Source organism: Quercus lobata, chromosome 12, assembly GCF_001633185.2.
Source record: "Quercus lobata isolate SW786 chromosome 12, ValleyOak3.0 Primary Assembly, whole genome shotgun sequence".
NCBI classification, from domain to species: Eukaryota; Viridiplantae; Streptophyta; class Magnoliopsida; order Fagales; family Fagaceae; genus Quercus; species Quercus lobata.
In genome coordinates, this window is record NC_044915.1 from 38,260,455 (window position 1) to 38,394,266 (window position 133,812).

At 34.1% G+C, this 133,812-nt stretch overlaps 11 protein-coding genes across 15 annotated transcripts; 5 read left to right on the forward strand and 6 right to left on the reverse strand.

Moving 5' to 3' along the window:
* Positions 1 to 1,440: 1,440 nt before the first annotated feature.
* Positions 1,441 to 2,785, forward strand: LOC115972511. The gene is made up of 4 exons (XM_031092824.1): positions 1,441 to 2,198; positions 2,312 to 2,395; positions 2,469 to 2,544; positions 2,653 to 2,785. Exons 1-4 carry the CDS (start codon positions 1,830 to 1,832, stop codon positions 2,679 to 2,681), a joined length of 558 nt encoding a protein of 185 aa, XP_030948684.1. The 5' UTR covers positions 1,441 to 1,829; the 3' UTR covers positions 2,682 to 2,785.
* A 2,048-nt stretch (positions 2,786 to 4,833) lies between these two features.
* LOC115971395 (WD repeat-containing protein PCN-like) lies at positions 4,834 to 13,382 on the reverse strand. Its single transcript, XM_031091292.1, has 11 exons — positions 13,083 to 13,382; positions 12,829 to 12,972; positions 12,266 to 12,572; positions 12,100 to 12,163; positions 11,825 to 11,938; positions 11,549 to 11,711; positions 9,748 to 9,901; positions 8,965 to 9,563; positions 7,847 to 8,028; positions 7,151 to 7,411; positions 4,834 to 5,344 (listed from the first exon to the last, which is right to left on the reverse strand). Exons 1-11 carry the CDS (start codon positions 13,242 to 13,244, stop codon positions 5,029 to 5,031), a joined length of 2,466 nt encoding a protein of 821 aa, XP_030947152.1. The 5' UTR covers positions 13,245 to 13,382; the 3' UTR covers positions 4,834 to 5,028.
* Positions 13,383 to 20,529: 7,147 nt separating this feature from the next.
* On the forward strand, positions 20,530 to 50,489 carry LOC115970981 (calcium-transporting ATPase 3, endoplasmic reticulum-type). Of its 3 annotated transcripts, XM_031090633.1 has the most exons (35): positions 20,531 to 20,806; positions 20,970 to 21,020; positions 21,149 to 21,182; positions 21,483 to 21,500; positions 22,137 to 22,273; positions 22,624 to 22,698; positions 24,125 to 24,149; positions 24,449 to 24,494; positions 25,456 to 25,515; positions 25,625 to 25,705; positions 27,950 to 28,035; positions 30,018 to 30,119; positions 30,950 to 31,003; positions 31,626 to 31,727; positions 33,187 to 33,245; positions 33,587 to 33,731; positions 34,193 to 34,300; positions 36,058 to 36,210; positions 36,368 to 36,472; positions 37,273 to 37,469; positions 38,859 to 38,970; positions 41,355 to 41,453; positions 41,566 to 41,711; positions 41,800 to 41,857; positions 42,434 to 42,526; positions 43,094 to 43,144; positions 43,307 to 43,438; positions 43,807 to 43,908; positions 44,377 to 44,431; positions 45,675 to 45,760; positions 46,771 to 46,919; positions 47,885 to 47,990; positions 48,086 to 48,139; positions 49,238 to 49,286; positions 49,857 to 50,489. In XM_031090633.1, exons 6-35 carry the CDS (start codon positions 22,679 to 22,681, stop codon positions 49,922 to 49,924), a joined length of 2,703 nt encoding a protein of 900 aa, XP_030946493.1. In that variant the 5' UTR covers positions 20,531 to 20,806; positions 20,970 to 21,020; positions 21,149 to 21,182; positions 21,483 to 21,500; positions 22,137 to 22,273; positions 22,624 to 22,678; the 3' UTR covers positions 49,925 to 50,489. The 3 variants fall into 3 exon arrangements, with proteins under 3 accessions (XP_030946491.1, XP_030946493.1, XP_030946492.1); XM_031090631.1 differs by lacking the exon at positions 24,125 to 24,149 and having other exon boundaries at positions 20,530 to 20,806; XM_031090632.1 differs by lacking the exons at positions 20,531 to 20,806; positions 20,970 to 21,020; positions 21,149 to 21,182; positions 21,483 to 21,500 and having other exon boundaries at positions 22,181 to 22,273; positions 24,071 to 24,149.
* Positions 50,490 to 50,716: 227 nt separating this feature from the next.
* On the reverse strand, positions 50,717 to 57,553 carry LOC115969752 (serine carboxypeptidase-like 2). Its single transcript, XM_031089360.1, has 14 exons — positions 57,237 to 57,553; positions 56,901 to 57,046; positions 55,853 to 55,929; positions 55,620 to 55,742; positions 53,790 to 53,892; positions 53,490 to 53,527; positions 53,057 to 53,158; positions 52,878 to 52,964; positions 52,623 to 52,778; positions 52,089 to 52,160; positions 51,855 to 51,973; positions 51,191 to 51,304; positions 51,052 to 51,097; positions 50,717 to 50,942 (listed from the first exon to the last, which is right to left on the reverse strand). Exons 1-14 carry the CDS (start codon positions 57,404 to 57,406, stop codon positions 50,859 to 50,861), a joined length of 1,437 nt encoding a protein of 478 aa, XP_030945220.1. The 5' UTR covers positions 57,407 to 57,553; the 3' UTR covers positions 50,717 to 50,858.
* Positions 57,554 to 60,109: 2,556 nt separating this feature from the next.
* Positions 60,110 to 61,072, reverse strand: LOC115970024 (classical arabinogalactan protein 26-like). Its single transcript, XM_031089680.1, has one exon. It carries the CDS (start codon positions 60,746 to 60,748, stop codon positions 60,317 to 60,319), a length of 432 nt encoding a protein of 143 aa, XP_030945540.1. The 5' UTR covers positions 60,749 to 61,072; the 3' UTR covers positions 60,110 to 60,316.
* Positions 61,073 to 61,239: 167 nt separating this feature from the next.
* Positions 61,240 to 69,303, reverse strand: LOC115971752 (serine/threonine-protein kinase RUNKEL-like). The gene is made up of 11 exons (XM_031091779.1): positions 69,110 to 69,303; positions 68,880 to 68,969; positions 68,275 to 68,327; positions 68,061 to 68,136; positions 66,934 to 66,995; positions 66,763 to 66,841; positions 66,606 to 66,665; positions 64,841 to 66,472; positions 63,673 to 64,542; positions 62,038 to 63,163; positions 61,240 to 61,812 (listed from the first exon to the last, which is right to left on the reverse strand). The coding sequence occupies exons 1-10, from the start codon at positions 69,155 to 69,157 to the stop codon at positions 62,048 to 62,050; spliced, it is 4,086 nt and encodes a 1,361-aa protein (XP_030947639.1). The 5' UTR covers positions 69,158 to 69,303; the 3' UTR covers positions 61,240 to 61,812; positions 62,038 to 62,047.
* A 14,150-nt stretch (positions 69,304 to 83,453) lies between these two features.
* LOC115969991 lies at positions 83,454 to 85,589 on the forward strand. Its single transcript, XM_031089635.1, has 2 exons — positions 83,454 to 83,520; positions 84,346 to 85,589. The coding sequence occupies exon 2, from the start codon at positions 84,355 to 84,357 to the stop codon at positions 85,414 to 85,416; it is 1,062 nt and encodes a 353-aa protein (XP_030945495.1). The 5' UTR covers positions 83,454 to 83,520; positions 84,346 to 84,354; the 3' UTR covers positions 85,417 to 85,589.
* A 978-nt stretch (positions 85,590 to 86,567) lies between these two features.
* Positions 86,568 to 93,583, reverse strand: LOC115971902 (70 kDa peptidyl-prolyl isomerase-like). 3 transcript variants are annotated; one of them, XM_031092004.1, is made up of 13 exons: positions 93,256 to 93,583; positions 93,078 to 93,167; positions 92,718 to 92,978; positions 92,509 to 92,589; positions 92,352 to 92,432; positions 91,515 to 91,709; positions 90,667 to 90,756; positions 90,368 to 90,543; positions 89,882 to 90,004; positions 89,646 to 89,792; positions 88,808 to 88,935; positions 88,597 to 88,717; positions 86,568 to 86,915 (listed from the first exon to the last, which is right to left on the reverse strand). In XM_031092004.1, the coding sequence occupies exons 1-13, from the start codon at positions 93,449 to 93,451 to the stop codon at positions 86,820 to 86,822; spliced, it is 1,785 nt and encodes a 594-aa protein (XP_030947864.1). In that variant the 5' UTR covers positions 93,452 to 93,583; the 3' UTR covers positions 86,568 to 86,819. The 3 variants fall into 3 exon arrangements, with proteins under 3 accessions (XP_030947864.1, XP_030947863.1, XP_030947865.1); XM_031092003.1 differs by having other exon boundaries at positions 86,610 to 86,915; positions 90,667 to 90,765; positions 93,256 to 93,577; XM_031092005.1 differs by lacking the exons at positions 92,352 to 92,432; positions 92,509 to 92,589; positions 92,718 to 92,978; positions 93,078 to 93,167; positions 93,256 to 93,583 and having other exon boundaries at positions 86,610 to 86,915; positions 91,582 to 91,666.
* Positions 93,584 to 97,814: 4,231 nt separating this feature from the next.
* LOC115971641 lies at positions 97,815 to 98,714 on the reverse strand. Its single transcript, XM_031091639.1, has one exon. It carries the CDS (start codon positions 98,341 to 98,343, stop codon positions 97,870 to 97,872), a length of 474 nt encoding a protein of 157 aa, XP_030947499.1. The 5' UTR covers positions 98,344 to 98,714; the 3' UTR covers positions 97,815 to 97,869.
* A 12,752-nt stretch (positions 98,715 to 111,466) lies between these two features.
* Positions 111,467 to 114,899, forward strand: LOC115972106 (lecithin-cholesterol acyltransferase-like 1). The gene is made up of 2 exons (XM_031092267.1): positions 111,467 to 112,048; positions 113,866 to 114,899. The coding sequence occupies exons 1-2, from the start codon at positions 111,672 to 111,674 to the stop codon at positions 114,779 to 114,781; spliced, it is 1,293 nt and encodes a 430-aa protein (XP_030948127.1). The 5' UTR covers positions 111,467 to 111,671; the 3' UTR covers positions 114,782 to 114,899.
* A 6,270-nt stretch (positions 114,900 to 121,169) lies between these two features.
* Positions 121,170 to 123,652, forward strand: LOC115972079 (U-box domain-containing protein 30-like). Its single transcript, XM_031092226.1, has one exon. The coding sequence runs from the start codon at positions 122,056 to 122,058 to the stop codon at positions 123,379 to 123,381; it is 1,326 nt and encodes a 441-aa protein (XP_030948086.1). The 5' UTR covers positions 121,170 to 122,055; the 3' UTR covers positions 123,382 to 123,652.
* The last annotated feature ends 10,160 nt before the right edge of the window (positions 123,653 to 133,812 follow it).

Here is a 133,812-nt window from a genome sequence, read left to right on the forward strand (position 1 = left end):
TAGAAGAGATCTCATCTAGAACCTATGAATGTTCCAAAGCGTAATATCTAAAAATTGCACTTGCATTACATCCTTAGAAAGCCAACAAATGGGCAAATATATATTTTTACTGATTAGTAAAAGGGGAGAGAAAAGGAATTAAAAGAGGCTATATCTTAATTTGGTAATCTTCATCTTCAACGAGTTTTGACAACAGACATGCAATGCCAAAAGATACAAAATAATGTATTCAATTTCCATTAGTCAAAAAATAATTTGAAGCTATGGGCCGCCTATGGCCACGGCAAGCCTTGTTGTGTAATTGTGATGTCCATTGAAATTTCTGATAAGGACATTAGGGAAAATAAGTAGAAAGATGTATTATATTTGGGGAAATTGAAAATACAATTTTATTCTTTGAACTACATGTGGGATTCCAGTTTCGTCTTTATATCCATAGTTTCATTTTTGTTTTTTTTAGCAAATTCATTGATTCAATTTAATCGTTGAAGTTTTAAAATTATCTCGATATTATTCTTATCCTAACTTATCATTATTATCGGTAAAAGTTTTTGATATATAAATAGTGGAGGAGGGTGGATGAGGTTTGAACCATAGGCATGGACACCATAAGGATGTCCAATGGTAATTGAGATTTTTTTTTTTTTTTTTTACATGTCCTTATAATGTTGAAGTGGTACATTGAAACACAGTAATTCTGATCTCAAAATCAAAGTACATGGAAATACAGTAAATTTGATATCTTAAACAAAGAAAATAAACGTTTTCCACATAAGTAACTGTTGTTTGCATAGCATCCGTAAGACAAGGTAAGAATTACATTGAGACCTTGATACGTTTCTACAGTTTCATGAACTTTCTTGATGAAAATGAAATCTAACACATGGTTTAGGGACCAGAACTGTATCTTGATTCTTGACCCATGTTGAAACTGACCTTAGAAAAAAATAAGCACAAAGTATTACTTTTTTTACACAGTCACACTCAAACACACACACATGGGTCATGCTAATGGGTGTCCTTAAAGCAATGGTTAATAATCCATTTTAGAAAAGTTGTAATACCAATTTTATGTAAAATAGAAAAAACTATCAGAACATTAATTACTTTTTCTTCTTTTTTCATAAAAACTTTTTTTAAATGGATTGTAAACCATTGCCCTAAGGGCATCCATTAGCATTTCCCTATATATATAGTTACTCTTTATTATTAGACTAGTACATCAATTAATTTTTTGTGTAGGTGGGGTTTAAATCACACATCTCATATTCAGCTACAAGAAACTTTACAAAGAGCAGTAATAGTTACACAGTTGTGTACACGGAACACATAGCTTCATTGAGTGTGTACAACAATAGTCAGCGCTTTACGAATGTATAAAATTTAGTGGGATACTAATGTAGTTCAACCTTTTATAGGTGGAATAGCAAAATCGTAGCACAGAGATAAGCTAGGCATTATTTAAGTTCCATTACCAGTTACCACGACTGTTACACCAATTGCTATTGTTTCTTCCCTTATCATCACCACTGTTAGTCTATCTCTCTCACACACGCACACACGGCACACCCACCCACCTAGCCAACTGGCATATTTGATACATGCACATACAGATAAAATAAGAAGGCGAAAGGATAGAGCAAAGGACAAACGTAGTCTAGGAATTGAGTGTGATTCGTTTGGTTTTTTATGCCTCTCTTTTCTTCTCTCTTCTTCTGCTTATATAGACAACACCACCACCCATTCACATAGTCACACACACACATATATAGAGAGAGTCTGAGAGGTTCAATTGAAACTTGTGAGTTTATTTGTCAAAACTGAGAATAATGGATATCTCAGCTTCACAATGGAGTGGCAGTGGGTGTGAGTCTGGTTGGACCCAGTACTTAGACCATTCATCTCTTTCAGAATATCAGTTAAACAGAGTTGGTGGTACTGATGATTATGGAGGAAAAGGAGCAAGAATTCATGAGCAGGAAGAGGACTTGTCCTTGGTCTCTGATGCTTCTTCTGGACCTTCATATTACCATGAAGATGATGAAGATGACAACGGGTGTTCTTATTCTTCTTCAGCTTCTAAGTTGGCTGGTAAAAGCAAGAACAAAAAGAAGGCCAAAGAGCATAGCAGACATGAACGGGGACGACAATCGAATCTTGATGACACTGCTAGCTCCCCCGCATTGAGCTATCCCAAGGCAAGTAGATTGTAATTTATAGTATATACTATACTAGTGTTATATATTAATAGGTGTGTCTTGCATTTCACTTGCAACAAGCTTCAGGGAGTGACTTCTTGATAATTCTGCAGGATGATACAGCTCGCTTTAGGAATGAAGATTCAATGGACAATTTAATGAACTTCTCTCAGGGTTTCTCTGCAACACAGTTTGAGGTATCTTCACTTCCTGATTGGTTTTCTCCATTCTAATTATGTGGTACTATCTTCCACTTGTGTATATTTGCAGGGAAAATCTGCATTCAAGAAGCGTTTTGGTTTCTTTAAATCCTCCTCTGGTGAAAAACCAGCTTCAGAAAAACCAGGTGGCTCAATATGTGTTTTGGATTTTGAGTTTCTCTCTATATAGAAATGTAGAAGCTTCAAGAATGTACTGCTGACTTTTGTAGGAATGTTGTTTTTACTCTTGGCAGGTGGTTTTCATGGAAGAAATAGAAAATGACACGTCTTTTGTCTCTGCTGCTGCAGTTGCTTTAGATAGAGAGAGAATGAGATCAGAGGGCTGTTAGAGATAGCATTAGATCTCAATAGGATATTGTTCCTCCTTTTTTATTTTCTTTTTTCTTTCTTTCATTTTTTTTTTTTTTTTTTGGGGGGGGGGGGAGGGGGGGTCTGGGGGGTTTCAACTCTACCACTTCTTGTCTGTTATTGTCAATGCAGTGATAAACAACGTGAAAACACAAAAATTAAACAAATTTCCTTAGTTTTATTTCTTTTGACATCAATGGTTGTCACACCTAAAACAGTTTTCTATTCTTTGCAGTCCTGCCATGCACAATGTCTCCCTTAAATGGCTCTTTCTTGTAATACAAAAAAAGGATTTGATCTCTATAAATTGCCTAGAACGAAATTATGGTAAGAAACAAAAGAAATATGAATATGTTTCATAGTGGTTATCAATAAGCCTTTAATCCACCAACCAAAGTGAAACACTTCATAATTGGTAGAAATTGAATACACATCTGTTTTAAAGTTAACCATGTTGGGAAGTACTCAATTCACCTAGAGATCTTACTAACGAGAGCAAACAAAAAAAAGCTCATCATTAAAGAGACGTGGTCCATTGAAGAAGAGAGTCCTCAATTCCAACTGATACGATGGACACCCATTTTCACACACACACATTCACACAAATAGAAGAGAGAGAGAGAGACAGATAGGCCATGAATAATGATCATTGAAGATACTAAGGCCCAAGGCCAGCCAATGCCTCACTTTTTCCTACTTCAGCTATTGCCAGCTTAGCTAACAACAAACTTTGGTTGGGTAAAATTTGCAAAAATGAAACTATGTAAAGTTCATTATAGACTCGAAAACAGACAATTTGTTTGATGGAAGAAACCAAAAGCTGAGTTTCATTTTCCACCTAAAGGGACCGAAAGCAGTGCCCACCACCCTTGATAGCTACCCACTAAGAATTTGATCCATACATGTAAAAAACACTGGTGCAATAATTGAATTTCTTTTGGCGGTTTTTCCTTTGAAAATCTATAATTCTAAATAGAAGAGGTTGCCACCCTCAGAATTAGCACCCATATCTTGGAAAAGGACTTTGGATTTCGGACAAGACCTCAACCTCCGTGTCCTGTCAACTTCCTTTTGGGTACATTTTTAACTTTTGAAAATTAAATAACAGCGATTCCTAAAGTAGAATTCGAAGTGAATATGATATTTATATGAATTGAAGACGCATAACTATGATGATTGGTACACATGGCACATAGTACAGAGGAAGAAGATATGAGAACGATATTTAGGACCATGTTCCACGCAACTTTGCACCAGTTTACCCTTCCTATACCAATAATTCTAGATAATCAGCCTGATCTAATTTGTACCATATTATGTCCAAAAAAACGAAAGGTTTAAAATCAAGACCACAACTAGCAATTTACACTGATTTGTGTTTTTTCATTTAGCTCATGATATACTTCATTCCTGCTTGTTTGGTGCTCTGCCATGCAGTCAATACCTCATTCCACCATTACGAGATATTGGCATGGCAATCTCTTCCATAGACGACAAACAACTACAGCATTTGCAGTGACTAAATTGAGGAAAAAGATGAAATGTTGAAAACGGAAAACCCCAAAACTCCATCATTGGATATACGAAAAGTTTTCCAGTGAAAACTCGCAGGCAATGTAAGAAAACAATGCGTAACCAGAAATTTGATTGTTCTCTTTGTAAATTATAACGTCAAGTGGCCCTTACAGGTCCACAACTGCAGGTTTGGATGCCAAAAAAAGACAAAAAAACACAGCTTCCCAAGCAGGGATCACAAATGAATACTTGCAGAGAACACCTCCATAAAAATACAAAGGAGATGGTGGGGGCTGCAAAAACAGAGCCTCGTTGGCAAACGCGCTGCTCACAGGTACTAAAGTGCATAATTCTTATCCATAACAAGCTCAGGTGGAAATAAACATTGCATCGTGGTGAAATGAACATTCAAAGATCTTTACAAGGGTTAACTTACAATCAACTATGAACCACAAAAGAGAAAAAGTTTTTTTTTTTTTTTTTTTTTGGTATCAATGTAAGTGAGAATAACAGACTTCAATGCTGAAAATAAACATACAAATCAACAAATCAATGACAAGAAGAATCTTGTAAATGAAAATGAATTACTGAGACTAAAAATTACTATTTTAACAGGTTAATAAGAATTATTCAAGGCATACAATACAAAACCTGCTTTAGACCCCCAACACCAAGGAGAAAAGCAGCGGTTGCCACATTTGAATCCCCCCTCAAAGGACGTAAACAAAACTCTTTTGAAAAGCAAATTATGTCCCAAATACATGTCTGTGAACAGGCGCAGCATCCAATGTTTTAACCACTTCCATCCATGGTTTGTCTAGGATCAACAGGGAGTTTTTCGAAAGGTGTCCAATAAATAAAACAGGATTTCTGAAAGAAAAAAACTCAAAATTTTTTCTACTGTTGAGTTTGGTCTCTGTCTGACCATCTCTGAATATACGTTTCAGTCTCCCTTTGATAGGAGTATTCTGTAAATTCCTCAATGCTGTATCCTGACCATTTACCAACTCAATTTCATCTTCTCGCTCTACTGGCTTCCCAAAGTCAATCAAGCACATAGCCCTAAAGCATAAACAAATCTACAATGTAAGGCATATCACTAAAAATTAGAGCATCAAAATTATGGACTGTTGAATTAAGTGTCCTACACAATGCCAGTTACATGGAAAAACGGGTCCTTTCCAAGGTATGATGATGATCTCAAAATCCAAAACAAACTGTTTTTACCAGAAAGAACTAAAAACAGGTGCGGCCAATTCTCAAAAGTAACATCAGGAAGGAAAATTTCCTTGCCTAACCAACAAATTTCAGCAGCAATGTGCTGAAGCTAGTTTGCACAATCTCCTAAGTATCTTAACAAAAGCCTTCTATATATCTAAAATAAAACAATACAATAGCTTCCATCAGAATAATTATGCTGTCCCTGCCTAGCACAATCTCCTATAAAGTGAAAATTGAACCTACCAGTAAAAGACCTATGATTATAAAGTCTGCCTGTTAAATAAATGCTAGCATATTCTAATGATTTTGAGGCGTAGTATTCCAACCAAGTAGAAAATCAAGACATCCATCATTGCATGATCTTATCAGGTAACCAGTTTACAGATGCAACCAACAAATTGCATGTTTTTTCTAGCAATTCCATAAACATATAATTGCAATATCAATAAAAACCTCATAGAATAAATTATTTTAAATTATTTGCCACACAACGAAGGGTAACTTACATTTTCTCACTCCTAAGTATAGGGTGTCCCTTATCAACTTTAAATTTGAGTGATCAACCCCTAAACTATGTGATCAGTAGCAATTACCCCAATGTTATTATCCAAAAAAAGAAAAGAAAAACAAAGACCCCAATGTTAAATTTCCCTAATTTCCATTACATTTAAACAAAATTTTTAAATGCTAATCACATGATTACAAATAACAATAATAATATAAGAATGATTTTTTATAAGTAATAATAAAAATAATAATATACGTGCGTGATCAAGTAATAATGTGAGAAGCGCATGAATTATATAATGGTAATTAGAATAACTCTTATGATAGGGAGACATTAAAAGTGACACCATATTTTCATCCAGTAATTCCCTAAATTAAAAGTATAGGAGGGAGATTGCAATTGAACTTTTAGTACAAGGGTGGGAAAACATATGGTAAATATAGGCTTTGCCAATTTGTGAAAAGCACAGTATGTGTAAAACTTATCAAAAAATAGTTTCTAATGTATTGACGCACGCTATAAATGTGCAGTCAAAACATTCATTCTCAAGGAAGATTAGATAAGCAAATGCACATTTGTCAATACACAAATCCTATTGCATATTTTAGGACAATTTGCGAATATTGAACCAAATGAGGTGTCATTCTCAATGCACACAGCAAACATCTGACCTTAAAAAGCAGTATCTTACTAGATTCTGGAGTCTCCCGGAAAAATCAGAAAGAGTATTGCAGCTTCTTAGGAGAATCAACCATAATTATATTTCTGGGTATTACTTTTGGAAATGCAAAAGAAGTGCTATTTTGTATACCATTATAGGAAATAAATATAGCATAAAGTTTTTTTTTTTTTTTTTTTTTGACAACATAGGGAACCTTTCCAAAGAGCTAAGCAGTTTATTCTGAACCTTTCCAAAGAGCTAAGCAGTTTACACTCATGCCCAGGAGCACCATAATATTTTTTTTAATCAGGACATAAGTCAATATTTAATATTTACCGATATATTTTAAAGTGTTTAGTTACTTTAATTTTTGCCAAGTTGAGTTCTCGTATCTTCTTTGGTCATTTTAGCATTTTTGCATGTTTTAAGCCCCTAATAAAACCACATCTCAGGCAAATATACAAGAAGAGAGGAGCACCTGGCACTGTAAACGATAACAGATGTCGAATTCGATGAGGGCAAGAAAGAAAGCCCTATGACTTCCCCAGGAAATTCTTGATATCTCTTTGGCAGAACAAATGTATGTTGTATCGACCATTCTCCTAATTGCCTGGCCTCTACGTCAAAGGCATAGACCTGATTTGAAGAGGTTGTAAGTATAAGCACATTGTTGCTCCTTGGAGGAAAACCACCAGCTGTAACAGCAGCACCATCCAATCTTGAAATGAACCAGTGCTGCCTGTTCCACAGAACCAAAAGGAGTTCATAACAAAGAAAGGTCAAGGCATAAAGGTGACCTAGAGGACCATAGTCTGATTAAATAATAATTAATTTGTGATTCAGCAAAATGAGAACTTCAATACTACACTGCCTTAGGCCCAATTAAACAGGATCCTCCCCACAAGCATTCAGCCATGGCCATAACCATCAAGATAATGACCAATTCATAATACCAATTAGAGTCCCACCATTAACATATGAAGCAAAAGTAATCTTTACTTGCACTCAGCAAACAAAATCATAATCAGTACATTCTCAAACAATTTAGCGATTGATCTGAGGATCTCCTTAGGTGCCTATTGTGCTAAAGCATGAATAATGATGTCTGAATCTCATGAATAGGTAACAAGAAAAAGTAAAATAAGTATATGCTTGACATTGTGTGGTTCCAAACCTTAAAATCTCCAGATTAAATATATACACATCTCCAAAGCAGTTAACAGCAGCTAGCCACTGTCCATCAGAACTTGTAAACATTCTTGTGATAGGAGGCTCACTAGGTGGTAATTGCTCATCACGCAATTCACGGCATGGTGTGAAGGTATGGACTAATTGTGAGCTGCCAACATCCACAACCTGTAGTATCCAGAAGGAAAAAGGTCAAGAAACATAAACTAAATAGTGGTAAACTAAATTTTCCATCCATCTGCACTAATGCTTGGCTAATAAAGACTTAACAGAAACTACATGCACATGCTAAGGTTTGGCCAGATGTTCCCACAATCAAATTAGTGCACTTCATTGCAACCATGTCTCAGAGCCATATGCATCTTAGTCATTCTTATGAGGTTTAAAACTTCCCACCGGTTTATTCACATGGGGATCAAATGCATTGAAAAGTTAATCCTAGGGGATTTGTGTCAGACTACATGTAAGAGCTTACTCTTTAAGTAGTCTTAGGGTGTACCTTTTTTCTCATTAGATAAAGAAATGGGTCTTAAGGTATATCTCATAAAACCATTAAAAAAATAGTGATAGTGTGACAAAAGCCATGTATACATCACATGATTAAATCTGTTAGCCTTAACAGAAAATACTGACAGAAGGTTTGCGTGTCACATACCCAATGTCTAGAGACTTAATCGTTCAAATTGAAAGTCCAAGTACCAATTTGACTTTCACATCACAGTCCAGGGGGAATATTTGTAAAAACCCCTAAATTAACAATGGAAAGTTCTGTTCAAAAGTTAGTACATTATAAAAGACAGCTGACACATAAACCCTCAGAAATTATGAATGATAATTTTACCATAAACGTCCATATTGAAAGCTTAAAACCTAAATTCAGTACAAGTGCTTGACATAGGTGTAAGACAAGCCACAAGCCATGAGGTACACTCTCAGTGAACCTCACACAAGTCACTGAAAATATTTCAGCCTAGTTTAAACTTAAACCCTAAGGAGTCCAACCACAAGGAGCATTCCTTCTGAAATACAAACTAGCAAAATACGACACAAAAAAAAAAAAAAGTGAAAATATTAAAATCAAAACAAAATAGATGGACAGCTTACATATATCCTTCTATCATGACCAGCTATCATCAAACGAGAGGAATCAAAACTAAAAACCATTGAATGGCCAAACGGTATTCCTGGAGGAAGTTGCTTTTTTTTAACAGTCCATGTACTTTTTCCAACTTCATGCATCTTCAATTCAAATAGGCTGGGTCTCACATGATCGGAATATGCAAAAAAAGCCCCTGAATTAGAAATAGAACTGCAAATAATCTTCCGAGATGCCTTTGTTTTAACTCGAGCTAGCAGATCTGTCATTGCAAGGCCCCCAGAAGGTCCACAAGCCATGTCAGGAAAGGCAACACATTTTGTGCGTACACAGGAAATATCTAACCAATGGGAATTCTGGACCAGAAGCAGCGGTTTTTTATTGAAAACCGTATCATGCACCAGTTGAATGGGTACCCTCTGAGGTGCAGGGCAGATATCATGAGGAGAGAAGTTGGTGAACTCATTCACAGAGTATGCAAAAAGCTTTGTGTCATCACCCGCTGAGATAAGCATAGGAACTCCCAAGTGGGCCCACTTATGGTAACTAAATTCAATTGGCTTCTCACTATGACGAATTCTTTTTATCTTTTCATCCGGCAATGGATCTGCCAATTAAAATAATGTAATTAAAAAATGAGAAACAGCCCAAAAGTATGACAAGAACAATAAATAACTAAAGGCTATATTCATCCATGCACATACATGCACCTAGAATGTGTATGTATGCATGAGAAAAGTAAATATATAACAATAAAAAGAATATCAACGTTAAATCCCCCATAGACAGACCTTCCCTGCTGATTGGAACAGCTACAGTCATAGCCCTGACATCATGTGTATGAGCTCTTACATAACCAATGTAGTTCCATTTCTTCATCACTATAGAGGAAGCCTTGTCATCACTAGGTCCAACTTTCTGGCTGGAGAGCTTATACAGAATAACCTACAAACAAACAAACAAACAACATTAGTAAAGGGCAGCTTTTTTTTTTTTTTATAATTCAACTGTTACAATAAGTGGGGAGGGGGGATTTGAACCTTGGTTCTCCATATAAAAGAGAAGAAGCAATGCCACTGAGAAGGCAGCACATATAAAGAAAATAAAAATCATTAATACAAATTTTCTAGGGAATAATAAGATGATGACACTGGTTCAGAAACCAGCACAGAATCTGTCACATGCTCATAAATAAAAATAGGGATAATAAGAGAACACAAACAATATAAATATTCAATAGTTCCAACGGGGAGGGGGGGAACTAAACCCTAGATGTCATAAACAAACTAGGAGGTGCCAACTAGTTGCACTAAAAGGCTCTTGATGAGAACACAATTTTTTTTTAAAATATAATAGAGAAACAATTAGGGATGTCTCATTATGTTTGAAATTTGCAGAATTCCTATTACATAAACAGAAGATTGTCAAAGGGTAGACCTCCACTTTGATTAATTTCTATGGATATCTTAATCCCCAAAAGCTTGCAACATAATCAAGGAAGAGAAGCAATGTGAGAGCAAGGAAGATAGAGGATTTAAAAAAACCAAAACAGCATTTTTTTAATACATCTAAAATTGGGATTTGAACCCTAGATGTAAACACTAGGGGATGCTAACCAGTTGAACAACAAGGCTCTTGGCATTTTTACCATTAATAAGCTGGGAAAATATTTCTTTATTTGTTCATAATTGGGAAGAAGGTTAACAGCTTTCTTATTTCCCACTGAAGAAACAATACATGGAATGGAGCTAACCGAGCTAGTTTACCAATCCGTTATTCAAGTTCTGGTGCAAGAAGTTCTGGATCATGAACATCCCAGCACATTCAACTTCCCACCATAACCTAAAATCACCATAGAGCTTAGGCTGACCAGAAACCGAGCCCCTATTACTACTCTTTCATCTATATAATCTAACAATAGGTAATAGAACTAAAGTTTTAGACTACCAGACTAGAGTACCTATATTGTTGGGTCAACAAGGCTTAGCAAAGCTTGAGCCTTTCTAACAAACCAGATAAATGTAAGCCAAGCTCAATATAGCCAAATAGAAATAATGAAGCACAAAAAGTAAAATTTGAAAGCTCCTAACTGTCTCGTAAAATTTTCTTTAAATGTTTCCCGGTCTAGCTTTTTCCTAACCATCTTCACTTTTTCATATTCTAGCAACAATTATATAACTCGCATGAATATTCGGCGCAACATCACTGTCAGTGTCAGTGTAAGACAACCTTGCCAACAGGCCTCTCTCATCATTCAAATCAGTCACTGAAATGCTTTCATTTTTATTTTCTTGCAGTCACACAATCCAGTCCCTATTAACATCAAAAAAACTAAAATATTTGGTCTGAATTTTCAAAAATTGACATTTATGTGAAACTAGCCACAACAATTTGTAGAGAAATAGCACATAACAATACAATGCTGAATACTGTTTGCTACCTGAAAAACGATTTTATTCACTAATACCTTCAAATAGAAGATGATGATTTAGAAAGTAAGTGTTAATACCACATGTCAAGTTGATTGCAGATGAATAAACCAGAAAATTTATAATTGACATCTTTAAATTGGACCAGCATCCTGTTGTATACCTGACCATCGGAACCCGCTGAGAACACCCTGTTATGGCTGGGAGCCGCTGCCAGAGCATTCACATCACCTTTGTGAAGTGAATGCGCCTGCAAAAGCGTCCCATGCTGACTGTCCCAAAACTGGACACTACCAGTACTATCTGCACTAACAAGGGTCCCACACCTAAAATGAACAATCGCTCAATATCAGCAATGTATGGCAGTGCCTTAGCAACAAACAAAATGAAGCATACAACCATAAACTAATGAAATAAAAAATATGCATCTGTGCTATACCTCAATGATAGTAATGACCATACACACAGTTCTGGTCCACTACCTGAACCTCCAAGTCCAACTGTAATCCTGTAGATCTCACGACCATAGTTGGCATCCCAGCATCTTATAAACCTGAGAAAGGGAGGAAGAAACTTTGTTGCATGATTTATTATTTTAATCACAATAACTGCAGTAATCAAAGATTTATCCAAGTTCAGTGAAATTGCAAGCATGATAGGTGAAGCATGTGCCGGAACTTTAGTAGTCAGACATACAAAAGCTCACATACATACCCATCACTACTCCCTGAATATATCATTTTTGCATCAGGACTCCACGTCACGCTTAAAACACGTCCTGGAGAATAATAATACAACATTATGATCTCTACTATTAGAACTCAAAACTAAAGGAATCTATGAGATAGCAAGCATATACAGTGAGGAGAAGGTATCTCACCACTGACCCTGGGCAATGATTTAGTGTATACCAATTCATCCGAATCAGAGATACTGTATATTCGCACAGAACCATCATCACAAGCAATTGCTAGACGAGGAAGCTCAATGACAGGTTGCTCTTGAAGCTCATCCGAGTCAGAATCATCTTCACTATCACTGGTTTCATCAGCATCATCATCCTCCCCCTTGTCATTTAAAAACCCATTTACCAAATGCTCAGGCTTGGGCTTTGTATCAACTACACCCTCAATATAGGGCGCCATGGCCATCTGCCAAATCGAGACCCCAATTGAACCTAACACAGTCTGCAAACAAACACGAGTTTAGAAACACTTTCTAAACATAAATGAACCACAGAATTTCTTTCCAAACCCAAAAAAAAACTGCATATTCAATGTACCAAATATTGCAAAAAACTAAGCAAATGTGAGTTTATAATGATGACAAAACCGCGTGCAATGACTATCTATATTTCACAACCACTGTAGAGTATGTCACTACATTTCCATGGATCAAAGCTATAGTTCAAAAATGTAATTTACAAATTAAGCCAATGCATACCTTCTGCTTTAAGTCGAAAAGATCCCACTCGGAAACCGAACCATCGATACTAGACGAGAACAACCGACCACAAGGCAAGCCTTTAGAACCAGCTCGACACCACACAAGCGAAGAAATCCTCGAGTTAGGGTCTCCATGAATCGTCTGAGCAATAAATCACATAAAAAAAAATTTTAAAAAAAAGAAACACAATTTTATGAATATGATATGAACCAGAGAGGAAAATCAAAGAGAGGCGAGAGATTTGAAGGTACCAGCTGACAGTGCCAACCGACGGAGCCGGGAGAGACGAGCCAAATCTCGAGGGAGCCGTCTTCGCGAGCTGCGGCGACTTGGGAGTCGTCGGCGCTGGTGGCTAGGGCTACTACAGGAGATGGCTTCCAATCGATTGAGCTGTTCTTGTAAGCTTCGAGCATTTTTTTTCGTTTTTGTGGATTTTTTCAAACCCAAACACTTCGAAGAAATCGACGCTATATAGGCTGTTGTTGTTGTTTATGCGTCTGTGAGTGAAGTGTGGGGAAAGAGAGACAAACGAAAGAGAACATGACAGAGAATTTAGGTTTTGAGCTTGAGGGTTTAAGGTCATACTCGTATGTATTATATGACCCGGATGTTTGTGGACCGGGTTTGGAAGATCCATTTTATTCAAGTGGGCCTAACTTTGAATTTTGAATAGATATTAAGTCCGGTTAATAGTGGTTCCTATATTTGGTTTTTACCTCTTAGGGTAGGTAATGATGAAACTCTAGGGTCTGTTTAGATTAAGGGGAGGAAAATGGAGTAAAGATTCTAAAGAAGAGTAGACCATAAATCCAAATAGACTATAAATCTCTTATTCAACGACAATAAATTTTACTAATTAAGTTAATTGAAATCCACAACTATCGAACATACCTGGTTGTATAATAGTCTTATCAAATTTTCTCTCTCTTATTATGTATTATACTATCACACAACACTCTTTAACACACTTTTTCACTTCATCCACTGTGCTTCTATACCATGATTCACATCATCTTAAATCTCTTAATTTTTATGAAATATTGATCAAATATATCGAAAACTTTCGCTTCGTAGTATTTCATAACTATCGAGTCTTACCGCCCGTTAGTCTTTGTATCTATTTTTATTAAGTTTATATTCTGCGCACTATGTTTTAGTCCTACTTAATCAAAAGTTTTTAGATTTTAGAGTGTCTCGCCAACTTTCTAACTTGTCATTAACTCGTTTATAACTTCATTCACTATAATTATATAATCTTCAAAAAGTATACTTCAAGTATCTCATCACAATTATTAGGTTTTTGAGCTAAGGGTTTAAGGTGTATGTGTTATATGACCCAAATGTTCATAGGCCGGGTTTGGACTTGTCTTTAACAGTTCAATTTGGGATAATCCATTTTATTCATGTGGACCTATACTTTGAATTTTGAATATATATATATATATATATATATATTGGGTTTAGTTAAAGGTGGTCTTACCGTATTTGTTAATTATTCATTTTATAAAAGTTTTGATACAATTTTTATAATAAATAAATTTAAAAATTTGTCAAAAAATTAGTTCTTTTTTTTTTATATTTTACCATAAAAAATTTCTGAAAACATTTCCTAAATCAATACCTTTATGACATTCGTTAATTTTTTCCATATATTTTCATACTAATTCATCATGATCAAACAAATTTAAGTGACTCCTTCTCATATTTTCATTAAAAAAATATCTCTATTTTAAAGCGAATTTTCACATTTCGAATCTTATATTTCTGTGTATTTTCACTTATATATCTTAACATTCTATATATATATATATATAAATATATATATATATATATATATATATATATTGTTTATACAAAGTTAGTAATGGACTCTACATATTCATTGTATTACATAAATGACTTATAAATTTGAATTATTTATAGTTACACAAAAAATGGCTTATAAAAATAAAATCATTCAAACTCTATCTTATTTTAATTTAATATATAGAGTTAGATATATGATTAGGTTTTTGATGTTTTGTTTATATTGAACTTCTCATTTTTTATACTGAATTAATTCACTTAGCACAAAAATTTAAAATTTTAGATAAAATATGCGGCACAAAATTATACTATAATTAAAGACTAAACTCTAAGTTAATAGTTTTTTTTTTTTTTTCCTTTTTGAGAAGGTCCTAAGTTAATAGTTGATTGTCACATTTAATTTGCAATGAATGAAAATTTGACAATTCACAATGGGAGACTTAAACTGAATAGTACAAAGGAAAGAGAGCATGACAAAGAACTTTGAAGAGGTTGGAAAGGTTTTTGAGCTAACGGTTTAAGTTGTACTTCCTCCGTCCCACTTTGTTTGTCTTCTATTTCATTTTGGGATGTCCCAAAATATTGTCCTGTTTCTCAAAATATTATCCTGTTTCTAAAAATAAAAATTATTAATTTACTAATGTTCCTATTATACCCCTATTAATTTACTAATTCAATTTTTTGATAAATTTATTTAAGGGTAGTTTTGGAAACTTATACATTTTTAAAAGGTAGACAAGATAATAAATGATATTCCCTTAAAAAGTTTGACTTTTCAAATAGGACAAACAAAGTGGGACGGAGGGAGTACATGTTATATGACCTGGATGTTCACAAGCGGGGTTTGGACTCGTCTTTAATAGTAGTGATTCAGGATGATCCATTTTATTTGTGTGGGACTATAGTTTGAATTTTGAATATATATAGGGTCTGGTTAAAAGTAGTCTTACAGTATTTGTTAATTGATATTTTTATGAAATTTTTGATATCATTTTTATAAAAAATAAATATAAAAAGCTGTCAAAAAAATTAGTTATTTTTTTATTTTCCCATCAAAAGTTTCTTAAAATATTTCATAAATCAATACTCTTATGGCATTCATTAATTTTTTTAAATATATACTTTCATACTAATGCATCATGATCAAACAATTTTAAGGGACGACTCCTTCTGATATTTTCATTTATAAAAAGCTATCTCCATTTTAAAGCGAATTTTTACATTTCGAATCCTATCTTGTATATTTCCACTTATACACCTTAGCATTCTCATTTCAGTTATACTAGTTTTATGAAAAAAATGTTAAATTCTATAAAGATGTGGTGTAAAACCCAAGTTTTACATTTTCTAATCCTAACATGCTACATCATCTTATTACATATTAAATAATAAGCACAATCACACTTAATCATTATAATACCCATTTGTAAAATTTACTAAATTGAAAATTTATTGAGATGTTATTTGATGTGGTAGGATATATTGGATTTTAAGTAAAAGGCTAATATGACAGTCTTTTATTGGATGGTGTAAAACATGAGTTTTAACACTCAATTCTTACCAAATTTGAACTCTTTTATGAATATGTTTATTCATAACATCCCGACATTTGGAACCTTCAAGCATACCTTATTTCGTTTTTTAGAGGGAGAGTTTCAACTTATAGCATATGTTCATAATAATTGTCATTTATCATCAGACCAAAACACTAATTGATTTTTTTCTATAGGCAGAAATAGAACCCTAAATCCTTTATTCAACGATAATAAACTTTACCGGTTGAGTTAAATTGGAACCCACAACCATCGAGCATACCTAATTGTATAATAGGCTTGGCACCAAAATTTAAAAGTTTAGATAGGATATGTGGCATAGAATTATAATCTAATTTGAAATCTAATTGAATTTTCTCAACTTTGGATGTATATATATACTAACATGTAACTCATACAAACACATGAATGCATTTAAAATTAAACGCAATTTTTATAATAAAAATATAAATAATTAGTCAAATTATTAAAAAACAAATAGCATGTAACACGTGCATACATACAGATACATTTAAAATTAAACGCAAATTTTATCATAAAAAATATAAATAATTAGTCAATTTTGTTTAAATAAACGTAATTAGTCACATATTAAAATTCTTACCTAAATTTAATATTAATTGTGATCATTTTTTCTTCTTCTAATTTTTAATAAGATAAAACATGTGGTAATCTTTGTTGTATGGTGATTTTTATTGAGTATATGTGATTGAGTTTTTTTTTTTTTTTTTTTTTTAATATAATTTATTAATTTTAGATTCTTAGTGTAGGGGGACAAATTGATTTGCAGCTCAAAAGATTTGGACAATGGCCCAACAAGCCCACGACAACAAACTTGTTAGAGAATGGGTTAATATTGAACGTTTAACAAGTCAAATGTGAATTACAACGGGTTAGTTTGGTGTAGGAATGATTGAGAAGAACAAATTGAAAAAAAAAAAAAAAAAAAAAAAAAAAAAACACTTCTCTGTCAAATCCAAGGATGGTAGGTTCTTGTATATATCTCCCACAATTCTACAAATGTTCAAGTTCTTGGTTATATAGTGCCTTTTTTTCTTTTTCTTGATCCCCCCCTCTCTTGTAATGGAACCCTTTCCCTTTTATACTCCTTCACCTTCCCCCATTTCAGCCTTTCACTTGTTGATCAAGCAACATACTTGTTCCATTAGAACCTTCTTGAAGTCTTTATGTGTAGCTGTAAAGCTAGAAGTCACTGTTCATGTATCACATTCACATTAATGCGGCCAGTTGGTTAGGTGCAGAGCATTCAATGCGGTGATAGCAGCTTTCTTCCTAGATATTTCTCAACTCTTTGTTGACTCACCCCTCTGAAGCCTATCCTTTCAAGCATGGTTGCCTACTACCCAATACTCGCTGGGTTGTCGGACATCAGACTTCCATTCTGTTTGTCCGAGGAAGTTTGGCTCCTTGGACAACATCACCTACTTGCTGTTATAAGCCCTCGACCTCAACCTAGTAACCCACTTGCCCTTATTAATATTTGATTGTCCTCGGGCTCTTTGGCATCCTTGGGCGTGGCCTACGACCCAATACCCCTATCTAAATCTCTTATCCCCGCACTTAGTATTTTGCACCCATTGACTCACTTGACCAAAAAATAAAGTTAAGTGGACACATGACACGAATTTAAGTGGATAATTTTAATGTGGTCCCCACATAAATTTAGATATATAGCGCAAAATTGGATTCTATTTACAAATTATAATTGAATTTTCTTTAAACTTTATCTATATGTATGTGTTGGGGGGGGGGGGGGGAGGGGTCAAGAACTAACTAAAGACAAAACACTAAGTTTATAGTTTATCGTCACATTTAATTTGTAATGAATGGGAATTGGACAATCCACGATGGGAGACTTGAACAAGAGTATAAACTAAACTAGCCTCTAAGCACGTGCTCATACATGTGTTTAGAGGCTCTTCTATTTTTTGGATAAAAAGTTAAATAATTTGCATCCATTATAATTTGAGATTATTACATTTTCTAATCACAAAAAAACCTAAGGATGTAATGAAAAATTATTTCACCTGCTAACACATAATACTTATCACACCCCTAGGTTTTTTATGATTGAAAGATGTAGTAATCCCAAATTATAATAGATGCAAATTATTAATTTTTTCCAAAATTAAAATAAAAGAGTTTCTAAGTATGCGCTCAAGCAGTACTATGGTAGTCCCAAAAAAAAAAAAAAAACAACAACAACACTGTCCTAAGACTCCTAATAGAGAATAAATATAGAGCAAAAGTAACATACCAATATTTCCTGGGATAACTTTGAAATTTGACATCACAGTTAAAGTTAAAAAACTACTGTTCTTGGAAAACTCGGTTGGAAATCTTCTCCTAACATCGTTGGAGCGAAACCATAGAAAAACACATGAAAGAAAAACTTAGAGGCAAACCTTTGGGTATTACAGTTTTGCCGAAGAAAGTGTACTGGCCGAGAGAGAGGTAGAAAGAACCTTTGCCCATGATAAGTTTATAACTCATGGGTTTGTTTAATTTGAATATTATTTGTGGGGTGAGGAAGGTGGGAGATGTGACTAATGTGTGGGTTCCTTTTTCTCAAACTCTTTGGCAGTGAGTTTTTTTTTTCGGCTTGCAGTGGGATTTTTTTTTCTCGATAATGGTGTGTAATGGGAGTTAAGATAGCAGTTGGGTTTTTTTGAAGTAATAATTAACGCTGTAGAGTGGTCCTATTTTGAAGGCATGAGAGTTAGAAGTATATTTTTACAATGTTATCCTAAAGTTTTGTATATACTTAAATGTAGGGTGTAGGATATTTTGGAACAAAAAAAATCTAATCAAACCAAGGAAAGCCCCTTAAATAGTAATATAGATAATACATAGGTTATATTGAAAAAAAAAAAAAAACTACATAAGTATGTTCTTGCCTAGGATACATACACCTATAGACAAATTCAAAAACTCTCAACTTTCTTCTCTCTATAATTTTTGATCCACCTTAGCGTGGGCATGAGGGCTCTATGTATAGGTTGAGGCCTTCTTCTCAGTTAGGAGCTATCTAGATGAGGGTTAGAAGATACTTATCCTATTAGGTGTCTCCTCCCTCATTTTCATAATGAAAATGGAGTTCTAAGGTATGAAGCATTGTTTAGGCTGGTCATACAGCGATAGATGCAGCCAAAGATAAAGGAGAACACTTAATTAATGTGGAGGGGACTATTTACTGATTCAAGAGCCATCTTCTCAGGTTGCTCGAATGCTCCCCACGGGATCGTGGTAATCATTGGCTACTTTGTCAGTATTGGTTCCTTGGCCATGTTTGTCCAAGGAGCAATGTATAATTATGTAGTTAATTTGAGGATGTGGACCGTTTCTTGCAAATGGAACTCAGTTTATTTATTGGGCCCAGGCTTTCTCTTCCACTGGGTATGGTTCGAGTCCCTTTCCTCAATCGGGTCTATTCTTCAATGGGCTTTGGGTGTATAGCCCACTAATTGCAATTTGAGAACCACCCCCTACAATTTATAATCTATAATCCATAATATATATATATATATATATATATATTATACACACGCGTTGATAATTATTGGTGGAGGGATTTGAACTCCAAATGTATCCTATTGTCCAGAAGGCTTTTAATAAAAATGTTTAGTTAATTGCACAGTAAATAGATGGAAACAACTGAAATGGAAGATCTTCATTATGTTAGTTAATTGCATTTTTTTTTCAATTTAAAAATGTATAGAATACAATTAAATTGTATTTTTTAGCAGAAATTAAACGTGTCTTTGTGTTCAACACCTCAAGTCTTCAACAATTCCATTTGTTTTGAATCTTTTAGAGGGTGTTTGGTAACGTATTTTAAACAGCGATTTTCAGTGTTTAAACAACATTACACGTATTTTCACACACTTTTTCACTCATACGTATTTTTAAAAAATACAAATAATGTTACTAGAACAACGTTACCAAACGCCCCCTTTAGTTTTTTTTCTTTCACCAATATAACAACAATTCCATTTTTTTAAAAAAAAATTTCCAATTTATTTAATGGCTTTATTTATTACTGTCTCTTTTATTTTAATTGAATATGAATTAATTTAGGGGTTGTTTGGTAGACAAACTTTAACTTATGTTTTCATTTTTTAAACAACATTATACGTATTTTGATATATTTTTTTACTTATACATATTTCCACATATATTTTCAAAATATAAAACACGTCTTCAACCACGTTCCAAATACCCCCCTTAACTTCTAAAAACAACCCAGCCCAATTTCGCAAGTCTCTCTCAGTCTCAGCTTCATTATCACGCTTCCCACGGGGCGCAAATACAAAATTGGGCCTCTCCGAACCCCAGGCCCAGCGTCACTTTGCTTGAATGTAACGTCCGAACTCTCTCAAACCCAGGCATGCGAAACTGATCGGTTTTCCTTTTCTAGATCTTTGACACATCAACAGTGCACTGAAAACTGGGCACAACAAACTGATAGAATAATCTGAGGAAGCCACAAGGCACAGGTTTCTGTGGCCTTGAAGTCTGAACAAAAGCTCTTCTTTTCCGATCCAAAAGCTCTCCATTTCTCAATGGAAGACGCCTACGCCAGATCTGTCACTGAGGTAATTCAATGGAGTCCTTAAGTTGGATTTGAAATTCTATCACTCAATTGTTTGAACGTTGAATTGTGACTTAACATTTGATAGCTTGCTTGCCGCAATTCCAGTCCAGTAGTTCTCAGAGACTGTTGTTCTAATGCTTCTGTTTTTTGTTTTGTTGAGTCAGGTATTGGATTTCTTCAGGGTGGACCCACGTAGAGGTCTCAGTGATGATCAGGTACGCTTATATTTGATTCTTTTTGACAATTACTTAATGTTCGTTTATTTCAATTTGAAGTTTAAGATCAGTGATTGTAGCTTGGGCTATAGTTTGAATTTGACTAAAACTATTTCTGTTGTTTGTAGGTTGTGCGGCATGCTAGAATTTTTGGTAAAAACGGTACGTGTTCTGTTCCTAACATACATTCTGACATTAGTGTGATGTGTTATAGAATTGGATTAATATTCAATGTATTAGGTTCTATGTGTTATGTATAATATTCACAAATTTATTGGTTCTCCAGTTGTTATAAAATAGAAAAGGGTTAATTTATTTTTATAATTCAGTGTAGTAGTTTCTTCTGATTTAATGTGTACTAATTCTGCTTGTAGTTGTTTTATCAACCAGGTTGAGTGTAAATTTTTTTTTCTAATGTATATAATTTTTTCTTTGGTTGCATGATTCGCATATGGTCTGCAGAGCTGCCTGAAGAGAAAAGTAAGTACACTATGAATGCCCTTCTTACACACTCCCAGTTCCCACTTATATTTCGATTTACGCGAAGCAAGTCTGTTTGTTGTTGTTGTCGTTGTTTTTACTGCCGAGCCTCTTGGCTTTGAGTGGTACCTTTGACTCTCTTCATGGAGAGAATGTGGGTTTGAATCCTGGGTGTTGTAGTGTAGCAAACAAAGAAAGAAAAAAAAGGAAGTCAATTGTTTCTCTATTGCTGTACTATTTCTTTCATGCATAGAATTTCTTGAATTGTCAGTTGCTATAGATACAAAACATTTGATATGCATCTTACTTCCCTAACTCTTGTTATCCTTCTTTATTTTTGTCAAAGTTATCATTATCGATCTGTTTGCTTTTAAAAACAATTGAAACTCTGCAAATTTAAAATATTGTAAGTGTGTTGAAGAGGGAGCAATGAGCAAAAGTAAGATCATTGATAACCTAACTCGATTTCGCCAATGGTCAAACAGAACCAAGTAGGAGATACCCCTTGCATTACCAAACATTGAAAGCCAATATTACTAAGAGAGGGGATGTGTCTCCCCTTCCATTTTAACTGTTATTATTTGAACATGGAAATTCTTGTACTGAGCTAGAATATTATGTGTTTCGCACATGCAGGGACTCCCTTCTGGAAGTTGGTTTTGAAACAGTTTGATGACTTGCTCGTTAAGATACTGATTGCTGCTGCGATTGTTTCATTCATTTTGGCTCTGATTAATGGAGAGACAGGCTTAACGGCATTCTTGGAGCCTTCTGTAAGATGCATTATCCTTCTACTTTGGTTAACTGTTTTCATATATAGTTTAACAGTGCTCATTTAGCTTATAAAATGAAAAGAAAAGAAAAGTTTAACAGTGCTCACTTAATTAATTAAGGATTGTTTGAGTTAAAAAATATTTTATATGAAATCTTTCAATATCCGTTGTCTATATTTTAAGTGAAAGTTTATTTTGCTTGACAAAAATATCTTATTGATGTTAAAGGTGAGACTTTGTTTGTACCTTGTGCTATATCACAAGGTATGAATATGATTTTGTTTATTCACCAGATTCTTTACATGTAAAATTAGATTACATATATTCACCAGACTTTGTTGCATGAGCAGGTTATCCTGATGATATTGGCTGCGAATGCTGCAGTGGGAGTGATAACAGAAACAAATGCTGAAAAGGCCCTTGAGGTTAGTCATGGAGTAGTGAATTTACAACACTCACATTAATGCTTGGAAACATCTTGACAAGGCTACCTACTCTTCTCTACTTGTACTAAACATAAATTGAAGCTTAGTTTTATAAGTTGCCAAATTAAGCTATAGAGATTTCTTGCCACTTGTTGATCAGGACTTGAATAAGCTGTCTTAACTTTTGGTGAAGTTCAGGAGAATATTGGAAATTTATATTTAAGTCATCACCTTTGTTTATTGTCACCCCATTTTGGTCACTTTCACAGATCTGCCTCTACTGTTTAATGCAGAAGTGTTAGAGGTGGCATGATTGTTGTCTATTGGCCTCAAGTTTTCTAAAAGCTAGCTTATATTGGATCACTAGGTGATGGTGTGGTGAATGGCTGGTTGTATTTTATGAGTAAAATAAATGACCTGAATTTGATAACCTAAGGTTGTGTTTGGCATTGGCTTAAAAAGCCAGTTTTTTTTACTATATAGCTTATTTTTGCTACTATTCAGCTTATTTTTATTACTATTTATGGGTCCTATTGCAATTTTTGGTACTATTCATGGGTTTCACTGTATTATTTCAACTATTTTTTAGTTTTGTCTACAGTATTTTCAGTAAAAAAGTTTTCAATTTAGCTAAATAAGCTATTCTCAAATAGACTCTAAGTGTTCGTTTGGCATGATTAATTTTGTTAACTTATTTTACCATTCAGCTTATTTTTGGTACTATTCATGGGTTCTACTACACTTTTTGGTACTATTCATGGGTCCTATTATACTATTTTAACTAATTTTACCTTTATCTTTACAGTACTTTTAGCAAAATAAGTGGATCACAAACAGACTCTAAGTGTGCATTTGGCATTAGAGTTTTACTCAGCTTATTTTTGTTACTATTCATGGGTCTTATTGCACTTTTTGGTACTATTCATGGGTCCTACTGTACTATTTCAGCTAACTTTTACTTTTATCTACAGTACTTTCAACAAGAAGTTTTCAATTTCAGCTAAATAAACTGTTTCCAAATAGATCCTAAATGTCTTAAATTATATATATATATATATATATATATTTTTTTTTTAAAGTGTGGGTGTGTCTGTGAGTGTGAGTCAAGAGGTTTTTTTACCAAAAACACGGCTCCCAATCCCATCAAATCTTAGTCCTGTTTCTACTATATACTAATCAAGAAAAGGCATTAAATATACTGAAAGTGTATAATGTAACGTCCTAATCATGTTATCAAACAATCTTTGTTGAGATATTTGCATGAATGCATGTCGACCTTGGGTGGCATACCTCATACCCTCATGTCTCTTCTTGATTTTTATTTTTATTTTTTATACATGTTGAATATGAGATTGTAATTCTTTAGTAGCAGTTTGCTACACTTTCTGTGTAAGCAAACTATCATCTCTTATTTTGTTTTTAACAGGGAGCACTTAAGAGTCTTTGACAAGGTAAATTCCCAGCCCACTAAAAAGTCATGATTTTTATGCATTTCTACTGAGTTGCTGAATGTATGGGAAATGTCTTGTTGTTAAATTTTTTTTAAGGATGATGGGGGTGATGTAGGATGTTTAATGTGATTTTGTCTTTATATAGTTTTTTTTTGGGTGAAAAAATAAAAGAAATTGAACTTTAAATAGTGTTTATCTCACTAGTTACAAATTCTCTCCTTTAGCACTCTTGTTCTAGATATTTTATTGCATGCAGCTTAAGCTCAATTTGATACCTCTGATTATTTCTTTTATTGTAGGAGCTACGTGCCTACCAAGCTGATGTTGCAACTGTACTACGAAATGGTAAAGCAAACAGATGAAGAAACAACACTGTTAATGTTAATGCTAGTAATTCTACAAATATGACTTGCTTGATGAATATGATATATAGGATTTTTTGGTATCTTTGACTTTTTCTATTAGGACGTAAACTTCATATCACAGAAGCATGTTGTAGTAGACCTTTTTCTATTGTGATTCATTGGAAATTTTACAGTGTGGTTATTGGTTGTGATATTGATACCTTTCTTTTTTTGATTTTGTTTTTGTTTTTGGATTGGCTTTGCATTTGGGAGGGTTATACGGAGTTTTATTTTTGGGGTGTGTGTGACAAATCTATTGGAAGCGTTGTTTGGCAACTGGTGTAGTAGAGCCTTTAGGGACCCTAAACATTATATTTTTTTTTGGATAGGTAATATTAATTTTATTAAAAAAGAGACTACTTCATACAAAAAAGGCATGAGGTAGCCTAAAGAATTCAAAAAATACCAAAGACCATGTACAACCCCTAAACATTCTTTATAAAGGATTTTGGAAAATCTCAGTTTTGAAGGTTTTTCCTAAACAATTCTCTTGCAACTTTTTTCATGAAATTAGGAAATGATGGAAATGCCTACGGGAATTTTTGGGACACCTGATGCCCCCTTCTCTCTTACCTCTGTCTTTAGAGCGCCACTTTCGTAAAGTTATTCTGATGATAGAAGGATGGCAGGGGTTTACTAACATTGTGGGCCTTTTAGATTTGGGGATGGGAGAACTTGGATAATGGGCTTTGTCTGATGGTAGTTTGGGTTGTGCTGGTGGTGGTGTTGAATGGCTTATGGGGCCTTTTTTTAAAATTTTTTTTTAATGGTGTGATGGCACTGTGAAATTGATGTGACTTTAGGTCACAACTGAAGTCAATACAGTAAAACATAAAGCCTGTATTTTTACACTATTATAATTGTTTTTGATGACTGAGTTGTTTAAAAACTCTCTGTTGCAGGTTGTTTCTCCATACTTCCAGCAACGGAGCTTGTTCCAGGGGACATTGTAGAAGTTAGCGGTAAGTCAGCCATATGCTGTAAACACACAAAAAAGTTTTATATGTGTGGCATAATTTAGCAATACCTTAAAGGAATTCACTTTTATTTTGTCTTTTGTAAATGGATTAGTGGGATGCAAAATTCCAGCCGATATGAGAATGATTGAGATGCTAAGCAATCAATTGCGTGTTGATCAGGCAATTCTTACAGGTATTTATACTTTATATATCAAATTTTGTTTATTGATCAATTATCATTACGAATGTATCATTATATTATGTTCATCTGCAAAGCAAAGGATCAAATGAAGCCAATACGCTTCTATACTGCAATATGAAAAATATACCTTTTGAAGTAGTACTTAGAATCAAGGTTACTTTGTTGAATCGTTAATAGGAAATTGTAGCTTATTCACTTACCCCTCCCCCTCCCCCTCCCCTTCCCCTTGGCATGCATGTTTAGAACATAGAGAACATAAATTCCAACCGTGGGATTTTCAATATATGAATAAAATCGAGGAAGAGTTACACCAAGTATTGTTGTTGTATTACATATTTTCCTCTCTTCTGTAGTAATTTGTAACCACCATGAAAGACACTCATGTTGCTTTCTAATAAATATTTGGAAAATTTGTAGCCTCATCCTGTTAATTACTTCGTTTTTTTAATAAAATATTGAGATTTTCTAGAATGAATCAAAGAGTTGAATAAAATAAAAGTTCTTTCTATTTTGGAGGCTCTTTAAAAGGTTTGCAGTATCTGTAACATAAAGTGATCTCTTTTTGAGTATGTAATATATATTTGGGTACATGAATGTTGCTTTTAGATTCAGTTATTACTTCCTGTCATAAATAAATTAACTTTCCCAGTTTTGCTCATCCCATCTCCCAGGATTTGTCCAGGTCAAAAAATTAGAAGTTAAAAACGTTTTTCTTTCACTTTTGTTCTCATTTTGAAGTTTGTGTTGCGTATAAAAGATTCAAAACACTAATAATACAATTGCAATTTGGGGAGAACATACAAAATTTTGAATTGTTGAGGCATTCAATCACAAAATTCCTAAATGAAAATTAGGATAGTTTATTCAGTTCCAATGATTCTCATAGCAAGATAAATCCTAATGGGAATTTGCAGTTCTTATGACATAGCTGACATCCTAATAGATTTCTCTTTTTGAGTAAGAAATATTTGTCATTGTAGGTCTTACTAGTGGGTGGGGTTAGTTGGCCATAGGTTTTACTAGCTAGAGGTGAGTCCAAAGGGCTCTTTTTTAGAAAGGTTCCCTATGTTATAAAAAAAAAGGTTCTCACAATTTTCAATCTGGGGAGTTATGTTGTGTTTACATGCATGGCAATATTTAGAGTAGCTTTCGATGATAGATACCTAGCAAGTTGGAAATTATTTGGGTCCATTGTAGGTGAAAAGCCTACCTCTATGACTTTATGCTACTTGGACGCAGTTGATGAGATTATCAATAGAGCTGGGCATTCTTCATTTTGTTTGTAAGAATTTGTTCCCATGCTTAAATCACCTTCACGTTCTATTGATGGTGTTTTCAAGATATAATTGTGCATATTAAGAAGGCGCATGGTTCATTTGTGCTTGCGAGAGGGTAGAACTCTCACTTCATTGCATGTAAAACTTAGTTTCGTGTTTTCCTGTATTTTTGTGCTATTTTACCTATATCATATTTCTGGTGTGAACTTACATATATATGAGCATATAAATGAAGAAATTATTCATTCATTTCATTGTTAAAAAAAAAAGTGTTTGTGCTTATTGCACGAGGCTCCCGCTTCTGCAGGATTTGCGTACATGCATTTTCTTGTAAAAAAGGCTTTATGTTAGGCTCAAAAGATTGGCATATGTTTTATTGTCTCCTTATTTAGGAGATTGATATTGGATGCCAAATTGGGTTTGATATAAAATATTTTATGATTCCATACTCATTACTGCACTGCACATGTTTCAGGACACAGGCACAGATTGACTTTGTTAATCTCTCTCTTGTTGCTCATAACCAGATATTAGTAAGTTGCATCTAGGTGGGGTGTGGTTGGACAAGATCTAGGTTTTACAAGAGTTGCACTGCATAGTGTTGTTCTGATGACCTTTAAAGTGCTGGAAACTTATTCTTGTGTGGCGAAAGTTTATGAGGTTGACTTGAATGTTCATTAATACTATACATAGTATTACTAGTCAGTTTCACATGGACTTTGATTTTTTATGCTCTGCATTTACTTGAGCCTAGTTACACTATGCTTTGGAAGTCTAGAAATTATGTTTTAAATGGCCATATGTTTTAAGTTGCAATTATAAAGGGTCAGCATGTGCTTACTAAGACTAACAATGCGTGCTAGGCTTTGCCTCTTGTTATATATATAATGTATGTACATGTGACCAAAATAATGCTATATAATCCAATTTGTCTGAAATGTTTGTTTAATGGTGACAGGTGAGAGCTGCTCTGTGGAAAAAGAGCTCAAGTCCACGAGAGCAACAAATGCTGTATACCAAGACAAGACAAATACTCTTTTCTCGGTAATGTTATAAAGCATTGTTTCACTCTGAAACCGATATCAATTGACTTGTCATAGATTCACAGTTATTTGTTTGATGTTTACTGTGGTATCAATGTAAATTTCAGGCATATGATGGTATGAGATATTGTCACTTTATCAGTTGGCATTAAAGCACACTTCATAAAAGTTTTAGAATTTAAGGTTTCATCACTGTACTTGGGTTTCTGGTTGATTTGAGATATAGTCATATCTTATATAAAAGAAAGTGAACAGATTGGAGATTGATCCACTTAGGGGAGAGGCAAGTGGTTCATTAGTTGAGTACTTAGGTTCAACTGATTAACATTTCAAAGCATTCATTGTCAAATCAAAGATTGGCTTGGGCTGGAGGTTAGATTTTGGGTGTTCTGGTTTATTTGGCCAGTATATTGTATATAAAATGGTGGTCTAACGTCTTGTATTGCTTCCATATATTAATTATATCCATAATGCTAGGGACATAACCAAAATTCACAACATTCCTAAATTAGCCTACCACCCACACATGGGCTCACCACAATCTGCAAATTAAATATTGTTTTTACCATCCATGTGTGTGAGGTGGTAGGTTAATTTGGGAATGTTGTGAAATTGTTTTAAATTTTTGTTGTGTCCCTAGATGGACTTTAATTATATATAAATAAAACCAGTGCCTGTGAACCTTCAGTGGAAGAGTAAAAATAGTGTCTCTTCTAAAAGTGGACAAATAGAATCAAACCGAATGCTTAGTAGGGGACTTCTAGGTAGCCTGATAAACTGTTCCCCATAATTTTTCTGTAAGCTATTGTTTCCTTACCCCAGCAGGCAGTGTCATTTGTTAGAGCATTATAAATGTTGGTGTTCTACTTTCTTAATAAAGTAACATTATTTAGAATTTTTTTTTATAAGTATTTTAACATGACACATTATGGATAAAACATATAATTAATAGGTTTTTTATTTGATTTTTTTTATAATGAGAATTGATAAATACACATGTAGATCCTTTCTTATATTATTTAATACTTAGTTCTTGTTCAGCATGATAAAGGGTTGAAAAAGATTACAAATAATGTGTTCACCAGTCTGTTACCAAAATATATGTAAAGGGCAAGTTTGGCATTCACCATTTATAGTTTGTTATTTCTTAATTTTTGGTTTGGAACCCCAAGGAATAGCACAATTGGCTAGGGCTCCTGGAGGTCACTAGTTCGAATCTTCACCTCCCTCTCTCTTTGGGGCAAAACTTATTTATCAAATATCTGGAGTTTGTAGTCTGCCTGATTTGGTTGCATGAATTGAGCAAATTTTATCCAGGTTTCGTTGGTCCCGCATCCATCTGGATAAACACACAGTTAGAGGTTTTTTTGTCACCTTAGAGCTTTGAGGGTTTAAAGTGGTTATATGCTTGATTTTCCAGCTGTATATGTGGTTTCATGTGATCCTTAATCTGTGTGTGTCAACGAGGTGGTGCACTTCTCTTACTGTTGACAACTTAAAGACGGAAGTTCTTCAAGTTTATCACTTGGTGCTTATTATATAAACTTGCTTCAGTTTAAAATTTCAATTCTGCACTCCTTTATGGCTTTTGCTTTGAAGCATTCAATGATTTTGTACTATATTTCCTCCTGTTGTGGTTTGTGCAAGTCTTTACATTTAAATTTTTTTTTTCCTACTTATTGCCTTCATTGGCACTTGATTATGTGCCTAAAGTTGAGGACATGATTGTGCAAAATATTCAATTGGTTTGCTTAAATCTAATATCATAGAGAGAATTCAAGGATTTTCTTTTCCTTTTCCTGGAGTTCTCTCAACTGACACTTATGTTGTTTCCAATAACATGTCCAGGGTTCAAATCCCCCCTCCCCTGCTGTTATAATTATTGGAAAATTTTTTATTCTGCTGTTGCACTCTCTTCAAAGCTTTGTATGACTGTAAAAATTTATTAGCAATAAACAAGTTCCAGCATATTTTGATTGCCAGGGTACAGTAGTTGTTGCTGGTAGAGCAAGAGCTGTTGTGGTGGGAGTTGGTTCCAACACTGCGATGGGCAGCATTCGTGATTCGATGTTGCAAACAGAAGATGTAAGCATTGTGTATCTTCAGCTTTGGACTGTAATTTCTATCTGGAGAGATGTCTGTTGCCCATGTCTTTTGTTTGCACATTGATTAATTATTCTTTTTAGTTCTTATGTAATGTTGTATGCAGAGAAATGTCAATTGTCAATAGCAATCTATTTGCCATTTATTTATTGCCGATTTACCTCAGAGGCGTGAAGTTGTGACCCTTATAGATATGGCTGTCAGCTATTTTCTTGTCAGTAAATTGGTACTGTACAAATTAAGGCCAATAACTGAAAAATTCTGCTGTCTGGCCAATGAGCTTTGGCTCAAATAACACTTCTTCCTCCCGTAAGAATGGGTGGAGGGTGAGAATGTGAGTTCAATACCTACTGGTGTGTGCAACTATCAATCGAAGAAGAAAAAGAAAAAAAGAAGCATCTGTCTTGGGATAGATATGAGCTATCTCAATTTGTGGCTTTTTGGAAATGTGAATTGTGACCCGACCTCTAGTCAGGATGGTAGCTCCCCCCACATGGGTCAGTTTGGGTTCTACTCCCTGTGGGCACTAGTCCTACCTTTGTTATATATTTAAAACAAAAACAAAAATAAAAATGGAAATGTGAATTGTGAAGTAGCCATTGACATTTGAATGGTACCTCGATCAGTTGGGAGACCTTGTCATATAGGCCTTAGGTTGATAAGTAATTTTTGTGCATTACATTTGATTTTCCTATTGTTCTGTGGGTAATGATATTACTGCATTCTAACCAGGAAGATAATATAATTGTACTTTCTACATGTTAATGTGCATTATTTACATTCTAGTTGTTGATATCTATAATTGTTTGCAGGAAGCGACGCCACTGAAAAAGAAGCTGGACGAATTTGGTACCTTTTTGGCCAAGGTGATTGCAAATCGTCTTCAGTCTTCATTTTCTTGGGCATAGATATGTAGTTGTCTTATGTTTGTGAATAAGGCTTTGTTGTTGATTAATCACTGGTAATTGGTAAACTTAATTTCTTGGAGAAATGAAAATGATTTTTGCTAATTTTTTACACTGTCAGAGTTCCTTTAAAAAAAAAAAAAAGACTTTTCTGTCAGAGAGGATGAGTTGGTTGTGGAAAGAATGGTTCTGTTTAAAAGCTGGGTCCTGGTTGAGTCCGGATTTAATGAACTGTAAAATGCTTCTCACATCTTTCATCTGAAACTGTTTTAATCAGTTACGCCTTCTTGGACCTACATCAGGTTTTTACTCTATTTATGTTTCTAAGTGGCCATGTTTGTTGGTGGTCCCTGAGGATAGAATTTCTTCTGTGATTAATGAATCATGCTGTTTTTACAATGGGATTGTTTCCTTTCTTACCACTATCATGTGTTTCTCATTTTTAAATATATGAAAAGAAGTTTTGTCCTGACTTTCTAACAATTTTCAATCTCACATATCTTCGGGTCTCATAGAAAGATTAAGGTTTAATTTAATCATTAGTTTCTATTTGATGAAATCTTAACAATGGTTATGTTATTAGGTTATTGCAGGGATTTGTGTTCTAGTATGGATTGTAAATATTGGTCACTTTCGTGACCCTGCTCATGGTGGGTTCTTGCGTGGTGCAATTCATTACTTTAAGGTAATTCTTTTCATAACATTTCAGCTTGGTGTGAAAGGTTTTGTTCATAAAATATATATAGGTGTTTTGATGGCTGTCAAATATCCTTCATTTTTCTTAGGATTGCCCAAAAAAGAGTCTAAGGATTTGGACTGTTTCTCTGCAATTTCAATAAGAAACTGAGTATCTTATTGGAATGGGCCAATATGTTGGAAGGATCCACAACTAAATAAAATATCTGACACTGTAAAAATCTCTTGCAGACTAAAATCTTGGTTTTTTTTAATTGAGCAAGGTTGATGAAAATAGGGTCCCTCCCAAGGATCTATCGCATGTTGTTCCTTGTTCACTTGAGTGAAATCAGTGCATGTTAAAGAAAATCCTGTCTTTGATATGAGAATGCATGGACAGTTCCACGATCTTAATTTGGATATTCAGGAGCTAGAGAAATAATTGTAATAAATTTCTCTTTTGAGTGATGAATCACATGGTGAAAATTATACTTGTGTGATGAGAATTAGATATTGTGATCTGGTTACTTCATGCAATGTCATTTTATGAAACTAAGGGATCTGGTTATTGCAAGCATGTTGATTTTGCTAGATGGGTTCTTGAGCTGATGGGATAATGGTTCCACATAGTCATACCATTCTACTGTTTGGTTTATATTTCCTATATTTTATTTATTTATTTAGTAGAAAAGTGTTGCGGTGAAACATGCTAATAAAAAGAGTTTAGTTGATGTGAATGTTCAGGTAAGTAGATTAATATAAAAAAGAAGAAGAATAATGTTTAGGTAAGTAGATGGATAGGTTAAAATACAGGGAAAAAAATATAATAAAACAATGAAGATATTTGTAGAATGATGTGGGTGGTGTTCATGGAGGATAAGATATGAGGGAAGTCCTTATGATGGTTTGCTCATCTGTAACGAAGGCTAAAAATCAGTATGGTGAATAAATGATTTGATTTGAGTTGGGGGAGCAAAAAATATAAAGGAAACCAAAATTAAGATATGAGCCAAGTAGTTGGAAACCAAAATGAACATTCAATTCATGTATCCAACCCCTACAAATTGGGGTTAGAGCTTCATTGAGTTGAGTTGCAGGCAAACTTTTACAGCTATATATAATAGTTGCGTTAAAGCAAGACTACAGTCCATTAAATTTTTGTGTAAATGTGTTCCAATCCTGTGGAATCATGTGATAATAATGTCTCTTATATTCCTTATACACATTTTCAGGAACCCTTATATTGGGGCTTCTGTGATTTTGTTTATGCAATGGATGCTGACTTTCATATGTTTGTGGTTTGGTGTTTAAGAACCTGGTTATCGTAATCAAATCATCTTTGTTATGTTTGTCTACTGTTCTGTTGTTTTATTTCGTAATTTGGTTGTGCTGAGTTTCTTTTAAATGGCAATGTTGATTTCTTTTTTCTTTTCCATGTTTTCCTCCATAAAAAATGGATGCCTGCCTAGATTGCAGTTGCGCTTGCAGTTGCAGCGATTCCCGAAGGGCTTCCTGCTGTTGTTACAACGTGAGTGCTTTCCCTTTTACTTGGTTTGCTTAATAAGTCATTAAATAGTTGTCGATTCTGGTGAGTTTAATTCTATGTGAAAAAGACACTCATATTTCCCTCTTCCCTCTCTTGTGTTGATTCTACTCTTACATTTTACATTTTTTAAAATATGAGTAAGTCTCCATTTAGTTATAGACATACCTTGATTTGAAGAATGAGATATGATATTATTTTTGAATATGTTTTCTTGTGGCTGTTTGAGTTTATTTTGTTGATTGACTTAGCTGGCATCTTATCTATTAAGATGATTTTGTATTTCCATTTCTGCTTCATGGTCTTTTTTTCAACTCTTCTTGTAGATGTTTGGCTCTTGGAACAAAGCGAATGGCTCGATTGAATGCTATTGTACGGTCTTTGCCATCTGTTGAGACCTTAGGCTGCACTACAGTAATTTGCAGTGACAAGACTGGAACTCTGACTACCAATATGATGTCTGTCTCAAAGGTAATTTTCCCCAGACTTTTTTTTTAATAAAATTTTTTCTTCCCTAATCCATGCACCTTCCAAGCTTGCTATAAGGCCGAGCGATTTCTCAATCCTTCAAGGGTTTGTCTCTGCCCCTTGCACCTTGTTCTTGTTTTTTTTTTTTTTTTTTTTTTGATGTTTGAATAATTTAATCATCAAATGTAATAGACTTAAGTTGTTTTCGTTGCTGCAATTTAGAAAAAATATCCGCTATGTTTTACTCTTTTTTTTTTTTTTTGAAGTTTTATTTTGATAAGTAGTAGAAATTATTTATTATCTAACAAAAAAGTAATATGTTTTACAAAAGTTATTTTCCCACCATTTTGTTTGCTAGACATAGAAAACCTTTAATTCATGATTTGTTATTGGTATGTGTATCTTTGGTGTAATTATACTGTTTTATCAAATGAAAATTTTGCTCTGCTATTCCGTCTGGCCAGGTATGTGTGGTTCATTCTGTAGAGCGTGGTTCTGTGATTTCTGAATACAGTGTCAGTGGGACAACATTTGCACCTGAAGGCATTATCTTTGATGGCACTGGGATGCTGGTAACTTTTTTTTGTATATTATTTTCTCTGGAGACTTTACTGCATACTTGTTGGAATTACATGTTATTTATTTATTTTAAAGATGAATATGATTCAGGGGAAGTGGAAAAGTTTTGAATGATCATTTATGTGAATTCTTTTCCTGATCATTTTATGTCAAAAATTTGGTTCACCAAATGGCTCCTGTTGGACTCTCTTTATTTTTTTATATTTTATTTCCTACATGACAAAATCTTAGGTTTTACTTGGAGTGTATAGTGAAGATTCAACTAAAGTGACCAACCCTGTGTAGGACTTGTAAATCTGATGCCACCCACTAGATATGCAAATGGTTTTGACTCCCAAGTTCCCTCAATTCTGCTTATATTGCTGTCAGTTGAATTCCATCATAATAGGATATGATTGTAACCTGGTAGACGAGATACTGGGGCATTTGAGTGAAATTTTAGGGTTGTTAAAATGCTTCAAAGTATGTTTCATTAAGAAAAGTAAAGAATGTGCAAATAGGATGCCTAGGTTCATCGACTTGTGCCTTTCTCTCTCTCTCTCTAAATATATATATGGTCGTTATTATGATATTATCATTATCATCATTATTATCATCTTCATCAACTTGAACTTAGAATTGAAACCTAACAAACTGTACAAGCTTTATGCCTTGGAAATACCTAGAATCCGTTAGATAATTATCTTTCATTTTGTTATGAAGCAGGGTTTTGACAATGTTCATGTCTAAAAATGCTTGTCATAATTGCAATAGAAACTAGAATAGTAGATAGAGGTACAACCATCTTATAAAGGAAATGTCGTGAACCATTCTATTAAGTCATATTTATTATCATTATAGCTAATATTTTTCTTACTAAAATTGCCAAGTAAAAAAAAAGCGACCACACAAACAAAAAATGAAAAAAAAAAAAAAAAAGCATCCAAACAATCCTTAAGGTGCAGCTAGACAACACAACATCACTCAAAACCTGAAGTCTTAAATTGTTATCTTTGGATTTCAAACATCTAACAAGCAAATTTAATGCCAAACACATATGGGACAACCGGTCAAGTGACCATTTTATCATTTAGATTCTTTAGGCCAATTTTCAATTAGAATTGCTAGTTTCTCAAATTTTGGGGCCCAATTATAAATTTTTTGAATCCAAAATTTCAAATATACATATACACACAAACTTATAGAAAATATATATATATATATATATATATATATTTGTTGGGGGGGGGGGGGATAGCCCACTTGTTCTAAAAGTGCCTCTGTCCCTGCACATTACCAATTTTAACAGTCCTGTACACAAAGTTATCAATACCGTACTGTACTAGCCTGTATTTTTTGTATAGATCATTAAATTGGTACAGATGTAGCTTAAACATGCCGATTCAAATGTCAGTCCATTCTGGTTTATATCAGACATTTTCAGCTGTTATTGGTTGATGGTGGGTGATTTTACTTGGTTTCGGGGTTTCAACAACCCTTCTTCAATGTCTAGAATAGACAGAGTTTTGATTTCAACAGAGTGGGAGGACCACTTCTTGGATGTGACCCAAAGGCTTCTTCCTCGTGTGTTGTCAGATCTTTGCCCTCTTCTTTAAACATCATGCCATTTTTTAACCCATCTTAGGAGAAAGTAATACATATAATATTTGCAATGACTTTTTAGAACTGAGTCTAGAGATAGGTAGTTTATGTCTTCATTCAGAATCTCCCATTCAGGACTACATTGATATGATGTTGGGCTGTTTTGCAGCTTGAATTTCCAGCCGAATTACCTTGTCTTCTGCACATAGCAATATGTTCAGCCCTTTGCAACGAGTCTGTTTTACAATATAATCCTGACAAGGGGAACTACGAAAAAATTGGCGAGTCAACTGAAGTAGCCCTCAGAGTCCTGGCAGAAAAGGTTTGATCCTGTCCCTGCTTTAATAAAAGTATCCAGCTTACCTAATTACTGTTGTTGTTGCCTATTCTTATTTTTCACCCACTCCCTCTGATACCTTTTTGTCATGCACTTGTTTATTTTACGTTGCAAACTTGCTTTTGTTGCTTTCTGTTATCAGGTTGGACTTCCTGGTTATGACTCTATGCCTTCTGCTCTGAATATGCTGAGCAGTCATGAGCGTGCATCCTACTGTAATCACTATTGGGAGAGCCAATTTAAAAAGGTTTGTTTTGTAATTGGTTCCTACATTTTGTATGAATATATGCATATACCTGTATATACATGTATATGTATACAAAATTGACCAAGTTGAACTTAAATATTTGTGGATATGGTTGAATTTCATGTTGATTCATGTTGCTGGACTGCCAAATATGGTTCAGTTTTGGGAAGGAAAAAACCCAAAAATTTCCCTCATAAACAATGGGAAAAATGTACATAGTTATAAATATTTTGGAATTTCTGAAGTTATGATATTCAGAATTTAATTCTCATGTAGGAAAGGTGTGAACATAGGATCTGATTTAGCCTTTCTTCAGCAACTCATTTTTGAATATCTATATGGGAAGAGCAGTCAGCAGTGATAAAATATTATTATTACTGATAAAGTAAAGAGGAATGATAGGTTTTTAGGATCAAAAACTTTTCTTTGGATCATAATATTTTATCTTTTATTATCTTCCCTTGATTCTCTTGTGAGTTAGATGTTCCTCTTTCCTTTTGGGTGGAAGAGGGGGAGAGGGCATGGTCATGCTTGGCCAGCAAAGAGACAGACCTTGTACATGTTAATTCTAAGTGTTTATTGCCCATAGTTTCATTCATGGTACTTCTAGTTTGTGTAAGACTGCTGTTAGTATAAAGCTTGATGTTGTAAGTAGAATGAAATTCCTCAAATATGAGAAATAATCTAAACAAAAAAAAAAGCTTTTGCAATAGAGAATATTTTGTAACAAAAAATTTCTGTTTATTTTCATATTTTGCTATTTTCTTGTTGATGTAAGCTTAAGGTTATGGTATTTGCAGATTTCTGTTTTGGATTTTTCTCGTGATCGTAAAATGATGAGTGTCCTTTGTAGCCGAAAGCAGAAGCAGATTATGTTTTCTAAAGGTGCTCCAGAAAGTATCATTTCTAGATGCACAAATATTCTGTGTAATGGTGATGGTTCCACTGTTCCCCTGACAGCTGATATTCGAGCCGAGCTGGAATCAAGGTTTCACAGGTTTGATTCATTTTGTGCTCCACCCTTTCACTACCTTTCTCTTTTCCCTGATTGTTCTTGTTGTAATTATTTATATATTTTATGTGTGAACACGTGTCTTTCTTATATACCTAATTTAATAATGCACAATTTTTTTTTTTTTTTTTTGGGGGGGGGGGTGGTTTTGGGGATGACTACAATCATCTCATGAACTTATTCTCCTTAAAATGATGAAATGTCTTTAAATATATCTGTGGATATTACGTATACCTAATCTTGTCAATTTTGTTTCAATACTTTCCGTAAGGAAACATAATGAAGGTTCAAATACTTTTGTTGATTCCTGCAATCCAAATGGGATTTAGAGAAACCTTTTGCTACATTGCAAGGAGGCCCATCAGTTGTGGAGCTTTGTTTTTAGATCATTTGGGATCTACTGGGTTTTGCTAGAGAGAGTGATTGATCTTTTGTTTGGGTGGAGGAATTGGCTGGGAAAACATTCCTTGGATATTTGAAATTTGTTTCTGTCATGTTTGATGTGGATTATTTGGAGGTAGCACAATAGGTGTATGTTTGAGGATATGGAGAGTCTAGGGGATCAGCTCTTAGCCTCATGTTTAGGCACTTTCTTTGATTGGTCTTGTGCAAGGGGATTTACAACTAGTGAATAGTGAATACATCCCAGCATTTATAGAGTCCTTATCTTTCTGTACATAATTCTTTTATGACGTGTTGTAATTATTATGGCTACTTTGTGCCCTTTTTGTATGAAGTAGTCTTCTTTCAATAAAATTATTCTTAATTAAAAAAATAAAAAAGATTTAGAGAATAAAACAATTTAGTAAGGGAAATAAGAGAGCTAGCTCAAGCTATCAAATTAATGAGAACACCCACACTCAATACTCAAGAGAAAGGGGGAGAAAACGCCACAAACCTTGTCTAAAATTCAGCCAATCATTCTCCAAAAAAGCAATTGTTATAACTCTGGCAAATCCATAAATTAGATAGAGGATATTTCCCTAGCAAAAACATGATCACAACTACTAATCCAGATGTAATCTAATGATTCTAAATCTGACCTTGAATGGTCACATGACTTATTACATAAAAAATTTAAAGGACTGATTTAGTAAACATATTAATTTTTAAGACACCCAAAAAAAAAAAAACAAAATGGATTCCACAATCTATCTTGCATGTATCAGGCTTCCTTTTAGTGTGATGCTCAACTCTTTGTTAGTCCTCTTCAACATGCGATTGATGCTGAAAGTTGATGTTCATGTTTATTATTTCCATAGTTTCTACAACTATGGCTAATATTTTGAAGATCAAGTGGAAATTAATTTCTGCATAATCTTTACTACTATAATTTTTTGTAGTTGGTAGTATGAACACAAATTTATCGGTCAGTTTTGCAGGAAAAGAGACATTGAGATGCCTGGCTCTTGCCTTGAAATCAATGCCCACGGGTCAGCATACTCTTTCTTTTGATGATGAGAAGGATCTTACATTTATTGGGTTGGTATGCTTTCTTTTCCAAACAAAATGTTATGTTTATTTGGTGTTTATATCACATTCTTGCACTAAGCTACGTAGAACACAGATTGTAGTGTTATGCAGAAATGGAATGTAAATGTCATATGCCATTTGACATAGAATGTCTCTTGATAGGGGTGAGCTTACATACAACTTACATAGACTGTTTCATTATAAGTTAGAATGTGATATGATAGTTTAAGTTAAAATATTTATCATTTTAGCCTGGTTTTGCCCCAAAACCTTGTATAAATGGAGAAAACGTAAATCTTTTGGTTTAGACACCAGATGCAAGCCATCAAATACATGGTTGGACAATAGAGGTCCACTACCCTTTGAACTCAAGTGTGATTAAATTATTAGATCCTATTGGAATTTTTCATAGTTAATGTGATTGATTGGATTTGATTTTGATTGAGGATTTTGTGGGATTTATATATCTCATAATTACGGTCTTATTTTTTCTTCCTTATGGATGTAACCCTGGAAGTCCTTCTAAAAGAAGGCTGCCATAACGTTGATGTTATGATGAATTTGATGAATAATATTGAATTGATATTTTCCTCTCTAGCTTGGTAGTGATTCTAAGCAGCCTTAGTTGGTGAAGCCTAGGGTTTGGGCAAGCTCTAGGTGGTGAAGCCTAGTGTTGTTTTGTTCTTTCAAAATACCTACGAACATTTCTTGACAAACCTCATACTGCATCATTTTTAAATAGTAAAAAATAGTGTATTGGAATTAAAGTGAACCACGTTTGGATCAAGGCATCTCAGAAACTCAGTTTTCTAGGATAATAGTGAATTATAGTAACTCTGTAATGGACATATGCTGAATGAAGTCTTGTTTGCGTACTTTTTTGATTCGCTAGTCGGGGCTTTATTCTGGCTGATTGTGTATTGCTGGTAGGCATAGTCTCCACCTCTTTTGTAAAGCTTTAGTGATAATTTATCAATCACTAGTTGAGATAGAATTGGTCCCATTTTTTATAAAAAATTTGCAAGTAAATATTGCAGTTATTATAGACCTTTGTATTGTTCAATAAATCCACGCACAATATTGTCACATGTTTCATGTCAACCACCCCCCCTCTCTTTCTCTCCTTTTTCCCTTCTCACTTGTATCAATGTTTGATGAATGAATAATAGTTGGACTATCTGGGTATTTGAATGCGGGAGGCTTTACCTAGATCCTAGATCAATATAGTATATGATTATTTACCCTTTGGAACGGTAGTTGATACACAATTACTACACAATAGAATATGAAAATTAATGTAAAAGAAGGAATAGTTTTGGATTAGCAATGTGTTGATTTTTCATTTTTATTCTTTTTGTTGTAGTTATTATTATTATTATTTTGACATGAAAGTTAGAAATTTTATTAATATCAAAGCCAAATATATGTTTGTAGAACATTGTACATTCCAGCGCATCACCATTTGCATGGAATTCCCACATTTCTCATTGAATGACACAGATTGAAAATTAATGGCCCCTATACAATTTGTGTATTGTGGGATGCTGGGATAGAACAAATGGAGTTCTCCAGACAAAACAGAGTTGTCTGGTAGTATCTGTTTTTGCTTGCTTGGTGGTGTGGGATGGGGATCTGACAATTAGCCCTATTATTTGGGAACCATCTCATATGGGATGATGGTGAAAGGTGGATGGGCTGTAGACATTTTCAGTTCGACTATCTAATTTGAGTGCTATGTTTTTCCAGAGATGGATGTTTAGGGCATTATCAGAAAAATTATTGTCCTTTCACAGAAGTTAGGTATTCAATCTTTGTATAGACTAATGTGCTCGCCATTTTCATCAACTGTTTTATGATTCATGAGGAGCAGAAAAATCTTTATGCTTCTGTGGAGAGGAACTTTTTTCTGTGTGGCAGAGAATTAAGTAATGAGTCTATGTATGTTTGATAAGTTAACTTTCTGGTAAACTTGTAGGCATAGTCACTTTGGGATGTTGGAATTTTTGTTGAATCCTTTCTAGAAACAGAAAAAGAATTTGTGAAATACTCTAATTGTTGCCATTCTTCTTCTACTTCTTCCTGAGGTTTATTTTTATTTTTTAGTTTTTACATGCGCACTCGATGGGTCTTGAATCCTTGACCTCACCCTCCACCTAGTACTTATAAGCAGAAGAGGTGCTGGTTGGGCTAGAGCTTATTGGCACTTCTTGAGGTTTATAGACAGTTTATTTCTATATTTACTTTAGTTTATCACATCTTTTAGTAGCAGTTTGTTTCCTGTTGAACTGTCTGATTAAGATTTGGGTTCTCCTTCAAAACCTTGACTTGGAAAATATATAAGCATACGTTTTTTTTGTTGGTCTTGCTTGATTTTATCTCTATGTCTCTCTTTTGAAGGTTGGAATGCAAGATCCACCCAGAGAGGAAGTGAGAAATGCTATGCTTTCATGCATGACTGCTGGCATACGTGTTATAGTTGTCACTGGGGATAACAAGGTAACTTAAAATTGGTGAAACTCCCTCCCCCTTTCTTTTGTTTTTTCTTTGGCAAATAGGGTATTTGTTTTCATATTTATGCTGCCCTCATTAATTTGAGACACAATTTCAGTCTACTGCTGAATCACTTTGCCACAAGATAGGTGCTTTTGATCATCTGGTAGATTTTGCTGGACACTCTTTCACTGCTACAGAGTTTGAGGAACTTCCAGCATTGCAGCGAACGCTGGCATTGCAACGTATGGCGCTTTTCACCAGGTAAACCATGTCTTGTCTATGTTTAGTCAGTTCCAATGGGAGATATGATAGATCATATTAAATATGTATCTTCCTTCTGATCTTTCAGGGTTGAACCTTCTCATAAAAGGATGCTGGTTGAGGCCCTACAGCACCAAAATGAAGTGGTATGTCCATCACAGAATGCTTGTGTGATTAGGAACATGTGATATCTTGTTCATCGTTAGGTTTGGGATGCAGTTTGTTGCTTGCTGTCAGTATCTGAGTATTTTGTTTACTTGAAAGTGTCGAAAGAAAAGGAAGGCAGATCATGTTTATCAGACTTTTAAAAATTGACTAAACTAACAATAGTTAGAAGTTATATATATATATATATATATTTCTTTCTTTCTTTATTTATCCTTTATCCTTGAAGATAGGTGTTATTGTGGAGTGTTTAAGTTGAGAAGACAATTTGCAAGAGAGATCTAAGGGGGGGAGGGAAAGATATAGTAGATTACTTACACATATTTGGCATTGGCTTTGATATGTTAAAATATCTTTAAGAAGATGAATATGACTGGTTGAATTGGATTCTTCTAAACAACACCAAATTGTTTGGATAAGGTTTTCTTGAAGTTAATTGTTATATCTCTTAGCTCTTTGTATCAATATTTATTAATTTATGTTGCATTGTATTTGATCCTATTTGTTGGACTTTCACTTCCCCTAAAATTTTGAACACAATTCCTTGAATCTGTTAGGTTGCAATGACTGGTGATGGCGTCAATGATGCACCTGCACTGAAAAAAGCAGATATAGGAATTGCAATGGGTTCAGGAACAGCTGTTGCCAAGGTATTAATAGGAAGTCTGTGTGTGTGTGTGTGTGTGTGTGTGTGTTCAAAGCAACAGAAAAACCCCAACCATTCACTGGATGAGCACCACCCAGCCGCTGGGATTAATTTTCTCTAGTTTGAAGTTTTTCAAACTTTAGTCTCTCATGAGCTATTCTATCCCTTCTGGCCAAAGGGCAGTTAGTTGGTGGGCTTTTATCTAAAACCCCTTTACAAAAGTGCATATCAAGGACGATGAACAAGTTGAGTGCCATAATAAGTGTGTGACTTATAATACCTACATATTTATATAAAGGAAACATTACATAATTTTGATATTGACCTAATGTTTGCTTGATCCTTGTTATATTGAGGGGCAATCTAAACTAAGATTCACTGTCTTCAGTCATGTTATGCAAAATTCAATCCACATAATTTCGATCCTAAATTTATTAACAGTTATAGTACTATTATGTTGTACTAGTTTTTCTTGATGTGCAAAGTACTCCTAAGCTTGGTATCCCTGCCTGGTTTACCAAAGTTAGTTCTATTTTCATTTTCTCATTATCTTTATTGTTGGCCTTTTCAGAGTGCAGCAGATATGGTTTTGGCTGATGACAATTTTGCTACAATTGTTGCGGTATGCCAGTCTCTCAATCTTTATCAGTAGGGTTTCCATAGTCTTCTCTTCACCTGTTTTCTTCCCATGTTTTATTTTCTCTTGTGAAAATTTATTCTCTTGATCTTGTTTATTGACAAAAGAGAAATCTTTTTCAATATTTTCATCGTTTATTATGGGCAGGCTATTGCAGAGGGAAGGGCCATATACAATAACACAAAGCAGTTCATCAGATACATGATCTCTTCAAATATTGGTGAAGTAGTTTGCATATTTGTGGCAGCTGTACTTGGAATTCCTGATACCCTTGCCCCTGTAAGTTTATGAGTGTACAGATTTTGATCTTTCAGTCAACTCAGTTTATGTAAAAAAAATAAAGAGCTACTTTATTTTAACAATGATTTTGTCATTGTAATGGCTTCTATTAAAAAACACATTTAGATGTTATTATTGTAGGATCCATGCATGGTATCTTCATTACTACCTGTTATTGAGAAACAGTTTGTTATTTACATTAAGATTGTAAAATAATGTTAATTACCTTGTTGGTAGCAATCACTTGAAATTATGAGTCCCTTTGCATTTTTCCTGTTTCTATCTTTTGCTCAAAAGCAAAGAGTTAAGGTTTAAAAATATGACTAACCCCCCCGCTCCTTCTTCTTTTCCCTGGGCTCGAAATTCAGGTCCAGCTGCTCTGGGTCAATCTGGTTACTGATGGACTGCCTGCCACTGCTATTGGTTTTAATAAGCAAGACTCTGATGTGATGAAGGCTAAACCTCGTAAGGTATTTCTTTCTTAATGTATTAAATTGTGTGTGGGGCCAATGAGCTATGGCTCAACTGTTCCTTCTCCCATAACAATGGGATGGAGGGTAAGGTCGTGGGTTAAAGACCCACTGGGTGCGTAACACATTTGGGCCTGTTCCTTCTCCCATAATAATGGGGTGGAGGGTAAGGTCGAGTTCAAGATCCACTGGGGTGCATAACACATTTGGGCGGTGTTACACATAAATAAAGTGTGTGGGGTTTTCTTTGGGGGGTGTTGTTTAAGTCTTTGTTCTTGCAAATAGATTATACAACACATTTGGGTAATAATTTTCTAAACGGACCTTTTCCTCTGACCATGTTATTTAATTATGAATCTTAAAATATATCAAGCTGTTTTCTAATATGATCAGAAATAGCGTTTCTTCTCATGTTATGACACTTTTCTTCTCAAGATATATCACTTCCCATTCAAAATGGATGTGCAGGTGAATGAAGCTGTTGTCACTGGATGGTTGTTTTTCCGCTATTTGGTAATTGGAGGTATCCACAATCGCCATACTTTGTTTTGTTTATATGAAACACCCTCCCACATTGCAGTATAATGTTGGATTCAGCATGTTCTACCTCGGGTTGGGTGGTTGGGTATTATATCACACACACACACAAATGAATTTAATATTATTGATCTTGCTCTTTATGGTCAAGTTTCCTTTATTTATTATTATTTTTACCCTCTTCCAGTTAACTTGATACAGGAGAAAACCAAAACTGATGCAATACTAGAACTAAAGAACAGAAAAATTAAATAAACTAGGAATCAACATTTAGGTGTGCTTGGAATTGGCACCTAGCATGGAGGTAAACCTAGGAATAACCTAGGGTTGGTTGCAATCAGCATTGAACCATCACGAAAATTTCAAATGAAAATTTATAATCATGTAAAATGTAAAAATATTGAACTTGGGTTCCCTAATTGAGTTCCGAAATTATTATCCTAGTGGGAAGATAAAATAATTCTACTCACTTATAAAATAAAATACATAAATAATTCTACTTACCTGTTATGAAAATGAATTAAATTCCTAAACCATATTGACAAAGAAAATAACCAATTACATAAATAAAGTGAATCCTAGATATTAATTAATCAGGCCTTAGGCCCAACAAATAGCTGGCTTCATCCCTAAGGCCATTGGTTGGGTCGTCTTCTTCCTGCGTTTGCATCCATAAGTCAGCGTGATGGGGGGGTTCTATATCTTTTGTCCACACAAAGACTTGATTTTCCCCCTATATCTATTTTTGGGCTGACTGAGCTGCATTACGACTATAAATTGCTTGGTTAAATTTATCTATTTTTCTGATCTTATTCATTTCTTGGATAAATTGCTCCCTATAAAAATTGTCATGGTTCACTGTCTTAGTTCACATTATTGTTTGTTTCAGTCTATAACAAATGCCCAAAATTAGGTAAGGAATAAACGTTTATAATTTATTGAATATTTTCTCCATGGAAATTTTCAAAATTAATCCTGTAATCACTGCCTTTGGGCCCAAAAACGATTGGCGTATTGTGTAACAATTGTGAGGTAGAGGTTAGTGATTAGTATGGATTTAGAAAAATTAATTCTGTTGGATATATGATTTAGTGTTTGCGCATTCTTAATACTTGGTTTCTTCAGACAACTGTGTTGCTTGATTCAGGGGTACGGTATATTTATCTGTTGTTTATTTTGCTTATGTGAGTCCTATTGAAGGCGTATAAAGTGTAATTTGGTTGATGCAGCTTATGTTGGTCTTGCCACTATTGCGGGGTTCATATGGTGGTTTGTTTATGCTGATAGCGGTCCCAGACTTCCATACAGTGAATTGGTAAGAATTCATTATATGTTAGGATTATTGTTGTTGGTTAGCTTATTGGAATGGGAATATTTCTTTGATTTGTGGCTTCCTTTATTTAGTTGGTGTAAGCCATATTGAAAATTTTGGGTTTTTAAATCTCTTTAATTTTGTGTTTAACTGTAATATTTTGGATGGAGCCTGAGTAAATGCATCCTCCAAATCCATATTGGAGCCAAAGTAACAAAAATAAATAAATAAAAGATTATGTGGTATTTGATAAATGTTGGTTCAGTATGGGGATGATAGGCTACGGGTACAGGGATACAATATTTCTTGAAAAATTTAGGAGACGATATGCTGGGGATACATGTATTAATTACTTATAAAATATTTTATTTATAGTTTTTAAATATTGTTAAGCATTTTTTTTATATATATTTTTTGTATATATCAATTTAAGAGCAATAATGAATGATAATATGAATCTGTGACCATTAAATGATATTTAGATTACAAACCAAAATCCAAAAGAATAAATAGAAGATAACTAGATAAGTGTTCAACATTGAAACCAAAATATAAAATTCTTACAAGTTTGGGCTATTTCTCACTATTGGAGGTTGGATTACAAGGGTATCCAAGTCATATCATGGGTGTATCCTAGATGTATTGATACTTAAAAAATGACTGGGTATGTATCTTTTAGAGGTATCCTATATGATACTGGTACGATACTTATTGGATACTGGTATATTAGCAAAAACGGAGTATCTGTGCATCCTACTAGTAGTCAATGGAGGGCTTTGGACTCCTTTGTGTTCATTTGTACATGAAGTAGTCTTATTCCAATAAAATACTTATTTACTTAGAAAAAAATAGTAGTAAATGGAGGATTTTCTTAATATTTTTTTGACTCATGCTTCCTATGATAAACTGTAACTTATGTAAATAATTAAAAATTTGCTCTTTTCAGAGAATTGCTTCCAGTATTAAGTACCATTCGCATTGCCCTTTTGAAACTCTGATATCTGTGATTGCAGATGAATTTTGACACTTGTGCAACAAGGGAGACTACTTATCCTTGCAGTATATTTAATGATCGACATCCCTCGACTGTGTCCATGACTGTGCTCGTTGTTGTTGAGATGTTCAATGCTTTGAATAATCTTAGTGAAAATCAATCTCTTCTGTGAGTATTTGATTTGTTTTATAATCTTCATTTCCTTTGTGTTTTCCCCCCTTTCACCCCAGGACATTTATTTTGAACGCTGAAAAGAACTTTCCAACCTTTTATGTAATTTAGTTCTTTCCTATAAGGTAGCATTTGAAGTCAAAGGAAAATTTATGAACAATTAAACATCACCATGTTTTTGTCCTTTCTATCTGGTTGGTCTGGAATTGTGCATGTTTTTTAGATTTGATTCTGTGATATAACATACACTACAAATCAGCTTGCTGCATCTTTGAAGTGGGGAGTGCCATACTGTTCTTACAGATTTTATTTTACTGGATGGATCAAATCGGAGAAGCCATGTTGATTAATATCTTTATGTTCTTCTTAACCATAGTATCGCATGTTTTTTAATTTCTGTCTGTCCTTATTCTATGCGATTGGAGACAGTATTGAGAAGGAACCAAATTTTTTTTTTTTTTTTTAATTTTTATAATTCAGTTTCCTTTTCTGTAGTTTCATCCAAAACTGACTTAGGTAGAAGTTCTGAGAACATGATCATCAAAGTTGTATTACTGGTAAGGTTGGGACTAGTACTATGTTGGGGGTCTGTTTGAGCACCCAGGTCCAATCAACTTTGACCAGTTTTTACTAAATCCAGATTTTAAAATCTTAATTATGTTGGAGTGTTCAAAATGGAAAGAAAATATGGTTTTATTGAGTCTCTATAATGAGAGTTGGCAACCAAAACTAAGATATTAGTGAAGAAATCTCTCTCTCTCTCTCTCTCTTCATGGCCATCTTATACAGTTTTAAGGTACTAGTCACTTGTGTTAAGTTGCTTTTATGCTTGCAAACAAAAAGTGACCTGTTTATCTCTCGCTTGCATGAATAGATAGATTTTGTGCTCTTCTTTTGATGTTCTCTACGAAGGGAAAAAAGTACTAGAACTGACTCTTTTTTTTAACTGTGCTTAATCTCAGTGTTATCCCTCCCTGGAGTAATTTATGGCTTGTTGCTTCAATCATCCTAACTATGATCTTTCACGTACTAATTTTGTATGTGCATCCACTTTCAGTTCTCTTCTCTGTAAGTTGTCCTTTATCTGTGATACACTTATGTTTTTCCTAAAGTGATTGCCTTTCACAAATGAATTTAACGAGCTGCAATATATTTTGTTGCAGGTAACACCGTTATCTTGGGCTGAGTGGAGGCTTGTCCTATATCTTTCATTTCCTGTATGTTATGTATTTTCTTGTTCTCTGTTTGTTAGCTATTTTACTTAAATGATTGGCTTAGCACCTATCCTTCAACTATTATTCTAGTGCACTAGCTGCTTTCAAACTGTATAGATATAATATTTTCAGCTAAAAATACTGTCTACTTAAGTGGTTTGGGTTCCCTTTGATGGTCAAAACAATTGGCTGCTGCAAGGTTACTTTTGTTTTGGTTCCTAAGCGTTGGAGGTCTTAGAGGTGCAGAAGTAACCTTATTTGACATTTAAATTTGTGTGGATGGGCCTTCCTGATTAAATATGTCAAACCGACAATTCTTTGCTACTTAATCCAAAAAGGAAAAAAAAATCTTTGAGACAACCCAAAAATGAATATATTATGCTCCATCGAGCAAGTTAGTTCAAGCCTGTATTCAATTGATTTATTGGGTTATCCTGAGAATATTAATATAAATTGCTTGATTTTTTTATATATTATATTTTGACCCAAAGATTTTGGGATTAAGGCTTGGTTGTTGTTCTAATGAGAATTTTGTGCTGAATATGAATTTAAGATTTTGAAAGGTCAAAATTCATTAGACATTATATGTAATGGGGTTTATCGTGAAAGCTTCTAGACTGGTGGGACATAAAATCATATTTTTCATTTGCTGTAGGTAATAGTTATTCATAAAAAGTGAAAAAGTGCACAAACTTCATTAGATCCAATTTTAATGTTCAAAATACCGTTTAATCTAACATTTAGATAGGATAATTAAAGGATGAGGACTACTATAAGATTTAAAAAAATAGAAAATATAATTTATGATAGGTTAAGGCAAAAGTAATTTGGCTTGCTCCATAATAGGCTTTATTAAATTAAAGCTTACTTAAATGATCAAATATTTGTGTGTATTCATAAAATAAAATACATTTAGGTTGCTAAAACAAATTATTAGTTGATTTATTAATTGTTTTATTTAAAATAAATAGTAAATTATCATTCAAATGCTTTACTGTGTGAAGCATGCACTCTGTAACTGGCACTTCTAAATGCATCTGCTATTTTGTCAAAATGCATTTTTGCCACTTATTTCAAAGCTTCACTATCAATGTTGTGTAGGTTATTATCATTGATGAGGTGCTGAAATTCTTCTCAAGAAATACCAACGGTAATATTTCTTCTTTTGTCTGGCATTTACTATTTTATCTTGACCAATGCACTAGTTTCTGTGTCTTTCTTAGTTGTAGTCTTATGGTTAATGCTAGGAACATTATTTGCATTGTCCACTTGGATTTTACTGTCTTTTGATGTATTTATAATCAGCTTTAAACAAGATGGATTAGTGGTTATTAATGAAGGATTGTAGGAATATTTGGTGACAAAATTGATGATGAAATTCTCTCTCTTATTAGTAGTAGAGGTTAGATGTGGGTTCCAGTTAATTCGACTAGAGAAGTCTCTTGATGTCAAATAAAGGACCTATGATCAAACCCCACCTACACAAAAAGGAAATTCGTTGGTGTCTTGGTCTGATGGTAAAGGACAATTATTATGAAGTGAATGCCATAGGTTCAAATCCTATCGTACTATCAAAAAAAGTAGAGGTCAGCTTATAAAAGCATCAGCAATTGTAGTCTGGATCAAAGCTTTTCAAAGTAGCATTCATGTCATGCATTGTATATTGCATGCACATACACAAAGATATGTATTTTCTTCATGGCTGTCCCTCTTGTTGTAGGTATAAGGTTCAAGTTCAGATTTAGAAGGCCTGATATGCTTCCAAAAAGGGAATCTCGTGATAAGTAAGATGTATCTTCTGACCCAAATTTTGCTCACATTCCTGGTTACAAAGTAAATGAATCCTTTTCACGCCTATACTGCATCATCCTTGAAATGGACATGGAGCATTCTTCATTCATTATGATCTTTATTCACACTTCAAAGATAAAGTCACAAGATGAGAGGTACCCCACACATTTCCTGAATATCCTTGTCTTTCTGTAATTTGTGAGCAATCTTATCCACAAGATGCCATAATATGTTGTACCATATGACAAATAGGAGGGCCATCGATCTTGGGCCTCTTGCACAAATTATTTACTAGTTTACATGCAATATTTAATATAGGTTTCACAGTCCAGGGTTTTAGGAGCTACTCAATGAAGTATTATGTTGTTATCCATATTGCCTGATTTGATCTACCAAAATTTAAGTTATTTTCTTTTCCTTAGTTCTTAGAGGTTTATTACTAAATCAGAAGTTCCACTGGTTGCGCCATGTATGCCTCATCATTCAAGGCATGATTCTGTAACTGCCTTTTTGGTGAAGAAAGGGCTGCGTTTTTAAGAAACTAATATGTTAGCACAATTAAGAATATCAACTTGTCATGGTCCACACCGTTTGATCATTATGATAAACAAAATATAAGGATCGTCTTCTTTCTTTTCTATTTTTATCTTTTTCCCTCTCCCACTAAGACACTCAACATGCAATTAAGAGAGAGAGAGAGAGACATTTGAGTACATATGTAAACTTTATCCCAAATAGAAAATTCAAATATAAAAATTTAAAGCATGAATAATTAAATAATTACGCCGGTGAAGAGCCAAGAAAGAATTTAGTAACCAACTCATTATTTATTGACAGTGTCATGGAGATGTGAGATGTCTAAGTTGAATTGTTTTTCTTAAAACCAATGAATATAACATGGTTTAAGTAATGAACCAAATTTCTTTTACATTTACAATGGTTCATGTGATGTCCACCTTTTGAACATTATGAAACATTCTTTAGGCTTGTACTCAGGTGCAGTGTGCCCTCCACCCTGCATATAAAACCGAACAACAAGACACAAGAAAAGAAATCATAATTAAATTAGATTACCAAATACCAAGAAAGCCTAATGGCAATAGAAATGATCGATTTTCTCTTGCCTTCACGGTAGCAAATGTCATCTTGTTCGAATAAGTCCTTGTGTAACTGAAACGTGATCATTCAAAACTTGTTAACCCTTTTTTAGATATAACTTCAAGATCAAAATAGAGAACAAAATATTTAAAGTCAAGGGTTCACCCTGCAACTTGGCCCTGGACGTTCCATGATCTCCATTCATCGACAATGGAATAGTTTAAAGATCTAATCCATGCTTGAGTCCCCAGAAATGGCACAGTAATATCATGATCTCCGCTGTAATTTTTTTTTTTTTTTTTTAAGGAAAAAAATAATTAACCACTATTAATGGAAAAGTGAAAGAAAATTGTGTAAATATGTTTTACATTCAATAGAACAATACTATTAACTCAAAAAAGAAAAGAAAAAAAGAACAATACTATGATAATTTCAAGGGTAAAATATTATTTTGATCTCTAAACTTTACTAAAAGTTATTTTTAGGCCTTCAATTTAAATTTTTTTTTTTTTTTTTGACAAATAAGGGTATCTTAATCTAGGAGTATCTGATTATTCTCTTTGGTGTATGTAATCATTCCGTCCAATACACACTATATTATTAAAGGGAGGAATTCCTTGCGGGTGGTTCCAAAATACTGATAAGAGGTTTCGAACTCAGGATCTCATAAATATTATGAGACTTTAAGAACCACTAAGCCAACCAATTGGAGTTGTAAAAAGTTTTTTTTTTATTCTTTAAAGACAAAAATAAGGATGAAAAAAGATCTTTTATAAAGTTTAGGGACAAAAACAAACTTTTACCCTAATTTCAATAATGAATCAATTACCTGTATATTAAAGAACGGTAGCCTTTAGTACTGATGTTAACGTGATACACAAAACTGCTTGCAGCATCTGGTGTGTAATACAATTCAGATTTGCAACGCTGCCATTCCCCTATGCTTCCCTATGAAACCGAGATCTTTATTATTATATTAATTCGTTGTCCGTTTCTCCAAAAATAAAAAATAAAAATCGTTGTCCTATAGGTACCTCAATTTATTTTGAGTCAAGGTTTGTACCTGTCGTATGTGAAGAGCTTTGCGGACATCATCATCATTAGCCCAATAACGTGAAAGCAAATATCCGTAACTCTGCAAGCACAGAAAATGAGTCATTTAATTGAAAAGTATGAAAAGATTAATTTAGTGACATTATTCGTGACATTATTCATTTCTTCTGTGGAAGAGAGTTTGGGTTTGAATCATCGTTCTCCACTTATCAACGAAGAAAAAAAAAGAGAGTTTGTTTTGGATGATACATTCAAGGTCATTGGATTCATGATTTTTAGTTTTATGAGCTAACATTAATATGGTAGAATAAAATAACTATGTTATATTATTTTATTTTTAAATGTCGAATTTCTCTAGGATTTCTTGGTCACAAAAGATTAAGAATATCATATCTTATCCTATCCCTATGGCATATTTCAAAATTTAAAAGGGCAGTGTTTATTGCACACAGTGTGTATTCACAGCTCAAAATAACTGAAATCGTGATTTAAAATGTCTAGATATAGTGCTCAAGTGATTAGTAAAAAGAGGATGTGAAGTTACACGACAGCCTAATTGAGGATCTGATGAGTCCGAGTTGAGGAATGCTTTCAGGTTTTCATAAAGAGACCTTCTCTTATCAAACATAGCATGTGGCTTAGGAGAAGCAATATTGCATATAGGTTCCAAAATTTGTACAGTATTAATTCCTGAAAGACACTGAGAATCAAATTTATAATACAAATATTAGTTTCACATAGATATATACTGAATGATAATAGTAGATGTGTTCACAAATATAATGTAATGTTTTCTTACCTCATAGAATTCCTGAACATGTTGCATACACTCTGCATTTTCTAGATTTATAATTATATATTCTCCTCCACAACTTCTCTTCAATGACTAAAAAAAAAGGTGGCCTTATTAGATTCGTTATCATTGTGCCTAATGACTTGGAATATTGGAGAATTATGAGCTTTGAGAGATTGAATCACCTCATAGAGTTCATCAGAAATGAGTCCCAGTCCATGAGCGTAAGGGATTGCTGAATTTCCATCTGAACCTAGGTCTGTAATAGGATTTCCTAGTAAGTATCCCTGAAAGCATTGAAATACAACTTGATTAGCAACTTTGAGGAAGCTCTAGACTTTTTCATCAATTTATAATTTGTACACTGTTTGGTAGCATTTGGCAATTGGAACTAAGGGTGGCAATATTTGATTCAATAAATGTTATCACATGCTCATTAATGTACACTCTGTACATATTACCTCCACAAATGAGAGAGAGAGAGAGAAAGAGAGAGAGAGATTTTAAAGCCTAAACAAACAATGAATTTAATCAGTTAATCAATATTGTAACAATAATGACCAACAACCTAGCTAGTTTTTCTTCTTCTTCCCTAAGAGAGAGAGAGAGAGAGATAACCTGGAGATTTATCAATGGTTCAATACCTCCTTCATTTCCTGCAAGGCCATTGTATTTTAGAATGAACCAAACCAAAGAGGACAAATAATGAAGAGATAAAGTGCTGTACAAGTATAAAGGTTATGGATTACTGTAAGTAAAGCAAATGCTTAACATGTTTGCTCCTCATATACTAGTAACACTGCTGTACAAGAATTAGTGCTTAAAATACTAGTAACACTGCTTCTATGTATGCGCTTGCAGATGAATCTTTCGCATAAATAAATCCACTTCATCATGGTTCACCCTTTATTCTCATACCAGTTGAGATTTGTTGAACAAGGATTGGAACGGGAATGCCAGAGTATGAATCCCCAGCAATATAGACCGGATTCGAGACAAATTCTGGATGGTCAATCAGCCACTACAAAATGCATCTCAATTACTAACAATAATAATAATTAAAAATAACTAGTCACATTCGAGCGAAAAAAATTTAAGGATTTAAAAAAAAAATGAAAATAGTAAATGAGACTTATAAATAAGTCCTAAACCCTTCTTGAAATGATATGATTATTTTCTAACAAAATAGAGTTCAAACAACATATTAGATTATCTAAATTAAACTATCTATATTTGTTATTTGAAAGTGTTTTAAATTTAGTAAGTTTTTTTTTTTTTTTTTTTTTAATTTTTAATTTTTTTTATTTTCTTTTTTTCAAGGAAGCATAATGCATTTACATTCAATTACAGTATTATATAAGGTGAGCAATTTTGTAAATAATATAATGTGTGGTTAGAATTTGTTTTAATACTCATCACAAATGATTTATTCTCTATATGTCTTGAATGACCTAAATAGGAAGCAAATATAGGAAAAAAAAAAACTTTAATAATATAAGAAAAATGTAATTTTATCAATAGCTTACCAACATGACACTGTGAATGTCAATGAAACAACTTTTTTTTTTTCCCCTATACAAACCTCTTTTCCCAAAACATCATAAAAGTGGATTTGCTGGACTAATTGTACTGAGGACCAAACTATTACACTAATGTGGCATAATAGAAGTGTGGCAATAATAAATATTACGCTTTCACTTTTAGATATTATATATATAAGAATAAGATTTACATAAATAAAGTTAGGCTGAAAACATGTTAAATATTATAATAATAATATTATTATTATTATTGATTCCAATTAGAGAGGAATAAGGACAAGTGACTTAAGCTTCATGAAATATTCCCCCTAGAACTAGAGAACTTGTACTCAGGGATGACAATTTTACCCCGTCCTGCCCTTCCCTACTTCGCCCCATGAGGGTTTTTCTCAACCGGCATAAGTGGTAGGGCGGGGATGAGGCGAGATTTTAGCCCTCGCTATGGGGTGATGATATATGGGTTTAGACATTTTAGCTCCGTCCTACGTTGATAAAGGCTATAATTTTAAATTTTTCATACACTAAATCCCTATTATTTAAACAAACAAATCAATACTAGTTTATTTAAATGCATGGATATTAAGATTTTTTTTATTGTGATATTGTCTTATTAAACACTTAGATAATATTATTCACTTAGATAATCAACACTTAGATAAATTTAGTTGCAATTTCAAGTATATTTATATTAATGAAACATGTTTTATTAAAAGAAATTGTAATAGTTGTGGTACAAATTAATACGAAGTAGATTTTACAGGGTAGGGCGGGCCCCATGGGGCATGGATGGGATAAGGAAGTTTTCCTCGTCATGCAGGTTGAGGTGGTGATGGAGTAAGACAAAACCATACAGAGCGGGGGTGAAGATCCCATTATTCGGCCCCACCCCTCCCTATTGCTATCCCTACTTGTACCCACCTTTGCAATGGAAAATTATTCAATACTTTAAAGGAAATTCTTCCCTTTCTCAAATAAATGGTGAGTTTCGCTGTGAAATTAATAAACAGAACTCGTTATAACGTGAGAGAAATATTACTTCCAAAGTAGTTGTTAATCATTACTTTTTCTTTAATTACCAAAGTTGTGAATAATTACTCGCCAAATTCACCAATCACCATATACACCTTGATATGGCATATTATGTTTGGCAATCATTATATATACTATAATAGGGGACACTCCTAAGCAGGAATTTGAAGCTGCATACTCTAATCAGAAATTGGTGGAGCTGGTGTGCTTGTTTGAAGTCGTCTGACCGATCAGCAATCGAATTTTTTGCATAGGAAAATCCAGTGCCAACGGGCGAGTCTACAAATATTATGCTAGATACCTGTCGTTTCAATCATCACCGTCCAAATGTACATCATAATTCTCACCGAAAACTGTGGGAAATTTGGAAAGAAAGAAAGAAAATTAGAACTACAAGAAAAATATTTTCACCTTTGTCCAAGAGTACGGATTTAAGACCAACTTTGGCAGGCTCCCATTGTATTCCTCTACCTTAAAATTCAATGGACCTACAAAATTCATATATCAATAACTTTTAGCTCTATTCATGGTGCTTATAATCTGTGTAACTGTTTTATTTATTTTTATTTAGTTGCTCTATTCAATTACTCTTTTATTGTGCAAGTTTCCTTTTCTTCTTACATGAATGTGGGTTTTATATGCGAGACCTACATGTATGGCCCATTTATATATGAAAGGAAGTGTGATACACCTGGTGCAACAAATAATTAGTCACCTAGCTAGGTGAAAGTTACCAACTACCAACTTTCTTTTATTTAATCAAAACAGGGGTTTTTTCCCCTCTCAATCAGTCAATCTTTCTTTTGCTCACCAACCACCTTTTAGGAAAAAAAAGAAAAAGAAAAAAGAAGTTAAAATGAACTTTAAACCTTTCAAATTTGGGGTTGTTTCTAAAAACGATGTCATCTTTTCAATTATGCTAGTTTAGAATCTAGATTGGCTTTTCTGCTAGTTTAGATTTGAGTATATAATAAGAACTAAGAAGTTGTAGCAACTAGCAACAACAATAGTTAATAACATGTCTAAACAATTAAAAATTAATATCTTTCGTTTGAATGTTTTTTTTTTTTGAGAAAAAAGAAACAAAATAGAAAGTACATATTTACACACATGGTATATAGATGACAATTACATATATATATATATATATATGGTATTATAACTTCGTTATTGACATTTTAAAAAATAAAATAAAATTTGAATATATGTAGCCCTCATTAAAAAGTAGTGTTGCATGTAGCTCTCAAGTTTGGATCTAAATCCTGTGCAAACTCATGAATGGTCAAGATGAAAAGTTAAAAAAATTTCATCTCAACCATAAAATCAGAGAAAAAAAAAGTTTTAATTTTTTTAAAACTTTTTTTTTTTATCTTGTCCAATCAAACGATTGAGATGATAAGATATTACATTTAGTGCAATAACCTAGATATTTCACGGACCTTAGTCCCTCAAGTCTCACCTATTTCAAAGACAAGCCCGGACAAGGCAGAGCAACCGGGGCCACCGGTTAGCCACAGCACTAGGGGGTCCTCTTTAGGATTGCTTTCGGACTTGACAAAGTAGTAGAAGAGTTGCACTTCCTCTGATTCACCAACTCCCACATACCTATAACATTATTACGTGGTAGTATAACGTTACTCAACATTATATATATTTTGCTTCAAAGAAAATTAACAACATTTAAACATATGACATTATTGAAATTCAGAAACTACCTAAAGTAACTCCAAACAATTTGGAACTAAGGTTTTGTTGTTATTTTTGTAGTAGACTATCCTAAAGGATGTGTACTAACCCAGTTTCGAGCTCAAAAGGAAGAGGGCCCTGGAACCCAGGAAGAAACTTAACCATTGAGTGAGAAAATGCAATCTGCGGGCAAGCTTGTAAAAGAAGAAGAAGAAGAAGAACCAATATGTGTAATAAGTAAAGAGAATCATGACTGAAAATTGAGCCTAGTCTTGCCATTATTGCATTTGGTCTTGGTATTTCTTTTCTCAAGGTTGGGTTTTTCTTTGATTAATTTGTGGAGATATATAGGAAGAAGCTGGGATAAGAGTTGAAAATATGGGGGATAAACGGGTGGTTCATGGTGGAGACGTACATTGTAGAATTTCTACGTAGAGAAAGCCAAGGATGGAAGCTAGGGCTCCCATTTCATATACTTTTGTTTGGTTCTGTGGGCCATCATGGCAATATTCTTGTTGTGAGGTTGATTGACCTGGTGCTTGCATATAATGAATTAGAGTACAAAACAGGCCTGGATTAGTTGTGCAAGTTGTTTGAGAATCTGAAATTAATGATGTGTGTTAGCTGAGCTCCCGTGAAAGCTGCTGCTCTCCTTATTCAAGGACATCCATTCAAATTCACACCGTATATAATAGATTAGGCACGTGAGAGAATTCCATTTTGCAAAACAAAATAAAATAAAAATGTTGCAATATGTGTTGTTGAAAATACGTGTGGGTGAAAAAATGTTATAAAAATACGTGTTTTGTTATTTAAATAATGAAAATTGTTGTTCAAACAACGTTACCAAACAGGCCCTAATCGCATATAAGAAAAGAACATACTTGCTAAAGAACATTGTAACTCAACTAATTTGCACTCTTTTTTTTTTTTTTTTTCCAACAGAGATATCAAGTGTTCAAATCCCCACCGCAGATATCAAATTATCAAAAAATAGAATATACTTATACAACACGAATTAGTAAAGACTAGAGAGACATTTATTGGTTATGAGATGTGCAAATCTTGTCATAACCTTGTTTATACAAATTTATTTTAGTTTGATTCAAATTCTTATTTGTTAATCTTGTTAGATCTATAATGCTTTTATCCTCAATTTGATTTGACGTTTAGTATGAGTTTGGTTTGTGCGTTCACGTTGGGCATTTGCGTTTTCAGCTTTTTTTTTTCTTTTTCTTTTCTTTTTAGCCGCACAATTTGACTCTTCAACTACTTTTCAGCCACACAAGTGGGTCCCGTGTACTGTTCACGGGACCCACAAACCTCACTTTTCAACAACATTTTCATTAAAAATGGGCCACACGGTATTATTTACACATTTAAAAATTATTTTGCTACAGTATTTTTAGTTTTCAATTTTTAACTGTATCCAAACGGACCCTGAGTATGTTTACTTAGGCTTCCATATGTCTTTTGTGCACCGTTGATATGTTGTGTTTGCAATCAAATTTAGTGTGAACAGGGATAATTTAACTTCTTGGAACTCAATGGCAGTTGATCTTGCTTAGAGATTAGTCCCAGTACTTGATAACTTAAAATTTAATTTACTTGCTCTCCATACTTTATTGTTACTTGCATTTCCTCCATTGAGCATAAAAGACCTCTTAATTAAGGCAATACTGAACCACATTTACTTAAATGCGAAGTCAAATTCTTTTTTTTTTTTTAAATGAAGTCAGATAATCCATTCAAGTCTAAACCCAGATCGAAACGTGAAATAAGGTATCGAACCACCTATAATCAATTCAAGTAAATTAAAATTAAAATCCACTCAAACAAAAACATTAAAGTTTGAGGACTAAAATAACAAAAATAAATTTTTTAAGTACAAAAATTACATTTTTTTTTTAATCAATACAATTAGAGCAATTTATCATGAAGCAAACGTCATAAATTTCAAATTCTATCAAGAATTTTTATGTATTATTAGTTTTATCATCTCTTGTAAAGTTTGAAACTTTTCACTCACATTTTCTAGCAAAATAACAAATACATATATAACTATGTTTAAGTGTGTGTGAGAGAGAGAGAGAGAGAGAGAGAGAGAGAGAGAGAGAGAGAGAGAGAGAGAGAGAGAGAGAATTTCATACAATTACATTTTAGTACTAGATGTGGGGCCTCCGCAAATAAATTTTCTAGTTATGCCCTCTTCTTGGAAAAAGTATATTGTGAAATGGTATCATAAGACACCCCTCTCACATCATATGTAGGTTACCACATGCTGTAAGTGAGTGGTATGATAAGACAATCTCATAAGATACCTTCTCCTTAAACTTCATAATCTCCACTCTAATTGAGATTTTATATTGCTAATCATGTGCCAGTAGGTGAAGAACTTGCATTTGAGCCCTTGTTGCTAGATATCAAATTTGAAATTATGGATCAGGATCACATCCAAAAGCTAGGCCCATGCTTAATAATATGGCATTACGTGCTAAATTTTATTTGAAATTTTTAGGGTGCACAAGATCTTTAAGTTTAACAATCAAGTGCTCGAAAACTCTAGACACTCATGTTAACAAAAAGTAATAATAATAACTAAATAGTGTTAGTTACTGCTTAAATGAGTAGACATGTCAATCAATATTATTTATTAATAAGGAGTTTGAATTCAAATCTCACCTATATAACAAAAAAATTACCTATTAGTGTTTTGACCTAATGGTAAAAGGCAAATATCATAGACGTGGAATATATATATAATCTAGTAGCTTCTCTTTTTGGTGCCAATTAGTGGCGGTTTTCCGTCCAAAGAAAAAGATGATAATAACTTCTTGTAGGTCAAAAGTTTCACAGTACAATAATGGCCGGCAACAAATATTGGTCCTTTTTTTTTTCCTCTTATAATAAGTAGAGGATGATGATTTTAACTCAGGTTCTCTTTCATAGTTACAAGACTTTAACAAGAAAACTGATCCCTCAACAATACATCTCATTTTACTAAAAAAAAATCAATCAAAACAACAAATTATAGTCACAATGGAACAATTGCACTAGTATCACACTCATCTGAAGACAAGAACTACATACATTGTATCATATGCTGAAAAGAATGAAAGATTAGCATCAACAGGGAGTAGGAAGCAGTGGAAGCTACAACACTAATGGAGTCATTTAGCCCCTCAACAACTACATCTTCAGTGGCTGCAGACACCAATATGCAGCTAAACCTGCAAAAACAGTGTTTATATACGAAAACAGGATTTTAGATTCTGCAGAGGAAGCCGGCAATGACCCCGATGGCAGAAAGGCAGAATCAGGGCCAGGTGCACCCAACTCCTCTGGATTTGGAGGGCTTGGACTTGAAGTAATGGTGGCTATGGATGATCCAGTTGGAGCAGGCACTGCACCACCAGGATAAGGCAAAAGTGGAGCAATGTCTGGGGATATTTCTTGGAAAGAAGATAGAGATAGGGGAGAGTTTGTCAAGAATGATGGTATAGCTGAGATAGTGGAAACATCAGAATTAAGTTGAGGAGATAAACAAAGCAAAGGTGAGGCCATGAAAGCCATGATGATGAGTGTTCCTAAGTGAAACCAAAAGGAGGCCATTATAATCATGAAGAAATCAATTTCACCTTATTGGAGAGTGTAATATACTTAAGTAATGAATATTTTACTAAGGAAAAGAAGAGGGAGTTGGGTATGTATGTGGGCTTTGGTGGAAGTTATGATTTGGGTCCTTCAAAAGGTATGACTGGAAGCTCTAGGTGGGGTCAAGTTCCAAATGGCTAGTTATTAAGGGATGGCAATGAGAAAAAACAGGTTGGCATGTACGAGAAATAGTCAAAGATTGCTAGACTTTTGTTGTGATTTTGTTTGGTAGCAGAGGATTTCCCTTTTGCCTTTCAGCCCGTGATGTTGGAACTCCCTGAATTTATGATAATCGGAACCCCTATACCCAATCCATCGAGTTGATTACAAAAATGACAAAATCCAAAACCAAAATAAAGTAAATGTCAACCACCCTTCTTCTATTGCAGTTCATTGGAGATACTAACAAAGCGTTACTGTTAGGAACAACTCGGTGGAATTCACAGTAAAATTACAAATAGAAGTCAACAAGCAATATTTTAAGCTGTATTAGATTTTCCACAATAAATGTTGGAATTGAGATACAAACTCAGAAGTGTTCAGAATGTACTTGGAGTTGTTCACGTTCGATCTCAGATGTAATTAGTTAATTCCTTGGTAAGAAACAACAGACAAACTAAAATATTTTTTGCAATTATGCACAGAACATTAACTAATTGGAGGTTGAAAGTTTATATGAGGTAAATGACGACTTTATTTACACCAAACTGTAATCATCAGTAGTGCTACTGAAAATATTTGCAGACACATGGGACCTTCAAACACCTATAAATCTGAAAAAATTAAACCCTCCCCTAGCCCCAAAATCACAGGGTTTCACCAAATTGGTCATCGTTTAGCAGCTATAGCTGCCAAAGGATGTCTCTCCTCAAGTTCATAAAATGAAATTGAAACCAGCTATAGCTGCCAAAGGATGTCTCTCTTCAATTTCATAAAATGAATTGAAACCAACGATATGTGCCAATGCTGAAACATGTAGTGGGTGCTGATGGTATGCATGGACAGCGACTTGAGCCTCTTACAGGTTATACCTACAACAGGAAAAGAAAATACTTGAGGATAAATGTTCTTGAAAAAAAAAAACAAAAACAAAACAAAAATCTAACTGCATTAAGATAAATGTTTCCATTGCCTTCTTATCCAATGGAACTGAGCATATTTAATTCCAAAAAATAATTTTTTGTGTTCAGGCACTAGCAAACAAGAAGAAATCAACAAATTGAGAAACCTTTAATCTTATGTAACAAATATACTACCTTGAGGTCATCAAACGCACCGAGGCAGCCGCTGCAGCTCCAATGCCACAAGCAAAGCAGCATTGGCTAAAGCAGATACACCTGAACTTTTCAATTCAGACACAAAAGCTTCAATCCTTGAAATCTCGGGTATAGATATCGATAATATCATTGCTTGTGACAGATATTGCCTACAAGAATAGCCAAGAGCATGCAGCACCCGCAGCACAATTAAGTGTGAGACACCCCTGCTTGAAGACTCAAGAATTGCACTAACCTTTGGGAGATTAGTTAGAAGACCAGTTGTGGCTTCCCTTGGAGCTGCCTTAAGCAACAATACCACAGATTCAGAAGCTATATCTGCAACATTTGCTTCGCGGGACCCACATAACTCCAACAGTACACCTACATTGCTACCAAAGTCCATTATGTCTCTTATGCATAGCTGCTGATCAACCGCACTGCTTGCTTCAGCAGAACCATCACTTAAGAGAGCTGGTTCTTTTGTGTAGATAAATCCTTTTCTGCTGCTGATTGATCGTAGAAGAAAAGCCCTACACAGGCCAAGAGTTGGTTCAAGAAAATCCTCCATATCCTTTGCATAAACAAATTCCAAGAGGTTTCCAATCCTCCTGACTACTTTTAGTTGGGAAAGTAATTTGGGTTCCATTTCAGGAGCAGATGCGAGAGCCAGACACAAGTTGACATTGTTTACAGTTGCACTGGAGAGATCACCGAGCAAAAACTCAAAGCATTGTGAGATTGTCTTCAGATGCAGAATGTCTGAAATTCTAATGTATTTAAACTCAATGAACATCACAAGAAGCTTCTGTGCATACATTGGAATAGGATCTTCATCTTCAATCAAGGTGGGGTAGAGAGGGAGGAAATGAGTATAAGCTATGGACTTCAAGTCTTCTGATCTTTGCTCATCATCAAATGGTTCGTTAAAAAAAATGACCATTACATCAAACAAAATTTTCAGACACAAAAATCTGGCATCGCCATCCTTGTTTCCCTTATACAGAACAGCCAAGCTGGGGAGAATTTCTTTAACGAAAATAACGGGGTTTTCAAGAATTACAGGGGACTCTTCTGTCACAGATTCTAGAACTCGAAGAAGGGTTATTTGGAAGTCGTCCCTGCCCTGCAAATCAAATAAAAAAGATAATTTGCATATTAACAGATCAATGTCACCCACATCATCTTGTTTCTTTCACACAAAGGATTCAAAACCACTAGTCAAGGTTAGAAGTTCACCACATAGCCAAGATAATTGTGTGAAACTCATTTTCCAAATAATTTAGTCAAAGATATCTACCTAAGGAACTTATTTCACGTTTTATTAGCGATTAATTTTGCAAAGAGTTGTTCACTAAATATGGCAGACTTGCGCAGGCATTTTACCAACCACATCCACCATTATTTCACCCTACAAAGACAAGTATTCAAGCTGATTACAAGTTTCACATTTTCCAAGTTTTCAGACATTGACCGTTGGAAGATCTAGCCAACTATACAGATTTTAGCAAAAGTACTCCTTTAAACCTTAACAGAAATGCAACTCAACTCAATTGAGAAAAATGAAACTATCTTGTCAAAATGCAAAAACTAGACATAATTAAAAATGAACAATGCTCAGATGCAGCCACCTACCTGAAATGGGGTCTCAACAAGTTTGATTAAATTTGCCAACTGCTGCAGGACATGATGGCTGACCACCTTGCGCTTAAAAGATGAGCTCCCGAGTAGATGAAGAACAACAGGAAACATATGAACATTAGTCTTTGAAGCAGTTCGACTGCTAAGGGAGGAGATATGACCATGGCGCCTTCCTCCCATCATTTGCTGAATATCTCCAGCTATGGTATCCAGTAAACCTGGTATAGTGGATGCCACAACATTCACAAATGCATCTAAACACTGTTTCACAAAGTTGTCCTTATCTTTTGCTAGCCTGTCCACAGCAGAAAGTAATTTAGCATTGCACAAAAAGTGTGGCAGCCATCTCCTTCCATTCTTACAAAGGAGAGCCACAAATATGAGTGCCTTTCCCTTCAAAACTTCACTTCCCTGCTCAATGAGAGTCACAAGACTTGGGATAAGATTTTTATCCTCTGCCAGAGGTAGAAGATACCGACCAGTACTGGTGAACATATGGCTTCCAAGCATGGCCATGTTTAAAAGGTTCGAGCTAATTTGCTGCTCACGTGGACTGCCCTTGACAAGGGCAGATGCTATTTCCTTGAAGGAAAGTTTATCTAAAACTGACTGAGTGCTGGGAGGATTGAAACGAACCAGGCGGACCAAACATGATCCTGCTGTGAGTCTCATGCTCTCCTGTTTCCCTGCGGCCCTATATATATAGCTCACATTACTAATCACATCCTGGCCGGTGAAACGAGCTGCCCAGTGCCCTCCTTGACTGCAGATATTCTCAATTGTCCTCAATGCATAAAGTTGAGTCATATCATCCTCACCTTTTCGTAAAATTGATGACACCAATGAAATCAACGAATTTGAAACCTGCCCCAAGGAATGTGAAGTGTCTATAAAGAAAAATGATTTAGAAGAACAGGAAGAGTGCATACAGGACTCAATGACATTCTATAAAGTAAAAGTTCTCTCAATAAATCATTCATGAGACTTCAATTGATAGGTAGATATGTTACGATTTTTTATAAGTAACAAATTAGTTGAATAATGGAGGCATGAAGGATATGTTAAATTTTTTACTTATGGAAAAATCATATTTAGATCAACTGATCTTCAAAAAAATTGACACACAAACACTACAGTTATGACAATAAAGTAGGAAGCTAACCTGCCAGCCAGATGTGGACTTATTGTCCTTCGATGGAGATTCAGGTGGATTGTTATCTCTAGTATTATCATTGTGAGTTGATATATAGAATAGCAACTCACCTAAAGCAGCCATTGAAAACCTCCTCACTTTATCCTGCTTGTCCCTAAGGCCATCAGAAAGTGAACCTAAAATTCCAGAATTCGCCAAATCATCTTCAATAAAAGTCGAATGCCGTATCAGCAAGCCAATCAGTGATGCAAGTTGAACACGCAAAGCAGATGCTTTGGATTGTCGGAGCATTTTAACAAGCATGAGCATTATTGGCCCATTGGTCAAGATATTGGCTGCTTCAACATTAGTGCTCAACATCTCAAGGTATTTGATCACATTCTGCTTCTCCCCAATGCTAGTGTTCCCACTAAAAATGGCTGTAATCCTATTGTTCAGGGAATCCAACTGGTCTTTAGGCAGCTTCACATATTCAGATGCTTGCAGGGCCTCAAAGGGAAGTGACGGAATCACCTCCAATAGTTTATCAGCTTTTCTGCTAGGCATTACAGGTCTGACTGAGAGATCAGATGGATGCCAAAAAACCTGGGAAATGTTATTAGATGATTTTGAAGAATCAGAGTCAACGACTGATCCTGAACCATCTTTAATTCTCAGATTTTTAAGCTGAGGACTGACACTGGGAGGGGTAGCAGCCACTTCAATATGCTCTGAAGATGAATCCTGGTCCATTGGTTTTGATTCATCTGAGGCAGGCGTATCAAACTGATGTGTATTATTTTCAATATCTTCTACTTTCCCCTGTTGCTGATCTTGACATGACATCTTGTCTGCAGGAGTACAAGTTGCATTATCAGATTCATCCTGTGCCTCATCTTCAGTGTTCTCATTAAAATCAAGTTCCATATCAGTGTTCTCAATTTTGACTTCGGCATCATTCTCAGAGCCATTAGGCAAGGGCCTCCTGTAGTTTTCCTTCTCATTCTCCTTCTGTAAGTTTGTCTTTGCTATTCTTGAAAGTCTTAAAAGATTCACGCCTCTAGTGGCACTTGGACGGTCTTTATTCTTCTCCTCAACCACTCTACCAGAAGCCTTGGTTTGAGTTTTACGGCCACTTGGTGTACCCTTGACTGGTGTCTCATAGCCTCTCAATCCTAAAATAGAATTATCATCCTGCTTCAGAGCCCCTTTTACATCTTTTTCACGATACTTAGGAGGGGTCTTGTTTTGGAGAGATTTATCACCTTTACATTCTGAAAGACATGGTTTAGCATATTGTTCTATCATATTAGTGAAAGCAGGCTGAGGAGGTAAAGGCACTGGAGTGAATTTAGTTCTCCAAAAAGCATGTCCACAAAGCTCAGGCCATTGAATTCTTTCAGCTGGATCTTTTACCAATAAAGAATCGATTAGGTTGACAAAAGTGCGGCTTGGATTACCCGGGAGAGGTGGAGTTGGATCTGAAAGGATGGATTTTACTAGTTGAGTAAATTCTCCCCCCATGAAGGGAGGCCTCCCTGCATAACACTCATATAGCACACAACCAAGGGCCCAGAAATCAGATGCATAAGAATGGACACCCCCATCCTCAAACAGCTCGGGAGCCATGTAAAATGGTGTTCCACGTTTAGCTTGCGGCAACTAAACAAGATCATAAGAATCAATCTACATTAGCAACTAGTTTATTAAGAGGGAAAATGGGTAAAATGTTTACCAAGTCAATTATAAACTCTGTATATAACATCAATTGTTGCAAAAGTTGGTAAAAACATACCAAGGAAGAAGGAGTTTTTGATATATCACTCAATTTTCTAGCCAACCCAAAATCACATAGCTGCATGGCATAAATGGCACAATAATAATTATTCATTTATCGATCATAACCACTGGCAATAGCTTGAGCATACAAGAAAAATGAAATGCAGAGGCACCTTTGTACGTCCATTTTCATCCAATAGAATGTTCGAGGGCTTCAAATCACAATAAATAATTCCCTTGGAATGCAAATACCTGACAATAGTGATCATTTCCTGAACATAACTCAAGAATAAAACATGTGCTAACTATACGAAGAAAAAGGAAAATCAAGGTGATGAGCATACTGCAAAGCTTTGACAAGGTTGCATGCAAGATCATGAATTGAATCTTCTGGTAGTTTTTTATCCTGCATCTCAGCCACAAAAATGTCAGTTATGTGAATCATGTCATTCTAAGCATGCTTTACATTCAGATTTTACATACGCAGATCGCATGTCCTCATTTCTATGTTAACCAAACAAACCAAGTATAATGAAACTGTCAAAAAAATAGTATGACAAGGTCTAAAAAGTATGCAAATCAAAGTCTTTTGCCACAACATTAGTATAATTTCCCCATGCTTACAACCAAATATTAATGATATATCTGACCTCTGAATAAACTCAAAGGGGATAAATTCAAAGAAGGATGAAACGATGAAGCCAGGGAAATGGTGCAACGGTTAAATCACTTCAAAATGACAAGCTTAAAAATAATAATTATAATAAGGGAAAGGATTTGCTGCAAACTAAGTTGCAGTAACTCGTGCAAAATGCACACGTGTCAAGTGGCCATCTGGTGAAAAATTCAATGTTGACGTGAAATTTTTCATTTAAATATAAGCTTGGACAGGTGTCTATTTGAGGCATTAACAGATGTGCATTTTTGCAAGAGTTGCTGCAACTTAGTTTGCAGCGAATCCCTGCCCTTATAATAAAGCAATATTGCATTTTGCAAGAAATATGTTACACATCCATTTCTTTTCCCTTTCAAATGTTCTATTGATTAATAAACCACAGGAAACACTAATCAGCTTTGTTTGCAGTCAATCTGATATGTATCTATTAAATCTTTAAAAATAATAAGTTGATAACCATTATTGTCTAATCGAAAAGGAGTTTGATATAACAAGGGTCATGATCCAAAAGGACTAGATACAAATCTAGGACACAATAATTTTCCTTTTATACACAAACATGTAACAAGGACACTCATAATTTCACTGAATAAGCTTGTTAACAGCACCTACATCCACAGTCCACACCCATGGTTAAATCACAATTTGAGGATGTTGCATTCAATAACTCATATCTGCATTTGGTTGACACCAAGGGTGTATCCTTGTACAAACTCCCCATACAAGCAGTTGGATTACCCACAGCAGTATCAATAAAATTAAAATACCAAAAAGCCTTTCAAAGAAATGTATTACCTCCTTCAACAAGGTCATCAAATCTCCACCGACACAGTACTCCAAAACTAACCACAAGTGAGCGGATGTTTCATACCTGATAGAACAAATTAATTCAAATATTAAAGAACAAAACTGAAATTTCAGAAGCAGTCATCAAGTCAAGTGGCTAATCAGCAAGCAACTGTACTAACAACAGTAGATTCTGTGTTTCTGTATTCAAATAAGGCCTTACCAGGAACAAAATTTGAGTACATTTGTGTGATCTAGAGAGTGGAGAACCCTAACCTGCATGCAAATGCACCGCAAAAGAACAAGGCAATTTAAAAAAAAAAAAAAAAAACTCATAACATATAAACACAAACACAACACTGTGCATATATAAAAAAATGCGAAACTGGTTGTGTTTAAATGAGCTTATTTTCAACAGTTTCTTTTGTTTATTGTGTAAAAATTTAAGTAACGTCGTACATTCTCTTATGATGTGAAAATAAACTCATTGAAACCAGGCTTAGACCATTATTGAACTAGTTATACCACAAAAGTACTTCCTAAAAAAAAAAAAACCAGCAGCTCATTCAACATACTTGTTTGGCATCAAATTAAAACTAATACTATATGTGATTCAAAGAAATCCACAATTAGTAACAGACACTATTTGAGATTCAAATTAATTTTAAAAAATCCAGATTTGTGATTCAACTAGTTTTGAAATTTAAAACAGTGCTTGCATTTTCAGATTTGCCTTAGATCAACAATTTTACACAAATTTGAATCAAAGTAACCAGAAAGGAAAACACAAATCGGTTCAGGAAAAATAAAATAAAGACTATAGCTTACTTCTTGAAGAAGCTTGTTCTTCTGCGATTTATCGACGCTCTTAATCGCGAAGTACTCGATTGTCTTCTTCTTCCTGCCTTTATACACAGTCTACGAATCCAAAATTGGAAACAAACAAACCAAAAGAAAAGCAATTAATTAATAAAGTAAAGAAAATCAAACTTGGACAAGTTAACCATATTTAGAAATTTGAAAATCGGAACTAGTTTTGAGCAAAATGGAAGTGTTACCGAGTATTTGCCTCTGCCAATGGCTTGGTAGATGTGGTAGTGGTTCATTGAGCTTCGCTAGGGTTTCGATTTGGGAGAATCAGAGAGATCACCAAAGAGAACACAGAGAGAGAGAGACTGAAAATGTGAGAGATGGAGAGAGGAACTGTGTGAATGAGCGGGAACATAGAAATGAATGAAAAAATCAAATCTTAGAATTGGACAGGAACGTAACGGTGATAAGGTAGGCCGTGTATCCAAACGGGAAGGATAGTAATTAGTCCGTTGAAATTTGAAAATTCGGGGAGGATGGAATTTTTTTTTCATTTAACATTATTTTTGAAATATTTTAGTTAGTTGTTATGTTTACAAACTATGCAACAAACTAGTATCTTGAGACTCTTAAACTTGAGTTCAAAGGTGAAATTCGAGTTTCTAAAACTCGATTTGCATGTGAAAAAAAACCTACATGGAAATTAAGTATTTAAAACTCGATTTCCTGTGTGGAATTCGAGTTTTAAAAACTCAAGTTCCATAAAGAGGTTTCAAAATGCATGAACACTATAATAGAAACACGAAGAAGACCAGAACAGAAACATGAAGGAATAACCAACAAATCAGAAGAAACACGAAGGAACAACAAATCAGAAATAAATATACGAACAACAAATCAAAAAACCCAAATTAGAAACACCTACACAAATCCCAATGGAATCCTTTCTTCTCCGTGCTTGGTTCTTCATCGTGTTCTTTTGTGGGTTCCTTTCTTCATCGTGTTCTTTCTTCAATTTCTTCAGATTTTCATTGTGTTCTTCAAATTCATCTTCTTCTTCTATGAAACTCGAGTCTTTAAGACTCGAGTTCCATGTGGCAAAAATATCTCCATGTCAGCAATTGATCTTGAGGCTTTGAGGCTTGATTTCTTCACTGAACTCGAGCCTCAAAGACTCGAGATGTTATTCTCCAAACTTCTTTTCGATTCCTGCTAACTAACGATATATTGTAGCAATCTCATGCTACTCTACAAATTCCCTCAGGGAGGATGGGAGATTATGTTGTGCACGTCGGTGCACAATATGGGTAAACTCGAGAGCCAATAAAAGTAAAACTCACGATGGAATACAAATCTCTTTTGTACCATTTTTTATGTTTTACTCTATGTTCCATCAATAACAAATTATAATTTATTTGTTTAACTTTCTTTATAAAATAGCCAAAGTTTAAAATGGAAAAAAATAACCACATAATAAGTTGTGATTGATGGAACATAAAGTAGAACATAAAATATGGTACATAGGATTTGTATTCCTTGTAATGAGAGTTTTATGGCCGGAACTCGACCTCAATTCAATTGTCGACCAAATTGAGTATTAGTTTCTTTTTAGTTAAAAGGTAATTGAAATAATACAGTGAAACTCATGAATAATACCAAAAAGTGTAATAGGACTCATGAATGGTAGTAAAAATAAGTTGAATAAAAAAAAAAAAAAAAACTGACTTTTTAAGCAATCCCAAACACACACTTAAGATTAGCAATTTTTTTGTCAAACAAATTCGAGCTTAACTTATGGTTGAGATTATATAATTTGATTTAATAAAATGAAATAATTTTCATATATGAACTTATAAAAATTAAATTCACTAACATTGTATTGTTAAAGTAAATATGATTTTCACAAACTAACTATTTACATTATTAAATAAATTATTAATAATAATTTGGTATCTAATAAATTTATTTACACAAAGTTACACAATCAATGAATAATAGAGTATAAAATTTGATATCCAATAATTTATAAAGTTACACCATACAAAATTTAAAAGAAAAAGCATTACACCAATGCAATTTTTATTTAGTTAAAATTTATTTTACCCGAATTTAATATCTATTTACAATTTTTTTTTAATGCTTGGGATCCATAACTTCTACCAAATGAAGTAACAGTGGCATCAAACAAAAGCGTGAAGTTCTTCTCTGCGGAATAATTTTGTCATTCTATATATATGGTTTTATATATTCTCTTCTCCAATCTCTCACATTTCTCACGCTTCCTATCCTATTATCCTCGTTCTTGTTTTTGAATACGTAAACAAATTCCCTAGCCCATGTATTTCACAATCAAGGGTCTGTTTGGATAGAACTTATTTTGCTGAAACTGAAAACTGAAAACTAAAAACACTGTAGCAAAATAATTTTTAAATGTGTGAATAGTACTGTGGGACCCATTTTTAATGAAAAAATTGATAAAAGTGGAGTTTGTGGGACCCGTGACCAGTGTACAAGTGCACTGTTCACAGAAGAGCGGGTCAACCATTGCGGCTGAAAAGGGAAAAAAAAAAAAAAAAAAAACTGAGGAAACGCAGACGCATCACTAATAAGTGCTATCCAAACTAGCACCAAGTATATATGTGTATGAAACTCTTTTTTAGAGATTTGAACTCCAATTCTTACCTCTCACACCCTATAAGCACTTATACTTGTAGAATGATCTTGGTGCGATGGTATTTTCTTCAAGTTCTAATGGGTAATTATATATTGCACCTAAAAACATTATTGTTGTTATTTGTTAGTTGATACGTGGCAGCTTATAGATACAATGTGTAGCCATCCTAGCTCACAGGCTCACAGCCTCTCTCTCTCTCTCTCTCTCTCTCTTCATGCAGTCTGCGGAGTTGGGAACTGTACACTTCGTCTTGTACCAACTATATATCTCCTCATTTTGAGGGAAATTTCTGTTACTTCAGCTAATACTTACCACAATTCGCCACGTGTCACTAGAAATGGTTCTGCATCCAAAAACTAAATATTATTCCTTTCTATTCTCTCTTTTTTTTTTTTTTTTTCCTCATGCCAGCCAAGACGCATATTTTGGTCACCGAGATCGATCCTCCTATATTTACTCTACTCATAATAATTCTAATCCATGAAAACCTCTATTCATTTCTTCTACGTACCTTCTTTGTTTTTGCATAAGAGTTAAAGAGCCACTTGAAGGCTTAAATGAAATCAGAATCCCAATTTACATTATATCTGATCATTTTGATACAAGCCCCTCAAGGGTAAGATTGTAAGAGAGTAACCGTACGTGCATATTTTATATAATTTCTATCTTCCATGAACGCCCCTAGTTTGTTTGGCAACAAACTTGCAATGGAAGCGTTGGAAGTGCCTGAGCCAAGCCCATTCTTTTTCACCATGCAAAGGGGCATTTTGGTACTAGAAAATTATCCAAACGTTTATAAATATCACGTTTCCGTTAATTTCATTCCTTTTGCTTTTGCCTAGCTACTGTTCAGCTTTCTTTTCCTTTCCATTAACATTATCATTTTTTCTCACATTGCTTAGACATTTGAATCTTCAACTTCAAGGACTAATTAAGGTGCGACTCATTTTCCCATTTTGTTCTCTCTGTTGTGCGTCCTTCTTGTCATACTCAGGATACATATATGTGGTAAAACAGTCGGTGTTTTCATCTTAGTGCGTAGTTTTATGGTAATGTAGTATTGATCAACTATTGGAATTTTTACTACTAAAATTAGCATTTACATGTGTGTTTCATCTTTGATGTTATAACTTGTGTTTAAGTAATTGAATGACCTGCATGTACTACTTGTTTCTCCTCTGTATTATTTTATATACCCTGCTGCATTCTATATAAACAACCCATTTATCAGGATTTGTGCTTGGAAAGTAGTAGTAGTAGTAGTTATATTTAATTGTGCATTTATATCTATTCCCACACAATGGTTTATCTCGGAGAGGTAGAGAGTGAGAGAGAGAAAATGTTTTGGAAACTTCTTTTCATTTTTCCTTCATGCATGCTCTTCTTTCCTTCTATGAAAATTTTATATATATACATATAGAGAGACGTGAGTTTAAGTTATATTTGGTGCTACACTACTCAATAATATTATTGGATTAATATTTTGAAATTTTCATTATTAGATTATATGATCTTTATGTTCTTAGCATGTATTTTAAATGTCGAATGTTTTTCATTATTCAATCTATAAACTCATGTTTTATGTGTAGTTTTAAAATTTAAATTTAATAGATAAGATTATCTTGAAATTTTACTATATATGAAGGCAATAAGAAGGAAAAAAAAAAAAAAAATTGGCTCATGCATGAAGGGTTTGAGATTATCCTCATTCTGATTGTCCTGAAATTTCACTATATTGTATACCCAACAATTTTTTACAGCTATCGGAAATGAATTTTGACCCAGTGTTGGAGGCCAAGTTGCCAGATCTATTCTCTGAAGACTCTGGTGTAAGGAACCGTGCTTTTGGTACCGTAGTGCGACAAATTTATTTCGTGAGACAAAACGTTCAATCCATGATGCCTCTGCTCGAATTCGTTTGGGGAAACAAAAGACAAAACGCTCCACTTGACACTGCCAAAAAAGTTATCGAAATCCTCAAATTGCTTGCGGTATATAGCATAGACACATCGTTTTTCGCTTACACTTCGGCATCGAAAATTGTCTTGGACATCCTTGATCAACATGGGATTCACGAGCTACACGATGCGATTGAGGACTTGTTTCTCAAATTCTCACAAGCCATCAACTTGTACAAGCAATTGGGTGACAACAGGATCAAGTGTTTCATGGAAGAGAACTTGATATGGGTTTCTACAGCAACTCTAAAGAAGTTCATTCCTGTTGATGACAAAAGCTTATTTAGTGAAGGTCAAGCACTTTGCTTTAAGGCTATTGTGGGAACTTTTTTGTGGAGCTTCAGCTCTGAGAGCATTAAGGAAAGTGTGGTGTACTGGGTCGGTCAAGTTCTCGAACAAGGACAAGGTGAATTGATTCATGTCAATTTGTTATACAAGGTACTTGACTGTACCAACTCTCAGACCAATACAATAATTTATGTCAGAATTCTTACGGGTATTGTGAAGGTTTTAGAAAAGGCTAAAAATACAAGGGATGTTCCACTCTGCATGCGTGCTTGTGCATTGCTGTCTAACCTTTTGACGAACCCATTTCTCATGGAATACCATGACAATCTTCTTATTCAACGCCCATTTCGTGTTATTCGACTTTTCAGCACCCCAGATTCTGAGCTTTCTGTTCCTGGTGATAAAATGATGAAAGAAAATGTGAAGGTGTACATGTCAGCTCTTCAGAAGCTTCGGTCAATTCTTGAAGAGTGCAACTTCGACCGCAGCCCAGAATTTTTCAATAGTGTCTCTGAGGCCTTATTAGCACTCGAGTTCACTCATTGTCATGGACTTGTGAAGTCTGTATTTGATATATTTACTCTTAAGTCTTAATTTATGTCCATGAAAACCTCTATTCATTTCTTCTACCTTCTTTGTTTTTGTGTTTTGGGCAAATTACAAAGTGCATTGTTTTTGCAAAAAGAGTTAAAGAACCACTTGAACCATAGCTTAAATCAAAATCCCGATTAACATTATATTTGATACAAGCCCCTCAAGGGTAAAGATTGTAATTAAGAGAGTAACCGTGCATGGTGATACCACCTTAATTTCTATCTTCCATGAATGCCCCTAGACCCTAGTTTGTATGGCAACAAATTTGCAATGGAAGTGCTTGAGCCAAGCCATTCTTACCGGGGCCGCCCAAGATTAATGTGAAAATTTTGAAGGGGCATTTTTACATTTAAATATCACTTAATAATTTTTAGTTTTTTTTTATTATATATATTTTTATTTCAAATCTATTATTAATTCTTACTTATTAATATGACTAATTCACCCAAAGTGAGCTAATGGTACTTATTATATAAGTTTTACAAACTAGCATATCACCAATAATAAAGAAATTTATTTACATATTCATTTATTATATTGTTTAAGTTATACCGATCATATTCCTATCACATCAGTTTGTAAGTTTTTTTTGTTATAAAATTTGTATTAGCTTTAGCATTTTTCATTCATTTAATGGTGAATGGGTTGTATATCTTTTTTTTTTTTTTTTTTTGTGCGGAGAAAATGCTAAACTCACTACACATTTTATCATAAAAAACTTATAAACTGATGTGACAATAATGTGACCCTTCAATAAAAAAATCAATGAGTATTGAATTACAAGTACATCCATTCATAAGACTTATGTAATAAAACTTGTAATATACTAACATAACTCTAATATTTTAAACCTTCTTAAGAGAGAAAAAAATGTACACCTAACCACTTTTTTTCTTATAAATAAAGTAAAAACCTGACCGCCCCATATTTGGGGGCCTTTCCATGTTAAGGGGCCTTAGGCCATGGCCTAGGCCTAAGGCCGGCCCTGATTCTTACTCACATATGCAAAGGGGCATTTTGGTACTAGAAAATTCTCCAAACGTTTATAAATATCAAGTTTCGAGGCAGGTTTGGTGTTTTTTTTTTTTTTTTTGATTGAAAAAAAGAAAAAAAAAAAAGAAATCACCAAACCTGCCTCGAAACTTGATATTTATAGCCTACTACTACGTACTGGGATGGACTTATGGTTTTATCGTTTTGTTATTATTGAAAAACAAAGGAGAAACTAAATGATGTTAAAGAGTATTGCATAATGATTATTATTGATGATTAAGTTTATATACATAAACCCAACAGCTGGTACCAGCTATAACAAACTTAACTAACAGTAATGTTAACATAAAACAGATTAGCCTACTAACACAAGAAGCACGTGCAGCACGTGACAATTACTTAAGTAGACTATAACAAAAACTACTTGTAGCTTGTGAGCTTCTTAATACATAAGACAAAACGACTTGTAGCTTTAGCAGCTTTAATTCTGCAGTAACTAGCATCTCAGCTGCAACTTGTAATTCTTCTTTCTTCTCAACAGTTATGTTATGTTTTTAGCTGCTTATATTTTATTTGGTTCAATCTCTTGAAATTTTGTAGAAATTTTTTATGCGTAGATCTAGAAATTATAAAGAAAACGTAGAAACTGTGAAAAGTTTTAAAGAAATTGGAAAATTGTTGATATAAGTGTAAAATTATCTAATTAGGAAAAAAAGAAAAGCAAAAAGCTTCTTTTTTTTTGTTTTATTATTTCAACAAAGCACTTGAAATTTTACGACAGTACATTATTATTTAATGGAAAAAAAAAAAAAAAAAGATCCTTCTCCAGTATAATTTCATTAATAATTAACATAATTATTATTTAGTAAGAATTTAAGCCTTATATTAAACCCTATATCAAAAAAGGAAAGGTATTACACCAATTTTTATCTAGTTATAATTTCTTTTACCCGAAGATGATAGCTAGATACAGTGTGCTGTAACTGCTGTTGCACTAGCCATCCTATCTCACAGTCTCTCTCTCTCTCTGTACTTCGACTTGTACCAACTATCTCCTCATTTATAGGGAAATTTCTGTTACCAACTCACTTCAGCTAAATGGTTCTGCACCACGTTAAGGGTAAGATTGTAAGAGAGTTATTACCGAACGTGCATGGTGACACCACTTTAATTTCTATCTTCCATGAATGCCCCTAGTTTGTTTGGGCAACATATTTGCAATGGAACTATGGAAAGTGCATGAGCCAAGCCCATTCTTGCTCGCCATGCAACGGCGTATTTTGGTACTAGAAAATTATCCAAACGTTTATAAATATCACGTTTCCATTCCTTTTGCCTCATTCTCATTTTTCTCATACATACCGTTTCCATTAGCATCATTTTTTTCTCACATTGCTTATTAGACTCTTGAATCTTCAACGACTAAGGTGCGATTCATTTTCCCATTTTTGCTCTCTTTTGTGTTAATAGTTCGTAATTTTATATGGTAATAGTACGTATTTAACTTTTGGAATTTTTCCTGGTAAAATTAATATTTATATGTGTTTCATCTTTGATGTTAAGTGCTTGTATGGCCTGTACGTACTACTTGTTTCCTCTCTGAATTATTCTGTATACCCTGCTGCATTCTATAAATAAACCACCGTTTGTCAGGGTTTGTGCTTGGAAAGTAGTAGTAGTAGTATTTAATGGTAAAGTTATATATCGGAGAGGTAGAGAGTGAGAGAGAGAAACTAATGTTTTGGAAACTTCTTTTCTTTTTTCCTTCATGCATGCTCTTCTTTCCTTGTATGAAATTTTTATTGGGAGAGAGAGGGAGAATTGGCTTCAAATTATATGCAGTGTTACATGATTCATACTAATTCTTCATTAATTGGATTAATATTTTAGAAATCTCATCATTAGTTCTCTATGTTCTTAATAAGTATTCTAAATTTCATGTGAATTGAATGTTTATCATTATTTAATTCATAAACTCATTTTACATGAACAGTTTTAAAACTTACATTTGATAAATTATTGTGAAATTTTACCATGCGTGGAATGTATAAGAAGAAAAAAAATGACTCATGCATGGAGGGTTTGAGATTATCCTCATTCTCATTGCCCAAATTTCACTATATTGTATTCCCAATGGTTTTTTACAGCTATCAGAAATGAATTTCGACCCGCTGTTGGAGGCCAAGTTCCCAGAACTATTCTCTGAAGACTTTGGTGTAAGGGATTGTGCTTTCGGTACTGTAGTGCGACAGATTCATTTTGCGAGACAGAATGCTCCATCTATGATGCTTCTGCTCGAATTCGTTTGGAGAAACAAAGGACAAAACGTTTCACTTGACACTGCCAAAAAAGTTATCGAAATCCTCAAATTGCTTGCGGTATATAGCATAGACCCATCGTTTTTCGCTAAAACTTGGGCATCGAAAATTGTCTTGGACATCCTTGCTCAACATGGGATTCATGTGCTACATGATGCTATTGAGGACTTGTTTCTCAAATTCTCACAAGCCATCTACTTGTACATGCAATTGGGTGACAACAGGATCAAATGTTTCATGGAAGAGAACATGAAATGTGTTTCTATAGCAACTCTAAACATGTTCATTCCTGCTGATGACAAGAGCTTATTTAGTGAAGGTCAAGCACTTTGCTTTAATGCTATTGTGGGAACTTTATTGTGGAGCTTTAGCTCTGAGAGCATTAAGGAAAGTGTGGTGTACTGGGTTGGTCAAGTTCTCGAACAAGGACAAGGTGAATTGATTCATGTCAATTTGTTATTCAAGTTACTTAACTGTACCAACTCTCAGACCCCTACAAGGATTTATGTGAAAATTCTTACGGGTCTTGTGAAGGTTTTAGAAAAGGCTAAAAATACAAGGGATGCTTTACTCTGCATGGGTGCTTGTGAATTGCTCTCTAACCTTTTGACTAACCCATTTCTCATGGAATACCATCAGAGTCTTCTTGTTGAGAGCCCATATCGTGTTATTCGGATTTTCGGCACCGCAGATTCTGAGCTTTCTGTTCCTGATGATAAAACGATGAAAGAAAATGTGAAGGCGTCCATGTCAGCTCTTCAGAAGCTTCGGAAAATTCTTCAACAGTGCAACTTCGACCCCAGCCTAGAATTTTTCAATAGTGTCTCTGAGGCCTTATTAGCACTCGATTTCACTCAAGTTGATGAACTTGTGAAGACTGTATATGATATATTTACTCTTAATTTATTACCTTAAAAACCTCTATTCTTACTCGCCCATGCAAAGGGGCATTTTGGTACTACAAAATTATCCAAACGTTTATAAATATCATGTTTCCATTCCATTCCTTTTGCCTTCTGAAGTGTGCATTTGATAATCAGGGATAGATGGGTTGCGAGTTGGGTTTGGTGTTTATACCATGGAGTATAGAGTCTATAGATTAGTACTACTACGTACTGTTTTGATTTTTTTTATTGTTTATTAGATAGGAAGTGAGGTGGAAAAATAAGAGTTGGGAAGGACTTAGTCAAGTCAAATATATTTGACTCGTTAAACGTTAAAAAACATATTATCATGTAGTGTGCTAAATGTCAAAATAATATAGTACAATCTCATCTTTAGAATGATAGGGATGAAAATAGCATTTGATTTTTATTATTTTTTTATTCATCTTTTTCTCTCATCTCAAATAAAATATCTCTTCATCTACATTTTCAGCCACACATTCACTGTCACACATTTTGTATTTTTTTATATTGTTAGTTTTTTAATGTTATTTTAATATTTGTATATATTATTTTAATGTATAGAATTAAAGAATAGAAGGTGTGATGTATGGTGAATTGTAAAATTATGTGTTAAAATAATAAAGTAGCGTTTTAGTGTGTTAAAATGACATATTTATAGAACATTTGATGATAATGCTGGTTATATCATTTTGTTATTGTTGAAAAATAAAGGAGAAACTAAAATAAAGGGGTGTTTGGTAGAATAGTTTGAGTAATATTATTTGGATGTTTTTGATATATTTGTGGGTGAAAAAGTGTGTAAATATGTTTAAAATGTTCAAATGGTTACTTGAAATGCCCTACCAAACATTGTTGAAGAATGCATAATGATTATTATTGATGAGACTAATTAGTTTATATACATAAACCCAAAAGCTGGTACCAGTTATAGCAAACTTAAACTAACTAATAGTAATGCTAACAGAAAACGAATTAGCCTACTAACACAAGAAGCACGTGCAGAACGTGACAATTGCTTAAGTAGACTATAACAAAAACTACTTGTAGCTAGTCAGCCGCTTATTACATAAAGACAAAACGACTTGTAACTTTAGCAGCTTTAATTCTGCAGTAACTAGCATCTCTGCAACAACTTGTAATTCTTCTTTCTTCTCAACGGTTATGTTATGTTTTTAGCTGCATATATTTTATTTGGTTCAATCTCTTGAAATTTTGTAGAAATTTTTTATGCGTAGATCTAGAAATTATAAAGATAACGTAGAAACTGTGGAAAGTTTTAAAGAAATTGAAAAATTGTTGATATAAGTATAAAATTATCTAATTAGGAAAAAAAAGCTTTTTTTTTTTTTTTTTGTTTGAACATAAATCTTATAATTTCATTTATTTGATGGAAAAAAAAATGCCTTCTCCAGTATAATTTCATTTAACATAATTATTCTTTAGTTAAAAAACTAATGATTATATGTAAAAGAAATATATTTAGGTTGGGCTATATGCATAAATAAAGGGTGAATCTACTATTTAAGTTGGACTATCAATATGTGAGTAATGTCAAAAACTTGTTACGCTGTCAAATTTAAGGACACTCCCAATGTCGGCCATGCCAGGTTAAGCCACATAGCAAGATCCACTATACCAAGCCCACAAAGGGAGCCTCACGCTATCAGCACACAACATTGGACATGTGTGATATAGACCATTTGCTACTGACTTGGGCAATGTGCTTACATGTGTGCATATATTCTTTATGTCAAAACTCTTTAAGTTTAAAACCTTACCTTAGCAGTTAATTAGTACCATGAGTCTAATTATTATAGTATGAATTTTTATGATTAAATATTAACAAAATCAACATAATCTTAAATTTTAGTTGCTAGTTATCTAACAGATAAAAATCTTTAATTTTCATTCGCAAAATGAAAATCCAATTTTGAAAAAACAAATCATAATTCAACTTATTCATGTGAAAGAAAAGTCCTTAATAGATAAATGCAATTATGGGGACGAGGATCCCATACCTAATTTAAATGGGTAGTTAAGGTTATTTCCGAGAACTCACCTTGGAACTCAAAACGAGTACTAGTTATGTGAAGCGCATAAAGTTAAAACATAAAAAAGGAAAGAAAGCAGACTTAGCACAAAATATGAGAAGGATGAAGAAAGAAGGGTATAGAAGCCATTCCTTCCACATTAAATATAAGACAACCACTTCTCTAACCACATTAATGAGGAAATGACCATAAATAGTTATGGCACAGCTAAGATCATAGGGTAAAACTTGCTAGTATGTTCTGAATGGGACAAGAGTTCTAGGAGTGCAATCTCGGCTCTCTAAGTGTAAGATTCAGATAAGTTGTAGCTGGATATAAAAGCAAGAGGAAGATCCAGGTGTCGGGGAGGCGAGAAAAAGAAAGAAAAGAATCTATCCATTTGTAACCCCAATCTCGGACTAGACTCGAGAACCAACACTTGTATTTTTTCTCTTAAACTATGAATTAATAGAAGAAGCATAATTTCTTCTTCAATTCTATGACGTAAACCTTCTTAGTTTGCGCATTGGATATCATAATCAGATTTGACTTATCATCTCTAAACAAATTTATTATGATAGCAAATAATAAAACCTTCATTTATTTCCACAAGTTGATTGAATGCTTTTTCATCGTTACAGCAATATTCTATTTTTGGTGGGCTTTCTTACTCTAAACTATTACTTAGTTGTTAGCATTTCAAATAAATAATTTAAAAAAAAATTTAAACCAGTTTCAACTATTATATATATAGATGTGCTTAAATATGTGTATCATACATATTAATTTTTGCCCTCCCTCAAGTCAAATCTTGACTCCGCCACTACTTATATTAAACCCTAATTCAAAAAGGAAAAGTATGTATTTCACCAATTTTTATTTTGTTATAATTTATTTTACCCGAATTTAATATCTATTTACAATTATTTTTTAAAGCTTGGGATCCATAACAGTGGAATCACACGAAGCTTGAAGTTCTTTTGGAGAATAATTTTGTCAATCCATGATTTTAATTTACTATCACATTTCTTACGCTTCCTACCATCCTCGTTATCTACGCAAGTAAATTCCCTAGCTCATGTACGTCCACACTCATTTTCTTCAAGTTCTTATGGGTTGCACCTAAAAATATATAGCCATCCTGAATTACAGTATTGTTGCTACTTGTTACTTGTTACTTGTTACCCATCTTAACTTCAGATCGCAACAGAACGTTGAACCGTGGCAGATGATAGCTAGAAACAGTGTGCTGTTGCACTAGCAATCCTAGCTCACAACCTCTCTCTCTCTCTCTCTCTCTGTACTTCGACTTGTACTAACTATCTCCTCATTTTCAGGGAAATTTCTGTTACCAACTCACTTCAGCTAAATTGTTCTGCACCCAATAACTAAATATTCCTTTCTAGTCCTTTTTTTTTTTTTCCTTGCATGCAAAGACATATATATTTTGGGTCACTCACTCGCATATAATCCATGAAAACCTCTCTATTCATTTCTTCTACGTACCTTCTTTGTTTTTGTTTTCTGGGCAAATTATAAAGTGCCTGGTTTTTGCAAATGTTTAAAAGAGCCACACTTGAACCATGGCTTAAATCGAAATCCCGATTAACATTATATCTGATCATTTTGATACAAGTCCCTCAAGGGTAAGATTGTAAGAGAGTTATTACCGTACATGGTGACACCACCTTAATTTCTTTCTTCCATGTATGCCCCTAGTTTGTTTGGGCAACAAATTTGCAATGGAACTATGGAAGTGCATGAGCCAAGCTCATTCTTGCTCACCATGCAAAGGGGCATTTTGGTACTAGAAAATTATCCAAACGTTTATGTTAGAGATATATTAGCCCATTAGTATAGGCCCAAGCCTAATTCTACTTTGTGTGCAAGTCAAGTCTCCTACTTGTACTAGAAGTCTATTAGTCTAGGGTTTAGTCTACTACATATACACATGTTATGATTCATTATAACACAGGATTTGTACTACACTCTAATATATTATTAATGTAACCCTTTAGGGTTTCCTCCGTGGATGTAGGCCGTTAGGCTGAACCACGTAACCCTCGTATGTTACTATATTTTATACTTTATGCTTTCGTTTCCGCATCTATACTAGCATATTCAACATGGTGTATCAATGCTAATATTTAACATGGTATCAGAGTCACCTTCCTGTGGCCATGGTTTTCTGTCTTTGCGGTATATTTAAGAGCAATCTTTGTCTTCCTCGGTGTTTTCTTCGCTGCGTTCATCTTATTTGGCTTCCTACTGCTGCCGTCAAAACTCTCCGGTATAGTCAAGCCACCGTTAGAAGTCGCATCAACACTGCAAGACCATTGTCTTCCTCAAATTACCGTCACAGAGCCAAACTTCATTCAAGGGATCTTCTCAACCTTATCAAATCTCAAGATTTCATCAAGTTTCCATCTTGAGTTTGAGAGGGGGTGTTAGAGATATATTAGCCCATTAGTATAGGCCCAAGCCTAATTCTACTTTGTGTGCAAGTCAAGTCTCCTACTTGTACTAGAAGTCTATTAGTCTAGGGTTTAGTCTACTACATATACACATGTTATGATTCATTATAACACAGGATTTGTACTACACTCTAATATATTATTAATGTAACCCTTTAGGGTTTCCTCCGTGGATGTAGGCCGTTAGGCTGAACCACGTAACCCTCGTATGTTACTATATTTTATACTTTATGCTTTCGTTTCCGCATCTATACTAGCATATTCAACATGGTGTATCAATGCTAATATTTAACAGTTTATAAATATCATGTTTCCATTCCGTTCCTTTTGCCTCATTCTCGTTTTTCTCATATATACCGTTTCCATTAGCATCATTTTTTTCTCACATTGCTTATTAGACTCTTGAATCTTCAACGACTAAGGTGCGACTCATTTTCCCATTTTTGCTCTCTGCTGTGTTAATTCCCTTCTTGTCATACTCTAAATACCCAATATGGTAAATCAGTATGTGTTTCATCTTAGTACGTAATTTTATATGGTAATAGTATACGTATTTAATTAACAGTTGGAATTTTGGAATTTTTCCTAGTAAAATTAAGAGTTATATGTGTTTCATCTTTGATGTTAAGTACTTGCATGGCCTGTACTACTTAATTGTTTTCTCTGTGTTATTCTATATGTGCTGCATTCTATATAAACAATGATTTATCAGGATTTGTGCTTTGAAAGTAGCAGTAGTAGTATTTAATTGTACAGTTATATCTGTTTCCCACAATGGTTTAGCTCGGAGAGGTAGCTAGAGAGTTAGAGAGAGAAAATGTTAGACCAATTTTTATTAAATAAATATCTAATGATAAGATTTTCAAAATTTTGAAAATCTCATCATTAGATTATGTGTTCTTTATGATCTTCACACGTATTTTAAATGTCATATCAATTAAATGTTTTTTATTATTCAATTCATAAACTTATCTTTTATGCATAGTTTATAAATTCACATTTGATAAGGTAATCTTGAAATTTTACCATGCAACACGTATTTTAAATGTTATATCAATTGAATGTTTTTTATTATTCAATTCATAAACTTATCTTTTATGCATAGTTTATAAATACACATTCGATAAGGTAATTCTGAAATTTTACTATGCATGGAGGGTTTGAGATTATCCTTATTCTTATTGTCTTGAAAATTTTCACCATATTATTGTATTCCCAACAGCTTTTTTTTTTATTTTTTAATATAGCTATTGGAAATGAATTTCGACCCGGTGTTGGAGGCCAAGTTCCCAGATTTATTCTCTGAAGACTCTGGTGTAAGGGACCGTGCTTTCGGTACCGTAATGCGACAGATTCATTTCGCGAGACGGAATACTTCATCCATGATGCCTCTGCTCGAATTAGTTTGGAGAAACAGAGGACAAAACGTTCCACTTGACACTGCCAAAAAAGTTATCGAAATCCTCAAATTGCTTGCGGTGTATAGCATAGACCCATCGTTTTTCGCTCACACTTGGGCATCGAAAATTGTCTTGGACATCCTTGCTCAACATGGGATTCGTGAGCTACACGATGCTATTGAGGACTTGTTCATCAAATTCTCACAGGCCATCTGCCTGAACATGCAATTGGGTGACAACAGGATCAAGTGTTTCATGGAAGAGAACTTGATATGTGTTTCTATAGCAACTCTAAACAAGTTCATTCCTGTTGATGATAAGAGCTTATTGAGTGAAGGTCAAGCACTTTGCTTCAAGGCTATAGTGGGAACTTTGTTGTGGAGCTATAGCTCTGAGAGCATTAAGGAAAGTGTTGTGTATTGGGTTGGTCAAGTTCTCGAACAAGGTCAAGGTGAATTGATTCATGTCAATTTGTTAAACAAGGTACTTGAACGTACCAACTCTCAGACCCATACAAGAATTTTTGTCATAATGCTTACGGGTATTGTGAAGGTTTTAGAAAAGGCTAAAAATACAAGGGATGTACCACTCTGCATGCGTGCTTGTGCATTTTTGACTAACCTTTTGACCAACTCATATCTCATGGATTACCATCACAATCTTCTTGTTCAAAACCCATTTCGTGTTGCTCGACTTTTCATCACTCCAGATTCTGAACTTGTTGTTCCTGGTGATAAAATGATGAAAGAAAATGTGAAGGTGTCCTTGTCAGCTCTTCAGAAGCTTCGGGAAATTCTTGAAGAGTGCCACTTCGGATCCAGCCCTGAATTTATCGATAGTGTCTCTGATGCCTTGTTAGTACTCGAGTCAACTCAATGTGATGAACTTGTGAAGTGTGCATTTAATAATCAAGGATAGATGAGTTGCGAGGCAGGTTTGGTGTTTAGACTATGGAGTATAGGGTTTATAGACTAGTACTACTACGTACTGTCTTGGTTTTTTTCTTGTTTATTAGAAAGAAAGTGAGGTGGAAAAATAAGAGTTGGGATTGATGGACTTATGGTTATATCGTTTTGTTATGTTATGTTTTCAGCTGCTTTATATATGTTATGTTGAAAAACGAAGTGTATGTAGTATGCACTATTTTCACTCTCTCTCTCTCTCTCTCTCTCTCTCTCTCTCTCTCTCTCTCTCATGCTCTCATGTCAGAAACGTGAAATTAGTATTTGCTCCACAAAAGAGAACATGAAGTGGAACCTCAAGCATAAAATTGAAAGCCAAATCTCATTTCTGTAGGCTGGGATTGTTTATGTATTTAGCTAATATTTCATAAATTACATATGCAGCCAAGATTATAAAATTTAATGACACATCCAACTAAAACTATTGTTAAAACAAGATTAAGATTCTTTCACGGGGCCAATAAGAAATGGAATACAATTGCAAACTTGAGAAGATGACTTTCAATATGAATTATCAATTTCCAAAAACGAAGAGATTATAGTTTTTTAAGGAAAAAAAATTAGGATTCCCATGGAACCAAGGATGTCAAAGAAATTAGGTCAGATCATTAGTCTCTCATCCTCTCTTCAGAACAAGAACTGAGTAAACTGAGACCGGACAAGGTGGGGCAAATGCATTTTGCAATCCTCCTTATGTAATTTGACTTGACTTATCCGACTTTTTACTGAAAATTAGTTAAAATATAATTGTATCGAAAGAAGTGAGATTTAAAAAAATTATAAACCAGCAAATAAGTTTAAAAACCTAAACATAAAAAGCCAATGGGAAACAAAAACTAACTTTTAGATGTTAGTTATATGTGAAAACGGATGTTATCTGTCGTGCCCAGTCTCATCCCACCCTGCTCCCTGCTCCCAAATGAACATTGACCCCCCCCTCCAGCGATTGTTGCCCAATTTCAGGGTGAACAAGGCTGGACATGCACTAACATAGATTCTTCATTGGAATCCATGCTTTCAACCAAAAATACAAAAACAAGAATTTCTTGTTTTTGTATTTTTGGTTGAAAGCAAGAAAAGAGAAGAGGATAACGATTTGGCTCAAACTAAAACTACAAAGTTTATGTCAGAGGAGGATCATATTGACAATGATTTTAAAGTCTTAAGGACAAAATTTTCCAAATTAACAACAGATCTAAACCTGGATTAACTCATTTGTATTGTTGCTTAATGATTTTTGAATATTTTCTTTCCTGTGTCTGTAATTACAGTTGCGGCTTTATAGTTTCTCGTACATTAAACATCACATGCTTCATGAACCAAGTCTTTCCAAAAGAATCAACAGCCACTCCACCACCATCAGGAGTGGGCAGAACTATCAGAAACTTTTTCCATTTTCATTCCCACGACCTCTTCATCTGTTTTATCATCCTCTCCTTTCTCAAGCTTCAATTTCTGCCAGAATAAACAAGAAACAGTCACAACAGATATTGTGAATAATCCATAACACTAACTTCAGTGATCATAACCAGCATATTCCGTGAAAGTAACATATAGAGAAAATTTTTCAAAATGAAAAATTCATAACCATTTTTTAAATTAATTAATTCTCCAGCACAAAAGATACTCTGTTCTTTATGCAACCCATAACATACAAATGGAAAGGTAGATAGATAAGTTAAATCCAAATGGCCCAGGGTTTGTGACCCCTTGTTTGCATGGGTAACTTTACTAAGCCAAAAACAAAAAGGGGAAAAATGTTCTAGGGTTTTATCAATAGCAATTTTTCAACTAAGAGAATTGTAATCTACAATGGTGCATACTAAGACATCCCTATAAAATTATGATTGGCTTCCATCCATGTTGGTATATGAGGCAACCCTTTTTTCCCCTTTTAATCCACAAAATCATTTGTGAGGTTTCTAGGATATATATCATTTCAAGGTCACATATTACGTTGAGAGACAGATGCCTGGTGACCAGATTGAAATTTGATTGATTCCAGTGATCCAGATTGTTGCTAAATTGATGCTAAGCTATTATGGGATTCAATTGCTATTCTAATTATAAATTTATAAGTTAATTTTACTTTCTTATTTGATGCAATTTAGAACTCTATTTATAGGTCCTAGAGGAAACATTACTGGTATGTTTATTTTGATAAATAGATTTCTATTGGAGATATAAGATATTACAAAGTTTGGAGGTGTGCTAATAAGAAACTCTAGCTCTAGGGTTCAGGCTGCTCTTGGTGCTGAAATCTAAGGTTGTTCTGTTTTCTTTATAATGCACACAAGCTCTTTTTGCAACTTTGTCCTGCATCAATATCTTTTAGATGATTCCTTTAGAGAGGACAGATAAATGCCTCAAGTTCTACCAGGAACATATATATAGACATTATTTTCACTAAATTCCCATCACACCTATGGTCATCTCACAAAAGTGTGATTCAAGAGGTAATATGCATCATGTGGTTCAACTTTCACCATCTAAAAAGCACTTTAACTGCAGATTTCTTTCCTAAGTATTTTTACTTTATCAGTGTACCATCATGCCAAAGTATTTAAACTTGTAAAAAATGCAAAACATGAATGTCTGATGATTCTTAAAAAGATAAATCATGGGAAAAAATACATATAATTCTTGGCATGATATTTACGGTAGCAATTAAGGCAGAGGTGGTAGCAAAGATGACTGAAATTTATGGTACCTGAAAATATGGCAGTAACGAAGGAAGATAGGTAAGGATGGTAGTGCATGGGAGGGGAAGGTGGTGGTGCTTGCATTGTAATGATGTTGACATGGTTTACAGTAGCAATCACTATGATGAAGATTTTTATGGTAGTTAAGTAACAATCCCAATGTGGATATGCTTTAAAAGTGCCCTAAACAGTGAATCTGGTGATGTGAGTGTAGTGGTTATGGTAATGCGTTGGTGACTGTTAAGAATCATGCATAGCCAATTACGACTGTTAAAAACAAGTTCCATCATCAAATGTATCTATTTGCCAAATTTTGCCACCTAAGTTTCTTGCTTCTAGAAGAAAGGTACTTCCAGACGCAAGCCAAAACTTGCATAATATTTTCCAACTTCATGATCATTATAAGCTAATAAGATAAGAGAAACATCACTCACCTTCGTAGCCACAGGTGTGTCCCTTGTCTTATGTGCAAACATGTTCATGTAGAGCTTTGACTCTCTCTTGTCGCTCTCAGCTTGAAGTTGCTTCAAATTCTTCTGAATCAACTTCACCTCCCTGGGGATAGAACCATACCATGTTCAACAGAGTGCCATAATATTAAGACTTTTAATCGCGCATTGAGCAGATTAAAACACCTTCAGTTACCTGTTATGAGGATCAGCCTCAAGAGCTTTCTTGATGTCTAATTCAGCAGAGACCAGATCTGCAGTTTCCATATAGGCTTGCGCCCGCCTGTACAAAGCTTTCACATTGTGGAACTCAATGTCTAGCACCTGATGGAGATCAGAATTTATAAAATGAGATTACATCTTTCCTGAAATTCCACCTCTCTATACAAAGAAACTGCTTATACTGTTGAAAGCTCCACTATGTTCATTTTTTATGGTTGCTGTATTTGCCAATCTGTCACCAGTAGTAATGTCCACATCTAGGTACTGATATATACTGCCATCATATTATATTTTTTTTGGGGGTGGGGGAGGGTGGGGGGTAGGGAGGGAAAAGAGCATTAATAATTTCAATTAATCCCTTCTCCATAAAATTATTGAATTGCTGTGAAATCATGTGGCATGCCATGAAAGAGTTGTGATAGCAATAATTTCAGAAGAGCTAGACCCAACTTCCAAGCCCCATAATAGAGCCCACAAGGTGAAAAAGTAGTCAGATTAGCAAACTTTTGATCACCACCATATTGTTTGAGATGAAAATTAGTTGGAATTTCCTGAATTCAGAGAGCTCATCATTGGATCCTAATGGCTGCGTTTTGACACAAACAGCAATGGCAGGGACCAGACTATGTTGCTTTGCTCAATTTTTATGTTATGCATAATCTCTATTATAAATTTGCTTTTATTGTCAATCCTTCCACTAGTAAATATGCATAGTTTTCTCTATCTGGAAAAAAATTTTCAAGTGACACAATGCTCTACTCCTCCAGATAAATATCGGTTGCTTTTCTATTTTTCTTTTTTTAAGAATCTACCTCTGAACATAACTTGATTGCTCCCTGAAAGTCATGTAGTTTGAGGCTACATGCTGCACCATTCAACCAGCAAGATACTCTTAATTGTTCAGCAAGCTTTTGCTCATCATCCTCAAAGGATCCATCTTCATTAACAAAGTCTGCAGCCTGGGAGAATACAATAAAGCAACTCTCAAATTTGAAGCTAATCAAATGAATAATTAATTTAGGCATCACACATGCAAAAATTGAGTTACCTTGTCATATTTTTTCCTTGCTCGTTGATATTTCCCAGTTTTAAATAGTAGATTGCCTTCTTCTTTCTTCATTCTAGCTGCCTCAATCTTCTCATTGTTACTCATTTCCCATGGTGCTTTTACCTTTTTACCATAGAGAAATAAAAACTAATAAGTAGGCAACGACATAAATTAGACAAATATATTATAGAAAGGATCCAGACATTCAGTCTAGCAGCATATACTGGGGTTAATACATGAGGAGATTACAATGAAAAACATTGAAAAACATCCTCAAAATCTTGTTTTTAGGAAAAAAAAGTGTCCAAAACTGTATATGTACAAAAAAAAAATGTTCAAATTGGAACACCTCATCTGTAATGTGATGAGATTTCTCTAATAAATAAAATTAAATTATCCCACAATGTAATGAGAATTTTATGAAAATTTCAGAAAGCAAAGAACATCTTATCTGTATGTCTACAATTTGATCAAAACAATTATTACCTTAGTAAAATCTATCATTTCAACTTCATAAAATACATTTGAAGATGGTGGAATTACAGCAAGATCCTGCCTTACTTCACTGCTTCCAAATCCAAAATCAGGATGTATGGTCAATATTGCCCGTTCTCCCTTCTTCATTGTTGCCACTGCTTGGTCTAGACCCGCAATCACTTGCTCTACAGACAGCAAAAGGCAAAGTCCAGTCAAAGCTGATTTTAAGTTTTCTTCATGATAATTTGACAAAACACAAAGTATAACATAGTCCAGATATCAAGAAGAGTTTTAGGAATAAAACTGACCTTCATCAGTGATAAATTCCAAAGGCTGCTCTCCATCAATTCCTTTTTTCTCAAATATGGTGCCATCTTCTAGCCGTGCCATATAGCTAACTGAAAAAGTTGAAAGTAAGAATAACAGTTTCATATATAAAATCACATGACCTTTCCTTACAGGCCCATAATGTATTTCAAAACATATGAACCCACTTAAATTTGCTTTTACCAAATACAGGATTTTGTTTTTCCCCTGAAAATTTTTATTGATGCTATTCATTGTGCATCATACCATAATTTTTTTACCTTCTTTTTTTTTTTTTTTTTTTTTTTTTATCCACGGTTGCTCACTCTGGATTATACTAGAACCTTATTTCATATATTCTTCTTCTTGTTCTTACTTTCTAATTAAGAGAGTTCCACATGAAAATAAAGAGATATATCAGATTCATAATTTTTTTTTTTTTAAAACTTATTTTTTTGATATGATTGGAAGATTCATAAACAATACACACTCAAGACTTTTCCAAGTTTAATACTAAGCTTTGAGTACCAGCCTTAATTATAAGGGAAAAGTATGAAGCTTTCTGCACACCAGGTGCATATGAAATGACTTTAAGAAGTTATCTACGTGTTAGATATTTCATTACTTCTTTGCATGAACAAAAGAACAATTTGTATAAAGAACATCGAATTATCTGAGTATGACTGCATATGTTAAAATTTACCAAATAACATTTCATATCTTATTTATAGACCCTTGAAATTCTAATTCTAGTTGAGATTGAAGTAAATTCCATCATTCATAACTTTCCAGTCCAAGTCAATTTTGACGATATTGCTTAAGTTAATGGCATATGCATCACTATACTTACTAGTAACAGTTGCACCTTCATTGGGAATGACAGCCCCTTCACCTTCTTTTAAAATTTTCTTAAGTACCTTGGAATCACCAGTAATATCAATAACAGGCTTGAAAGACACCAACTCCACATCAATGTTGAGTATAGAACCCGGGGGGATTGAATGAACCCCATTATTTGCATCCCTCCCCTCCTCTCCAAAGGCATCTACAATCATTTTTAAGAATTAGAGTTAAAAAGTTTAACCTCGGACAAGATCTTGAAATCTTCGAAGTTATGAACAAGAAAAGTTGAAATTATTTTATCAAAATATCTGGCTTCCATGTAAATCAAAAGAGAATTAAAAACAACTGATTAGCTAATACCTAGCCCAAATATATCAATCAGAAAGGATCGTTGATAGTATGGATCACAGAACTCAATCTCACAAAAAGTGCACATATGTTTCTCACTCCACTTAATATGATATGAACTATGAAGCACTTGTCATGACCTACAAGACTACACTCAAACATACTAGTCATAATTTCCGAATATTTTGTTACATTGAGGTGGTGGGATTGTGATGGACAATTTGGGTTCACACTCCAACTATTGAAGTGAAGATTGGGTAACAGGTCGGTCTCAACACACCTCAAAACTCAACCCTAAGAACAGCAGAAAATTTAAATCCACACAGCAACAAAAGTCTAGGCACTCATTAGTTATCTATCTCACCATTGTTATTTCAATCTCTCTCACATCTCAGTACAATTACTACACTCAAGAACGCCCCTTGTCTCCGTCTATCTTAAAGAGAATTTCATAAGTTCTAACATAGCTTGTTTATAACAAGGAACAAATACATACACTGAGGCTGAACAACTAATTTGGCCTTCTCTCCCCTTTTCATGGTCATTATTGCTTTTTGCAATGCTGGACAAAGATGACCTGAAAAAAAAAAAACCAAAAGGTTAATTCCAATCACCATGAATTGGCATACAATTTATTATCCAAAAAGTATTACCATCTTTCACATAAAATTCAACTCCTTCTTCCGAAGTTTCTGCAACAATAGTATCATCATCTAGCGCAACGCGATACTTCACTGCAGTGCATTACCAACAAAAACCACTTATAGCATCTCCAAACAAAGCAAATAAAGCTTGACATTGACACAATCCACACATTTCTAACAAAATTATACCACAAAATAACTAAGCAGTTAAAGAGTACCAAGAACTTGGTCCAAATCGCCGGGTTGTTCATTGCTCTCTCCCTTGTCCATTATCTTCTTGATAATTCCACCGTCTCTGCTAACATCCACCACAGTTATCCATGAGACGAGTTCCACTTCAAACTGAACAACCGAATCAGGCTGAACAACGCCGTGGCGGCCCGCAGCCCCGTAGCCTAATTCAGGAGGCAATGTGAACAAAGCAATCTCCCCTTTCTTCATTGTAACTATAGCATGTTCCAATCCACTAACCACTTCACCTATCATTATCAACCCCTATTAACTTTAGCAATAAGCAAAATTAAGCTAAAAGCTAAATCAAACAGCAAACAAATTCAAAATTATCAGGAAATAATCACCGTGACCAAGCTTTATAGTCAATGGCTCATCATCTCTATCTCTTGTGGAATCGAACTTTGTTCCGTCAAGCAAAGTACCAACATAATGAACTGCGTTTTGATTCAAAAAGTTTCAATATCAATCATTTCTAAACAAGAGAAACTACGAGAGTGATTGGCGAGTTGTACAGCACCGTACCAGTGGCTTCGTCACCGAGCTCAGGGGTTTCCCAGCCATGGCCGAGCTTGAGGAGCTTTTTCTTGAGGCCAGAGATACTGAGCTCGCGCTCTTCGCCGACCTTGAGAGGAGGAGCTGATTCGATCACCTCCCCGGGTTCTTCGTCATCCTCGTCGTCCTCGATTTCCGAAACGTTCGTCGCTTTTTCTGTCACCATGCTGGGCTTGGTTGTACAGAGCGTTGTGGGTTTTTTCTCCGGTGAGGTTAGTAGATAATTACTATGGGAGTTTGGGAATTACCAGGATGTCTGAGAATCACGGTGCTGGGCATGAATGTTATTTCGAAGTCGTACAAGGGTATCTTGGTAATTTCAACTTTTTTAATGACCGAGAGACTGTATACTCAATGGTGATTAGTGAAAGCTTACCCAGTGAGATTAAAATTGGGTTTGGATCGAGTCCAGTGTCCAAGACTCAAATAAATTTTAGGAAAAATTACACTTTACCCACATGTGGTTTACCTCTAATTCTATGTGTCTATCCGTGGTTCAAATTTTGACACTTTACCCACCTGTGATTCCCTCCGTTAAGGCTCTGTTACCCACCTTCGTTAAAAAGAAGGTTAAATATGTATTTTTACATCATTTTTATGTATCTCTCCTCCCAAAACATAAAACACATAAAAATTCAAGAGAAAACAAGATCAAAATGTACTATTGGTAAAAAATATTATGCAATTTCTTAGAACTTCAACTTGTATTTGAATTTATCATCTCAACCATAAATAAACTAATTATACATCTGAAAGCATGATAAAGCCGTATGAGAAAAATTAGATAAAAATTAAAACTCATAATCTAACTCAACAACGTTCAAATAAATCAAATCAAATCAAATCTCCTGCTCCTGATGTCCAAAAACTAGAAACCCAGAAGAGTTAAAACAACAAGAATTGAAACTCTTCATGTCCAAAGACTGGAAACCCATAAAAGTTGAAAACCCATATCTAAATCTAAAGATCTAAAACTTAACTGGGTAAGTTTATCTAAAAAAAAAAATGGGTAAGTTGTAATTTAGTCTAAAGATCTAAATCTTTTAGTGAGGCCCCCTTAATAAGTAATATACATGAATTCTTGAATACTTGTAGAGAAAAAACTCATCATCAACTTGCCAGGTAGCTGAATATTTAAATGACAAGCGGAGCATCTACCTGATTGATCCGACACTCAAGTCCTTTAGAAATAATAAGCTTTTTTGACCGGTTATCAAAAAAAAAAAAAATGAAATAATGAGCTTAATGTCATCTGTGAAGTTATCCAAGAATGCATTCGACCAGATCCAAGGCAGAGACTAACAATGAGGGACGTTGTTTCTATCTGAGTTCCTCCATTGCTGTTCGATCTAACCAAGGAGAATGCACCGCCGTTCGATCTGACCTCCATCCCCTTCGAACCAAGCCATCGCCGTTCGATCTAACCTCCATTGCCGTCTCCATCGCCGTTCGATCTGACCTCCATCGCCCTTCGATCTGACCTCCATCGCCATCTCCATCGCCGTTCGATCTTACCTCCATCCCTTTCGAATGCAAGTCATCGCCATTCGATCAGACCTCCATCGCCGTCTCCATCGCCATTCGATTTGACCTCCATCGCCGTTCGATCAAGGAGAATGCGCCGCCGTTTGATCTGTTTCAACAAATCAAGTAACTTTTATTTTACTGTTCACGATGTTGTGATATTTTCTGGTGGGTTTGTTGTTTGGCTTTGAAACCTTCCTCTCTCGTATCTTTATTCCCTTGGTCAAGCTTTGCCGATCCTCCCCTTAGGTGCTGCCAATGTATATACAGTGGCTTTGTGGGAGTGAGATCTTGGATGTTGAAAATCAAAACTTTAGAAATTAAGTGCTGAAAATTGTTGATTCTCCCTGTTGTCATGTTGTAAATTGTGTTATGCTTTCATTTTAATAAATTTTTTAGTTCAGGCACAAAAAAATAAGTATAAGGAAGAAGACGAAGAACTCTCTCTCATGGTTTTGCTTCATTTGATTTGTATTAATTTTCTGGGTGTATCTTCTTCATGATTGTGCATGTTCTTCATGTTTGTGAATGATGAGGAACCAATATCATATTTTAATCTTGTTTTTCTCTTGTTTTTTTTTTGTTTTTCTTGTTTTGGGAGGAGAGAGACATAAAATGGGTGTAAAAAGACTTATTTACCCCTTTTTTTTAACAGAGGTGGGTTACGACACATAAACGGTAACAATCACAGGTGGGTAAAGTGTCAAAATTTGAACCACGGGTAGGCACATAGAATTAGAGGTAAACCACAGGTAGGTAAAGTGTAATTATCCCTAAATTTTATTAACAGCCTAAAAAATGAGAGTAAAATTGGACTCAAATACATTTTTGTATTTTTTTAAGTGTAATTTTAAGTAATAATATTACATCATTTAACAATTTGTTATTAAATTAATATTTTTATTTTTTTAGTGTAATTTTAAGTAATATTACCTCACTTAACAATTTGTTATTAAATTAATATTTTGAAAATCTCACTCTTTTATTACCTGTACTGTATAACTTGAACTTACATATATACAATTCATATAATTAATACCATGTCATATGTAAATAATTAAATTTTCGTGTCATTTTATTTTTCATTAATGTTTGAGAAAGAAGAAAACACTATGGTAGCTTTGCCAAACCCAACTGTCAATAACCTGTTGAACAAACATGCATATCAATTGGTGTAGTCTGTAACCAACAATTAACAGCTACTTAATCTGAAAGTGAATTGTGCATGGCATTGTCACCAATTGTATTTTGAAAAAGAAGAAAACACTATGGTGGCTTTGTCAAACCCAACTGTCAATTACCTGTTGAACAAACATGCATATCAATTGGTGTAGTCTGTGACCAACAATTAACAGCTACTTAATCTGAAAGTGAATTGTGCATGGCATTGTCACCAATTGTATTTTAAGTACCCGCTTGGATACTGAGTTTGCCTTTAGCGTCTGTGTTTCCAGTGGGTCTCGTGTATTATTTACGGGACCCGCAAGTACTTTATTCAGCAATTTTTTTCATTAAAAATAGGTTCTACAACACTTTTCACACATTTAAAAATTATTTTGTTACAATATTTTCAATTTTCAATGATATCCAAATGGACCCTAAGAAAGTCATGCCATTTAGTTGTTAAATTGCTAATGTGAAAGAGAATGTACAATTTTTTAAAATATCTTATTTATTAAAGCACAATAATATTTTTACCTAATAAACAGAATAAGCAATGAGGAAATAAACTCATCCAAACTTACATGCATACATTTGTAAAGTTATTATAATAAAATTAGTGGCCTAGTATTAGTATATTAGCACTAGATGATTATAAGATTGAAACAATTTGAGAAAGAATTCCCTTTTAGTAAATCTTTCAATTTCCTCGTATTCTTACTTAAATACGGTTTTAAAATCCGAACAGTTAAAGAACTGAAAAACAATTTAGCTCTTAGTTTTTAGTGTTTTATCCATGTTGACCGGTTTTACGGGATTAGTTTCCACTTTATCCAATTTTTTAAACAATATATAAGATGGGTGGTATTTAAAAATTCAATACTCTTAAAATCTCGGGATAAACCACAAAAAATCAAATAAACACCACTTGTTTTACATCAAACTAAAAATTGGAGAGAATAGGACATCAAACTAAAAATCCTATAGAATAGGAGAATGTGAGGTAATATTATCTCAAACCATTGGAACTTTAAAGTTTTCGACACTATCAAAAGCTATTGTAAGTGTTGGTTTGGATAGCACTTAAACGTGCTGCGTTTACGTTTTTTTCTTTTTTTTTTTCAGTCGCAAATGTTAATCTGATCTTTTGTAAACAGTATATTTATATACTGTTTATGGATATTACAAACTTCATTTTTTATCAATTTTTTTATTAAAAATAAATCTTATAATATTATTTACACATTTAAAAATTATTTTGTTACAGTACTTTCAATTTTCAATTTTAACAAAATAAATTCTACCTAAACAGTGAGTGCTACGATGAAACTTTCTTAAAGTATATATATATATATATATATATATTTGAACACTTAAAAACCAAAATGATTACCTATAGGGCGGCCATCGGTGGGTAGGGATTGAAGGTTGCAGCTGGTAAGACTTCCCCTTATTTGTCGGTCAGTCGGTGCAGTAGAGATTTGAATAGATAGGTGAACGCACAAAGTCCTAGTCCTTTCTTTTCATTACCTAACGCTGAGGATAACATCGTTGCTTAAAACTTAAAAAGTTGTGCCAATCTTGGTTTCTCTTTAGGGAAGGGCTTCAAATTCAGAGTGCACCATCCATCCCCCATCAATGTTTTTGCTTTTAGGACACAAGAAGAAAAATGGGGGCAGGGTTCGAATTACCTTAATTGATCACGAATTGTCCAAAAAACAACAAAACAAACAATACTAAATGAAATTATACTTGAATTAAATCACCTTATATATGTACAGATATATGGTTAGAATTAACCAAAAAACAAAGAGATAGAGAGAGTAAAATTATCACATCTCTCATAAAAAAACAAGATTGAAAATTATTATAGGCTTTTAATCAATTGGCAATCAATCATCAGATCATAACACTTCTCTTTGTGACAGCATAGCTCCTGCTTCTTGGATACAACAAATCAGACTTCACACTAACACCAACACCAACATCTTTACCAAAATCATCACAAGGCCCATCTTCATCAATCCTGCCCATACCAACGCTAGCACTCTTGGGCAAATCCTTGGATGAAGAAGAATTCATCACCTTTTGCTGCTGCCGCTTTAGGATCATATCCATGTCAATCATATCAGTCATAGTCCTAGCCGAGGCAGCTCTAATCAGCTCCCTGTAATCATCATTGTCATTTGACCTCGCCGAGCTGCCACTGAAGCTCTTAGGCAAAATCACAGGGTACCCAGTTGGGTTGCTGTGACCAACTCTTGGGGCACATCCAGTCATGCTGCGTACGTAAAAGTCTCTTGCTTTTGATAAAGCCCTTATGGGTATTGACATGATCCGCACGAACTTGTTGTGCTGTGCCTTGTTCCTCATGTTTTGTTGTGGTTGTTTAAGGTAAAGAAAGAACACAATTTAAGGCTTTTAGGCTCAGCAATAAATGATAGAAGAATGTTGCAAAATAAGCATTTGGGAAGTGACCCCAAAGAGTCCCATATAAAGGTCTGGTTTGGGAGTAATGGCTTTAATGGGTTACCATAGAAAATTTGAGATTAAGGGAGGCAGAGGTGGTTAATGGACATGCGGTGAATCGGTGATGATAGAACATGGTTTTGTAGAGGTAAACCATGAGCGAAAAGTAGTGTGATGGAAAAAAAGTTAGGTATGAACAGAAGATGGGGCGAATGGACTTGTAATCCCAGCACGCCTGAGTGGAAAATAAAAGATAAGAACGAACTGACCAATGACTAGGCAAAGGCCATGTGGTGACAGATAATGATAATAAAAAGGTGGGCTATAATTGAAAAGCGGGAATTAGTTGACCGATGGGACTTCAGGCTTTTCAGCATTCGACCCCTTTTTTTACTTTTTTTTTTTTCTTTTTTTTTAACGAGAAATGCTAAGGAGTATGCTGATAACTTTCTTAAGTAAAATTTTTAAGGGAAAGGAAAAAAAAAAAAATTAATATTTTGATATTTTTTTAATTTTTTATAAAAGTGGTATTAAAATTTTTTTTTAAAAAATTATTTATCAATACTCTAAAGACACTTGTTAATATAACTTTTTTTATATAAAAAAAATGAATTTTTCTAATGTCCCAAGAACACATAATAGTAAACCAATTTTTAAAAAAAGTTTATTAAGAATTGAAAAAATTTTAATAATTTTTTTAATTTTCAGTAAAAACTTTTTAAAAAATGAATTTGTTAATGTGCGTCCTAAACCGGAAAAAAAAAAAAAAAAAAAAATAACAGAACTACTTTTAGAAACTCTTTTGTGGATAAAGGACAAAGAAATAGCTTATATTTTTTTACCATTTTTGTATTTATAGTAAAAATTGGTGTCAATCTCATAGAAATTATGTCTAAACTTTCTTAAAGTAATCCTTTTCTTTTCCTTTTTTAATGGGATCACTACATCATCATTCTTTTATGAGTCCTTATCTTTGGCTAATCCTCACAACCAAAAAAAAAAATAGTACCACTAATTATTATATAGCTTCTTTGTTACAACTGTGGTGTGAACAATGAAAAATAACAGTAATTCTAGATGTAAATGTGCGTTTGGGTTAAGATTAAAAATTAAAATTATTTTACTATTCAATTTATTTTTGTTATTATTTATGGATCTCATTGTACTTTTTGACACTATTTATGGGTTTCACTGTATAATTTTAACTAACTTTTACTTTTATCTACAACACTTTTAGCAATAATTTTTCAGTTTCAACAAAATAAACGATATCCAAACACAACCTAAATAATAGATAACTACTCATAAGTTCACTAAGTTCAGAGTTATCATTTGTCTTTGAATAAAAGATATGTGACTTGATCTCCATCTATGCTAAAAACTTTTATTAACTTCTAGTATCTTGGTCTGCCAATGAGCACAAATCACAAATTGAAACTCTATTTTTATTAAATTTATAATACGGAATATTGTGGTACTATACCACTCATCCCCCAACTCCCCCTCTTCCCGAAAGGGCCTTTTCATTATTTCTTGTGACCAAACAACAGGTGTTCGACTTTTCATAAAATTTACTCAATGGGAAAGTAACAACAGATTAATTGGTTCTTATTAAATAAAATAAAAACAGTTTTTTTTTTTCTAAGAATTAAAAAAAAAAAAAAAAACAGATTAATTGGTTGTTTGGTCCCGACCTCTTAGTCCTGAGTCTAACTCAATGAGATATATAAAGGGCAAAAATATAGAGACTTTACTAATTATGTGGGCCATTTTTAACAAAGTGTGTTTTTTTTTTTTTTTGAGAAATAATTACGTTGCTAATCTCGCAATTCGAACCATTTTTCTCTTAGATCTCAAGCATTTTATGCATGGAGAGATGTCAATTCAGTGACAAAGCCATTGACTAACAAAGTGTATTTGAATTAGTTTCGTCAAACCAAAGTACCAACTAATTAATAATTGTTGATATCTACTTATTACACGTCCATTTCTGTATGTGCTTGTGTCAAGCAGATTAATAAATCGATGAACAAATAAGGCATTTGTGTCATCATTTAATTAAAAAGGTCACCTTCTGTGATCGAGTTGAAGCCTTAGCTCAGTTAGCTGTCCTGTTTTTTTACCATTTAATGCTTATCCAAACTTAATATTGTGAATGCCATTTTAGAAGGGGACACAACCAATGTTTTACTACCCTTGATGACCTTTTCTAACTTGCCGATATGGACCATGCACTATCATTGATTATGTTTACCCGTTGCTATCTAGTTTAAAATGTTGCTCCATCTCCATTTTTTTTTTATTATAGAGTTACAACCGATAACATCCGTTTTTATGATTTTATTCTTTATTATCAAACTAATATACCAATCAGTTTTTAATATAGGTAGAGATTTAACTCCAAATCTTTTATTCAATCATAAAAATTTTTACCAGTTGAACTAACTAAAACCCACGTCCATCTCCATTGTTAAGACTTGGGGAGGGATGCTAATTTTGTTGTCCACAAAATTTAGTTAAGTCGACTCTTTACCGTAACAAATATGGTTCTTTTAACTTCTCATACCTCTCTTTGGGATTCAAATGATAGTTTAGTAATAATGATCAATGATGTCATTTATGGTGTTATTTCTATGGTTCAAACATTAAACTCTATTTTCCCATTTTCCACTATCTACTTGTCTAAAAAATTAAAAAACACAAAATTTTCCAACACTATTTTATTGGCGTAAGCTAAAGAAGTTTAAGGCTCATACTTCTTTTGGTTTAAGTGAAAAAAACACAATAAACTTTGATGCTAGTATGAATTCTATTGAACAATACGATAACTCAACAAATTAGGTTAATAATTAGACTCCAAGCATTAACGGGTTTTACCAAAAGAATTAAAGAATGTAGATATGATTCCTTTCTTTAGAATTTTATTTTATTTTATTTTGGCTCGCAACAATTAGAAAACACAAGAGATGCATAATTTATACTATTTATAAGAGGATTCTCCTCTTTGGATTGAACTTATATGTGGTTCAGAAATACTGCTAAATCTTATGTTTGGCCAAAAAAAAAAAAAAAACTTAAGAACAACCCGATAAAAATATATCTCAAACTCCACTTAAAATACCTACAAAATAGGACGCTCTTCTACTAATTCATGTCTTCAAAACAAACATCCAAAATTTTTTTAAAAGGAAAATTATGATACTAAACCAAAAAAAAATTCATTGCACGCACAAAGCACGTATGACGAGGTTAGTACTCATGGGTGGAACTACCCTTGGACCGGGGGCAATGGCCCCCCCTAAATTGTTTTAAAAAAAATATTATTATTATATATATGTGTGTATTAATTTTAGCAATTTTGTTTTATAAAATTACAATTTATTTCCCTTTAACAATATCATTGATTCTTTTAAGAGTAATGTTATACTCACAAACTTTTTTATAGCATTTTTACAAACCTTTTTGATAGCAAATTCTTATTGATTTGCATATGGGCACACCACTCACATCATTTTTTACTTACTAGTAACCACTTATTACGTAAATAATTTATAAAAAAAAAACTTGCAGCTGTAGCATTTTCCTCATTTTAGTGAACATTAAAAATTTTATAGATCTAAAATTTAAAACAAAATATACAAGCTCAAAAAAAAAAAAAAAAAAAGCTCAACAACAAAAATTACGAGTAAAACCGAAAACAAAATTAAGCTCAATTAACTAATTTTATCCAAAATAAATAACCCCGCCCTTTAAAAAAAATTCTAAACAAAAATAATTTTTTTCTTACCTACCAAAAAAAATCTCAACAGCTAAGTAACAAAATCAGAGGTTGAAATTACTGCACACAGCCAACAGTAAACCGTCCCTCCTAATTCAAAGTTCTAGCTCCGTTCCTGCTAGTACTATATATTTATCTAAGGTCAAGACGTTTTTTCTTAGGTTATTCTCTTAAGATTTTGTTAGGTGAATTTTTTCTCATGGAATAAAAATATATTTTTTAACTAAATAGCTACATGACAAAATCCTAAAAAAAATATCTAAAGAATAGCATCAAAATTATTGTACTCAAATTTTTGTCCGTTATCTAAATAATAGCCAAGAAGCTTCTAGTCTCTTGGTACCTATCACCCTGTTGTCTTCTCTGTGTCGTGGATTCCTCCTCTCTTACTTTGCCTCCCCAAAATCTTAAAGAAAAGAAAAATAATAGTCAAATTTATTTTAAAAACTTCTTTTTAAATTGGTTCAAATGAATAACACTACGACAGTGATTTTCTTCGATAATTATTAATTTAATTGTAATGAAGGGCCCATGGTGATGAGCTTGAGACATCACGGACACGTTACCAAATTTAATTGATATCTTCTATCGGACGCCCCCACTTGATAGGCTGATTCTATTCACAAAGTCACTATGGATAAAGTAAAGGAAAATAAAATAAAATAAAATTGTTAAAGCTGTTGTGAAACTGAAACATATCTCAATCAAAATAAATAAGGTTTGGTTAATGCTCGAATGCATTAATCATTAATTTTAGAAATTTTTTATGAAAAATTAAAAATATTATCAAAAAAATTTAGTTACTTTTTCATTTTATTCATAAATAATTATCTAAAAAAGTGTTTACTAATATATTTAAGCATACATTAAGTGTATACATTAGTCATCCATTTAAAAAAAATTATGAAAAATTAAAAATATTGTCAAAAAAAGTTAGAGACTTTTAATATTTTTCATAAAAAAATTTCCTATTTTTTTTTTTTTTTTACTAATATATGCGTTTAGTAAAACCCAAACAATAATATGCTGCTACTATTACACAAACCATTTCACAATAAATATCATAACAAGTTTTTTTAACAACAAATCTTACAATATTTTCACAACAAGTTTAGGTGTCAATCTACTACATTTCAAAATAAAATTTTATCCTAGTTCACTACAACTCAAAATAAGAGTGTTGTGAAAATATAAGATTTTTTTGTGTCTCTAAAGTTTCTTTTTCACAATTGTTGAAGCGTTTAACTATGAGTAGTGAAAAAAAGTGATAGGTTCATGAGTATCAGTTGTGTTCACCACCACTTACAATCAACTACTTTAACCGTTGTAAAATTAATTGCAAACAAAATTGGATTTGTAATATTATAACAAAAAAATAATAATGCATAATGTACTTGATATATATGCATAATTGATTAAAATCAAATAATAACTGTCTTTCTCTATCTCTACTACTTTTTTTTTCTTCTATTTAATCCCTTTTTATTTTAATATAGTATCGTAGCCACTTATTATGTGGCCTTCACTAGATTTCTACCAGCTCACCGCTAATTATTGCTTCACTTAAATCAATGATCGCCATAAGCTGTCGTAGTTCAACCACTTACGACAATAGTTTTTCTATAAAGAATTTGAATTTCCCACTTCATTGTTTGCATGGATTTCAATTTTGGTGTTTGTTTTCAATTTCTGGCTCCCAACTCCCATGTCACATGACATGACACAAATCACAATCCTCATTATTTTTTTGGTTCAATCTTTGTAAAATCAACGAACTTACTCGCATGCTTTTATCATGATGTCATTCTTTGCCAATATTTATTTGGCCACCATTGTAGTCGTCCTCCAACCATTACAACTAGTCTTTGGTCCTTGGTGCAGTCAGTCTTAGGCCTTTGTATTGTAGCCATCTTTCAACACTTACCCATTGTCGATGTCCACTGTCTTCTCTAGCATTTTGTACAATTCATTGCACGTTACTTGACTCATTCTGCATCCAATCTTGTCATTGGTGGTCATCTTCGAGGTATCTTCATGTGCTAACATTTCAAACTCAAGCATCATCATGTTTCTACCTTGAGTTTAAGGGAAGTATTAATGATATCACATCACATTCCGTACAAGTTGATTAGTTGATATTCTTAATTGACTAAAATCATGGAACGCTAATTTTCCTTGATTTTAGATTTATTCCAATCAAAGACTTCTCCTAGGTCAAATTCAATTCCAATAAATACCTTACTTATAGGGGTTCACTCTAAGGTTGCGTTTGGAATTAGAATTTAAAATTACTTTATTTTATTATTTAGTTTATTTTTACTACTATTTTACTTATTTTTGTTATTATTTATGAGTCGCATGGTATAATTTCAATTAGTTTTTATCTTTATCTATGATACTTTTAGTAAAGAATTTTCAATTTCATCTAAATAAGTTATTTCCAAACAGACCCTAAAATAACAATTTATCACAGTAAAAATATAGTTACTTAAGCTTTTTCCCATGAATGTAGGTCATTGGGTTAAACTACGTTATTCTCTCCTACTTCCATTTCTTTCTACAATCTATTCAATCTTATTTGTTCTTTCTTTTATATTTTAACATTGCATACAATCGCCTAACGAAATAATATTAATTAGGTCATTTCCTCAAGTTTTGGTAATGCTTTATTTGCTAGTCAACGCAATTTTTGGGTGTTTTCATTGGGTTTTCTGGCATCAAAAAGCTTGTCCTATTTATTTTGCATGTATTTGAATCGCATGCAATTATTCTCAAATTTTGACATTGCCATTGAAATTTCTAAGGTTATTTCAAATTGAACTTCATCATAAAATTAAGTTTTCCCATTTCCTACGCCAACAATAAAACTTTCATGACCATAAAAAAGTTAAGACTTTTAAAATTTTCATTATGCAATGTGCTCATTTTTAATGACATCTATTTTATCTTATTATTATATGTGTTCCTATAGCTTTTAGATGGTATATAGCTATAGGGCAGTGGTTGTTCATCAGATACTTGTTCCTTCTCCCCTTTGGGAGAGAGTATCGGGTGAGGTCCATGCTGTCCGGGTACTGTTCAGGCATCACCTCCCCCATAAATGTGACTGTCCTGGTTGGTATAGTGCATTTAATGCGAAGGCAATGGATGCTTCCTTAACACGACTTGCTCCTCTTTTCATTCCCCTCCCCCTTAGTCCCCTGTCCTAGTCCAAACTCCTTGGTAGGGGTGTAGGTTGTCTCTTCTTCCTCGGGGGAATAGGGGTTCCAACTCGGCCTCCTTCCTTCAGTCAGGTTGTCCTATCTATTTATTGGGCTCATACAATCTTCAGGGAATGCCCAATAGCGGTGTTGTCCTCAGTTCCCCTCCCGCAAAAATCTTATGTCAATTTTCTTTAACTTTAGTTATATATAACTAGTGTAAAACTAGTTAGCTTGTAACCATTGCATATGCATAGATTCATTATACTTCTTAACGATATTTTATTATTATGATGCAATCAATTTTAATTTTATTTTTGCAAATAATTTATTAAAATTCATTTATTATTAAAATATACTAAAATGGAATAGCCAATTTTTTTAGAACATGAGAAAGTATTTCATTGAAGTTTATACTTGAATTTATAATAAGTTTTAGTAAGAATATTTAAACTAATTTTAAATGAGTTGAAAGTAGTTTAAAATGGACTTGAATTTTCTTTTTCTTTTTCTTTTTTTCTTTTTGAGAAACAAAATGGACTTAAAGTAGAATAAGCTAGAGGGTAGAAGTAATTAAAATGAAGGGCCGAAATTGGAGCATGAAAATTCTAATTAAAATGATACTTGACAAAAAATTAGAGTTTAATCAAACTATAATTTGAATCCTTTAAAGAAGTTCCACTTAAAAAAAATAAATTATATAGACTAGCTACGGGTGCATTTAAAAATTAACAAAATTAAATAAATATTAAATTTTCATTTATATCTAATTTAATATTAACATTAAATAAATATTAAAATTAACTTACCCTAAGATTTTGTTGTATCTCTAGAGTTTTTCTTTCACAATTGTTGAAGTGTTTAACTATGAGTAGTGGAAAAAAAGTGATGGGTTCATGAGTATCAGTTGTGGTCACCACCACTTACAATCAACTACTTTAACAATTATAAAATTAGTTATGAACAAAATTGGATTTGTAATATTACGACGACAAAAAATAATGCAAACATGTAGTTGATTCAATTTCCTTAAAACTTTTTGTTTAGTGTTTTTTTCTCTGAGTAAGTTCACTCTCCTTAATTGTATTTGTGTATCATGTATATCACATTTAGCCCATATTGATATGCATAATTGATTAAAATCAAATAATAACTGTCTTTTTCTATCACTACTTCTTTTTTTCATTTTAATATAGTATCGTAGCCACTTATTATGTGGCCTTCACTGGATTTCTAGCTACCAGCTCACCGCTAACTATTGCTTCACTTAAATCATTGATCGCCATAAGCTGTCGTAGAATTCAACCACTTACGACAATAGTTTTACTATAAAGAATTAGAATTTCCCACTTTATTGTTTGCATGGATTTCAATTTTGATGTTTGTCTTCTATTTGTGTCTCCCAACTCCCATGTCACATGACATGACACAATCCTCATTATTTTTTTGGTTCAAGCTTTGTAAAATCAACAAACTTACTCGCATGCTTTTATCATGATGTCATCCCTTGCCAATAATAATTTGGCCACCAATGCGTAGTCGTCCTCCAACCATTACAACTAGTCTTTGGTCATTGGTGTAGTCAGTCTTAGGCCTTTGTATTGTAGCCATCTTTCAACACTTATCCATTGTCGATGCCCACCATCTTCGCTAGCATTTTGCACAATTCATTGCACATTACTTGACTCATTCTATATCCAATCTTGTCATCGGTGGTCATCTTCAAGGTATCTTCATGTGCTTCCATTTCAAACTCAAGGCATCGTTATGTTTCTATCTTGAGTTTGAGGGAAGTATTAGTGTATCATGCATATCAGCGATATCACATCACATTCAGCACAAGTTGATATTTTTAATTGACTAAAATCAAGGAACACTAATTTTACCAATTTTCCTTGATTTTATATTTATTCCAATCACAGACTTCTCCTAAGTCAAATTTAATTTCAATAAATACCTTACTTAGGGGTTCACTCTAAAATAACAATTCATCACAGTAAAGATATAGTTACTTAAGCTTTTTCTTGTAAACGTAAGTCATTGGGTTAAATCACGTTATTTTCTCTTACTGCCATTTCTTTCTACAATCTATTCAATCTTATTTGTTCTTTCGTTTAGATTTTAACATTGCATACAATCGCCTAACAAAATAATATTAATTAGGTCATTTCCTGCAAGTTTTGGTATTGCTTTATTTGCTAGTCAACGCAATTTTGGGTGTTTTCGTTGGGTTCTCTGGCGTCTAAAAGCTTGTCCTATTTATTTTGCATATATTTGCATCGCATGCAAGTATTCTCAAATTTTAACACTGCCATTGAAATTTCTAAGGTTATTTCAAACTGAACTTCATCATAAAAGTTCTCCCATTTCCTACGCCAACAATAAGACTTTCATGACCATATATAAAAAAGTCAAGGCTTTTTAAAATTTTCATTCTGCAACGTGCTCATTTTTAATGACATGTATTTTATCTTATTATATGTGTTCCTACAGCTTGTAGATGGTATATATATGCACGGCGGCTATTTGTTTGACTCATTATTATTTATTATTACATGATTCATGAATATGCTTGATAGAGTAAATTAGTTGTTATAACTTTGTATGTATCAAAATGGTTGTTGTAAGGATCAGACACTGGTCATTGGACCCTTGTTTGAGTTGCATTCATGCTGTCAAATGTCTTTGGTTTTTGTTTTTGTTCAAAGATAGTTACAACTTTGAAAAATATACTGCTAATTTTGCAGTTTGAAGTATTTCTCTTAAATCTCATACACTTTGTGCATTCATGTTGTCAAATTGTCAATAATGATTTTTGTCAATTCTAGATATAAAACTAGCTATGGACGACTACGCTCTAGAATTTATTTCACAAGTGGTAAATTTGAAATTAAAACAAACAAGAAACGTTTAAGTCATGAGTTAAAAACTTAAAAGTGCAGGCAATCATAGGTGACAAGGGATTTTGGAGTGGGAATGCTACATTGCTACTCCTCTGTGTTGCCCAATAGCAAATAAATAAATAAAATGATAAATAATCTCAAGAATTGTTGTTATTTATATTGTAAGCAATAACAATTTTTTATTTTTATGGTGAACAAATAATTTGGAACATTACTACCTTTTACGGGAAGTTATTGGAATACTTTTTGGAATGACTATCTTGTTAAGTTGGTAATTATTGCCAAGAGATTTGTAGCTCCTTACATTAGTTGATTTTCATTATGAGGAGAATCAAAGTTGGAATATCTCTCTCAAATTGATTGTAATAATTTAATTATCAAAAGAATTGGTAAATTATTATGCTTTTTGAATAAAAATTCATTTTAATTTATATGTTGAAAGGAAATTGTGCAGGCGGTTTTTGGATCTCCCGAGGGCTCAAAGGCTAGGGGCTTAGGCTTGGGGGGCAAAGCTCACTTCAATTAATTTGTTTAGAGATGGGTATGGTAGACCAACTCGTGAATCCCTGGGACTAAAGTCTAACGTGAGGTAAACAAGCCTAATGCAAAGATGAAAAAGTGGAACAAATAAGTGGAAGGATTTTTGATAAAGGAAAATCTTGTATTAATGCTCCCTTGATTGGTCGAGGAAGGTATTCTGAAGCTATCAACAACACAAATATGAATAGTTTTCTCTCTCCCTCTTTATCTAATAATTCTCATCCCCTTTTAATGGGGTTCCCCTTCCCCCCCTCTAATGCAACTTATCCTAAATCCTGGCCCTCCAGCTGTAGGGCGATGATTGTTCATCAGATACTTGTCCCATCTCCCATTTGGGGAGGGGGAGTGTCATGTGAGTTACAAGTTGTCCGGGTATCATTCAAGCATCACCTCACCTATAAATGCAACTATCCTGGTTTGTACAGTGCATTTAATTCGGAGGTAATGAGTGCTTCCTTAACACGTCTTGCTCCTCTTTTCATTCCCCTCCCCCTTAGTCCCCCGTCCTGGTCCAAACTCCTTGGTAGGGGCATAGGTTGTCTCCTCTTTATCGAGGGAATAGGGGTTCCAGCTCGGCCTCCTTCCCTCAGTCAGGTTGTCCTATATGTTTATTGGGCCCATACAATCCTCGAGGAAGGCCCACCAGCGGTGCTGTCCTTAGTTCCCCTCCCACAGAAATCTTATGTCAAATTAATTTTTAATTTGTAAATCAATTAACACATTAAAAATTAATTAATTAATCTCCAACTTATAGTATGAGTAAAACTAGTTAGCTTGTAACCATTGCATATGCATATATCCATTGTAATTCTTGACGGAATTTTATTATTATGATGCAATCAATTTTATTTTTATTTTTGCAAATAATTTATGAAAATTTGGTTATTATGAAAATATAATAATATGGAAAAGCCAATTTTTTAGAACATGAGAAAGTATTTCATTGAAGCTTATACTTGAATTTATAATAAGTTTTAGCAAGAATATTTAAACTAATTTTAAATGAGTTGAAAGTAGTTTAAAATGGACTGAGTTTTTTTTTTTTTTTTGAGAAACAAAAGAATAGGCTAGTAGAAGTAATTTAAGATGAAGGGACAGTTTGCACAAAATTGGAGCAAGAAAATTCTAATTGAAATGATACTTGACAAAAAATTAAAGTTTAATCAAACTATAATTTGAATCCTTTATTGATGTTCCACTTAAAAAAAAAAATACTACCTCCAATGAAATGTCATAGTTCTTGGATATCCTTTCAGCCGGACATGGCAATGGATGAGGATTCTTCAATTTAACCACACATTGTATAGCATTTTGCCACGTCAGAAATAGTTCCAAGCAAGAAATTTGGGTAAGACATAACGAACCTAAAAAGTAAAATTGTCATGTTACGTGTGATTAAGTTTAAGATGATAAGCTACCTGTTTGGAAGCATCACAAGCAAAATGTTCAAGAGCATCTAGTGTTGCAATCCATGAAGATACTGTAGTACCTAAAAAACACAAGACAACAAAAATAAATAAATAAATAAAGCCTTCAGTTTTGTGTAGGATAAAGAATCACTTGCAAGTTTCTATATCTTCCATTCAAAAGAATCACTTGCAAGCAAAGTGTATGGGCAATTATCAGTGAGTGAAGTGCACGCATCCTGACTTCAACTTTGAGAAATGGAATTAGAAAAATGAAGCAGTTATATTTTTTGAAAAATGAAGCAGAAATTCTCTAATTTTATATTTTTTTGAAATATGTGTAGGATGAAAAAGTATGTAAAAATATGTATAATGTTCTTTAAAAATTAAAACCATATATTTAAACTTATGTAGTAAACCGATCCTTAAATTTCAAAATTTTATCAAAACCCTTTCTCAGAAAAAGACCGAGAGGTACATATTCCCATGCCTGAATATCTCCAGCTGTCAAAGCCAACTTCTTATTAATATAACATAAAAAGAACCTTCCAAAACAACACTAACAGAATAAAAGAAAGACAAAAAAAAAGAAAAAGAAAAAAAAAGAATACAGAAATCAGAAATGATTGTTTTGGTTGAATGTTTTTAATTTTTACAAAAACTAGTTTTTAGATTTTCTTTTTATTTTTTTAGTTTTTTATGTTTTGAGAGGAAAGAGATATAAAATGATAGCAAAAATACAAATTTATCCATATTTTTAACAGAGGTGAATAATTGGAGACAAATAAAGCTTATCTCAAGTGAGTAAAGTGTCAATTTTTAAACCACAGGTAGGTAAATTATTTTTCAGGCAAACTACAAGTGAGTAAAGTGTAATTTCTCTAAAAAATTATATAGACTAGCTATGAGTGCATTTAAAAATTAACAAAATTAAATAAATATTAAATTTTCATTTATATATAATTTAATACCATCGATGTTTGGTTTCAAAACTTGTATACACATATTAAACATGATTACTTTTCATAGAAGTTTGACGGTAATATTTCACCCAAAAAAAATTAAAGAATTTTTTTTAATTGTTATTTACCAAATTGCATTATACTTATATACTAATATGAATTCTAACAGTAGAATTACCAAAACATACCTTAACAATGTCTACTAATAATTTGCAAAAGATAATATACAGGGGTAAAGTTTCTGAAATGGTATATATTATTAGATTCTATTTTTTGAATATAGGTACGCACAAAACGACGACGTTTCCGTTATTATTAACGAAAGCGGAAAGGCATTGTCCACCACACGTTGCACTTGCACCTTGCAAACCCATAAATAAAGCGTAAAAGTACAGCATCCCAATCCATTGAAGTAGTCACTCCGTGTCTCTTAGTTATACACGATGGGCGTGAAATTGGCACTGATGATTTCAGTGGCCACGATGTTGTACACGTGTCAAGCTGGCAGCAACCTCTACCCTCTGATTCTAATACCTGGGAATGGTGGGAACCAGCTAGAAGCCAAGCTAACCAGTGACTACAAGCCCTCGAGCCTGTACTGCAACAAGTGGAACCCAGTTCGGAAAGACAAGGAAGGTTGGTTCAGAATATGGTTCGACCCAAGTGTGCTCTTAGCTCCGTTTACAAAGTGCTTTGCTGAGCGAATGACGCTTTACTATCACCCTGATTTGGATGATTTCCGAAACGCACCTGGGGTCCAAACCAGGGTCCCTCACTTTGGTTCCACTCAGTCGCTTCTCTACCTCGACCCTTATCTCAAGTAAGCTCTACTTGTGCTCTCTCTTTCTTCATATTAAGCTTCCTTGATTTGGTCGTGGAGATAAGTTTTTTGGTAATTCAGGTCAAAATAGCAATGGTAGAGTTACAATCAATCGCACAATTTTTGTCACAGCTCGCACGACGTGGTTAGTTGTGAGACAACTATGAGGGGTGGAGATGTCGACGTTTTTTTTTTTTTTTTTTTTCCAATCACAACTCATGTTTGCCGTGTGACGAGTGTCCGAAAAAAAAAAAAAAAAAAAAACACAAATAATGCATAGAGAGCCAGGATAATATCTTATCTTATCAGTTATCTCTCTTTTTTTGGTCTTTTGACCCTTTTTGAGAGTCAAAATAAACTGTTTTAAGCCTAAGCTTCCTGAATTTCACGAAATCTGATTTGGGCTAGGCCTACAATCACTATGGTTGTTTCGAAATTTTAAATGAGAGAGAACTCGTCAACCACTTGTGTCTGGTACCATATGGGCTTTGAGATATTAGCCTAGCCCACCATGGAAAATGCTGGCCTTACTGCTTGCTGGCTAATCGTTTTGACTTGCATAAGCCCGCTAGCGTGTGAATCGATTTAAAAAATTTTAGTATTGTGTATTGAAACTTTGAAAGACGCAAATATTTTATAACAAATATATAAGGTTTATTTAATATAGATTGAACATATTCAACAAATGATAATTTAATCATTACTTATATAATAATTTATAAAAAAGCTAACTAAATAAATCAAACTAAAATATGTGTAACATTGACATTCAAATGGGTTAAACTTAAAGGCAATAATACATAATATATAAGCCAAAATCATAACTTTTTTTTCCTATCTTATTAATCATCTTGCATACTCAACTCATCTCTGTGATCCAAGTCATTGTTATCATCTTTTGCATCATCTTGCAAAATCATTTCTTCATTGTTTCTAACTATGATTAGAGTAGCCTTTTTATGCTTTTCATTTATAATAAGTATGGTAACCCTTTAAATATAATTCTTTAAAGTGATGTACTATAGGCTCCCCAATTAAATTGAATTATGTGGTTACATTCTTATAAAGCAACTTGGTCAATTTTTTGTACTCTGTCTGTATTGCATTGATCAATGCAATCACATGATTGAATTAAATTGAGGAATCTAATTAAGGTACAACATCTAAGGAACTGTAGTTAAACTTTGTCAAACGAAATAAGTAAACCATGTCAAATGATAGTGGCTAACAATATGCAAGTGCAAATCTCCCAACCTCAAGAATGTTGACAGATTTGTTGTTGAACTGTAGTTAAACTTTGTCAAACGAAATAAGTAAACCATGTCAAATGATAGTGGCTAACAATATGCAAGTGCAAATCTCCCAACCTCAAGAATGTTGACAGATTTGTTGTTAGTTCAAGTGTCAACTATATGGAGTTTGCAATATGGTTATTCTAGTGGCTATTGGTTGGCCATTTGGTATGCCAATTAACTTCAAAGTCAATGTTATCTCATTTTGAAAGGAAGCTACCTGTGATGAAATCTGTGGAATGGGAGTATTCTCATTGTGTAGCTACTATTGCTGATTGATTCATAAAATGTGTGGTTAACAAGGTTATCATCCATCTGGATCAAAAACAAAATTATAATCTAATCATCATTTTGCTGTAGTACTTGCAAAAATTTATTTCTTATACCTCTTTACTTTTTTCAATCTTCTACCTGTTCCTGATATAAGAAATAAAATAGTTTAGAAATTGAATTATCAGACTAAATAGTGGAGTAAACAATTTGCGCGGCAGCTCAGTTTATAACAAATCAGTGTCATATTTATAGGCACATTACAGCATACATGGCACCCCTAGTGGAATCTCTTGAACAAATTGGATATGTCAATGGCAAGACCCTCTTTGGAGCTCCATACGATTTTAGATATGGTTTAGCTGCAGAAGGTCACCCATCCCAAGTGGGTTCCAAGTTCCTACAAGACCTAAAGGATTTGATAGAAAAGGCAAGCACTTCTAATGGAGGAAAGCCAGTCATACTTCTCTCCCACAGCTTAGGAGGCCTTTTTGCCCTCCAACTTCTCAACCGAAACCCGTCCTCTTGGCGCCAAAAATATATCAAACACTTCATTGCACTCTCAGCACCATGGGGTGGCACTGTGGAGGAAATGCTAACCTTTGCTTCTGGGAATTCACTTGAAGTGCCACTAGTGGAACCATTGCAAGTACGAGAAGAACAAAGGAGCTCTGAGAGCAACCTATGGCTCATGCCTAATCCCAAACTTTTTGGCAGTCAAAAACCACTTGTGATCACTCCAAATGCAACTTACTCGGCCTATGATCTAGCACAATTTCTCAGTGACATTGGATTTCCACAAGGGGTTTATCCTTATAAGTCTCGCATTTTGCCATTGACAGAAAAATTAGTAGCACCTGGGGTGCCTGTTACATGTATAACTGGGAGTGGTGTAAGTACACCAGAGACTTTGTTCTATGGTGAAAATGGTTTCGATGAGCAACCAGAGATTCTTTATGGGGATGGAGATGGGACAGTGAACATGCTGAGCTTGTTAGCACTTGAATCACTATGGTCCAACGAGAAAAACCAAACCCTTAAGGTGATCAAAATTCCTGGGGTTTCTCATACATTAATACTGAAAAATGATGCTGCACTTGAGGAAATAATAGGAGAAATTTCAGGTATCAATTCAATTGCTGAGTATTATGTTGGGTACAGAATTAAATAGAGTTGTGATGCATAATGTAATTGGGCAACACCAGGGCGCTTCAAGAGTTGTTGATTCATTCTTTGTTTGATATAACTTGTTACCCAAAGGAAGGGAGAAAAACCAAAATAAAAGAAAAGAAAAGAAAAAGGGTGATGAAGATTGTACTGAATCAACTCTCACGAAATTATCAAAACAATTTTTTTTTTTATAAATTATTAATGATATATGTTTTTAATTTCATATTCAAGTTATATTTAGAATAATTTTATGATGTTACATTATCAACCGTTGAATTATATTATTTCCTTATACCTTCATACAATTGTACTTATAAAATACCAAAATGGCAAATTACAACTTATTACCTACATGTGGTTTCAAATTTGATTCTTTACCCATCTAAAGATTAGCTCAATTAGATTTTCATAACTCATTTTTGTTAAAAACAGAGTTAAATATGTAATTTTGCTCAACTTTTATGTGTCTCTCCTTCAAAAACACAAAAAATACGTAAAAATACAATATCAGATAAGATCAAAAAGAATCTAACGAAACACTTGCATCATAGGATTTCAAACCACAAGTAGGCAACTTAAATTTCAACCAAACCGCAAGTGGGTAAGTTGTAATTTGTCTATATCAAAATGATAAGAGGTAGGAGGTGCATAATCATCTCAGACTTATGTATTTTAAAAAAATCATATTCAAAACATGAATTTATAATCTTTTATTATAGGGTAAGTTCCATTAATATACCATTATACCTTGAGAATTTGGCTAATGCCAACCAAGTTGAAAAATTTTCAAAACTGATCAATTTAGTTTCTAAAACCAACTCAGTTTCTAAGACAGTTGAGAAAAATAACTAATATATCTAACCGTATTTAAGGATTAAGATGGTTATAAGGACCAAAATAATTAGTTTTGAAAAGTATAGGAATGAAATTTACCCTACAAAAAACTAGACGTGGCAAACAAGAGGATCGGGTTGAGTTGGGATGGGATGGTTTGATTTGTATTTTTTATATGAATTTTTTTTATTTAAAAAAACAACATGTATTTGCCATTTATAAAGTCTCGCAACAAATTACTTTATATAAAATGCATTACTTTGAATTCCATACTCATATAAAAAATGAGCTCAGCTAAACAAATTAATTATTGTTTAATAATTTTAAAATTATACAAATCCCAACATTATTAACCAAAACAAAATAGCACAAAGGATAAGTAAAACAAATACACAAGTTTCATTTCTACACAATATCAACATCCCAAAACATAAAACAAAATTATAAATGCCTTATTGGATAACTAATTTGACAAAAAATAAAAACATATAAGAAATTTATAATCTTGAAAACTAATTTTATAATTTATTATCGATTGTGGTTGGCAATTTTTTTAACTTGAGAATATACATTAAAGTTTGATTGTTTATTATTTATACATGGTCTCTTTTATAAATATCATGTCATTGTTGAGCAACACACATTTTAGGAAATATTATAATTTATTTTGAAAAACCGTTTATTTTGGACATGAATTGTTAAAAAATAGATATAAACATTCATAATTTATCATAATTTCATTAATACTTTGACTTCACTCTTTTCACACTTATAAATGTTTCTCATACATGTCTATAATTTTAAATAAATGTTTTTAACTCTATTGTAACTAGATTATCTTGCATATACTCTGTTATTTGATATTTAAAAATATTTACTCATTATAAAATGCCCCAACCATTCATCTTTCAATTCATTTATATGCAGTTATGTAAATGTTTCAATTATTTCCTTTAAAGTTTACAACAAATAATTAAATTAATATTCTCTTAATTTTATTATTTTTTACCAAAAAAAAGTTTTAAAAATGGTTTGAGCTATGCGTCAAGTCAGATTAACCTACAAAAAATGGATTGTGTCACAGGTCAACCCATTTTGCTTCAAATAGGGTCGGATCAGGAAATTCAGACTTGTTTTTATGTCTAAAAATAAATAAGACCAATCTTATTTTAAAAATAGACTTGTATTAAAATATTTGGATCCAAATGCATAAATCCATAAGAATTGAAATGAATGACTCTTCTGATTCACAATTTGTTTAATACTTCTCCTCGGGGAATTGGAAAATAATTATTAGTACACAAAAATAGAAAAAGCATATAGTAGTAGCATAAAGAAGAGGAAGAAAGCGGAAGAGACAGGAAGCTCGTGGGGGTGGGGTCCATGTACAGCATTGCCTTTCATAAAATGCCAGTTCATCATCTTTGACCGGTATTTGGGGTTTTTTATACTTTATTAGAATATAAATTTGCACGTACGCCTCGTTTTGCCTTTCCGGTCTCCGGTTTGTTTGACCACCTTGATCCTCTCTATTCTCTAATCTTAATCACTATAATAAAATCTCGTCTCAATTGCGAACAGCAAGTATGAAATGGCTTGCTTTTTTGTGCTGCTGGCTATCAACACTTTTACACGTGCCATTGGGACCCCTGCGCCCTTTCCCACTCTTGATCCGCCTTCTATGTCTTGACTCTTGACTATCATTTCATTCAAGGGGACATTTTGGCTAAAGTTTTTGTATAGCGTTTTCTAAAGGAGATGTACAATATTCAAAGTCCAAATAATTTAGTGCCATATACTTTACTATAATTTCAGCTAAAAAAAATAAAAACTTTACTATAATTGCTATAATTATCCTCTGTGTCATACCGTGAGTACTAGAGCAAAAAAGAGAGGGAAAAAAAATGATTTTTTCTATAAAAAAATATAGAGATAAAAAAATGATAAATTTATATGATAATAACAAATAACCAATCACAGTTTATCACATCAAACAGTTGTGGAAAAATATAGCAAAATGAGTGGTACTATAATTATTCTTCAAGTCTGCTCACTCATTTGTAATTAATCAGATTGTTATTTTTTTTTTCCCTTTTTGGGTAGTATTATGAAATATGAAGAAAATAGGGAATGAAGCCAAAATATAAGGAGGTATTTAGTATTTACTAATTAGTATATCGAAATCGTATATATGTAACGCTACTCTCATTTATGGAGTTTGCGGTTTGTCTCTTACGTGAGAATTGCGTTAGTTATGCATAAGATACGTTTGTCTCTTGGAATAAAAGTAGTATATGCGTGTTGGTTTAATTATTTTTATTTATTTATTTACTTAAAAAAAAAAAAGGTTAAAGGCATCGTTTATACAGGCATCACCATAGTCATATAACAAATATTAATATATATGCTAAAATGTACTTTACAATTTTTTTTGGGTACTTTACAATATTTAAGTTTGAAGTTGCTTTTAAATTGATAAACTCTTGACTTTCAAAAGTTTTAACACCTTTGAATATTACAGTGATGTTAATGTATCCCTTCTATATGGTCTATAACAATTTAATTTCTTTCACTATTAATGTACTTAAAATAAATTTTCTTTTATCTTTTTTTTTTTTTGAGAGAGTTTCGAACTTATGACGTCCGCTCCTGATAATAGCTCTTTATCATCATACCAAAATACCAATCAGTTTTTAGTGTAGGCGGAGATTAAACCCCAAATTTCTTATTCAACCATCAGAGACTTTACCAGTTGAGCTAACTAGAACCTACTTCTTTTATCTATTTTCTATTCAAAGTGACTTCACTTTTGGTGGATTAATAGCAAGATTTTAACGGATATTCTTCACTTTTGGTGGATTAATAGCAAGATTCTAACGGATATTGATGGAATTGATATATTGACATTGTTGTAATTCAGAAGATCCCATTCTAAAAAATTCCAATCTAAAATTTCAGTTTAGTTGATTTAAATGCATTGTTCTAGATAGAATATTGTGTTAGATCTAGATATTAAATAAAAGCGACACATATAATTATAATCTATTCTCATAGAAAAAACCCTAATTGTTGTTACCCTTTCTCTCCTTATCATCCTTAGCTTTTTCATTGTCACATAACACGATTCTCTCCATTTTATGGTTTAACATTTTATTACCAATTATAAAATGTTTATAGAATTCACATCCGGTATTTTTAGACTATTCTATTTTATCATCTCAAAAAACAACTTTATCAATTATTCTATACCATTTTACAATATACCCAATATCTTAACTTTTATTTTCCTATTCTACTCATTAAAATAATATATTTACACATTAAAATAATATAATGTTGCTACAGCACCATCATATATTTTTAAAAAGTAGCTACAGTACCATTAAAATAATAATTTGTGATATAGAAAAGTTGCTATAGTGCCATCCTATATTTGCGATGGCACTGTAGCACTATGCCAAAAAAATTTGGCATATCCCATGTTTACCAGTTTGGCTGTGGGCTACTTTTGAGCTAAATTGTAAATTAGAACTTACATTTGGCATATCTAAGTGTCAATGAGAATGCTCTTACAGATCAATTTTATTAAAGCTTAAATTCCTAGAAAAAATCATGCTTAGAACTTATCATCAAATTTATAACCCTACAGATTGTCATGTCATTTTGTTTTGGTAATATCTTTCTAAATTATAAAATTGATAAATTTCAAATAAAGATGATTGTCACTTTACAGAAAATTGTTTGTTATCACTTCAGTACACAAAGAGGAGTTATATATCAAAATTTGTTAAATTATTTGTGAAAACATATATATATATATATATATGCCATAATTTTAGGATTACATAAAGTATTCTTAATAACTCATTGGACTGAAATTTATAAAATATACTTATTAGAAACAAAAGTAAAATGAAAAAAAGATATCACTATGAAACTTGAATAGCTAAAGATATCACTAGATGTCGGGTGGCTAGCCAAATCCAAAGCATATCCATTGTACGTACTGTGCCTGTATGTAATAGTGTAGTATTAATATATATATATATATATTCTCCAATGGAAAGTTGGAAACATCATTTTCTCTTTTGACCATCTTTTCCAAGCCAGAGGTTGCGCCTCCTCTATCCAAATGCCTCACGAGGGGCAGAGCAGGGGCTTCAACTCCCAGAAAGAAATAATACTTCTAACTTTTCATAAAGTTTTATTCCCATAAATTTTATAAGCATAGGATGAACTAGTATAAAAATGTACGTGTTAAGGAAGAAATAATTTTTTTTTACCATTCATAAATCTTTTTGACAGTTATATAACCGATTGAGATCCAGTGTAATAATCAAGTACAAACTAAGGTTACTGCATTATATAATATCACTTTGAAAGGTTGAGATGAAAAGTACATTTAACCTTTGACCTTAATTCTTAGATTTTTTTTTTTTTTTTTTTAAATTTTCCTTCATTTCTCACATCAAATGTGCTATTTTAGGGTGCAATAGTACACCAAATCAAATCCAACTCCTTGTACTAAGGCTGTGTTTGGTTCGCGTAAAATCATTTCCGGAAAGGAAAACGTTTTCATGTGTTTGGCTGTCACAAAATTCATTTTACGGAAAAGTAATTTTGGTGTTTGGTTCATTTAATCATTTTACCAGAAAATGCATCAAATCCGGCAAAACGCTCGTCCTACGAGTGGCGCTCGTTGATCGACGAGCGCGCTCGTCTCTCATCGATCGCTCGGACGAACGCGCTCGTCTCTCGTCGATTGCTCGGACGAACGCGCTCGTCTCTCGTCAATTGACGAGCGCGCTGGTCTCTCGTCGATCGCGATCGTCGATCAACGAGAGACGAGCGCTCGTCGATCGCGTCGCTTGATCGACGATCGCGATCGTGCACCGTGCCGCTCGTCTGCGCGGTGCGATTGTCGAACGAGCGGCGCGATCGTCCCTTTCTCTCTTTGATCTGGGCTCTCTCTTCTCTCTCTCTCTCTCTCTCTCCGGAAGTGAATTGAAGTGAAAATGAAGGCAGAAATTCATTTCCGTGGTCAAAAGTGAAAATTTCGGTCAACCGGAAATCATTTTCCGGAAAATAATGTTTTCCGTGACAGCCAAACGCATGCATTTTCCGGAAATTGATTTCTGAAATTGGTTTTCCGCCGATTCAAACGCAGCGTAAATGAGTAAATTTAAATGCAGTATATTATGTTTTAATTTTTATAATTGAATTTAAAAACACTTGGCTAAATTGAATTGATATTAAAAAAACATTATTTTTATTTAATTAATCAGTACAACAAATTGTTTGGATTCAATTGAGTAACACTTATAAAATTTATAATTAAAAAGAAAAAAAAAAAACTGAATATTACAATGACGGAGGATAAGAACGCACGTGTGGTGCACTGTCACCCAGGGTTGGAAGTTGAAATCACCGGGTATTACCGGTCACACCAAGTAATATTTTACTCTCCCCAAGAAAATTATGCAAGTATGGAGCGTAGTAAAAAAAACAAAGAAAAAGAAAAACCAATTTTTTTAATGCGGTTTTCCTTAGTCATGACCTGCTCCAAAAGAAGACTAAAAAGAGTGTGGAGTAGACTGTGCACAAGGGTAGCTTTTTTTTCTTTTTTCTTTTTCTTCGGCTTTCTTCTCTTGCACTGCTCTGACACTGTGCTTATGAGTTTTCCCATTCTTTCATATCCTCATACTGTTCCAAATCTTTTTCCCAATTTATATCATTGTGTTGTACTAGTATATGGCTATACGGAACTGTTCATAATGAGTGATTTGTCGTAGTCTTTGTATTTGTATTTTTTGTGTGTGTGGTTTTTATGTGTTGCACCTCAATTATCACCACTTGTGAGTTGTGAAAGTGTCTTTTTCATTGATCTGGTGCTTGATGATTTCACGCTTTTGTTTTGAGCTTGAAGAGGAAGTGAGTGAGTGAGTGAGTGAATGAGTGAGAAAGAGAACTTTGGTATTAGGGAAGAAGATTACTTACTCACATCTCTCTCTCTCTCTCTCTCACCCATCATTTCGTTGTTGATGATGACCATGATAATGGGGGTGAGGAAGAATGTGACCCTTTTGACCAGATAAAGAGGAAAAAAGGAAAGGAAGAAAGCGAAGTATGAAGAAAAGATGTCCCATTTGACGGACATTGTTTGTGGATTGTCAATGAGAACAACATAGATAGGGAAAAAGAGACAAAAGTGTGAAGAGAAGAAAACACCACCCTCCCTCTTTCCTCTTTTCTTTCTTTCTCTCTTTCACTTTCTCTTTCTCTTTCTCACACGCTTCTTGTACTCTTGGATGTGATAGGACTCCTGGAATTTTAAGGAGTGGTATCTTTCTCTTTCTCTCTCTCTTTATCTCTCAGCAATAACAATTATCTCTGTCAAATTTTTCTTTGAGCCAAAAGGGTGTTCGATAAAAATCATAAAAAATGCGGATGTACCAAGCTTCTAAGGTGAGCGGTGGTGGGCAAGTTTTGGATCTGGAAACCGCAGTGAAAGATGGCATCTTGGGCGGTGGATGTGGCGCTTTGTTCGGTGGAGTTGTGGCTGAGAAATTGGATCTGAAGAAAATGGTGGCAGAGCTGGAATCTGTGGATGTTCCTTCGGTGTTTATTTGTCCAATCTCACTGGAACCGATGCAAGACCCTGTGACACTTTGCACGGGTCAGACTTATGAGAGATCCAACATTCTAAGATGGTTCTCTTTGGGCCATTTCACTTGCCCAACTACGATGCAGGAGCTTTGGGACGATTCAGTCACTCCAAATAAGACACTTCAGCAGCTGATTTATAGTTGGTTCTCGCAGAAGTACTTGGCTATGAAGAAGAGGTCAGAGGATGTGCAAGGCAGGGTTTTGGAGGTTTTGGAGTCTTTGAAAAAGGTTAAGGGTCAAGCTAGAGTTCAAGCGCTTAAAGAGTTGAGACAACTTGTGGTTACTCATGGTTCGGTTAAGAAGACAGTGGTGGACAATAATGGGGTTGCTTTGGTTTGTTCTTTGTTGGGTCATTTCACTTCACACGCTGTTGGGTCTGAGGCAATTGGGATTCTTGCGAATTTGGAGCTCGATTTGGAGTCCATGGGGATTCTGATGCAACCGGCGAAGATGTCGTTGATGGTGGACATGTTGAATGAGGGGTCCATTGAGACAAAGATCAATTGTACGAGGTTGATCGAAACGTTAATGGTTGGGAAGGATTTTGGGTCTGAAATTGTGTCAAGTTTGAGTCTTTTGGTTGGATTGTTGAGGTTGGTGAGGGATAAGAGATACCCAAACGGTGTTTTTGCTGGTCTCAGTTTGCTCAAGACGGTTTGTTCACATGAACCGGTTAGGAGCTCTGTTGTGAGCATTGGGACTATTCCCCAATTAGTTGAGGTCCTACCCAGATTGAATAATGAGTGTTTGGAGTTAGCCCTGTATGTACTAGAGGTATTGTCCACTCTTCCTGAAGGAAGATTGGCTTTGAAGAATTGCCCCAACACTATCCCCAATGTGGTGAGGTTGATGATGAAGGTTTCAGAGAGTTGTACACAGTTTGCGTTGTCAATCTTGTGGGCTGTTTGCAAGCTTGCGCCAGAAGAATGTGCCTCACATGCAGTGGAGGCAGGTTTGGCAGCTAAGTTGTTGCTCGTAATTCAGAGTGGTTGCAATCCTGTTATGAAGCAGCGGTCTGCCGAGCTTTTGAAATTGTGTAGTCTAAATTACACAACTACTATCTTCATTTCCAAGTGTAAGCTTACAAGAACGATACAATGAAAAGGATAATGACAAGTTGTTGATATAAGTCTCATATTTTTTTTCCTCATTGGCCTAAGGAGCCAAGGAACCAAAGAGCTTGTGGGATGCAGCAGAATTTAAAATGGAGTTCATTGGGTTTCTGAGGTACCCTTTTCCTCTCTTGTGTATACTAAGAAATTAGATTCCATCAATTAGGTCCAATCGAAAGAAGAAACATAAATTGTGGAATGAGCTCTATATATTGCATAGTTATAATTCTATGGTCTATAAGCAGGCTGTTTTCAGTGAATTTTTCCAATAAGTCCCAGAGTCTTCATTCGGATTGGGATATTTTGTTTGTGAACATTAGTGCTAATCTTGTTGCTGATTGTTCCAATCCACAATTGAGCGGTGTACAATAGGTCTCTTTGATGGATATGAGGTGGGTTTAGGGTGTGAGAAAAACAGGAAAGGATGGGAAGGGAATTCTCATTAGCATAAGTTTGAATTGTAATTGTAGTTATTTTTCTTTCTTGGGTGAATTGTAATTGTAGTTAAGTTTACACGGATGCCCAATCCTAAACTTTTGTCCCTTTTTGTGAAAATTATTGATTTTGGGGGGTTATCATTGAGTCTCACCATTGTAGAGTTGGCTTGTTATGCTTCAAACACAAAAACCATGTAAACCCAATTGTATTTTCTCTTTTTATTTAAATGATTTAACTAATTGAATTGCTTACTTTGCTCAAGCTTGGATCTTTTATTTATTCTGTTGGAATAAACTACTTGAATTTTGCAATTCATATATGTGTATTTGCAACTTATTTCGGCTACAAGAGATATGATCAAAATTGAGAGAGATGGAAGTGTGTGACTACCATGTTTTTACTTTAGTTGAAAGAGGTGAGATGAGACAACTCTGTCATACTCATACCATATGTCAAGTTTGTTTGTTCATGCTATCATACAAGCATAGAATAGAAAGAAAGACGGTAGCAAAACAGAGCTCACTACAAGTTTGAATTATAATTCAGAGAGTAATAAATGCTCCAACGTAGTCCACTCCTATCACTGTTATATGCCGCATTGAATGGACTGATTTTGACAACATGGACTACCAGCCCAAACCTTACCATTCAACACGGGTCGACTCAAACTTAACCTGCCCAATAGGCTGTCAGAAAAATAAATATGAAAGTTATTTTACAGCACAATTTAAATAGAGTCCTGTCTTTTTACTAAAAAATAAATGTTTAAATAGAGTGAAATATTTTTATATACAGATTTTATTTATTTATTCTATTTTAAAAATAAGCTGGATCCAATTATTTATATATGGAAAAAGGTATGATTTATTATATGATTGTTCTTTATTATATGGTCAAGGCACCAATTAATTTCTTATTTATTTATAAATACGATAAAATTTCAACTTATGATATACCTTTAGTATTTTTTTAATCTATTAAGGCTGGTTAAGTGTACATTTAAAAAAAAAAAAAAAATTGACAACAACCGGGGGTTCTAAGATTGGTTCTCTTTATGAAGGAGAGCAAGTTGTCACTAAAATTCATTGTTCTTGGCAAGTGCACCATGCATCTGGATTTATATGATCATTGAGTTATTAAAAGTCTAGAATTGAGTCGCTCAACCAATGATACATCTTCATGTCACTCTCAAAGATTACTCTCTCTAATTATCACTAGATGATAGTGGGGGTGGGGGGAGATTACTCAAGTCCTCGAAAAATATGTTTGGAAGTGTTGGAGACATCTCATCCATTGTTCTTTTCCTTTCTCTTTCAAAGGAGGGAAAATAAAATTAAAATTAAAAAAACCACTAGGAAAAAGGAAAACCCAATAACCTACATTAGATTGCAAAGAATTTTCTTGGGTTTGTGGGAAAGGGATTAATAATCAAAAGGATATCTTGTGTTTATATATAGTTAAAAGGGCCCTAGTTGCCACTTTTGTCGTCAATAATGTGTGCACACGGACACCTCACACTTCCTTGACCAAGGAAAAGGAAAAGGAACTTCAAATCTTGTCCACCTGAAAAGAAGAGACAGCAAGAAAACTTTGGTGGCATTGGCAATGTATAGCATCTTTGAATAAGCCCAAATAATCAAAATTTCTATCATAGCTTTAAGAAAATCTAATTCCAAACTTTGTTGCAAATTTGGAACCACGAATTGCATCGTTATCCATCTCAAATTTCTAGTCAGAAACTAGGAGTGGTTTTTTTTTTTTTTTTTTTTTTTTTTTTTTGAGAAAGAGAAACTAGGAGTGGTTGATAGTTGATACTTTATTAAATGTAGACCGACTTCAATAATCAATTTTGATTTCAGGATCACCAAACTAACGAGTCCAACTATATTTAAGTGCTTTTACTGGTTTTGCAAACCTACCTACCCCAACTAAAACAGAGACGATTAACTAAAAATGGCAACTCGACGTGATGAAATAAGTAGCTGCTAGTGTCAATGTGTCAAGAAGCATGATCTACTAGTACTACTGCAAAGAGTTAATATTTTTCTGGTTGGTCCACTTTTGGATTAGGTACACCTTCAATATCTCCCATTATGTTTTCCTCCAAAAAAAAAAAAAAAAAAACTCCCATTATGGGGTACCGGATACACTTAAAAAAAAAAAAAATTGTCTTCCAAGTTTGCTAGCTTAGTTGTATTCAAGAGACTTAATTATCAAGATATTCATCACTTTTCAAAAAAAAAAAAAAAAAAATCAAGATACAACCCCAGGCTTTTATATAGTAGTAATAAAGTCCCACGTTAGGTCCTTGTTTTTTAAGTGCAGGTGGAGTCATAAATCACGATTTTTCTTGTTCAATAGTGATGGGACTGACGAACTCATCTTACTTAGACGATCTCATCAAATATACTCATCCACCTTGGCAGGATATGGACGAACACAGGGTAACCGTTAATGCGAGCCTTCAATGCCACAGACGGTTACCAATCAGTGAACAAACTGTTAAAGCCTCATCAAAACCCATATTCATGAGACCTGAGACGTTACAAAGGACATTAAAGCCACAATTAAGGCCCCACACTGGTCAGAGATAAATCAGGTACATAGACTCACAAAAAAGTATTCATAGATACTTTGATATTCAGTCCTCTCTCATTTTTTTCTAAAACCTTCTGTATACTGACTTTGGTATTGGAGGCGTGGTAACAGGCACCACACCGGTGACCATCTTAAGGGAAATTATACTTATTTTGAGTTAATTCATATATTTTATTGTTGGTTTTGGAATAATGCTAAATAATCAATTTTGTACTTAATTGAATTTTAATGCGTGAATTTGTCTTTTGCAAGATAATGAAATTAAATAAGTGGATTTGGGCAAAGAAGAAAGCTAATGAACTTTAATTTTACAAGGGCCATGATGAAGTCAAAGAATGCCAACCCAATTAAATTCAAGTTCAATTGGAGTAAGGAATCAAAGAAAATTTGCACCTAATCCAAGTCCAATTTAGATTAGGATTTCAGCCTGTGCACCAGTTAGTATTTGCAGCATAACTTTCGGCTCCAATGTCCAATCAAGATGATTCACGTTGGGCTAGAAAAATAACTTAAAGGGCTACAACTTTGTAGTTTACAAAAAGTCTGAATTCTGAAGTTAAATGGGCCAAAAACGTCGGTTAATTGAACCCTAAAAACCTGGGATTTCCTCCAAACGGGAATTCAACTTGTAATAGGATTCATTGACCTATTTATAGGCTCTTTAGGGCAAAATTCAGGGGAGCTGCTGTAGAACAAAATTTAGGTGAGCATAATTTAGGATTTCTTAAAATTTCTTTATAGTTTTTAGAGTTTATTTGTATTATGTATTGCTAGAAGCCTTGCTAAGGCAAGGAGTGAAACCCAACCGTTTATTGGTATGTTCTTAACAATTATTTATTGGTTTTAATGCTTATGTTTTTATATTCTTGATTGTTTTACTCATCTAGAAAAGTATTTAGTTCTGTATAATTCTTTGATTTATCGTAGACTCCGGGCACGTTAAATGCTTAGTATTCCCTGCGAACTAATTCACTAGTTTTGTTTTGCCTAAAACCAATCAATTGCATGAAACTACCTTAGACAATTAATTCTTGAGTTTTTATTGTTAAATCATCCAACTAAAATCATCCTACGTTTGAATTTTAGTTGAGTTATAAATAAATATTGTTAAGACTACCAATAGATGTGTTGTGTGTGGATCCCTAAACCTTAGCGCCTTAATATATTATTATTTTCACTCAATTTAAATTACCTTTACCAAACTACCAAATATCTCTTTAGTTAAACTTTATTATTTTAGTTTTATTCTCTTGTGGTTTGCTAATTAATTCCCTTTTCCCCGGCAACGGTGCTAAAAACTTGCTGCGACTTAAATAATGCTCCCAAGTGCAAGATTGTCGTGAAGTAATAACTTAGAAAGTCCGAGGTCGAATCTACAGGGAAAAGGGAATTGATTAGCAAACCACAAGAGAATAAAACTAAAATAATAAAGTTTAACTAAAGAGATTTTTGGTAGTTTGGTAAAGATAATTTAAATTGAGTCAAAATAACAATATATTACGGCGCTAAGGTTTATGGATCCATACACAACACATCTATTGGTAGTCTTAATAATATTTATTTTATAACTCAACTAAAATTCATACGAATGATGATTTTAGTCGGATGATTTAACAATAAAAACTCAAGAATTAATTGTCTAAGGTAGTTTCATGCAATTGATTGATTTTAGGCAAAACAAAACTAGTGAATTAGTTCACAGGGAATACTAAGCATTTAACGTGCCCAGAGTCTACGATAAATCAAAGAATTATACAGAACTAAAAACTTTTCTAGATGAGTAAAACAATCAAGAACATAAAAACATAAACATTAAAACTAATAAATAATTGTTAAGAACATACCAATAAACGGTTGGATTTCACATTTTGCTCTAGCAAGGCTTCTAGCAAGCCATAACACAAATAAAACTCTAAAAACTGTAAAGAAATTTTAAGAAAAGCTAAATTATGTTCTACAGCAGCTTCCCTGAATTTTACCCTAAAGAGCCTATAAATAGGTCAAGGAATCCTATTACAAGTTGAATTCCCGTCTGAGGAAATCCTAGATTTTTAGGCTTCACTTAACCGACGTTTTTGGCCCATTTAACTTCATAATTTGGACTTTTCGTAAACTACAAAGTTGTAGCCTTTTAAGTTATCTTTCCAGCCCAACTTGAATTATCTCGATTGGACATCAGAATCGAAAGTTATGCTCCAAATACTAACTGGTGCACAGGCTGGAATCCTAATCCGAATTGGACTTGGATTAAGTGCAAATTTCCTTTGATTCCTTACTCCAATTGGACTTGAATTTAATTATGTTGGCCTTCTTTGACTTCATCATGGCCCTTGTAAAATTAAAGTCCATTAGCTTTCTTCTTTACACAAATCCACTTATTTAATTTCATTATCCTACAAAAGATAAATTCACGTATTAAAATTCAATTAAGCACAAAATTGATTATTTAGCATTATTCCAAAATCAACTATAAAATGCATGAATTAACTCAAAATAAGTAAATGATAATACTTTTTAATAATGATATAAATGTGCAAAATTAAGCTATTATCACCATTGTTCCACATTTGCAGAGACAGTGACGAGGACCCAGCTTCATCTGGACGAGCTTACAAAGACTGACGATTTGCACTTCATCAGTTTGGCGCCATCTGTGGGAACGACATTTTTGCACTTAGGTTTGAAAGCGTAGTTTCCAATCAATTCATATATTCAGATGGAGTCCAACAAGGATCTTGCAGCATTAGTCCTTCAAGTCCAAGCTCTTGCAGCTATCGTTGAATAGCACACTAGACAAAATCAGGAGATGAGGATACGACTTCAACAAAAGGAGAACCAGTCCAGGGCCAACCAAAAGGATGAGGGAGACAATCATAGAAGGAGTGACCGTCAAGAGCCAACTACTTTAGATGAACCAAACTTAAATCTCCTTCGAGAGATGAGAAAGGAGATGGACGAACTAAGGAATGCCATTAGAGGGAAAACAGATCGAAGCCTGGATAGAATGGTCAGGACAACAGATTCAACTTTTACTACGGCAGTCCTGGAATGCCCAGTGTCGTCGTTATTTCATCTGTCTCAGCTTAAGCTGTTTGACGAACTTAAGGACCCCCTGGACCACCTCAACACCTTTAAAATGACACTAGACCTTCAATAGCCTCCTGACGAAATACTGTGTCGTTCTTTCCCCACCACTCTCAAGAGAGCTGCAAGAGAGTGGTTCACGAAGTTACCAACATCGTCCATCGACAGTTTTAAGCAGTTGACAGCGCCTTTTTGTGCCACTTCATCGGGGGATAATACCCGAAGAGGCCAGCAAACCACTTACTCACCATCAGACAAGGGGAGAAAGAGACCCTGAGGTCGTATGTGAAACGCTTCACCCGAGAAACCTTAGAGGGTAGATGAAGCTGATGACAAGGTACAGTTAACTACCTTTAAAGTTAGATTGAAGTCCAAGGAGTTTGTGGTCTCATTCGCGAAGAATCCTCTTAAGACGATGGCAGAAATGCTCTTGAAGGGACAGAAGTACATGAATGCAGAAAAAGCTTTAGCCGCGATAAAGGATGAGGAAAAGACTGGTGAAAAAGGGAGGAAGGAGGATGACCGTAGAGGACGAAAAAGGGAACATTAAGATTGTTAGACAAATGACGGAGGCAAAAGAAAGGACAAAAAAACTCATTGAACAGTAAAATTCACTCCTTTAATTATGTCTGTTGATAAATTTTTGGCACAGATTAAAGACGTGCACTATCTCAAATGGCCTAGGCCATTACATTCGTCACCCAATGTGCGTGATAAGAAGAAGTATTGCCATTTTCACAAGGATCACAACCATTACACAGAGAATTGCAATGACTTAAAGGAACAGATGGAGGAGCTCATACGAAAAGGGAAATTATAGAGATTTATGAAGAAAAGGGAGCACAGTAGGTCCAGAGACGATCACAAGGACAAGCGTGAAGCCTCACCTAGGGACAAGAACCATACGCCCCAACGTCCGCCAAGCGTGATCAAGGAAATAAAGACAATCACAGGCGGGCCATCCACAAGAGGGTCATTCAAGTCCCACAAGAAGTTATATCGGAGATAGGTGAATAGTGTTCACAAAATGCCCCCGATGAAACAGAGACATGTTTTTCTGTGAAGAAGATGCTAGGGGGGGTGAAGTAGCCTTATGATGACCCTTTGGTCATAATGTTAACAATAGAAGGGTTCAACACCCGGAGAATCCTCTCGGATAATGGTAGCTCCGCGGACATCATCTACTTCTTTGCTTTTCAGCAGTTGAAGCTAGATCCAGGAAGGCTGCGCCTATTTGACTCCCCCCTTGTCAGCTTCAGTTGAGACAGGGTGTATCTCAAAGGCATAATGACACTAACGGTCACAGTGGGGACTCACCCGAGGCATCTAACTCGTCAATTGGACTTCTTGGTGGTAGACTATCCCTTATCGTACAATGTGATCATTGGGAGGTCCACACTCAGCTGTTGGAAAGCGGCCATCTCCACCTATTGCTTGAAGGTAAAATTCCTAACAGAAAATAGTATGGGCGAGGTAAAAGGAGATTAGGTACTAGCCAGGGAATGCTACCAAGCCATGTTAACTGCAAAAGAAAACCATATGTGGATGATCTAGGAGAAGGAAGAAGATAAAGTGGAGGCCCTAGAGACAATGGAATTGGTTGGAGGAGAAACAGCAAGGACGACCAGGATAGGGATGACATTGAGCCTAGAGATGAGGACGAGACTTGTCCAGTTCCTTAAAGAGAACTTGAACGTCTTCGCATGGAGTCACGAGGACATACTAGGTATATCCCTAAAGGTCATCCAACATAAGCTGAATGTGAACCCTGAGAAGAGACCCATCCAGCAGAGACAATGGATCTTCGCTCCAGAAAGGAATCAAGCGATCACAGACGAGGTTTACAAGCTGTTGTCAGCAGGCTTTATTCGAGAAGTCTACTACCTAGATTGGCTCGCCAACATCGTTCTCATGAAGAAAGTAAATGGAAAATGGAGAATGTGCGTGAATTTCACGAACCTAAACAAAGCTTACCCAAAAGACAGTTTCCCTCTGCCAAGGATAGAGCAGCGAGTGGATTCCATAGTAGGGCATAAACTACCGACGTTCACGGATGCATTCTCAGGATACAATTAGATAAAGATGGCTGAAGAAGATCAGGAGAAAATTGCATTCATCACGAGCCAATGGCTCTATTGCTATAGGGTAATGCCCTTCGGACTGAAGAACGCAGAAGCAACCTACCAAAAGTTAGAAAATAAAATGTTCAGCAAACAGATCGAGACAAATATGGAGGTATATGTGGATGACATGCTCGTCAAGAGTAAGGATTGCTCATCTGGACGACCTCAAAGAAATGTTCGCCACACACAGACAGTACCAGATGAAGTTGAATCCCAGTAAGTGTGCATTTGGAGTAGTCTCGGGGAAGTTCTTGGGGTTCATGGTGTCCCAAAGGGAGATAGAGGCAAAACCTAAAAAAGGTAAGAGCCATACTCGATATGACGTCACCAAAGATCGTCAAGGAAGTCTAAAAGCTCATAGGAAGGATAGCGGCACTCAATAGGTTCGTCTCTAGGGCGACGGACAAATGCTTACCCTTCTTTAAGACACTGAAGCAAGCTTTTGCTTGGACTAATGAGTGTGAAACAACTTTTCAAGAACTCAAGCACTACCTAAGCAATCCACCCCTCCTAAGTCTGTCCAAGGAGGGAGAAAACTTGTATTTGTATCTGGTAGTATCAGCCATAGCCATGAGTGTAGCCTTGGTTTGAGAAGAGGATAGGAAATAGCTCCCGATCTACTATGTTAGCCAAGCTTTCCAAGGAGCAGAAGCCAAGTACCTAAGGATTGAGAAGATTGCATTTGCATTAATAGCAGCTTTACACAATCTGCGATCGTATTTCTAGGCGAACCCCATCTTGGTAATGACAGACCAACCTATTAAGAAGTCGATGAACAAACCTGAGGTAGTAAGGAGAATGGTTCAATGGGCGATTGAGCTTAGCCAGTTCGACATTGAGTACCACCCCAGGACAGCAATTAAAGCGCAAGCTTTGGTAGACTTCATTGCCGAGTTCACCCTCCCAGACAAGGATAACCACTCCAACAAGATAGAACAGTGGACAATATGGACCGATGGTTCGTTAGCCCAAAAGAAGGGAAAAGTAGGGGTCGTCATCATCACCCCAGACAAAGAAATGCTTAAGTATGGAGTTCAACTAAAATTCCTGACCACTAATAATGAAGTTGAGTACAAAGGAATATTGACGAGGCTAAGGGTCAGAAAAGCACTAGAAGCCAAAAACTTGCTCCTCTAGAGTGATTCTATGCTGGTAATAGGGCAGATAAAGGAGGAATATGAAGCAAAGGAGGAAAGAATGCAAAAATACCCTAAGCTGACAAAGCGCGTAACACAGGAGTTTAATAAGGTGGAATTCGTGCAGATCCTTAGAAGCCAGAACATAATAGCAGACGAGATCACGAAGCTAGCATTGTCAGAAGAAAGATCAACGAGCACGGGCTCAGAGATGGAAATCCAAAAACACCCCAGCATTGAAGAAGTCTCTACATTTGCGATTCAGGGCACAAGTAGCTAGATGACCCCTATCATATCCTTCCTTCAAGATGGACACCTTCCACAAGACGTCGAGAAGGCCAGGAAGGTCAAGAAGAGAGCAGCCAGATTCACGATCCTGAATGACACCCTATACAAGAGAGGCTTTTCCATATCCTACTTGAAGTGCGTTGATGAAGAGGAAGCCAAATATATCTTGGAAGAGATCCATGAAGGGGTTTACGGAGATCATGCAGGCCCTAGGTCCTTGGTAAGCAAAGTTATCAGAACAGGTTACTTCTGACCTACTATGCAGGTAGACGCAAGGGAGCTCGTCAAGAAGTGAGACAAATGCCAAAGGTTTGAGAATGTCCAACTCCTTCCAACCGAGAGACTAATAACAATAGCCTCCCCTTGGCCATTTGCACAATGAGGAATTGACATCGTTGGCCCACTATCCCGAGGTAAGGGACAGGTAAAGTTTTTACTAATCGCTATCGATTATTTCACAAAATGGGTTGGAGCGGAGGCATAATCAACCATCACCGAAGTAAAAATCAAGAGCTTCGTATGGAAGAACATAATTTGTAGGTTCGGGATTCCACGGACGATCATATTAGATAATGGATGTCAGTTCGACAGTCAGGGCTTCAGGGATTTTTGTTTAAGTCTAGGAATCAAGAACCAGTTCTCATTCCCGGGACATCTACAAGCAAACGGACAGACGAAGGTGACTAATCAAGCACCATTAAAGATCATCAAAGCCCCGGTTGGACGGCGCTAAAAGAGCTTGGCTCGAGGAAT

Coding starts and splice junctions, on each gene's coding strand:
- LOC115969991 (XM_031089635.1), top strand. CDS start 84,355: ATGAATTTCGACCCGGTGTTGGAGGCCAAGTTCCCAGATTTATTCTCT.
- LOC115972511 (XM_031092824.1), top strand. CDS start 1,830: ATGGATATCTCAGCTTCACAATGGAGTGGCAGTGGGTGTGAGTCTGGT. Junction 2,199..2,311: donor CCGCATTGAGCTATCCCAAG/GCAAGTAGATTG, acceptor ATAATTCTGCAG/GATGATACAGCTCGCTTTAG. Junction 2,396..2,468: donor TCTCTGCAACACAGTTTGAG/GTATCTTCACTT, acceptor GTATATTTGCAG/GGAAAATCTGCATTCAAGAA.
- LOC115970981 (XM_031090631.1), top strand. CDS start 20,774: ATGGAAGACGCCTACGCCAGATCTGTCACTGAG. Junction 36,211..36,367: donor TCAGAGTCCTGGCAGAAAAG/GTTTGATCCTGT, acceptor TTCTGTTATCAG/GTTGGACTTCCTGGTTATGA. Junction 47,991..48,085: donor CACTTTCAGTTCTCTTCTCT/GTAAGTTGTCCT, acceptor ATTTTGTTGCAG/GTAACACCGTTATCTTGGGC.
- LOC115971641 (XM_031091639.1), bottom strand. CDS start 98,343: ATGAGGAACAAGGCACAGCACAACAAGTTCGTGCGGATCATGTCAATA.
- LOC115972106 (XM_031092267.1), top strand. CDS start 111,672: ATGGGCGTGAAATTGGCACTGATGATTTCAGTGGCCACGATGTTGTAC. Junction 112,049..113,865: donor TACCTCGACCCTTATCTCAA/GTAAGCTCTACT, acceptor TCATATTTATAG/GCACATTACAGCATACATGG.
- LOC115971395 (XM_031091292.1), bottom strand. CDS start 13,244: ATGCTCGAAGCTTACAAGAACAGCTCAATCGATTGGAAGCCATCTCCT. Junction 12,164..12,265: donor ATCATTGCCCAGGGTCAGTG/GTGAGATACCTT, acceptor ATTATTCTCCAG/GACGTGTTTTAAGCGTGACG. Junction 9,564..9,747: donor TGTTCCAATCAGCAGGGAAG/GTCTGTCTATGG, acceptor TTTAATTGGCAG/ATCCATTGCCGGATGAAAAG.
- LOC115971752 (XM_031091779.1), bottom strand. CDS start 69,157: ATGAACCACTACCACATCTACCAAGCCATTGGCAGAGGCAAATACTCG. Junction 68,970..69,109: donor TTGGCAGAGGCAAATACTCG/GTAACACTTCCA, acceptor TTGGATTCGTAG/ACTGTGTATAAAGGCAGGAA. Junction 68,328..68,879: donor AGAACAAGCTTCTTCAAGAA/GTAAGCTATAGT, acceptor ATTTGCATGCAG/GTTAGGGTTCTCCACTCTCT.
- LOC115970024 (XM_031089680.1), bottom strand. CDS start 60,748: ATGATTATAATGGCCTCCTTTTGGTTTCACTTAGGAACACTCATCATC.
- LOC115972079 (XM_031092226.1), top strand. CDS start 122,056: ATGCGGATGTACCAAGCTTCTAAGGTGAGCGGTGGTGGGCAAGTTTTG.
- LOC115969752 (XM_031089360.1), bottom strand. CDS start 57,406: ATGGCAAGACTAGGCTCAATTTTCAGTCATGATTCTCTTTACTTATTA. Junction 51,974..52,088: donor AAGCTCTTCACATACGACAG/GTACAAACCTTG, acceptor TCGGTTTCATAG/GGAAGCATAGGGGAATGGCA. Junction 51,305..51,854: donor TACCGTTCTTTAATATACAG/GTAATTGATTCA, acceptor AAAAAATTACAG/CGGAGATCATGATATTACTG.
- LOC115971902 (XM_031092003.1), bottom strand. CDS start 93,451: ATGGTGACAGAAAAAGCGACGAACGTTTCGGAAATCGAGGACGACGAG. Junction 90,544..90,666: donor GGAATTTATCACTGATGAAG/GTCAGTTTTATT, acceptor TGCTGTCTGTAG/AGCAAGTGATTGCGGGTCTA. Junction 88,936..89,645: donor CAATCAAGTTATGTTCAGAG/GTAGATTCTTAA, acceptor GATCTCCATCAG/GTGCTAGACATTGAGTTCCA.